General features: G+C 41.9%; 6 protein-coding genes across 7 annotated transcripts in view; 3 read left to right on the top strand and 3 right to left on the bottom strand.

The window, feature by feature from the left end:
* Ccz1 (CCZ1 homolog, vacuolar protein trafficking and biogenesis associated) overlaps positions 1 to 18,985 on the top strand; it is a 27,414-nt gene extending 8,429 nt beyond the window's left edge. Inside the window, exons 7-15 of the mRNA XM_051205564.1 lie at positions 82 to 257; positions 2,901 to 2,982; positions 7,189 to 7,250; positions 7,535 to 7,646; positions 14,338 to 14,371; positions 15,000 to 15,117; positions 16,206 to 16,364; positions 16,761 to 16,888; positions 18,645 to 18,985. Coding sequence (XP_051061521.1) covers positions 82 to 257; positions 2,901 to 2,982; positions 7,189 to 7,250; positions 7,535 to 7,646; positions 14,338 to 14,371; positions 15,000 to 15,117; positions 16,206 to 16,364; positions 16,761 to 16,888; positions 18,645 to 18,700 — 927 coding nt within the window. The 3' untranslated portion in view covers positions 18,701 to 18,985. The remainder of the gene's footprint in view (positions 1 to 81; positions 258 to 2,900; positions 2,983 to 7,188; positions 7,251 to 7,534; positions 7,647 to 14,337; positions 14,372 to 14,999; positions 15,118 to 16,205; positions 16,365 to 16,760; positions 16,889 to 18,644) is intronic.
* A 2,055-nt stretch (positions 18,986 to 21,040) lies between these two features.
* Positions 21,041 to 57,577, bottom strand: LOC127237208 (radial spoke head 10 homolog B). Its single transcript, XM_051205319.1, has 19 exons — positions 57,288 to 57,577; positions 55,777 to 55,852; positions 53,489 to 53,557; positions 50,679 to 50,852; positions 48,974 to 49,059; positions 47,182 to 47,302; positions 46,251 to 46,427; positions 45,298 to 45,460; positions 41,934 to 42,055; positions 40,491 to 40,680; positions 37,801 to 37,915; positions 36,845 to 36,924; positions 36,275 to 36,423; positions 34,111 to 34,218; positions 33,430 to 33,573; positions 27,903 to 28,022; positions 25,236 to 25,326; positions 22,687 to 22,885; positions 21,041 to 21,305 (listed from the first exon to the last, which is right to left on the bottom strand). Exons 1-19 carry the CDS (start codon positions 57,539 to 57,541, stop codon positions 21,128 to 21,130), a joined length of 2,616 nt encoding a protein of 871 aa, XP_051061276.1. The 5' UTR covers positions 57,542 to 57,577; the 3' UTR covers positions 21,041 to 21,127.
* Positions 57,578 to 62,707: 5,130 nt separating this feature from the next.
* Positions 62,708 to 84,759, bottom strand: Pms2 (PMS1 homolog 2, mismatch repair system component). The gene is made up of 15 exons (XM_051205190.1): positions 84,699 to 84,759; positions 82,693 to 82,832; positions 81,499 to 81,585; positions 81,241 to 81,343; positions 80,252 to 80,435; positions 78,033 to 78,200; positions 77,314 to 77,411; positions 75,958 to 76,057; positions 73,516 to 73,600; positions 71,902 to 72,057; positions 69,850 to 70,714; positions 68,090 to 68,257; positions 67,265 to 67,365; positions 66,951 to 67,120; positions 62,708 to 63,108 (listed from the first exon to the last, which is right to left on the bottom strand). The coding sequence occupies exons 1-15, from the start codon at positions 84,719 to 84,721 to the stop codon at positions 62,965 to 62,967; spliced, it is 2,592 nt and encodes an 863-aa protein (XP_051061147.1). The 5' UTR covers positions 84,722 to 84,759; the 3' UTR covers positions 62,708 to 62,964.
* A 212-nt stretch (positions 84,760 to 84,971) lies between these two features.
* Aimp2 (aminoacyl tRNA synthetase complex interacting multifunctional protein 2) lies at positions 84,972 to 92,562 on the top strand. Its single transcript, XM_051205507.1, has 4 exons — positions 84,972 to 85,213; positions 88,516 to 88,722; positions 90,538 to 90,769; positions 92,022 to 92,562. The coding sequence occupies exons 1-4, from the start codon at positions 85,079 to 85,081 to the stop codon at positions 92,408 to 92,410; spliced, it is 963 nt and encodes a 320-aa protein (XP_051061464.1). The 5' UTR covers positions 84,972 to 85,078; the 3' UTR covers positions 92,411 to 92,562.
* Eif2ak1 (eukaryotic translation initiation factor 2 alpha kinase 1) lies at positions 92,494 to 128,192 on the bottom strand. The gene is made up of 15 exons (XM_051205504.1): positions 128,030 to 128,192; positions 124,873 to 125,031; positions 121,775 to 121,908; positions 118,956 to 118,993; positions 117,084 to 117,183; positions 115,405 to 115,485; positions 113,371 to 113,470; positions 111,621 to 111,678; positions 110,648 to 110,972; positions 108,410 to 108,521; positions 106,101 to 106,201; positions 98,164 to 98,278; positions 97,881 to 97,963; positions 95,737 to 95,973; positions 92,494 to 93,403 (listed from the first exon to the last, which is right to left on the bottom strand). The coding sequence occupies exons 1-15, from the start codon at positions 128,145 to 128,147 to the stop codon at positions 93,299 to 93,301; spliced, it is 1,866 nt and encodes a 621-aa protein (XP_051061461.1). The 5' UTR covers positions 128,148 to 128,192; the 3' UTR covers positions 92,494 to 93,298.
* Positions 99,725 to 104,798, top strand: Ankrd61 (ankyrin repeat domain 61). 2 transcript variants are annotated; one of them, XM_051205506.1, is made up of 3 exons: positions 99,725 to 99,994; positions 101,844 to 101,938; positions 103,726 to 104,798. In XM_051205506.1, exons 1-3 carry the CDS (start codon positions 99,779 to 99,781, stop codon positions 104,669 to 104,671), a joined length of 1,257 nt encoding a protein of 418 aa, XP_051061463.1. In that variant the 5' UTR covers positions 99,725 to 99,778; the 3' UTR covers positions 104,672 to 104,798. The 2 variants fall into 2 exon arrangements, with proteins under 2 accessions (XP_051061463.1, XP_051061462.1); XM_051205505.1 differs by having other exon boundaries at positions 101,838 to 101,938.
* Positions 128,193 to 143,785: the final 15,593 nt, after the last annotated feature.

The following is a 143,785-nucleotide window of genomic DNA, read 5'->3' as shown; positions in this document are numbered from 1 at the left end:
AGCCTATTGTGAGATAATTTTCAGTGAGGAGCACTGTATTGAGTGTGCTGTTGTTAAGCTTGTGTCTTATTTTCCCCACAGTATTTGCAGACCCTACATTTGCAGTCATGTGACCTACTTGATATTTTTGGTGGAATCAGCTTCTTCCCATTGGATAAAATGACTTACTTGAAAATCCAGTCCTTTATTAACAGAATGGAAGAAAGTCTAAGTGTAGTCAAATATACTGCCTTCCTCTACAATGACCAACTCATCTGGTAGGTAATGCCCTGTGGCCTGGCCTGTAAGAGATGAGATCAGAGTTAAACACAGCAGCAATTAATGTGGTTGTCTGTCACACAGGAAATGGACACTAGTAGAAAATTCTTTGTAGGAATTGTGGGATTAGTAGGATTATTTAGAATAAAACTATTAATAAATAAAAGTACCGAGTAGAGTCAGGGACTGAGGAGATCTCAGTGGTTAAAGCCCTTGCTGTACAAGTCTTGGGATCAGAGTTCAGATTCCCAGAACCCACATAAATGCCAGGGGATATGGTGGCTGAAGGCAGAGACGGGGGTCTCTAGAGCTGGCTAGCTAGCTAATTTAGCCATATTAGCGAGCTCTGGGTTTGAGGAGACATTCTGCCCCAGTGAATAAAGTAGAAGCGCAATTGAAGAAGACTTCCGGTATTAACCTGGGACACTCCCATGCACACCTACACATGTGTGCCTACATGCATACTACAGACACTCATACATGAAAAGTGAAGAAAAAGGTGGAAGAAGTGAGGAGGGGCACTAGGGGGAGGAAAGAGCTGTCCTCGATAGCTTAGTGCCTCCACCAGAGACCGTTGGGATGAGTGTTGAAGTAAAGACAGCAGAAAGCGGCACACATATTAAACAGAAGCCAGTTTGACAGCACAAGTACCACATGGACACAAATGAATCGCTGAGATGTAAGCTAGTGAAAACATTTGGGGGAGTTTTATTATTGTGTGATACATGTGTGGGCACATGCATGTGGAAGTCAGAAGACAACCTGTGGAGTTGGTTCTCCTTCTGGTCTTATGTGGATCCTGGGGCTCCAGCTTTGGTTATCATGCTTGCATAGCAAGAACCTTTACCCACTGAGCCATCCTGTCCTGCTGGCCTGCTGGGTGTTTTATTTTGTTTCTGGTTTTTATTTGATTTTCTTGAAATAGGGCCGCGCTATGTAACTCAAGCTGGTATGTAACTTGTGATCCTTCTACCTCAGCCCTCATCTCCAGTGCTTACATTTGTCTCAAAAGGAAAGTCATACCTCAATTTTGGTTTTACTTTCTCCTTCATCTTTATCATCTCAGTTACTTGTACAAAAGATAACTTGTAACCGCCCATGTGTTTGATTTGGAAATCCCACCAGACTGCTGCAGGTTGGTGCTGCTCTGAAAGCAGCAAAGATTTTGGACCACTCTTCCCTTCCTTGCCTAGAGCATCTCTTTCTGTTCTAGGGTCCCTAGAGCATTTACTTTTATTTTATTTGTGTGTATGGGTATTTTGCCTGATTAAACCAGGCTGGCTGGCCAATGAACCCTGGGATGCTCCTGGCACCACCTCTCCAGCACTTGGATTGCAAGCAAGCACTGTCACACCTAGCTTATTTTTTCCCCCAAGACAAACTTTTCTGTGTATGGAAATCAGAGATCCACCTGCCTCTGCCTCCCAAGTGCTAGAGTTATAGTCATGTACCACTGGCTCACACTTAGCTTTTTACATGGGTGCAGGCACTTTCCTTGTGATGCATTTTTCCAGCTTCTGTTGCATTTTAGATTTGGTCAGGACTCATGAGAATTGAGGGTGGTGTAGGAGATGACCAGGTGTGCTGTCTAAGGGAAGGCATCTAGAGGAAGGGGCATCAGTTATTGCAAGAAAGGCCAGAACTCATTCTAACATGACAGGAAATGGAAGAGGTATTCATGTTGTTCTCCCAGGACTTTTTGGTTTCTTTGTTTATCTCCTGTCCCAAAATAACAACAAACACCTCTTCTAAGTTGAATGTTTTCCAGTTCCCAGCACTTTCCCTTATTTCTGCCTCATTTGAAATGATATGATTTGCCTGAAGCAAAATCCACATATATTTCTGATACCTGTGGTCCAGTTATATATCTATAGCATATTGGAACTTTCCAGAATGTGGTGTTCACTGTATAGGCCAGGATGCGTGCTACTAGAATGAATCATGTGGTTACTACTGATCCCTAAATAAATATGTATAGATTTCAGCCTGAAAGTCAGATTTATTGGACTTAAAACAAAACAGTATGTATGTTAGTACCTGTTTGTGTGCACACACACGTGTGTGTGTGTGTGCATGTGCAAGTACACATACATCTCTCCATCCACCATTGGTTCCAAACCCAGGTCGCCAGGCTGCACAGTAAATGCCTTTACTTGCTGAGTCTTCTTGCTAGCCCTTTTGGGCTTTTGTTTCAAATCTTATTTAAAATACAGAACTGTGGAGCAGCAGCTAGTAGCAGGTCAGCATGCAGTGCTAGTGCCAGCACTGGGTTTGTGTTTCCTTTCTGAAGTTCCTAGTTGGAGGACAGGGATCTTCTGTCTTTTTGTTTGAGACAAGGTCTCATGTAGTGTGGCCTGGCCTTGAACTCTTAAGTAGCAAATGATGACCTTTGATCCTTCTGCCTTTGCTTCCTGAGTGCTGGTTACAGGTGTGCACCAGCATACCCATTTTGTTTGTTTATAACACAGTTCTGGCAATGGACCCCAGGGCTTTATGCATGCTAGGCAGTTGCTCTCCTGTCTTAACTACATCCTGGCTCAGTATCTTCATATACGGTAAAGACAAAAATGAACTTTACTGTAGAGCAGGAAAGTCAGAAGACCAATTCCAAACTGTAACCCAGTGTTTTCCTGATGTTTCAGGAGTGGATTAGAACAAGACGACATGAGGATTTTGTACAAATATCTCACCACTTCACTGTTCCCCAGGCACATCGAACCTGAGGTATGATTGCATTCTACAGATGAAGATGTGGGCGTAGTAGACGGAGGTGGAGGTGGGTGTAGGAAGATGAGCCCAGGACTCTTCTGAGCTGCTTTGAAACTCAGTGATGTTTAGCTGTGTATTGATTGGTCCATGTATGTCATCTTTTCTGTGGTTTGTTGTGTTCAAAGGCAGTAGGAGGAGCAATTCATGGGTTAGAGACAAAACTGGGTCTTAGATAGGGTGAGAGGACTCTGAAGTACCAGGGATCTATGAGAGCCCAGTTGAGTCTGCAGCATCTTCATCTACATTGGGAGTGGATGACTTATTGTTCTGCTACTGTGGTACTTAATTTCCCAACTTTCCACAGAGAACAGTAAGCACTAGTGTTCTCTCCAAAATATCCTTTTATAGTTTAATTAGGTTGAAAGTGAAACATGTTCACAGTTCATAAAATCATTATTTTGGCTTGCTGTGTTCATTTGCAAGCTCTCTTTTCACCCTCATTCCATCTTTCTCCAACGTTTAAGACCTTGATTTGAAACAATAGAGAAACATCTCTGATAAACTCGAGAGGCATGTGGCTCACTAGCAGAGTTCTTGCTTGCATATAAAAGGCCCTGGGTTCCATCCTTAGCACTTCAAGCAAACAAACATTGAAAGAGCGGTCTGAGAAGGGCCTCAGCCAGAACTTAGTCCTTTTCCAGTCAGGCTGGACACAGTGGCCAGCAGTTGAGTACTTTCTGTGCACCAGCAATGTTCCCAGTGTACAACATATTTGCTTGCCCTCATAACCTTCTGTAGCAATCTCGGGAGTTGGTTACACTGTTTAACAGGAGGTTGCTCAGGCTTAGGGGACATGAGCACTTTGCCAAGATATGTTAGTTTCTCATCACTGACAGGATACCTGAGGAAAACATCTCAGAGCAGGAAAGTGTGATTGGTCACAGTCTCAGTGGTTTCAAAGATTGGCCACTTGCATGTGGCAGTGGTGCCTACCTCAGGATGAAGAATCAGGGAGAGAGCAACCAAGGATAGCTATATCTTTCAAGGGTATGCCTAGTGACCTACTTACTCTAATAAGAACCCATCTCAAATAGTCCATACAGCTTTGAAATTATCAAGGGATTTACATCATTGAGGTTGGCATCCACAAGGTCTAGTCACCTATCAGTAGCACCACCAGCTGGGGACCAGTCCCTTAACACACAGATCATTGAGGGATATTCTAGATTCAGACCATACAGTTGTCCAACAAGGATGTGGCAGAGCCAGGACTACTCTGCCAGATCTCAAAGCCTTGCTTGTAAGCACATCTTCAAGGAATTACTTCTGATGCTTGTCAACCTCTGGTAGCATGGTGCCACAACAGAAGACTATCTAATACTTGATTATATATATGCCTGAAGAACAATATGTGTGATGTGGAAAGCTGCAACACAGCACGGCACTATGAATTCGTACATATGAGAACTTCTCTTAGTATAGGGCCATGTGTTTCCACTGCTGGGTACTTACTATGCATTGGGAATATTTTGAGGGTATATGTTGTCTTAGTATCAAAAACTTTAAAAGGCCTTGCTTTTAAAATTTTCACTCAGGATTCCAAAAAAAGCAACTACAAATAAGTGAAGGAACAAAAATCTGAGGGAAAAAGAAATTGACTCACATACAATTGCTCCTCTGCATGTTCCTTTCTTCTACTCTCTCTTTTTTCTGTTTCTGTCTGTTTCTCTTTCTCTCCTTTTCTTCCCAGTTCTTGGGGGTACAGTTATATGTATGTTTGCAACAGTAATTCTTTTTGCAATACAATGTGAGGCTTGAGTTTCTCAGGGTCAGCAAGGCAGATAAGATTTACACACAGAGCAATAAACTAAAACTGCTAGGAGAAACTTTTAGCACCAGTTTTTAGGGCTGTGGGTCAAGGAAAGGGTCTAAGTTTAATTTTCACAAGAAACAAAACCCTAGTGCCTTCCAGTGCTCTGGCCTCAGTGATGGCACAGGCCTTCAGGAAAGTTTACTTTTACCTGAGGATGAGTAAATGGACTAACTGATTGCCTTTGTCTTTATCTTTTTAGGGGAAACAGGAGGGAGCAGTAAATCTCTGAGCTAAAATCTTGAGTTAATAAAACAAGAAGTTTGAGAATCTTTTAATGCAGGGTTAGTTTAGGTTATCACTTTGTTATCTGCCAGTGAGGTAAAGCCAGGACATGCTTATTTTTTTTTTTTTTTTTCTATCCATCTAGGCAGCTATGAATCAACAACTTTGGGTGTGTAGTAATTCTATGTCCTTGGCTATCTAGGAATGTCTTAGATGGAATGTTTTTGCCTGGGCCCTAAACACTGACCAAATGCCTGTTGAAAAAGATAATGGCAAGAAGGCAGATCTCTCTGCAATTGCAATGGAGAGGGGAACAAGGACCTGATAGTGAGAAACAGGTCTCACACATAGCTAATCAGTAAACTCCAACTGCATGGGAGAAATTGTCCCCAGTAAATGATCAGATAGTGCTAAACTGTAGGAAGTAAATCCCAAGTTTGTTGCAGAAAGGAATAAGCTACAGGAAGAATCTACAGCAAGAAACAGCCACTTTATTCACAAGACCATAATGCCAAATATAACTTTTGTACTGGTTTTATCCATCAGAAGAATTAAGAATTCTTCTGAGTTGTCTCATGATATGTTAGCTATATAATTACTGTGTGATCTTGTGGCTTGTAGCATCTTAGGATTTCTATTGCTGTGAAGAGACACCATGATCGTGGTAACTCTTGTAAAGGAAAACATTACATGTTCAGAGGTTTAAGTTTAGTCTATCATCATCATGGTGGGACGTGGTGGCATATGCAGGCAGATATGGTACTAGAGAAGAAGATGAGAGTGCTACATCTTTGATCTTTAGGCAACAGGAAGTGAACTGAGACACTGGGTATAGCCTGAGCATATGAGACTTCAAAGCCCACTCTCTCATGACACATTTCCTCCAACAAGGCCATACTTATTCCCACAAAGCCATGCCTTCTGTTAGTGTCATTCCTCATGAGCTTATGGAGGCCAATTACATTCAAACTACCATATATGTTAAAACCAGAACAAAAATCAAACATTTTTCAAAATATATTTAGTTTTATATGTGTGGGAATTTTGCCAGCATCTATGTCTGTATATCATGTGCAAAGTGCCTAGAGAGGCCAGAAGAGGGCATTGGATCCTCTGGGACTGAAGTTATAGCTGGCTGTGAGTATGGATGTTGCAAGTCAACCCAGGTCCTCTGGAGAGCAGTCAGTGCTTTTAACTGCTGACCAGTCCTCCAGCCCCTAAAGCAATATTTTTCAGCAAAATCAAAGTATGATACGTACAGATCTTTGAGGAAACTTGGTGTCATTGATAAGACAGATACTTGGACTCCACACAAGCCTGGTGTTGTCTTCTGCCATGGATGTTTAAGAGCATTTCTGTAACTTTGAGTTCCCACATACGGGAAATGAAAAGAAGATAGTCTTTATGGGATTGTGTGAAAAGATAGTGAGAACCTTATGCCATGTGGAAATTTCAGTTATTCTTGTAAAAGAACTAAATTAGTGTGTGGATTTAGATTTAGATGGAGTTACATTATCACTGTTCTGGTTAAAATTAGTTCTTTATGTACTTTTGTAGTACTCTTACTATATTTTCTTTGAAAATTTCATACATGTTGTGTACATACAATACGTAATCACATCTACCACCACCACTTCTTTTCAGCTTCCCACAGGACCCCTAAACTGTCCTCCTGCTTCATGTTCTTTTTTCGTTGTTGTATTATTATAACACTGCTCCTCCCCATCTCCCATCTCTCACATTATTTACCCTCCCTTCCTCAGGGTCCCTGAGCCTTAGATGGAGGTGGCAGAGGCTGATATAGAAGACCTGTTCTGTCACTGGCCACTCAGTCACTGATTCCCTGCACTTTGACCAGTTAGTTATCATGTTCCCCCCAATTTACCACTAACACTCTGAAAAAAACTCTGACCGAGGTTGAGAGAGTAGCACAGTTCTGTGGGCGAACACATACATTTTTAAGAATGTTGTTTCCTTCCCCCCCCCCCCCCCGGGTGGAGAGGAGAGGAATACAGGAAAGTGATATAGCAAAATAGCAGGAGACCAACCAGCAGGTAGGAATAATTTCTGTCAAACTTTGAAAGTAAAGAAAATCTAATTGTTCTCAACATTTGTTGTGTTTGCAGTTGGCAGGAAGGGATTCCCCAATAAGGGCAGAAATGCCAGGAAATCTTCAACACTATGGAAGGTAGGACTTTTATTGTTTGGTTTACGGTATTGGGTTTCATTATTTCTTCTGGTAAAGATAAAATCATGAGCATTGAATTGCCCTACCAGCAATAATCCAGAAAGGAAATTCTATTGTTTCCAGTGACATTAAACTGTTTCCTTATTGTATTCTGATTTGGTGTTTACCAACTGGCATCTAACATCAACAAAACATTGATATCCATTGACTAGGAATGTGTTCTATTTATGTTATGCTTACAATTTACCTCATTGAGTTGAGTCATCTCTGTGTTTACTTTTAAGATTTCTTACTGGACCCTTGAACCTTAATGATCCAGAAGCAAAATGCAGATTCCCCAAAATTTTTGTAAATACAGATGACACTTATGAAGAGCTCCATTTAATTGTTTATAAGGTAACAATTGTTTTCCCTCCAGTGTTTCAGATGAATACTAAAGCAAACTTCCTTTGCATGTGTAGACCAGCACCAGTTCAAACCTCTAAGATGCTTCTTAGAAAAGGTGTTGCAAACTCTAATTTCTGTAAAACTCAAAATGGGTGCTCTTCTGCAGTAGGAAGTTTGTTTTTAACCCTTTTAGGCAATTTTGCTACTAGTGGAAGAATTACTGGCTAAGGCGGGATATTCAAGTATTCCAAGTCCCGAATGCCCACAGACCAAAGGCTGTGAGAGGTGGTGCCCATGTGTAGATGCCTCCCATGTGTTTGCTGAGGCCATGAATTCTGCTTTTGCTCTGAACTCTAAAGTTTTAGACTGACTAATGGAAAGGACAGTATTTGTTTCATGATACTTCCTTGTGAGAATATGTATGTATGTTAGGTAGAGTTTTCTTTTCATTTTGGAATCAGGCTTCATTGTTTGCCCAGTCTGGTCTTCAACTCCTGGGCTCAAGCAGTCTTTCCTTCTGCCTCCAGTAGCTGGGACTGCAAGTGTATGCCACCATGCCTGGCTAGTGTTTCTTCCCCCCTTTCTCCCCTTTCCCTCCCCAGTCATTTGTAGTATAAGAAAGAAAACTGATCACAAGTCTCTCTTCTTTCATACCTGAAACTACAGATAGATTTTTAATTTAGAGGCTTAGAAATTATGTCCCAGGAAAACAGGGAAGAAAGGATGACACAGTTTGAGGGAACCCTGTCACTGCCTGGATAATGGAAAGATTAAAGGCAATGCCTGAGCCAGGTGGCGGGGTACCCTTTAATCCCAGCATGTGGGAGGCAGAGTCAGGTGGATATCTGTGAGTTCAAGGCTACAGAGTTCAATCTACAGAGTGCCAGAACAGCCAGGACTACATAGAGAAACCCTGTCTCAAAAAAACAACAAAAGCAATAGCTGAGAGAATTCTGAGAGTAGAGAAGGCTCCAGTTGAGGCTGTGAGGAGACAGGGCTGAGGCAGGCGACCACCTGTTTTCAGAGCACACAGAAACCCCCCAACTCAGCAGTGGCCAGCATAAGCCAGGTGTGGGATGTGGACTTGGAAAGAGAGGAATAAGGGTGTTGTCTCTATGCCAGTAGGTCCCTCCCTCTTCCTGTCCTTGCACACAGACAAGCCTGCAGCTGGGAGTGTTTAAAGGAAAGAACTGAAGGCAGAGAGAACAAGAGTGGTGATGTGAGCATCTGTGCCTGGGAAGCAGCCGACTCTCCCTGGAGCTCCATCTGCCTGACATGGCTGTGTCTGTCATCCTGTACCATATATAAAGCTGCCACCACCCCCCCCCCAAGCAGCTTTGGGTTCTCTTATGCTTAAGTATGACAAAAACCAGAAACCAAAAACTGCTACAAGCTTCAAAGGGGAAAACTGATTCTGGGGATAGCTGAGGATTTTAAAAATCAGTCCAGAGGAAGCTGAAGTGTGACTCAGTGGTTTTGAGCACTGGGTGCTCTGGCAGAGGACCTGAGTGTGATTTCCAGCAGCCAGGTTGAGCAGCTCACAGCTGTGTGTAACTCCAGCTCCAGAGGGTCTGCATTCTCTTCTGATCTCTGTAGGCACCAGATATACATGTGGTGCACAGACATGCATGCAGGAAAATAATAAAAATAATTAGTATGTATTAATTATAGAAGTTGTTTGCATTGAGGAGAAGCAGGAAGATATGAAAAGGTCCTAGCAGCTCAGTATAACGGCTCATGACTATAACTAGAGCACTCAGGATGATGAGCAGGAAGGTCTTAAGTTCAAGGTCTGCTTAGCATTTTGAGTGGGAATACTGTTCATGCCCCTCAATCCCCACACATATTATAGTAATCACAATTTAATTGAAAATATCACTTAAATTTTATTTTTAATTGTGATTGGATGTGGTGGTGCATGCCTTTAATCCCAGCACTAGGGAGGCAGAGGCAGGTGAATCTCTGAGTTCAAGGCCAGTGGGGCCTACATAATGAGTTTCAAGCCAGCCAGAGCTACACAGTAAGAGCCTGCCTCAAAAAAAATTTTTTTTGTGATAAAATATGCACTGTTAACACCATCTCTTTCAAGAATTTTTATCCTTTATATAGTAACTCTCCATTTCTCCAACCTAAAAAATATAGTTTTTAAAAGTTTTTTTTTTAATTAAAAAAGTTGTGTTTGTGTGTGTATACATGCAAGAGTACCTGTGGAGGGCATAGCACAGCATCAGAACCCCTAGATCTGGAGTTAGAGGCAATTATGGGTCACCCAAGGGTTTTGGGAACTGAATTCCAGTGCTCTGCTGTTGGAAACTGAGGCTAATGCTCTTAATTGCTGAGCCATCTCTCCAGTCCCAGTTGAAAATACAACTTTTGATAGATGGAATTCATTAGAAGGGTCATGGTAAGTTGGCCTGTCCTGGGTAAAAATAATAAGAGATACAGTCATGGAAGGAAGTAGCTCAGTGTTGTTTGCCTAGCATGCACAAAGTCCTGGTTAGTTAGGGTTTCTATTGCTATCATAAAACACCATAACCAAAACTAAATTATTTTAGTTTACAATTCTAGAGCATAGTCAGTCTTCCAGGGAAGTGAGGGCAGGAGCTGATGGAAGGGTGCTGCTTACTTGCTTGCTCCTCAAAACTTTTCTCAGACTGGCTGCTCCTCCCTCCCTCCCTCCCTCCCTCCCTCCCTCCCTCCCTCCCTCCTTCCCTCCCTCCCTCCCTCCCTCCCTCTCTCCCTCTCTCCCTCTCTCCTTTGTTTCTCTTTTGTTTTTGCTCTTTTGAGACAGGGTCTCTCTGTGTAACAGTCCTGGCTGTCTTGGAACCTGCTTTGTAGACCAGTCTGCCCTCTGCTTCCCAAGTGCTGGGATTAAAGACATGCGCCACCACAGAATGGCCTGAGGCTGCTTTCTTATAGAACCAAGGACTACCAGTTAAGGGTGGTACCACTCACAGTGGCCTGGGGCCTCCCACATCCATCAGTCACTAATTAAGACTTGCCTACAGGTCAGTCTTATGGAAGCATTTTCTTAATTCTGGTTCCTTCTTCTCAGATAACTCTAGCCAGCCAGCACATACATGGGTTCCATCTCTAGTGCTACTTAAACATGCCCCACACCACAGCACCTAAAATTATGGAATATTGAAAAAAAAGGGGGGGGGAATTAATTCCATAATTCACCATTAGTTTAGGGAGGAGAATGATGGAGGAATTATGAGAGAAAATGCTTCATTCAGAGGGACACAGATTGGAAAGATCCCCTGAATATCTGCTACAGTGAGTAAGACAGACCCTCATCTGCACTCAACACTGAACAGTCTCAGAGATATGAAAAGAATGTCCTTAAGAGTTTTCACCTGTAAAAGACTTCTCTTCAGCTCTAGGTGCTATGCACCAGCGGGAAAAAGACTTCTAGAGTTCGGAGAAGAACTGGGGGCGTAGCACAGTGGTAGAGCACTTGTGAGCCATGTGTGAAGTCCTGGTTTCAATGCCCACTGCCTCCCCAAAATAGTCTCAAGTTGTGAGAAAATGGTTTTGGTATAGGTTTTGATGTTGAATGATGACAACAACAATAATGCTTAGTTTTTGGTGCCAGGTAGCAAACCCAGGGTCTCATGCATGTTATACAACTACCCAACTGTAGGTCATTTTGTTCTCGGGGGCGGAAAAAACCGTATTCCTTACACCCAACCACTGAGCAGCAGTCCAGCCTCACTGTAGATTTCTTTGCTAAACTAAACCAACAATCACAGATGAGACAGAAAAACAGACAAACCTAGTGGCGTTTCACTACACCCCTCTATCCTCTCAGTATCCTGCATAGGGCATGGAGGGCAAACCAAGAGAACACCCAGGATCCACACCTGGGGGTATGCGACTGGCCCAGAGCAGTAATGATGCATACTCTAAAGCAGAAATTGGAGTAGGGACGATCTATTGTCTCTAGCTAGAACCCTTTGAGTGCTCAGGCTCAAGGGTCTGAACTCTCATTGTGCCAGGTGAAATATTCTTAACTGGATCTCCACTTCTAGGCTCAGTCTATAGATAGAGTTTAAGGTGTGATGTTGGCATGTGTTATGTAGAATCCTTATCTTTTTAAATAGCCTTTTGGGTGTGTAATTTACCCATTTAAGGTACTCAATTCAGTGGCCTCTAGTTGTAACATTGAGGAACCCCCCAGAACTACCTTCACTTTGGACACCAACTGCTTTTTGGGGTCACCTTTAAGGTCATTAGTTCATGGGAAAAAACTCTGAAAAGCCTTTCTGCTCACAGGTATAGGTTGTTACAGTGAATGCGCTGAGATGGAACTCAGCCCAGGGTGTGAGAGTGGTAAAGAACACTTACTGCACAAGAGTGAGGACCTGATGTGGACCTCAGCACCAACACGACAAGCTACGGATGGTCTCATATGCACCCGAATCTCCAGCTCTGGGGAGTAGAATGGAGAGTTCTGAGAAAGGAGGGTTGCTGGGCCTTGTTAGCTGCCTGTTTAGTTGACAAACAACAACAACAAAACTGTGAGCTCCAGTTTAGGAAAAGACTGCCTCAATGGAATAAGGCAGAGACGATCAATCGATGCCTTCCTCTGATCTCCATGCAGTACACATGGACACACAAACATACACAGCACACACAGTCAAGAAGGAAGTGTGTGCAGCAGCAGGGTCTGGATGTCTAGGGACATTGTTTCCCTACCATGCCCAAGATTTTATCAGGAATTGGTCATGGAGACTCAGCTGGCCTCCACATGGTTGACCTCTCCAGTCCTGCACCTGTCAGGCTGATTCTGGAGGACTGGGAAGGATTAACCTTGCTTTTTTTGGTTGAGATTCCTTTGTCTGGTGTAGGTGTGAAGGTAATGCCAACATAGGATGATTTGAGAAGTATTCTGTCCTATTTTTGGAAGACTTTTGCAGGATTGGTGTTAACTCTTTAAATGTGTGGTGGAATTCTCAATAGAGCTCTCTGTACATGGGTGTTTCTGTGTGTGTGTGTGTGTGTGTGTGTGTGTGTGTGTGTGTGAGAGAGAGAGAGAGAGAGAGAGAGAGAGAGAGAGAGAGAGAGAGAGAGAGAGAGAGAGAGAGAGAGATTTTTATTTTAGTTCTTTGGTACAGGGTCTCACCTGGATGTCCTGTCCTGGAACTCACTCGAGACCAGACTGGCCTTGAACTCACAAAGATTCACCTGCCTCTACCTCCCAAGTGCTGGGATTAAAGGTGTGCACCAGACTCTGAGTTTCTGAATTATGAGTTTCTTGTTGTCACCTTATTTTGTTCTATTTCTTCTTCAGGAAATTTCAGTAGTTTTTTTCTTTCTCGGGCATTTATGAATTCCATTAAGTTAATTAGTTTGTTGGCATACAGATATTCATAGTACTTTTCCCTCCTTTCATAGTTTTTCATAGTTTTTTCCCCTCCTTTTCCTGTAGAGTCCATAGTGAAGTCTCCCTTTGATTGCTGATTGTGGTACCTGGAGTTCTCAGTCATTTTTTTTGGTTCTAGTGTGAAGAGAGTTTGCAGTCTTGTGTTGTTTTCTTCTCAGGAGCCAGTGCTGTTTCCTTGTGTTATCTTCCCTGCTGGAGTCATCTCTGCTTTGATTGTTGTGGATCCTTCTGTTTTCTTCAGGTTCAGTTTGCTCTTTGTTTTAGTATCTTCAGATGTTACCTCAGGTTACCAATTATAGCTTTCACTTTCATCTGAAGTTATAAAGACAGTCAGTGTTCACATGAGAGCTTTTATAACACTGTGTTTGTGTGGGTTTGTGCACATGAGTGTAGCTGCCTTTAGAGGCAGGGCTGCCAGATTCCTTGTGCCTGGAGTTTTGTGAACTGTCTAACATGGATGCTAGGAACTAAGTCAGGTCCTGGGCAAGCCCCTACTTGGTTTCTTTTTTGAGACATGGTTTCATGTAGCCCAGGCTGACCTTGAATTTGCTGTGTAACTAAGACTGCTCTTGAACTCTTGATCCTCCTGCCTCTATCTCCTGAGTACTGGTATTACAAGTGTATACCACCACATTTGGTAATTTTAGTTTTATTTATGGTCTTGGTTGCTGTTACTTGCTAATGTCATAACTGCAATTATCTGCTAGAATAAAAGGAGGCAAGATCATAGCAACATGTAGTCTCTTCTAAGTTTTTTTTTTTTAATGGAAATTATCAATTGTACACAGAGAGATTAGAACAGTAAAATTCCAGGCATCTATCAAAGCTGAATTAATAATATAACAAACATTATTATTGTTGTTTATTTTTTGAGATAGGGTTTCTCTGTGTAGCTCTGGTTGTCCTGGAACCCTCTCTGTAGACCAGGCTGGTTTCAAACTCAGATTCCACCTGTTTCTGCCTCCTGAGTGCTGGGATTAAAGGCTTGTGCCACCATACCCAGCTTCAGATGCCAGTCTTTTGTCTCTCCATTGTATTGTTTTGTTTTTGAGAGCATTCTAAATTATGCCACTTCATTTGTAAATCCTTTGTGTCCCTGACTGATGAGACCATGCAATGTAGCATAAGCAGTGTCATACCAAACAAGACCTTCGTATCATCCTCTGTACTGTCTGCCTCCAGACTGCTCAGCTGACAGAGCATATCTTCTTACCGTTGATCTGTTGAAATCAAGAAAAGCTCACCACATTTGCTTACAGCACTCCCCCCCCACTCTGTACCAGTTGTAATCTCTGGTTTGTCTCCCCACAGGCCATGAGTGCAGCTGTGTGCTTTATGATTGATGGTAGGTGCCTTCGTGGGTCTTCTTGCAGCCTGACTGGGTCAGCTCTCTGCAGTTTGCTGGGTTCTGTCCTTAAATGATCAATGTGTTGTCACCAGCCATGGAGAGGTTGTCTTAATCACTGTCCCCATTTGGAACCTCTGCCACCTTCATTGACCCCTGTTACATTTAAAGTTCTTCTCACTGACCCCACTGCCTCTCTGTGCCTGCTGACTGACTGGTGGATGGCAGTGGTGCCTGCCCTCTAAGGACTTAGGGTTAAATGAGGTGAATCAAACAGCCAGTGACTCCGAGTGCTGTGTCATGTATGTTAAATACTTGGCTTGATCTTCTTAGGTGTTTCTGGGGTGGGCAGCAAGTTTGCTGCTTAAGGTATATAAAGCTTCCCCCAATAGGGAAAAGGCTTCCCTTTTCATGTTAACTATAACCAACTGTAACTTTTCTATTTCTGTTCAGTTTGGGAGGAAGGGGCATCTGATAGTCTGTTTTATTCTCTAATTGTCTTTATCTCATTTAGTTGATCAGTAAATTTTTCATTGGAATATTATCAAGTATTGAAGAGTAAAATGAGTAGGAACTGTTGGGCACAAAGTACTGTAATGCTGAGTGCTGTTCCTTAAATTCCTGCCAGCTTCCACGCAGCTGACGCTGGATTTTTGCCGAAGATTGGACAGCATCGTTGGGCCCCAACTTACAGTGCTGGCATCTGACATCTGTGAGCAGTTCAATATCAACAAGAGAATATCTGGGTTTGTATCTACCTCATGTTTACTCTTTGAACTGCTCTGGTCACGTGGCAGTGGCTGTCACTGAAGAGTGGGGGCAATGTTAACACTAGAGCATTTCCTCAGGATCTAGAAAGCAGTGATGTCCCTAGGGAAGGAAAAGGTATATCCCCATTTGAATTTCATTTTACTTCAGTGGCGGAGGCTAACTGTAGCTTAACATAGCTTTCATTGGGGATAGTGGAAAGTTTTCCTTACACAGTGAGCTGCAGTCCCATTTACATGGAACACACATTCATTCCCAGTTCTGGAGATAAACAAAATGTTATTCTCCTAAATCAGGGTCAGCAGAGATCAGTTCTTTCTGTGATAGAACAGGTAATAAATAAGTCAGACTGCATGGACAATATAGTTTCATTTAGAAAATCACATGGGAGGGAAAATATTTTTGTTTAAGAATTAGATGAGCTCTCTGGAAAAATCTGTCATATTGGATAATTACATGTTATTATTATTGGATGAAGTATTGGTTACAGCTGAGATTTTTTTTTTAATTTTTTAAAAAGGTTTATTTTATGTATATGGTGCTCCATCTGCATACATGCCTGCACACCAGAAGAGGGCACCAGATCACATTATAGATGGCTGTGAGCCACCATGTGGTTGCTGGGAATTGAACTCAGGATCTCTAGAAGAGCTGCCAATGCTTTTAACTACTGTGCATCTCTCCAGACCCCACTAACTGAGATTCTTGACTTGAGCACCCAGGCATAGAAAATACAAGACCTTTATATACACTTAATTAATATTTATTGAATGTGTATCTAGGTCAGAGCATGGTTTGCAGGGATCGGTTCTTTATTCTCATCATGTGGGTCCTGGGTTCCAACTCAGACCTCAGGATTGGTGGAAAGCACCTTTTCCTTCTGAGTTGCCATGCCAGCCATGCCATACAGTTTTAGTTCATGAATTTTGTGTTCAAGGGGTTTTCTTGGATTTTGTTTGTTGAGATAAGGTCACAGGTACTTTGAAGGTTGCCCTTCTATACTTTTAAACTTTTCACACTATGGCTGTGCAGTTTGAATAATTATTCTTTCATATTGTTTGGACAGGTCTGAAAAAGAACCCCAGTTTAAGTTCATCTACTTCAACCATATGAATTTAGCAGAGAAAAGTACAATTCACATGAGGAAAACACCCAGTGTATCGCTCACATCCGTCCACCCAGATCTAATGAAGATTCTAGGTGACATCAACAGTGACTTTACCAGGTAATTCTAGCAGCTTCTCAAAGTAGGCGTTGTCGTTCTGAGAGTGGATTTTAAAGATTTGTATTTATTTTGTTTGTTTATAAGTTTCACTCTATAGCCTAGGTGGTACTCAAAATTCTCCTGCCTCACCCTTCCCAGTGCTGAGATTATAGACATGTGCCAGCATGCTCAGCTAATTCATCTCCTTTAAACCAAGTGATGCAGAGCCCCTGAAAAGGGCTCAGGCTCCACCTACTCGTGGGTGCCACGCCCACATCACACAAAGCTGCCTTTCATTCACACATAACTCCTTGACTATTTATAAGGACAGTTAGTGCCATTTCTTGTTTTGAATTCTTTTTCTCCTCATAGTCAAGCTGTGTATATAAAACTGTCCCATCTGAAACTTTCTTACAGAGCGGATGAAGATGAAGAAATCATTGTGAAAGCCATGAGCGATTACTGGGTTGTTGGGAAGAAGTCTGATCAGCGGGAGCTGTATGTGATTCTGAATCAAAAAAATGCAAACCTGATTGAAGTCAATGGTAAATAGGATTTGCTATTTCAATTTTAATGTCACTGATATTTCAAAATGATCTTTTCCCTGTATTAAGAAACATTATAGAATCTGTACATGGTACACACCTGTAATTTTCCAGTACTTGGGGCAGGGAGTTGCTGAGGCAGAAGGATCAGGTGTTCAATACCATCCTCAGCTACATAGTGAGTTTGAGGCCAGCCTGGGCTACATGTGACCCTGTCTCAGAAAAAGTAAATAGGACCTGTGAAATGGCTTAGTGGATACAGGAACATGCTGCTATGATTGATGACATAAGTTTGATCCCTGAGACACACAAGTTGTCCTCTGACATCCACACATATGCCATGGCACACACATGCATGCCCATGCCCACATATGTGCATGCTTGCACACACACAAATTAAATATGAAGTTTTAAACTTAAGAGTGCCTTAAAAGAAAATTTTGTTTTCCCTGGGCAGTAGTGGTGCATTTCTTTAATCCCAGCATTTGGGAGGCAGAGGCAGGGGGATCTCTGGATTTAAGGCCAGCCTGGTCTACAGAGTGAAAGCCAGGGCTATATAGATAAAACTTGTCTTGAAAAAAAAAAAAAAAAAAAAAAAAGATTTCTTTTCTGAAGTGTTACAAAAAGAAAAATAAATCAACAAATAGCTCACAGTTGTACACACTGAGTACAAATGCCTTTTATATATCTTGTGATGAGAACAAGTCTCTCTAAACAAGCTGCCAGATTGGCATGGTCCTTCCAGCTGTCACCATCTGCACATGAGCAGAATGTAGACAGTTATTTTCTGCCGTCCCATCAAAGTGAGCTTGGTCTAGCTCTGCACAGTGTGGCCCAGCAGCTGCTTTGTGGGCATTAATGAATATTGTCTTGGGAAAAGGGTGCTCAGCTGTAGAATGGCACTAACAGCAGCACAGGTAGGGGACATAGCCTGTTAAGCATACCGTAAAGGAAATCAAGGGTCTTACATCTTTTCTTTTGTCTGTTTGTTTTGGGGCTTTTTGTTTGTTGTTTGTTTGTTTATTTGTTTTGAGACCAGAACGCATGACTGGCTGGCCTGAAATTTGCTATGTAGACCAGTCCAACATTGAACTTAAACCAACCTCTGGCCTTTCTCCAAAAGGTTGTGATTACAAGCAGCCTCATTGTACCCAGCCTTAAGACATTTTATATCTACTTTGCATTAATATTTGTATGAAAAGCATCAGTTCGTGCATGCCTGAAATAAAAATAGGAATTTAGAGGAGTGGATATGCATTTCAGTGGCACAGCACTTGTGTAGCATGCTCAAGGCTCTGGGCTACTTAGCACACACAAATGAAAATGAAGTGGGAGTGTAGTAAAGTGAGGGTCATTGTCCCTGTGAAGCACTTGATTTACATTTCAAGACTGTAGCCAGAGTTTTGGTGCACCCCATCAGCTTCCAAAGAGCATCACACTTTTAATGCCCTGACCCGTGAGTATCTCAGGAACTCCTCAAACCCAGTCTTTCTTTCGAAGCACCAGGAGAGACATTTCTAGTGTGTTGGGAAACAAGGTCTCAGAAGGTTGTTACTTGTTTCCCCAACTGCCTTTTCTGTTGGCTATCTTTGTTGTTGTTATTGTTACTTACATTTCTGGAATTTAAAGTCAATTAATACAGACTTACTTATTTCCTAACTTTATCCCTTAAGAACTGAAGGTACTGATCAAACCATCTAACCTATAAGGAAAGAAGCTGTGTTCCTTGACACACTGTTTTCTGTTCTTTCTGCAGAAGAGGTGAAAAAACTCTGTGCCACACAGTTCAATAACATCTTCTTCTTGGATTGACTCCAGTGGCTCTCCAGAACCTCTTCAAAAGCCTCAGCAAACCTTTTGTTTACCATTACAACTTACTGGTCATGACATTGACTGGATTAGTGACAATAGTAAAGCAATACCTGCTTTGAAAAATCAAATTTCTACTTGGTCTGATGATTCCCTGAGGTTTTTAGATGCTAAGTATTTATGTGGAATTAATTAAGGGTAGTTAGCTGACTATCATTCCATTCTTCTGACATTATGTGGATATTTTACTGGGAAATAAGACTAATAAATTGTTAAAGTTTTTAAGAATCCTGGTTCCCTGTTGAGTCTTCTGTTGCTGGTTATTTGACTTCACTGGTCAGTGGTTCAAAACTCACAATCAGGGGCTAGAAACACAGCTCAGCTGTCAAGAGCACTGGCAGCTCTTGCAGAGACTTAGGTTCAGTTCTCAGCACTGACTTGGGTGATTCACAACTTCCTATAACTCAAGCTAAGCTCTAGGACATCGACCTTCCTAATGCTGTGATCCTTTAATACAGTTCCTCATATTGTGACCCCAACCAAAAAATTATTGTTGTTGCTGTTTCATAAATGTAATTTTGCTGCTATGAATCATAATGTAAATATTTATATTCAGGATATCTAATATGCAACCCCTGTGAAAGGCTCACTCAACCCACAGGTTGAGAACCACTGCTCTCAAGGATCTCATGCCCTCTTTTGGGCTCCTTGGGATCTGTACTCACATGTACACATATGCAAACATACAATTAAAAATAAAAATCTTTAAAAAAAAAAAAACCCAAAACATTAACAGTCAGTATTCTGACAGCATGGGACGTTCAGTGTTGGGGGTCTTCCTGTTTACAAGGCAGAACAGTGAGGTGCTGACATGATCACCCCAGGGTAGTCTAGCTAGAAATTGTTCTTTGTCATGGGGCCCTCCTAAGAGCGATGGTACCCTGTATCTCTTCACAGCTGAGGTGAAATACGGCTGAATTTTACTTACCCCTATTTTGGTGATCCGGACAGCCCAGGGTCTGGAAGAAAATTAGCTGAGTGATCTGAAAAGACACTATTTCCTAGCCACCAAAGCAACTCTGCAATCTGCTTATCATAGCCTCCATGAACATTAGGGTTAAGGAAACAGCTTCATCAATTTGTATTGGTTTTATTCTGCCTTGGTTCAAAATAACCACAATTTCCATCATTATTTTTTTCTCTGCCCGTATATAACTTAAGACTGGTTTTTAGTTCCCCACCACACTGGGCTTTTCTGTGTGTTCCTTGAAGGGATTGTGGTTGCATCTCAGTGAGATAGATGGTGGTTGTCTGCAATGTGTTATTTGGAATTGCATGTGTTTCTTTCAGTCAGCATTTATTCTCTATTGCATTCTGGCTCCAGAGTGTATTAATTCAGACTTTTAGTTGAGTTGTTATTTCGCTATTTTCAGATCTTTTGTTTCTCTGGTCAAGATGGCAATCATCCCTGGGACTCTGTCAACTTTGCAGGACTAATATGTAGATTCTAAAGTGTAACACTTCCTATGGGTTTCGATTCCTTTGCCATTGTCTTAATTTGGGGTGTGTGAATGTATGTGTGTGTAATATAATCATGTTTAAGTATTTATGTTTAAGCAGGTAATGTGTGCAGGTATGCAAAGCATTATGAATATATGAGTATGAAGACCAGAGGTCAACATTGGTGACTTCCTATGTTGCTCTCCATTTTAGTGTGTGTGTGTGTGTGTGTGTGCACATGCATGCATGCTTATGGTGCATGAATGGGTGTGTGTGCACATGAATGAGGTATGTATTCATGTGCCTGTATGTGTATGGGTGTGCTTATCCATGTTCACATGGAAGCCAGAGGTAGAGCTTGGATGTCTTTCTCTATCACTCTCCACCTTGTTTTTTTATTTAATAATTTATTATTTTTATGTGTACATGTTGCTTGTATCTATAAAGTCCAGAAGATGGTGCCAGATCCCCTGGAGCTGCAATTATAGACTATTGTAAGCTGCCCTAGTGTGAATGCTGGGAACCAAATTTGGGTCCTCTGAAAAAGCAGCAAATGCTCTTAAGCACTAAATTTAACCCCTATTTTTTTTTTTTTTTTTTTTTTTTTTTTTTTTAAAGACAGGGTCTCACTATGTAGTCTGGCTGTATCTCCTGCCTGTATCTCCCAAGTGCTGGGATGGGCCACTATGCCCCCAGGTAATATTGACTTACAATATATTTAATACACCTTTACTAATTTGTGTGTGTGTCCATACTCATTCAGTTTGGTTTTTGCAAATGTAGCCATACAAGAAACTTAATACATGGACCAAGGTAGAGCATCTTAGAAATTCAAATTGGAAACTAAGTGCAAACCCTTTATTTTATGGGCCATTTGCCCCAGCATTTACGTCTGCCTGTCTTTGCAGCTCAACGCTGACACTGGTACCTTCACTTCTTCTTCTTCTTGCCAGGGCTGGTCTTGCTGGTCTGGGTGGAAACCAACTCTTCTTTAGGAGGGCTGGGTGTGAGTGGCTGGGAGGATGGAGCCTCCAATGGCTCCTTGAATACAGTGATGTCAATATCGAAGTCTTGCCTCTTGGCCTCTTCTTCCCGTAGGATGTTCAGCCTAAAAATCAAAATGAGAACTTAGCTATTTTTTTTCTGTGAAAATTTGAAATCAGTTTTAAATATTTATTTTTATTTTTCAAAAAAATTATGTGGTAGCTGGGTGTGGCAATGCACACCTTTAATCCCAGCACTTGGGAGACAGAGGTAGGTATATCCCTCTGAGTTCAAGGTCAGCCTGGTCTACATAGTGAGTTCCGGGCCAGTCCGACACAGAGAGACTCTGTCTCAAGAAATAAGCAAAAACTGCTTGTGTGCACAGGGTGGGAGGTTATGTACCCTTGGAGCCCAGAAGATGTTTGATTCCCTGACATGGGTACTAGGAACTCAGGTCTTCTGGAAGAACAGTACATACCTTTATTCCCTGAACTATCTAGCTAGCCATAAAACCAGTTTTTGTGCTGTAAATAAAATTGTCTATTGTATTTGGAATGCTCCAAATACATGTTGATAATGTGACCTGGGGACACTTTTCTCTACAGCTAAGTAGCTAGAAAGTAGCCTGGTGAGGTCATCTTCTGTCCCACCTGAGTGCTGAGCTTGTAGGCTTCATCATAGCCAGCTGCAAAATACACAAAAGCTTTGGAAGCTCTGGGAAGAGCGGAAGCCTTTTTCAAAAAATCTTTTCCCGATGCTAGGGACCAAACACAGCCTCATATGTGTTAGGCAAGCGTCTATCACTGAGCTACATCTCTAGCACTCAGGCCTTTCTCTTTTGTGCCATTAGAGACTAGGGCATTGTATGTTAGGGAATATTATTTTGAGGTGTGCAACTTTTGTTTATGCTGCATTTGTTTAACTATGAAGCTGTGTTACAGTGCCTGTCTAAAACACTAATAAAGAGCTGAATGGCCGATAGCAAGGCAGGAGCAAGGCAGGAACAAGGTTAGGCAGAGCTGGCAGGTAGAGAGGATAAATATGAGGAGAAATCTGGAAGAGAGAAGATCTAGGATCTGGGAATGAGAGAGGAAGGAAGAGAATTTCAGGGGCCAGCACTCAGCCACCCAGCCAGACATGGAGTAGGAAGGAAAGAAAAGGTATACAGGAATAAAGAAAGATAAAAGCCCCAAGGCCAAAGATCGATAGGATAATTTAAGAAAAGCTGGCAAGAAACAAGCCAAGCTAATGCCAGGCATTCATAACAAAGAATAAGCCTCTGTGTGTAATTTATTTGGGAGCTTGGTGGTAAGCCCCTCAAAAAGCCAGAAAGAGTAAAAAGAGCAAAACAGCACACATAACTGTATACTTCACTGTAAGCCTGTGGTCCTAGGGCATCATTGTGTGCTTCACTGTAAGCCCATGGTTCTTCTGCTTTGGGTATTCCTGAAAACGGAAGAGAGCTGAGCACATACCATGGAGGATAAGTGGGGACTCTGTCCTACCTGGCTTCCAACTCTTCGTCTTCTATCTGCCTCTGCTGAGCTAGTGCTGCTTCCTCAAGCCTGTTTTCCTTCATTTTCTCCTTGAGCATCTCCTCACGTTTGTAGGCACTGAAGAGCACATTCACAAAGAAAACGTAGAGGTTGTTCACCCACATGTTGAGTTTCTCTTTTTGTTCATCTTTGGGCTTTTCATATTTCTCTGCAATGCAGTGTAATTAAACATTAGTACAGTGTGTGTGGTATCTCTGTCATCTGTAGTGATGCAGGGCCACTACAGCCTGTGAGGACTGAGGAAATTGCAAAATGCATTCCACAACAACTGGGAGGAACAAGTGCACAGTAGCCCAGGGCTTATTGTCAATTCTGCCTTTCAGCCACTTACCACATGTCTTTCTTTTTCTTGAACAGCAGAAATGTTTTGTTGTTGTTATTTGTTTTGTTTTGTTTGAGATAGAGTCTCAATGTTTAGCTCTGGCTGGCCTGGAACTTGCTGTAGACCAGGCTGTCCTTGAACTCAGAGGGATCTGCCTGCCCCTGCCTCCCAAGTGCTGGGGGTTAAAGGCATGCACCACCATGCCATGTTTTAAATTTAAGGAGTTGGTGCTGGGCTTATAGCTCAGTGAACATTTGCTAGCACATGTGACAGCATGGTTCCATCCCCAGAACCACAAAAAAAAAAAAAAAAAAAAAAAAAAAAAAAAAAAAGGAAATGAAGAGAATGGAATTATATGCAACCCATGACTCCAATTATAAAAGTCAGAACAAGTCTGAACATTAAAAACTATTGCTTTTTATATTCCCACTCAACTGAAGAGTCTAGCTAGAAGACAGTAAGAAATAGTCATGCAGATGAAGTCATCAGATGAAGAGAGATTATGTGGGTCAAGAGAATGGCTTTTACTGCAGACAAACCAGTAGCCATAGGCACAGTGGCATTCAATCACTGTAAAATGGCCAGAGGTGCAAACTAAGACACAGCTAGAGCTGAAGACCAGTTGGCAACAAATACTATCAACAGTACAAAGCAGAGGCACTATTTCAAAAACAAAAAAAGAAAGTAGGTATAACAAGGGTAAAGATGCTTGCCACCTAGCCAGACAACCTCAGTTTAATCCCTGGGACCTACATGGAAGGAGAAAAATAAATTATCTACACACATACACTGTGGCACACTAATGCCTACACACATAAGTGCCTATAGACATACACAAAATAGACACAAGATGATTAAAAAAAAAGCATTATTTGGGTTTCCCTTTAGAACTCTTTGTGTTATGGAACTATATGTCTTGGTCTGGGAAAGGTTTTCACTAAGGGTGCTGGCCATCACAGGAGAAACATTTGCTGACCTTTCTGATTCACCCCAAAGGCAAAGGAAACTGGAGGCTGTGATGCCTAGTGGGCAGGTTTCTGAAGGCTGCTCCATCCTGAACACAGGATTGGTGGAGGCACAGAACAGCCACTTTTGAGAGTCGGCAGCTTTGGGCAATAGTGAGCTAAGGGAGGCACGGGCAAGAGACACCACTGCCTTTCATTAGCAAGTGCAGAGATGACAGATGAGATTAGGGGAAATGCTTCCTGGACAAAACAGAACACATGTGTGGTTATAGCATGGAATGCATGTGTGCACACTGCTGGGAGTGAGCCATTAATGAAGAAAGTGCCAAGGAAGGAACAGCCATGCGAAGCCATATACCAAGAGGACAGTCTTAAGAAAGCTGTGTAGTACAGAAGGGACCCTAGGCTTGTGTGTCTTAGGATCCAGGCTGGATCCAGGCTTAGATGCAGCTGGATCAATGGAAGAAAATTCCTAGTACTGTGAGCCTAGTGGAGGAGGAGGAGGAGGCTGAAAGCCCATGAAGAGCGCTTGTCTAGCATGCACAAAGCCCTAGGTTTGAGCTCCAGTGCTACATAAAACAGGTATAGTGGCATATGCCTATTAACTTAGCACTTAACCTTAGACGGAGGCAGGAAGGATCATAAGTTCAAAATCTTCCTTACCTACTTATAAAGTTAAAGGCCAGCCTGGGGTACACAAAACTCATTCTCAATAAATAAAAAGTAAATAAAATTTAAAAAGAGAGTGCAGGAAGGTGTAATCCTAGCATTCAGGAGGCAGAAGCAGGTGGATCTCTGAATCTGAGGTCAGCCCTGGTCTACTTAGTGAGTTCCAGGCCAGCCTGGGTTGCAGTTGGACTCTGTCTCAGAGAGGGAATGAGATGAGACTACGGCTAGAGAGAAAAGCTGACTGGTGTGTGTGTGTTTGTGTGTGTGTGTGTGTGTGTGTGTGTGTGTGTTAGTAAGAAGTACAGCCCTATGCTAAGAGGGACCTCTCAGGCTTGAGGAGGCTGGTAGGCAGTGGAACTAGAGCCATAGGGCAGACACTGTTGCTTGTATTAGAGTACTTATCTAGTTCGTGTGAAATTCAAGGTTCAATTCTGAGTATTGCTCCCTGCCCCACAAAGCCAAAACATGCTATGAAGTTCCATAAACCATAACTGTATGTGACTTGGTTTATGAACATCAGGGTTCTCGGTTGGAACACTCACCATTTGGAGACATAAACACCAGCCCTCTTCCTTGATGTTTGAGGTTCATTTTGGAGCCTTTGTCCTCACTTAGGGACTTCTTGAGCTTGGGCTTTTTAAAAAACACAAATAAAAATGTTATTCTGCAGCTTTGTAAACTAAAACTAGTCTTCTGAATTGTAAATACTCAGGGGATTGTTAATGAGGCTTTCGCTTTTGTTGTGTTTAGAGACAGTGTCTCAGACTAGCCTTAGACTTGTATTCTGCCTTGGCTCGCACAATGCTGGGCTTATAGGTATGCACCAACATGCACAGCTGTAGTGTTTTAGTTTCATTTATTTGTTCTCCCCATGGTAGTCTCTGCTAGCCTCCAATTCAATACTACAGCCCTGGCTTGGGTGAAGTTATTCTTGATTTTGTGTTGAGATAATTTAACTTTTTTTTTTTTTTTTTTGAGGCAAAGTCTCAGTGTGTAGCCCTGGCTGACCTGGAAATGTCTATGTAGACCAGGATGCACTTGAACTCACAGAGATCTACCTGTCTCTGCCTCCCAGGTGCTGGGATTAAAGGTGTGTATTACTACATCTGCTTCATTTATTTATTTCTTTAACTATAAAGTATCTTATTTGAACTTGGGTTCTATACCAAGATCAAGGTTCAAATGGCAATAGCCTGCTTGTTGGCAGAGTCTTGAAATGGTCTGGGCATCACATGGTAAGGAACAAGGAGTTACTTGGACTATTTTTTCCACTGAATAAAATATTGCAGTTTGGAGCCAGGAAGATGGATCAGTGGTCAGGAACACTTGCTGCTCTTGTGGAGGACCTGAATTCAGTTCTGAGCATCATGTTAACTCTAGGACGTCCAATACCCTCTCCTGGCCTCTGTGGACACTCACATTTACATGTGCACACACATACATAATTTAAAAATACTACATTTTGGGGTGAGGGATGGAGAAATATAAGAGTACTTGTGACTCTTTCAAAGGACCCAGGTGCCAGGCATTAGTGGCTCACATCTTTAATTCCAGCATTCAGGAGGCAGAGGCAGGAGGATCTCTGTGAGTTTGAGGCCAGCCTGGTCTACAGTGCTAGATCCAGGACAAACTCCAAAGCAATACAGAGAAACCCTGTCTCAGAAAACCAAAAAGAAAAGAAAACAAAAACAAAAAAACCACAAAACAACAACAAAACAAACAAAAAAACCCCACAAAAAACAAACAAAATCAAAGGACCCAGGCTTGACTCCTAGCATACACATGGCAGCTCATAACCATCTATCATTCCAGTCCTATGATTCTAATGCCATATTCTGGCTTCTGTAGGCACCAAGCACATACAAACATATATGCAGTCAAAACATTCATATACATAAAATAAATTAAAATCTTTCAGTTTGGATAGGTGTGGTAGTACCTGCCCATATTCCCAGAATTTGGGAGGTAGAGACAGAAAGATCAAGACTTCACACCCATTCTTTTTACAGAGGCCACTCTGGGCCAAAACTTTTGGGGGTGGGGAATAAACACATATGCCCACCCCCACACAGTATATATGCTTGCTAGCATGGACTAGGTTTGAGTTCAACTGCCAGCACCACAAAATAAATTTTAAAAAGAACAACAACATATAAATAAGAAAAAGTGAAGTGTTTAAGACAACCAAACAACAAATCAATCTGTGTTATTAAAGGAATGAATAATGGTTCAGTTCCAGCACCTACTGGAAAGTTGTGTGTGTGTGCAAGTGTGTGTGTATGTGTGTGAAGATCAGAATGCAACTTGTAGGAATTTTTCTCCCCTTCCACCATGTGGGACCCATGGGCAACACAGGTAGTGGGGCTTGGCTGCAGTACTTTCCCTGCGGAACCCCCTGTTCCCACAGTTTTAATGGCCACACACATGTCTGTCTCCATTTGGAATTCACCTGCGTCCCCAGCTACCTGCTATTGTTATGTACATGTTTTACTAGGCACTTGAAGCATGTCTGTTAGCATGTCCATCAAGCTGTAACTTGTGCCTTCCAATCTCATCCCTGAAGATTCTGCTCTTCAACATTATACTAAATAGTAACTTTATATCTCCCAGGCACTCAAGCCAAAACTCCCAGACTCACCTTTGCCTTCTCTTTCACTCCAAAGCCCCTTGGTCCCTAGTCCTCCTGCCATCAGACCGCAATGCTTCCAAGAGCTTCGCAACCGGTTTGTCAACAGAGAAGCCAGAGTCTTCTAAAAGATGTGCTACTCCAATGGTTTCCCACCCCATCATACTCTGAATTAGCCATAGCCTTCACATACTCTTGCAGTATGGAAGAGTCTAGCTCACAATGACAGGTACAGATTCTAGAATCAAACAGCCTAGGCACAAGCCCCCATCTCCACTGCTTGCTGGTTATGTGACTGCAAGCAATGATGTACCCTTTCTGCTCCTAGAAGCACTAACAAGGCCTGAAGTTCATCTGAGACTTCTGAGTGAGTTGACCTCTAGGAAGTGCTGGGCACCTGGCAGGGCCTCGAGAATGAGGCCTGCTGCCATTCACTTGCTCCATGCCCCTCTCAACACCAGCCTGTGAGGTCAGTGGGAGATGGAATTACTCACATAGAAGGGTGCCCTTCACATAACGACCACAGGGTAGTCACTGATGCTATAACCGTGAGGTCAGGACATGGTAAACTGTAAATACTAACCTCTGATTTCCTGATTTTACTATCAGTCAAAACTCCTATCTTATCAGATGATGACTTGGTACTGCTCAAGTGGACATCAGAGTCATGGCTTGTGACTGCACTTGGGCTCCTGTGGAGGCTCTGAGGGAGGAGAAACATGTGAGTTTATTGTTTCCATGGACATGTGTATACAGCTGTATGAATGCACATACACGGGTGATCTTTTAGTGAGGTGTCACTGATGTACAAGCTCACTATGAACATGTATCCACACCTGGGAAACATCACCTCAGATAAGACAGTGAACACACTCATCACACCCAGCTTCCCTGACCTCCCCCTCCGCATTCCCAGGGGATGCTCTGCTTTCTACCACTACACTTGGCACACACTCTAATTTTATATAAATGCAATCATACATTATGCAATGTCTTCCTTTTGAGATAGAATCTCATGCCCAGGCTGATCTTGGACTCAATATGTAGCAGAGAAGGACCCTGAAGTTCTGATCCTCCTGCGTCCACCTCCTGAATGCTGGGCTTGCACTCATGCAGCACCATGCCTGATATATGAAGTGCTAGGGATGGAACTGGGGCTTCATGCATGCTGAATAAGCACGATGCCATCTGGGCAACATCCCCAGCTCAGACTTGCCTGTTTCATCTTTTTTTTTTTTTTTTATCAGTTTTTGCATGCTCTTTAAAGCTTCATCATAGCATAAATAGCCAATAGGACTTTTTCTTTTTACCTAGTTGACCACTTTATCACTATTAATTAAATGAGACTATGTTCCTGGTAATACCTTTTACCTTGGGTGACATTTTGGATATAAGGTGTCCCCAAAAGGATCATGTGTTGGAAGCTTGATCCCAGATGGCAGAACCAATGATTGAGAGGTAACAGGACAATGAAAGCTCAGATATAATCAGTTGGTCAATCTGCTGGTGGATTTGTAACTTGATGGCATAAATGGGGTGGTGGAAATTTAGGACCTGGGGCCTTGTTGAAGAAAGTGGAATGTTTCGTGGTGGGGGAAGAGTCGACTAACACACTCTGAAATATTTGGCTCAATGCTAACTGCTGTCAGTGTGGGACCCCAAGTTCTCTGCTTTCCCTTCTCACATCTACATTTACAGTTGGCTCACTGTGGCCATCTGGCAAGGCTGATGATGTGTGCCTCTGTCTGGGATGCAGCTCATTTGTGTTTGAGGTGATTAGCTATATACTATTCTGTTCTTGGTTTTCATTTCCTTTCCTTGCCTGCTTTTGTTTAGATTTATTCTCAAGTATGTGTGTATATGTCTGTGCATGTGTGTGCAGTGTCTATGAAACCAGGAGGAGGAACTGGATCCTCTGGAACTGGAGTTACAGGTGGCTGTGAGCTTCCTGTCATGGGCCTGAGAACCCAGGTCCTCTGCAAGACCAGCAAACACTCTTAACCTCTGGGTCAGCTCTTCATCCCCTGAACTATTTTTTTTAAACTCTGTTTTATCTCCTTTATTTTTATTTTACATTCATTGGTGTTTTTCCTGCATGCATGTCTGTGTGAGGGTGTCAGAAGCCCTGGAAATGGAGTTACAGACAGACATGAGCTGCCATGTGGGTGCTGGGAATTGAACTCAGGTCCTCTGGAGAATGCAGCCAGTGCTCTTAACCACTGATCAATCTCTCCAGCCACATATCCTTTTGGCTTTAACTACAGGTCATTAGTATTAGAGTGGTTTATAGTAGGGTTCTTTAACTTGGCAAATCTACCTTCAAGGGATATCATGCCACTTAAAGTGATAGGACTTTCATAATCATTACTTTTTATGTGTACATGTGAATGCCACATGTGGGTTCTAAGGATCAAAGAACTCAGGTCAACAGGCTTGGTGGCAAGTGCCTTTAACTGCTGAGCCATCTCAGTGGCCTGGTGTTAGAACTTTAAAACTCTATTCCCATCTCTTCTCTTCCAACCCTGAGGCTGTGCTTATCTTTTTCATGAGTATGGTTGTTGTCTCTTTGGACTATCAATCATCTTCTGAAGAGACGTTTGAAAACAAGAATCCACAGTTACTCTTTCCAGCATCCCTCTTTCCTTTCAACAGCCTCCTCTCCATCTGCTGGCAATCTCCTTTTTCTCCAAGAACACCCTTTAGTGTTTTTTGCTTTTGCTGGTCTGGTCATGAATTCTTTCAGCTTTTATACGTCTGAAAAGTCTTCCTTTCATTTTCACTTTGTTATTCCCTATTATCTTATTGTGGCAAAAATAAGCATAACTTATAACTTAACATTTTGATGAAGGAGGATGGAATGCAGTCAAAAGGACATGAGTCATGAAAGAGGAAATGAAGTTATTTTTCTTCTAGTTTCAACTCTGTCATAGTTCCTCCCTCCCCTTGCTGATGGATATGTGAATTCAACTTCCTGGGTAACCAAGTAGTAAGACCAATTTTTTCATCCTCTAAGAGTCTAGCCTGCCATTCCTTTGAGGCTGTGATTGTGAGACATGGCTTTTCTTTCTAGTCCTTTTGACCATCAGTCAATAGGAATCAGACATAACTAGTCCCTGAGTTTATTGGTTGCATTGGTCAACTCAGAAAAGTAATTTTAAACATTTGTTTTGGGAGAGAGGCTTTATAACCCGAAAACTTTCCTCCTTTTTTCTTCTGCTTAAAACAATATAAAATTATTTCCTTCTAGTGTTGCATAATATGTAAACTATATTGCTATACGTAAAATACAATATGGTTCTTCAAAAAAAAAAAAAAATCTTGTGCTGGATGCTGGTGGCACTCCCATCACTCGGAGGCAGAGGCAGGCAGATCTCTGTGAGTTTGAGACCAGCCTGGTCTACAGAGAGAGTTCCAGGACAGCCAGAGCTGTTACACAGAGAAACCCTGTCTTGGAGAAAAACAAAACAAAACAAACAAACAAACAAAAAAGAACACTTGCTGTTTGTTTTTTTAGACAGACTTATTATGTAGCCCTGGTTGTCCTGGAACTTGTTATATAATATAGACCAGGCTGACCTCAAAGTCATAAAGATAATCTACCTCTGACTTTAAAAAAAAACTCAATAAACAAAAACAAGTTCTCATGGTAGCTCAGAGTGGCCTTGAACTCACAGCTCAGGATTACCCTGCACCTGATCCTCCTGCCTCTACCTCTTAAGAAGACAAGTGTCACTATACCTACATAATAGTGTGTGTGTGTGTGTGTGTGTGTGTGTGTGTGTGTGTATTACTCAGATAGTAACGATCATGTCTTTATTGTTGTTGATTGTTCTGAAACTGGGTCTCACTATATAGCCCTGGTTGGCCTGGAACTCTCTATGTAGGCAAGGCTGGACTTGAACTCACAGAGATCCACATGCCACTGTGTCCCCCAGTGCTAGGATTATAGACACATGCCATTTCACTACAGGTATTTTTAAAATGACTATTTTAAATTCCTTGTCTTATAAGTCTGTCATCTCAACTTTCTCTAATGTCTCTGAGGGCTTCCCTTTCTTCTTTGAATGTGGTATAGTTTTCTTTGTATGCTCTGATTTTTTGTTGTTGTTGTTATTTAAAACAATATTTGAACCTAATAATGTGGTACCTCTGGATATCAGATTCTCTCTCTACCCCATAATTTGCTAGTGTCTTTTCTTTTTGAGACAAAGTCTCAATGTGTAGCCTTGGCTTACCTGGAACAGTTGGCCTCAAGTGGATAGATCCACCTGCCTTAGCTGCTGAGCCATCCCTCCAGCACTTCAGCTTCGTTTTTGAAAGGTTTTGTTTTTTACCCCCTGAATGTTGAATTCCATTTAGATGTGTTTGTTTTTGTTTTGTTTTGTTTTTTTGTTTTCAGACTGGTGACTGGGCCTTTTTAACACCTGGGCCTTTGTGGGCATTTCAGATCTAGTAGCCTTCTTCCCTTATGATACAGCTTCTCCACTCCAGCACTGGGAATGCACCTAAATAAGCCCTTATGAGTCCTACTCCATTTCTCTCTGGTGATCCTTTCCTTGGGTTTCTGTATCTTTTTACACGTGCACATATGCTGACAATACAAGGGTTGGAGATGTCTGCAGAGCTCTGGAGAAAATCACTCCATCTTGCCTCCCCCCAACCACTGTAGCTTATTAAGTTGCTGAATTGAGAGAAAAGACAGGTCTCTACTATATCTTAAGATGACCATCTCTGAGGGCCAGTTTCGTCCCAGGAAGGAACATCGATCAAGTTGGGATGGGTGAACTTCCAGTTTCCAGAAAGTGGGGAGGGAATTAGCTCCTGAGCTATAAAAACAGCACAGAAACTACATGTCATGATGCATTGAAAACTGGGCATGAAGGTGAACAGATGGTATCTATGGATGTCCTCAGTCTGGCATATTCACACCCACACCACTGAGCTGATGGGAACGACATCTGCTGTGGTTTAAGTGTCCGACAAGACTCATTTGTATGTTGTTAACTTAATTTGACTATAGTGCTTAGACATGGGTCTTCGGGAAATGGTTAAGGTTGGATAAAGTCACCAGAGTGACACCCTGCCAGCAAAGAGGACAAAATTAGATTCTAGTGCTTAAGTTTCCAGAACTATGGGCCACATTTCTGTTTTTAAACAGTTTCCTTCATTATTTTGTAAGGGAAACTTCTATGCCCTCCTCAAATTGTAGACAGATTCAAGGTGGACACTCACTTGTCTGGAGAAGAGCCCCAGACCCAGGTGGTGACCCTTAACTAGCTCCTTGATGTGTCTTGCTTTCTCCTCAACTGAAGGAGGAAGTGAGGTACTGAGAAGAACATGAACCCAGTTTCCTATAAGGAATCCATGGTATGTCCCCAGGGTTTGTGGTGAGAGCTATCTCTTGGATCAATTGTGAGAAATCTCCCCATATGAGCATCTCTGAAGAGTCTTTCAAGCTTGGTGTGGTGGTGAATACCTTTAATCCCACCATTGGTGGGATTAAAACAAACTACCGAAGGAACGACTCTCCTAGCTGTTGGGCTCAGAGGATCCCTAGAATGTCTCTTGTGGCTCCAAATGAATGTCTCAAATATCAGAAACCCTTCAAGTCCACTAACATGAAACCCCACTAAAAATCTGTTGTGTCTCAATGTGACCTAAGTCTCATTTCCTTATAAAGCACAGTCCTGGCTCTGCCAGGGTCTCACAGTGCCCAAGAGTGTCCATCCTGTGAGTAAGCTTCATGCTCAGTGGTCTGTTCAATATTGCTTGCATTCCCAGGAACTGATTCTTGGCATCTCTGCTCTCAGGTGGGCTTTCCACTCTACACTAGACAAAGCATCTCATGGTAGCTTGCCTCAGATTTTCTCAGCTGTCCGGCTGCTCTTCATACTGACCTTCATTGTGCTGTTTCCACTGCTGTGGTCAATACCAGGAAATACATTTTCCCTAACTTAAACAACAAAACCACACACTCCTTCCAACAGTGAAAGACAATGTACATGTTCTCAAGTCCTAAATTATCTCTTGGGAGTATATATAATAAAAGCCTGAGACGGTTTTCACGAGAGTCTAACCACCCCAGGTTGAAGTCATCCCTTGTCTATCACCTGGTTTAGTGCTGTATGAACACTGCCATATCGGTTTCCAGTAGCATCATCATATGGAATTTTTAAATAGGATCTGGTCATCTGGTCAAAAATGCAGCAGAGTGAGAAACATAAGAGAGCTTCGAAGAATTCCAGGAAAACCAGCTGCAACAGTAAGAAGCAAATGGAGGTCTCATTTATTCTGACACTCTAGAATGAACCAGAGATTGACTGATTTCTTACTCATTATTCCTTCTGTAGGTCTGCTACACATGTGTACAGCAACATGGGGAGGTATGCATGGGGAGGCCGGAGGGTGACACTGGTGTCTTTCTTTATTGCTCCCTACCTTGCTCTTTGACATAGGGCCTCTCACTGGCTTGGACTTCACCAATTCAGCCAGGCTGGCTAACCAGCAGGCCCCAAGGATCCTCCTGTCGCCACCTCCCCAGCACTAGTATCACAAGCATAAAACCACATCTGACCTTTTTATGTGGGTTCTGGGGATCAAATTGGGTCCTCATGCTTGCATAGCAAGCACTTTACCAACTGAGCCATCTCCCCAGGCCCTTTTGAATATTAATCTCTGGTTTTTGAAAAGGCAATGGTATATATATATATATATATGCATATCCCACTTTTTTGTATACACAAAGCATAAGAAACATGCAGCTTAAACTGGATCTGTGCCACTTTACAAACCTCAAGTTCAAAGTTGCTGTCAGTTCCATCATATACGAAAGGGTTATCGTCTGCTATCACAGTCATAAATTTGGTTGCAGTTAAGTCCTTATTTATCATCCTAAAGTCCTGCAAAAAGATAACACCAACCATAGATGCCTATAATTACACATGCGTATATATTTGAATGTCTATTACAGCAACATAACACCTTGAGAAAATGTATCAGAAGTCAATACTTAAAGACTGGTTATTTTGGAGCTATAGTCCCAGCCCTGGGGAAGCTGAGGTAGGAGGATTGCAAGTCTGAGGCCAGACTGGGGTAGAAAGACCCTTCTTTTGGTAAGAATCACTGGGTGGCTGGGGAGATGGCTCTGTAAGTAACATGCTTATTGTACAAGTGTGAGGACCCAAGTTCCATCCCCACTATCCATGTAAAAAGCTGGCACACAACAGCAGCAGACACCTATAGTCCCACTGCTAGAGAAATGGAAGAGGGTAGATTCCCTAGGGCTTGCTGGATGGCACCCACATTAAGTACACAAATCCCTTGTGACTCCAGCTCCCCAGGACCCCAGGTCTTCTGGCCTTCAAGGGCATGTGCACATGTGTGCACATACACACAGGCACACACACATATACATAAACTTAAAAATATTTTAATTAGTATAAAAAGAAATGATACAGAAAGTTATTATTGTACCATCTCTAGGGAAACAGTGGACATTAATTAGCCACTGAGGTATGACTACTGGGGGCTGCTAAGGCCACCAGTAAAGGTTTATGGAAAGCAGTGTGAGCCACTGATGAATCCCACCAATACTAAAAGGAAGCATAATGGGAAAGACTAGGAATCCCCTGTGGCCTTCAGAACACAAAACATCTGAATCTATTCAAGTCTGTTTGTAACTGCTACTTTTGTGGACTTTTGGGGAAGAGAGGGTGTTAACCCTGACTGTGAGGATTTGGTCAGTCAAAACCAGTGTGCCCAATCTCTGTTTCTTCAGTAGTAAATGAGCATAAGGAAAGAAGAGAACAAAAGCTGTGTAATATTTCACCCCAAAGCATATACTTTTAAACGCATTTCCCTGCATTTATACAATAGTTTTTTTGTCACCACACACACACACACATACACACACACAAACACACACACACACACATTCTTAAATATTCTTTCACTAATATTTGACTATTTCTAACTTGTTATTTGTATTCCCACAAGTACAAATTTAAAATATTATGGAACAAAGCTAGCAACCAGTTTGAGAACATTGTATTCAGATCATGTCAACTGTTTTTCAAACTAATGACTTTTTTTTTTTGAGACAGGATCTTACTATGTAGCATAGGCTGACCTTGAACTCCTGATCCTCCTGCCTCAGCCTCCCAGGTGCTAGGTTTATAGGAACTTAACACCATTCCTGACTTCCAAATTAATATATTTTAAAATTACTGTTTACTGAGCAACAATTTTATTTGTTTTGTAGTGCTAGGAACTGAACACAGGGCTTGTGTGCCATAGGCAAGTGTTCTATGGACAAGGTACAGTCCAGTTATGACCAGCTAAAAATGTTTGAAATTTTTATATTTATTTTCTATATATGAGTATTTTTCCTGCATGTATGTATGTGCACCATATTCATGTCTAATGCCCCCCAAGGAGGAGGTCAAGAGAAGGCATCAGATCCCATGGAACTGGAGTTACAGATGATTGTGAGCTGCCATGTTGGTGCTGAGAACTGAAATCAGGTCCTCTGCAAAAGCAGCAAGTGCTCGATGTCACTGAGCCATCTTTCCAGCTCTAGTGTTGTATTTTTAATGATATTTAGGGCTGAAAAGATGCCGGAGGGGGTAAATGCACTTGCCACCAACTTTGACAACACACACACATACCCCAAGTCAACAATAAATACAAACATATTATACAAATTTTTTAAGTGCTATTTATCTCTTCTCCTCAATGGCTACATGTACATAAGAAGATGTTGCAGGGCTCAGACTGTGCCCGTGTCTCTTGCTATCACAGATTGTTTCCTGTGAAAGACTTGTAAGTATTTGGTGGCCATGAAAGGTCACCCCAGATCTTCACCTCCTTAATTATGTAGCATTGATTTATTTGAATTAAAATCGAAGTGCCTATCAACATAAAGGCAGTATCAATACTAAGAGTTATTAAGCTTACTTTCAGCATCCAGAGGAAATATCTCATCTTCATTGTTAGCTCATAGGGTGGGGCTTCATTTTGTCTGCAGTAGGTTGTATAAATCTCCCAGCACTTATCAATATAATTCATTGAGTAGAGTGTCCTCTGTTGCTCACTGAATAAATGACCTAAAATTACAACATTCAGAAGTAATTACAGGGCTGGAGAGATGAGTCGGTGGGGAAAAACAAGGCTCTATTGTACAAACATAAGGATTGGAGTTCAGATCCCCAGCACACTAAAATCATTTTGGGCATAGTAACCTGCCTGTAACCCTAGAGGCAGATGGGATTCCTGGGGCAAGCTGGCTAGCTAGCCTAGCCAAATCAATGACTTAAGGGTTCAGTGAGAGACTGCCTCATTAATAAAGTGAAGATCAATGGAAGAAGATACCTGATGTCAACCTCTGGCTTACATGCACACACACCCACCCACCTGCACAATACTTGTCTAAACACATGTAAACATATAAATACACACATATGCAAAGATTATTATAGAACTATTTTTTAAAGATAGTAAATATAATCCTGTTATGTTTGTGTTTACCTTTTACCTGGCAGGCATGTGGATGAATGTTCTCAGTCATCAGTTTTGTAAAACACAAAAAGAGTGATGGGCTTCTGTTCCTATGATGAAAAAATGCCGTAATTATTCCAGGAGGTGGAGCTTAACTTCCCTCTTCTGAAGTGTGGACTAGACTTGACAAGTGGTTTCAAACAAATAGAAAGGCAAACAGAGTAAGTTTATACTAGGGGAGTCTACAGAGCACTAGTAATAAGCCAGCCATATTGAAGTTATGTGCTGCCCATACCATTTTGTGAGAAGAGTACTTCTAGCTGGGGAGATGGCTCAACTGGGAAAGTACTTGCTATGCAAGCCCAAGGACCTGGAACTCACACAGAGCTGGTGTGGGAGCATGTGTCTGAAATTCCAGAGCTCTCCAGACAGAGCTGGATTCCTGGAGCTGCAGATACAAGAGGTTGTGAGCTGCCACTGGGTGCTGAGAACTGAACTCAGATCCTCTGGAAGAGCTTGGAGCACTTTTAACCCTTGAGTCATCTCTCCAGCCTGAATCTTCTGCTCCCCCTGTCTCCGCCTCCTGAATTCTGGAATTACAGGCTTGTGCATGTAATTACATGTCTGTTCTATGAGGTACTGTGGATAGAACCCATGGCCTCTGCATGCTAGACAAGCAATCTACCAACTGAAACACACTCCAGCCCTTAAAATGCATTTTAAAAAGTCATTAAGAAAGAGTGTTCCAACCCATGAAGGCAGAACTGATTGTAACTACAGAGTAAAGCTCTATGGGATATTTACAGAACTGAAGCAAACCAAATGGGGGTTCTCAAGTTTTCATCTAGTACCCGGGCACTGTGGTTGGACTCTAGAAAAGCTTTGTTTCTTTCTAGTCATTCACGTGGAGTGTGTGAAAACACCATAGTCATTGTTGAAAAGAGGGTCTGCAGGGCCCCTTGCAGGGACACAGAAGTGGCACTTACTGGAATTCTTTGTGATGGATGTGGTAAGCCAACTGCAGGAGGTAATTCAGGAATGTTCTTAAGAGTATAGTTCTGAATGGAGAGTGGATTTCTTCAATTGGTATGCCATTATAGACTGAAAGAAAAGCATTGGCAAGATCAGTTACTACACAGAAGAGCTCCAGTTACATTAAAAGACATTTACAAGATTATCTTGATCCCATGGTGTGTGTATGTGTGTGTGTGTTACAGAGTCTAACTATGTATCTTAGGTTGGCCTAGAACTCAAAATTCTTCTGCCTTAGCCTCCAAAATACTGGGATTACAGATCCCAGTATTACACCATTGCCCCCACTTCTAAATGGAATGTAAGTATGTTTTTAATCATTAAGTTTGAAGAAAACAGGTATTTTCTCCAATTTAAGCCAAGATTATTTTTAATTGTGTGTATGTGGTGGTATGTGCATTTGAGTTCAAGTGCCTGGCAATGCCAGAAGAGAGGGTTGGATCCCCTTGAAGCTAGAGTTCCAGGCAGTTGTGAGCTATCTGATGTAGATGTTGAGAATAAAGTTGGGTCTTCTGCAATAGCGGATGCCCCTAACCACTGACCTATTTCTCTAGCCCATTTCTCTAATATTTTATTTTTCAAGTAGATAAATTTGAGACTTTCAGTCCTTACTCCTGGAACTCACCTGAAGGGAATAAAACCTTCAAGGTTGTTAATGGCGTAGGTCTTCTAATTTGAAATCCAGGGTAATCCTAAGTTTCCCTAGTGATTTTTTATAGTTTTGAGTCTTCCCTGATCCCCCTTGCTTCTGACATAACAGTTTAGTAGTCACTACACACACACACACACACACACACACACACACACTAGAAGGGGTGAGGTGAACTTTCCTGTGAGAGTCCAACAGTAAATGCTTGAGGCTTTGCGGTTCAGATGGACTCTTGTCATAACTATTGAGCTCCATGATGCAGGGCAAAAGCAGCCACAGGCAACCCACACACAGAGCCTGGCTGTGCTCCAGGAAAGCTAGACTTACAAGCACAAATTGGGGCTGGATTCAGACAAGGACCATACTATGGACCTCTGCTTGAGTGGTATTTGATCACTGCTCAAACTGCCTGCATTTACACTGTAAGCACCTAGGCAGGTCATTCATTGACTATGTGAGTCCCTTCTTACCTTTGTTTTCTCTCTGTTAGCATTGGACATGTCTGTACATGTGTGTGTGGGGGGGAATTCATGTACTTAGTATGTCAATGTGCACATCTATGCATGCATAGGCCCACTGAGGCCATACCAGGACATCAAATATCTTCCTCTATTGCTCTTTACCTTGAAGTCTCAGTGAAGTCTTTCACTGAGAACTTGGCTAGCAAATTCTCAGAATCTATGTGCCCACCAATGCTGGCTTACAGGCACATGAAACTATGACTGGCTTTTTTGTATGGGTGCTGCAAGCACTCTTACACACTGAGTGCAGGGAATAAAATATGACAGTCCATTTTCAACATGCAAGTGCCTCAGTTAGTCTTACAAGTTACAGGTAAGCAGGATGTACCTGGCCCCTGCTTGCCTAGGCTTCCTGGCCACCCCCAACTCAAGAAGAAGTTTATCTTAGGGGGTTAAAATCATAGGCAACTTGCTTATGTGACTAGGTCCATGCATATACTAGCAAGCTGTTGGGGGAAGGGGAAGGCCAGCAGGAAAATCCTTGTGGTATGTGGACATAAAAGGAGAAGGGAAGAAAGTATATCCTGTGAAGAAAAAATAAACTTAGGTGATGTCCTGGTAAGAATATGTACCCCTGAACACTCAGCTAATGAGGAGCTGGAGAAGGAATCTGCATACAGGATAAATTGTTTTCTTTATTTGACCCGTCTGCGCTTGCATGCCAGACACCTGTTCTTTTTAAATTGTTTGATAAACTGGGCAAAGTGACACAGGCTTTAATCCCAACACCCAGGAGGTATAGGCAAGTAGATCTCTGTGAATTTGAGCCAGCCTAGAGCAAGTTCTAGGACAGCTGGGGCTGTTACACAGAGAAACCCTGTCTTACAAAACCAAAACAAATTGGTAATTTCATACATACATATGTGTTTGCTCAAACACACCCCCAATTCCCTCCTCTCCTATAACCCCCTCACCTTTCCTTACCAACTTCGTGTGCTCCTTTTTAAAACCACTGATCCACTTATTGCTGCCTCTATGTGAGTGGGTGTAGGACCAGCTACTTGAATATAGTTAGCTTATCAGGGACCACACCCTTGAACAAAGCTGACTCTCCCTTTCCCAGCAGCTTCAATTGCTAATGCCTCTTCAGCTGGGGCAAGACTTTGTGAGTCCCTCTCCATCCATGTTGGGATTTGGGCTGGCTTGATTTGTGTTCAGGTCTTGTCACGTAGTCATAGCTGTGAGTTTGTATGAGCAATGGTCCTATCATGCCTGGCAGATGCTTTTTCACTGCAGATGTTCACCTCCTCTAGCTCTGGACTGTCTGTTCCCTCTTTTATAATGATTCCTAAAGCCAGATACCATTCTTGCAAGACTGTCATTAAAAGATTCGTGTCCACTGTATTCTTTTGTCTCTATGTCTATTTGTTTGGGTTTGGTCAGAGGCATTATTGCTGAGTCATCTCTCAACATTTCTTTTAGCTTGTTTCCAGGTAGCAATAACCAAGAGAGGAAGAGAAGCTGGGACACTCACCACTTAGTACCCTGTCCATATCTGCAAGAGTTATATTGTGGTGATGAAACCTACAGTCTTTCAGAAATCTCCAGAAGTGAAGCTTTGTCATCAGAAAGGTGTTATCCAGAGAGTGGTCACACCCAAGGCCGCTGTAGAAGCAGTAGATCCTTCTTAACTCCGTGATGTTCCTTAGGACCGCATATTCTACCTGAAAAGAAGGCAGCAAGTGTAGCCTAATTGTGCCACATTAGAACAAAACTAAGGGTCTGGAGAGATGGCTCAGTGGTTAAGAGTGCTTGGTCCTCTTGTAGAGGACCTGAGCTCAGTTCCTAGCACCCACATTGACTGGGATTATGGATATGTGCCATCATGCACATTGGGTTTCTTTTTTCTTGCTTACATTTTTAATTTTTTGTGTGTATAGGTGTTTTTTTGTTTGTTGTTTTTGGTTTTTCAAGACAGGGTTTCTCTGTTTTGCTTTGGAGCCTGTCCTGGCTGGCCTCACACTCACAGAAATCCACCTGCCTCTGCCTCCCAAGGGCTGGGATTAAAGGCATGCACCACCAACACCCCAGCTTGTGTACAGGTGTTTTGCTTGTACACATGCCAGTGCACCCTATTCATGCAGTTCTTGTGGAGTCTAGAAGAGGGTATTGTAGCCTTTGTAACTGGAGTTACAGATGGTATTATTAGCTACCATGTAGGTGTTGGGAATTGAACCTGTGGCCTTTGGAAGAGCAGCACTCTTAATCACTGAGCATAGCAGGCTTTTTTCTTCTTCTGCCTCTTTTATTTTTAAGATTTATTTATTTTATTTTATAGGTATAAGTGTTTTGCCCACATGTACATTTGTGTACTTCATGTGTGACTAGTGCAAAGACATAGTAGGATCCCCTGGAATTGAGTTATAGATGGTTACAAGCCACTATGTTGGTGCTAGGAATCAAAGCCAGGTTTTCTTCAAGAGTGACATATGCTCTTTTTTTTGGGGGGGGGTGTGTTCCAAGACAGTTTCTCTGTGTTACAACTCTAGGTGTCTTAAAACTTACTCTGTAGACCAGGCTGGCATCAAACTCAAGAGATCCACCCACCTCTGCCTCCTAAGTTCTGGGACTAAAGGCATGCACCACCACCATCCGTCTGTGACAAATGCTTTTATTTAACAGAGCCATCTCTCCAGCCCCACAGTGGGTCTCTTGACTCCTAGGGAGTCCAGGATTTTCTGACTGCTAGAAGTCCCTCTGAGTCCATCTTCCACTAATGGGAAGTGATCACAGCCTTGAGCTTCAGTTGCTCTGAGCCCAGACAATGCCACTGAGCCTTGCTCTCCAGGCTACCTTTCTCTCACAGAGCCTGCTCACTGCAGGGCTGAGATGGTCTAGATAGAGAATCCCCCAGGCACATGGAAGACAAAAACAGTGCCAAAATATAAGTGTATAATGATGATAAAGGGGGCTTTACCTGCTTCTTTTCTTCTTCTTGGCTTTCCTCAGGGTACATGTCCAGCAATAAATTTAAGTCCAGCTCAATACTTGATCCTAACACAGAGTTGCTTTCACTGCCATCCAACTTTCGTAGAGTCTCTAATGAATGAAGCAAATATGGGAAATGATTCTGAAAGCAATGGTAAATTCCTTCTAATGTGGGTTGGAAAGATGGTTCAGCAGTTAAGGGAGCTTGCTGCTCTTCCAGAGGACCCAAGTTTAGTTTCTAGCAACCATGACAGGCAATTCAGAACTGTCTATAAATCCAGCTCTAGGGGATTCAGCACTTTCTTCTGGTCTCTGAGGGCAACCACAGACATGTACATGTATATAAATACAAATAAATCTTTAAAAGAAATCCTTTTGATGTTACATCAGAACGGTTGTCTATCAAAATGTGATAGAAGAGTATTCAACAACCAGGCATTGTGGCACAGGCTTATATATCAGCGGCAGAGGACGCCAAGACAGGAGGATTACATTCAAGACCAGCCTGTGCTACAGATCAATTTTATTTATTTATTTATTTATTTTTTATTTTACATGTCAATCCCAGTTCCCCCTCCCTCCCTTTTACCCTCTCTGCCCTCTCACCTGCACTCTAACTACCCTCCCCTCCCATCCCCCCCACCCCAGTTCCGTATGTAGTGCAATGCCATCCAGGTGGGGTCATGTAAATCTGTCAAGTCATTCGAAGTAGGGACTAGGGCTTCTCTCCTGTCTCTAGCCCTCCATGGGGGATGTGTCCACAAGGTCCTTTTGTGCACCAGGAATATATCCTAGTTCCATTGTCTGAGGTCCCTTAGACTGCTCAGTCCTTCTAGCTGAGACCCATATTCAGGGGGGCCTGAGTCAGTCCCATGCTGGATTCCCAGCTATCAGTCTGGGGGCCTGTTAACTTCTCCTTGTTTAGGTCAGCTGTCTCTATGTGTTTCTGCAACCTGGTCTTGTCTCTCCCTCTGCATCTGGATTCTAGTTCGACTCAGTGTTTAGTTATGGGTGTTTACTTCTGTTTCCAACAGGTACTAGATGAGGACTGCATGATGGTGGCTAAGTTGTTGATCTCACTATCTGGGAAGGGCATTTATGGTAGCCTTTCCACGGTTGCTCAAATTGTTAGTTGGTGGCAGTCTTGTAGGTCTCTAGACCTTTCTTTAGGTTCAGTTTTCTCTTAAAACCAATAATGGCTTCCTCTTTTATGTTCGTTCTCTCTCTCACACACACACATTCTTTCTCTTCTGTCTTCTATTCCTACCCTGACTCAATCTTCCTAGTCACATATGCTTTCCTCTCCTCCCCTTCTCTTTCTCCTACTTCTCTCTCCATTCCTATGTGCTCTGGGGGACTTGTCCCTTCTCCCTTCTGTGAGGGACTTTATATGAATCTTTTAGAATACACCTTGTATCCTAGTTCCTCTGGTGGTGTGAATTATAGGCTGGTGATCCTTTGCTCTAGGTCTAACATCCATATATGAGCGAGTACATACCATGTTCCTCTTTTTGTGACTGGGTTACCTCATTCAGGATGGTTTCTTCAAGTGCCATCCACTTGCCTATGAATTTCAAGATTCCATTATTTTTTTCTGCAGACTAGTATTCCATTGTGTAGACGTGCCACATCTTCTTTATCCATTCTTCAGTTGAGGGGCATCTATGTTGCTTCCAGGTTCTTTCTATTACAAATAATGCTGCTATGAACATAGTTGAGCACATGTCTTTGCTGCATGGATGTGGATCATTTGGGTATATGCCTAAGAGGGGGATTGCAGAGTCCTGTGGTAAACTAATTCCCATTTTCCTGAGCAACCGCCATACTGATCTCCAAAATGGCTGTACGAGTTTGCACTCCCACCGGCAGTGGAGGAGTGTTCCCCTTTCTCCACATCCTCTCCAGCATAAGCTGTCATTGGTGTTTCTCCACACACCTATGAACACCTGATTTTCGACAAAACAGCTAAACGAATACAATGGGGGGAGGAAAGCATCTTCAATAAATGGTGCTGGCACAACTGGATGAGGGTGTGTAGAAGACTGCAGATAGACCCATAGACCCACGTCTGTCGCCATGCACAAAACTCAAGTCCAAATGGATCAAAGACCTCAACATCAATCCAGCCACACTGAACCTCTTAGAAGAGAAAGTAGAAGAGTAGAAGAGAACATAACTCCAGAAGCACAGACACTGAGATCAACAATTAATAAATGGGACCTCCTCAAACTTAGAAGCTTCTGTAAGGCAAAGGACACAGTGGACAAGACCAAACAGCAGCCCACAGACTGGGAAAAGATTTTCACCAATCCTATATCCGACAAAGGCTGATCTCCAAAATATACAAAGAACTCAAGAAACTAGTCAACAAAACACCAAATAACCCTATTAAAAAATGGGATACAGAACTGAAGAAAGAATTCTCAATAGAGGAAATCAAAAAGGCTGAAAGACACTTAAGAAAGTGCTCAACATCCTTAGCTATCAGGGAAATGCAAATCAAAACAACTTTGAGATACCATCTTACTCCTGCCAGAATGGCTACAGATCAATTTTAAGGTCAGCCTGGACCTTAATTTTCAAAATTAAAAACTAAGGGCCACTGTGATGGTTTAGTAAATAAAGGTGCTTGATCTATGTTTGATCCCTGGGACTCCATGGTTAAAGGATAAATGGACTTCCCCAAGTTGTCCTTTGACCATCACATGCACAGGCACAAACAACAAATAAAAACATTTTTAAATTAAAAATTCAAAAGGAGGGCTTAGAAACAGTTTAGTGGCAGAGCATTAACAGTTCCCATAGTAATGGAAGAAAACAAACCACTAGTCAATAGTTGAACATTAGCCTAGCTAATGTAGCTCAGTTGAAAGAGTGTTTGATTAACACACATGAAGTCCTGGGTACCACCTCCAGCACTATATAAAGCTGGGCACAGTGGTGCACTCCTGTAATCCTAGCACTTGGGAAGTAGAGGATGGAGGATCAGGAGTTCAAGATTATTCTTCGATAGTCAATGAGTTCAAGGTCAGTCTGCCTAAACAAACAAAACAAACAAGCATAACATTGAAGGAAATTTCTATTTTCTGAAACAGCAAGTATATTTTCATGAGAAAAGACTATACATAAAATATTAATTTGTAGGGCTGGGCATAGTGGTGTACCTCTTTAGTTCCAGCATTGAGGCAGAGGCAGGTGGATCTCTGTGAGTTCAAGGCCAGTCTGGACTACAAAAGTGAGTTTCAGGACAGCCAGGACTTGTTAACACAGAGAAATCCTGTCTCAAAAAACCAAAATAAATAAATAATAAAAATAAAAGATAATAATTTACTTTCACCCACCAGGCTCCCTACCAGCACTGACAGAAGATCCCCGAGGCTGCCGGCTCCTTTGGGAGACATCTGACCGACGGTCCAGGCTGCGAGTATAATCAATTTCAGCTTCAAGGAACTGTGCAATGTGGTCATTGGAAAACAGACCTTCATACACACGTCCATTCTTGAAAGTTATTCTGCCCTGGAGGTAGGAACACAACACTGGATGGTTCAGGAGGAATATCACTCAGGGTTCAACAGTGGAGTTTTCAAGGGTTTGGAGCTTTTTGTTTTGAAGATATGTACTTAGACCACAAAAGAATCGCCCTCCATCAGGTTTCACATAACACCTCCTCCTTCTCCCCTCCTCTTCCTGTTTTCCCAATCTCTCCCCAAGTTTAATCTCCTCCAGGCCACAGAAAGGACTTTATTAAACGTTCTATGGCCAGCAGAGGATCCATCGCAATAGGTACTGCCCTACTATCTGTCAACCCCAGGATGGTAAGTACTGATTTTTGAGGTGGACAAACTACCCAATTCAGCTCTGTGAAATGAGAGGCATTTGTAGAGAGCTCTGGGAAATGAGTTGCTTTTCCTTTTCTTAGTGGGGTGTGCAATGGGAAGCCTGGAGTCACAGTACTATCTTGTAATCACTAGAAAGGGGCAACACAAGAGTAAAGCTGTCATATGGGTAGATAGGAAAGAATGATGACATCTCTGAGTTAATAGTGCAAGCCAGCCCCAAAGCTCACCTTCTATTATATATAAAAGTTAATTTAAGCTAGGCTGTAACTTGCAACCAGAACCCTCATTAGCTTGTATATACATATAACAAAAGCTGATTAAATAATTTCTAAATATCTAGGAAATAGGTAATAGATTATAAATAGCTCCAAATGCATGTAATCATTAACTAAAATAGTTATCTTTACAAAATGAAATGCAACTTACCAGATACACAACTTTCACCATATTTCACCAGCTATACTCACCCTGCCATGCTTTTTGTTGGAAACCCATTCTCCCTCATACATTGCTCCACTGGCATAGTAAAACTTTCCATGTCCATGACGGAATCCATTTACAAATGCTCCTATGTATTCATTTCTCAATGGATACTGAGAGTTGTGGATCCTCTTTAGGAACCATGTGTGTGTTCCAAAGCCATTCTGAAAAGAAAACACCTGTCAGCATAAATCTTCAGAATGCTTCCCTTTTTACCTAAACTCAAATTATGACAAAGACACTGATAATTTGAAGGGGCAGAGTACATGAATCTAGAACCAGCCTCAGCTCAGCTGATGATCAGCTGTTTTTTGACTTATAGCAAATGATTTGAGTCCTTTATGTTCTCCAAGTATAAAATAGAAATGGCCTCTATCTTGTAGGTTGGATCAAAGATGTGTAAGGCCATTACAGAACACTAAATAATAAAACAGAGATTAAAAAGTGTGGCTGAGACTAGTAAATTGTAACTTTGGGTTGTGTTTTAGTTTCTTTTCTGATGGAGAAGGGCTGGTTGGCAGGGTTGGCAGCGTGGGGTTACAGTCCCTCTCTTCAGGGAAGCCACACTGGCAGGAGCTTGAGACAGCTAATCCCACTGCATCCATAGTCATGGCAGACAACAATGATGCATACTAAGCTAGCTTTCTCCAGTTAATACAGTGCAGAATCCCTCTCCCAAGGAATGGTTCCCTCCCTCATCAATTAATCAAAATAACGTATCCTAGGCTGTCCCAGAGGTCCACCTCACAGGTGATTCTAGACTCTATGAGTTGACAGTTAACACTAACCATTATGGGTTTCTTAGATTTGTAGTGCTTAAATGCCAGATACCACATGGTATTATTCTGAATAGCTTGGATGCACAATTAGCACTGCTCCTACTTCAGGCCGTGACCCATGTAATGGACAGGTGCTTACCTGAATCCCCTTCTCCCAGTGGCCAGTGTATTCCTCATTTGTTGTCAGCCATCTCATTCTGCCTTCCCCATGGCGCATGTTGTTTTCCCACTGGCCTTCATATATGTTTCCTGATTTGTAGCTGGGACCAAAGAAAGGAATGATGAACAATTGGTTAGCTCATACAGACATTTGCCTCTAACGCCCTTAACTCACCCCAGAACACTTCTCAGAAAGTCCAACCCAGGACCTAGGACACTGTTTCCAGTATTGAAAATGGGTAGCACATGGTTGGCCAAAAATACTTATATTAGGGAGTGAAATACTTCCCTTTATTAAACCTCTTCATTATTCAATAAATGGGTAAGAGTGAGGTTTTAGATCTTTTAGAAACAATTCCTATTGTGTAATGGTTACTTAACATTTTACCACTAAATACTCTATATTGATGGGCATGTATGTGGTATGTGCACATGTGTATTTAGAGGCCCAAGGCTGACACCAGGAGTATTTCCTCTGCTGCTCTTCAGCTTTATTTTTTGAGACAGGATCTCTCACTGAACCAGCAGCTCATCAATTGTCTGTATTAAGCTTTAAGGATCACCCTGTTTCTGTTCCCCTGTGCTGAGGTTATAGGCACATGCTGCTATATCCAGCTTTTTTTTTTTTTTTAGATTTATTTATTTATTTATTTTATGTATGAGTGTTCTATCTGCATGTATGACTTTATGCCAGAAGAGGACATCAGATTCCACTATAGATAGTTGTGAGCTACCATGTGGTTGCTGGGAATTGAACTCAGGGCCCCTGGAAGAGCAGTTAGTGCTCTTGACTGCTGTGCCATCTCCCCAGCCCCCTCCCCTGCCTATTTTTGAGACAGGGTTTCTCTGTGTAGCACTAACTGTCCTGGAACTCCCTCTATAGACCAGATTGGCCTCAAACTCACACAGACCCACCTGTCTCTGCCTCCTGAATGCTTGGATTAAAGGCATGTGCCATAACTGCTCAGTTATTCCTAGTTGTTTACATGGATGCTGGGTATTTGTCAGATACCCATGCTTTGCTGTCAGGACCATTACTGACTGATCACCTCCCTGCCCAGTGGTTAAGAGCACTTGCTGCTTCTCCACAGAACCAGAGTTCCATTTCCCAGTATTCATGTTAGACAGTTCACAACCACCTGTGATTCCAGCTCAAGGGGACCATTCTTCTGGGTTCAAAGGCACTGATACATATATGTACACACATATATACATAAATAAAAATAAATCTTAAAAAAGCCTATCATCCTGCTGGTTATGGAGGCATAGGTCTATAATCCCAGTACTTGGAAGGCAGAGAAAGGAGACTCTGGAGTTTAAGGTCAGCAAGACCTTGTATATAATGAGCAAATGGGGCTGGGGCTGTAGCCCAGTAGTAGGGTGCTTGCTGAGTATGTGGCAGGCCCTTGGGTACAATCCCTAGCACTGCCAAAACTAAAGTAATAACAGCAAATGACTATCAGTTAAATCTAAGATCAAACAAAAATACTGCTGTTCCTCAGAAACCATTCAGGAATGTGATCTGTGATGAATACAGAGGACAGAGGAAGGTAGTTTCTATTTAATAACCAACTGAAACATATCATCAGACACTTAGTATGTTTTTATGAATTTCCTGTAGAATGCTTTCATTACGAAAATTCCACCATACTTGGACAGAAAATGTGTTCTCCACCATTTCTGCACCTCATCTTTAGCCCAAGTGAGAATGAACTGAGCCTCTGGAAGCTTTTCACCCACAACCCAAATGTGGAGGGAAGGGTCACACGTACCATCTTATCCCCCATCCCTTTTTGATGTTGTATACCCAGTCTCCCTCGTACCAAGAGGTTCCCTCTTGATTGTAATAGATGGAACCCTAAAACAAACAATATTAGGAGAAATCAAGCCTCGCAATGTAAATCCTCTTGTAAGCATAAAGATCAAACATACAAATCTAAGAGCTATAAACTATGAAGGAGTCAGTGTTATAATTACCAAGACTCATAACCCATGATGCTTTGGTTTTGCAGACCAAGTAGGCTGGGGAAATGTCTCAGTGGGTAAAAGTGCTTCCTCTGCAAGCATGAGGATCTGAGCTCAGATCCCAGAATTTACATAAAATGGCTGGACACATGGTGTAAGCATCTGTCAACCCAGCATTCCTGCTAGGAAATGGGAAGTGAAGACAGGAACCTCTGGGAGCACTGGCTAGCTAGCATGCTGTACACAGCAGTGAATAACAGAAAGATAAGGACATGCACCCAAGGTTGTCCTTTGACTGTCACGTGCACCATAACTACATACACAAACACACAGGAAGAAAAGGGTAAAGTATGTGATATCCATATCACAAGTCAGCAATTCCTTGTGTGAGTCAGACTTTTTGTTTTCAGGTGAGAACTATCTTGCAGAAACAACTTAAGGAAGGATTATTTATTTTGGTTTGGGGTTTCAGAGACTTCAGCCCATCAGCCTCAGTTTTGTTAGTTAGGGGTCAGTGGTGAGGTGGAGGATCATGGCAATAGATCATTTGGCAGAAGCTGCTCACCTGTGACAGACAGCGAGTACAAAGGAGTAGGAAGGGACTGGAGACAAGCTAGTTGCCAGATGACCAGCTCCCAGTGAGCTGCTTTCTCCAGCTAGGTCTCACCTCCCATCAGGGCCACCCAACCTTGTAACATTGAAACTTGATGTTGCTATCTATAAGTATGCTGGGCTTTATTCATGGTATCCAGGAATGCACAGGGCCGATGGCTCACAGGTTGACCATGCCTGTTTTCCAGAAACTTCCAATAAGGACCATCATTGAGGCCAAGATCCCCACAAATGAGTCTGTGAGGAACATTTCCTAGTCACACCAACACATGTCTTAATAATAACATGTCCTAAGAAGGCATAGAACAGATAAACAAGTCCCACCTTCAGTTAGGCATAGTGGCTCATACTTGTAATTCCCACGCTTGAGCAGTGAGGTGGAAAGATCACCCCTAGTTGGAGAATAGTCTGGGCAACATTCTAAGTTTCTGGACAGCCTGGGCTGCAGGGTAAGAACCTGTCTCAAAACAAACAAAGGTATGGTGGGGTTGCTTTGTTTTCTTTTGAGACAAGGTCTCCCCATGTCCCTTGGTTGGTCTGGAACTCTAAATATAGGTAAGGCTGGCCTTGAACTCATGGAGATTCACTTGCCTCTGCCTCAGAAATGCTGGGATTAAAGCCATGCATCACCATGCCTGGCAAGTGTTTTTGTTACAGTAACAAAAAGTCTGACTGACACAATGTCTAAGAAGTAAATCCATAGATTGGTAGGTAATTGATAGGGGTGTAGAGTGGGAGGGATGAGGAGTAACTTCCTAATGCATATTTGCTTTATTTTGTGGTACTGAAAAGTTTTTAGACTCACTTGTGATGGTGGTTGTACAATGTTATGAATGGTTAATTTCACATCTTGCAGACATTCACATGAATGAGAGTCTTTCACAAGCGCACCTCACCTACCTTCCCGTGTCTCTTGCCATGACACCAGTGGCCAATGTAGGACACAGGCTGTGTGGCACACTTGAACATACCAAATCCATTCCTCATGCCATTGATTACTTCTCCTTCATATGTGCTTCCATCTGGCCATGTGTAGACGCCATGGTTCATGGGGATATTCTTCACAAAGTCCCCCTAAAGTAAAATAGTCACCAGAATGACAGGAGAAGGCAGTGAAGGGACTCCACACCCAGGGGCTGTTTGAGAGATCCTGACCACCACTGCCACTGCCACTGGCTCTTCTGTGGAAGTGGGGATATACCTCTCATGTCCTCTTCTCTGTGTTCCCCATCCTCTCCTACCTTGTTTGTCCAGTGCATGGAAATTCAGGAAGAATAAAAGGAAGGCTGCATTTATACAAAGCTCTGAGAAGCACACAGGTGACCTGTTAATGTGGTGGCTGACCTCAGCTTTAGACTGTCAGGATCCACCTTGGAGAGGTCTGGATGATCTGATCAGCCAGGTACTTGCTCTCCCCATGACTCATCAAAACATCCTGCAGGTGTGTTAGTTAAGGGCTCATCTCATGTGCACCTTCTGAAGAAACCACTTTGTGTTGGCAGAGGGTGCCTTTATTGTGAACAGCTCATGGTGATGTGCACCATGGCCCAAAGATGGCAGGTTCTCTTCCAGAATGGATCTGCTGGTAATGTTGGTAGTGGTAATGGAGAATGAACCCAGGGCTCCCCACGTGCTAAGCTGGTGCCCTGCCACATCTAAGACTCTGAATTCACAAGATAATCATCAGTCAGCAGAGGACACAACCATGGACTTTGACTACTGGCTAGATAGCACGGTGCTACCTGGCTTAACCAGCAAGTCTGAGGATGCTTCAAGAGCCATAACCCCACCTCTGAACCCCCTTTGATGGGATGATTGTGGAGGGCTCTGTGCTTGCAAAGGAGTACCCCCAAACTCCAGAGAATTTTCAAAGAGAGTGAAGCAGAAGAACCTGCTTGGCAAAACCACCATTCAGGGGTCAGAACTCTTGAATTCAGGTGGCAGTCTAGGTGGGGTGTTGCATGGCAAGGGAATTCTCTCAGAAAGCCTGGGCCTAACACACTGTTGGGGCTGGACCTCAAGGCTCCCGCATAAGTGGAGGATCATCCTGTCCTGGCTGTCCCTGTACCTCTGCAGCTCATGTCCTACTGCTCAGCTGTCATTTGAATACATGCTATATGGGTATGTCTTAAATGTCTCTGTTCCCATTTATGAACATCATGGCATTAGTAACTCTGCAATGGAGACTTACAGAACAGGATTCCAGGCACTAACAAGCTTTGTGGGTGGGAGCTAAAACTGGCACTGTCTCTTGGAGGGCAAATCTGTTCTCAGTTCTCACAATCAGATTAAAAATATCCACTTCCCCTCAGCCCAGCAACCCAGATGGTCTTTGTGAATGCCCCCCCCCAAATGGGAGACATGCAGTCAGTATAGTTAGATCTGCATGGATGGGTATGGCTTATGACTTAATTATTAAAGATAAAGGATAAAAGAGAATACATAAACTGGGTTTATACAAAGCATGAGGGATTAAACGTGTGCTACGCATGCAGAGAACATATAGATCACCACCAAACTCCATCCTAGTTGAATACACACAGGATACCTCTAGAGCAACAAATAAAACCAGCTACAGTGATTCCCAGATACCAGATGCAGCCATCAAGTTACTAAAATGAACATACAAGTCAGTCTCTGTATCCTTCTGCCCTCTGCTAATGTTTATCTTTTCATTTGTTTTTCTGTTTCTGAAACAGGGTCTTACTACGCATCCAGGACAGCATGGAATTCAAAATCCTTCTGCACCAGCTTCCCAAGTGCTGGGATTACAGGACACTAGTCCTGGTTATAATAACATGTATGGGGACCCCAGAGCAAAGTTAGCATCTTAACAACCATCTTTCCTACTACTCTCTTAGATACTAACATACTGGTAATTTTCCATTCTCCTATGACTGTTCTCTTGTTAAACATATGATGCAGCTTGACCCTGAAGAAGTCCCAACTGCAGGCTTACCAATCATATAACAACTTATCTTATAGCAGAACATCTGCATCCTGCTTGGAACGACATTCTGCCTCCCTCACATCTTCCCTTTGGCCCATTCCCTCATTTCTCCACTACTCAAACCCTGTGGTTATATTCATTAAATGAGACTTGATCAGAATACCGTCTTGTGACCTCATTCTCCCTCCCTCCCTCAGGGTCCCTGTCGACTGACCCCACAGGCTGGGGCAAAGGTGTGTGTGTGTGTGTGTGTGTGTGTGTGAGAGAGAGAGAGAGAGAGAGAGAGAGAGAGAGAGAGAGAGAGAGAGAGAGAGAGAGAGAGAGAGAAAGTTTCACTATGTAGTTCTGGCTGTCCTGGAACTCACTATGCAGACCATGCTAGCCTCAAACCCACAGATATCTGCCTGTCTTCCAAATGCTGGAATTAAAAGCATGCACCAACATGCCTAACCTAATTTACTTTTATAAAAATAGTTTATATAGAGAGCTAAAGAGATAGTTCAACAGTTAAGAGCATGCATTGCTCTTGTAGAGAACCTGAATGTGGTTTCCAGGATTCACATCAGTAGCTTACAACTGCATGTGACTCCAGCTCCATAGGATCCAATACCCTCTTCTAGCCTTTGAGAATACCTGAACTCATTGGACAACAAGTAGACCCCTCTCTCTTTAAAAAATAAAACTGAATTCTCTAAAAATAGTACAGCCATTTGATCATTAAATGCTACAATTAATGCTCTGAGTCATGGTAACACTTTACCTCGTATTTCAATCCATCAGCCCAAATGTAAGTTCCTTGTCCATGCATCAGTCCTTCTGAAAACATACCCTATGAAAGAAATAACAGTGGATCTCAGATGGAGGCTGTGGCTGTTGGGCATCTGCAGACTGTGGAATGCTCTGTCTATCCCTTTACCCACAGGAATGTGCTAGCTGCCAAGGGAACAGAGCAGCAGCATGCCTACTTTGAGCATGCACCACACAGTGAGCCATCTTGAGCCAGAAAAAACCTCCCTAAAACTTAGATCTGATCACCAGAGTCGTATCTTCCTATGTAAGCTCCTGGAAAATATCTGAATTGTAGCCCAAAAGAATTCAGATACTTTTGATTGTGCACTTTGATCTTCCAGGATTTGGGGCTGATGACGAAGCTCAGTGGTAGAATGCCTGACTAGCAAGTTCAAGTCCCTGGGTTCTGTCCCCTACATTGCAAAATGAAACTGAACCAAACAACAACAAAAAACCCAAAACTACATATTTTACAATTTACAAATATATCTATTTTACAAATTACACTAGGTAGATCCAATTAAAACTATCATTCAACTATCAGACACATCATGATTGTAAGTTTCATACTTTGTTTTCTCTTACTGGAAGTTATCAGTGTGCATGTGCACTTGACTGTGTACTAACAGATGCATACATGTATAGATATGTATGTACATGTATATAACTTAGGCTCAAGGGGATTCCATGCCCTCTTCTGGTCTCCATGGGCATCTGTTCACACATGGAACACAGACATACATAAGATTTAAAAAATCTTTTAAGAATTATTCTACTATTATTATAATATTCTACTATTATTATATTATTATATTATATATTATATTATATTTCTACTATTATATTATTCTACTATTATTATATTTCTGATAATCTGAATGAATACAAATAAAGGTTAAAAGAAAAATAAAGTGACCCTAAAAAGCCCAATAATGGAACAGTTGCATTTACAATTTTGAGTATTATGCAGTATCACAATCAACTGTCAGGTAAGCCAGGGAGTTATGGATTCCTGGGTGCCAAGCTTCAGTTTAGGGTGATCAGAAAGTTCTAGGTTGTCAGAGTAATGGCTCCACAATAAAATTGGTATTTTTAAGGCCTCTAGACTGTCCACTTAAAAAGGTTAAAATAACAAATGTTATGTGTGCTTTACAATGCATCAAAAATTTTTAAATTTATGTTGTATTTTGGGGTGGGTCCTAAAATGATGAAAACCATATAGTAAGTTCATAAAATTTTATAAGTGAAAACTATCATTATGTGGTTAATATATAAATACTGATGTATCTATTCAAAGAATGAAAGAAACAATGCTAATTGAGTATGTTTATAGCAAAATGACAGTGAAGCTAAGATTTTTCTTTTTAATTCCTTGGTTTTTATTTTTTGCAGTGCCAGTGATGGATCCAGGATTTTGCACGTTAGGCAAGTGCTCTACCATTGTGCACCCCTACCTCCCAGGCTTAAGACTCTGCTTGTTGAAGTTGGCCTGAGTTTCATCTCTGTTATTGTGGAAAGCACTCTGACCAAAAGCAACTATGAGAGAAAGGATTTATTTGGCTTACACTTCTAGCTCACAGTTCACTGAGTGAGTCTGAACAGTTACTCAAGCAGGTATTTAAAGCAGAAACCATGAAGGAATGATGTTGGTTGGCTTTTACTTACCTAGCTTTCTTATACAGCATAGGACCATCTGCCTAGGGAAAGCACCACCTAGAGTAGACTGGTCCCTCCTATATCAATCAATCAACACAACTCCCCCACATGTATGCTATAGGCCACATTGATCTGGGAGACCCTTCAACTGAGACTCCCGTCTCAGGTGACTCTAGGTTATGTCAAGTTGACAATTACTAGCTAGAGCAGTCTCTGTGTTAAGTCTGTAGACAGAACCAAACACAGAAAACATTTATCTCTTTTGGGCAGCCTTACCTGATTGCACCATGGGATTGCATTCACATGGCAGGATTCTCTCAACCCTTTCTTCACTCTCCCAGGACACTAAGCTTATTCATACATTTTACAGAGAAAATGCATTGCTTTTGTGTGTGTGTGTGTGTGTGTGTGTGTGTGTGTGTGTGTGTACTTCAGATATCCTGAGTCATACTTTGCCTCAAGTAAGTGGCTGGGGTTCAGGATAAAATCAGTGTGTAGTAGTTCTAATGGTTTTATAGGAATCAGTGGAATTCATTCAAGGCTTGCAAGCCTTTCGGCCCACCCTTTTCCCTAGTCCTCCTGGGTCCAATAATTATGACTTACATGATAGGTGTTTCCACCTTGAAAGACAGCGAAGCCTTCTCCCTCATACAGTCCCCGGACTTTCTCCCCTTCATAGCTACAAAGAAATAGAGTTCAAACTCATGAGTGGTGTGGGTGTGACGGTGGGTTAAAGTATATAGGATATCAGGGGCATGTGCCTGTTGGTGTGGCACATGGCATTTAGTAGGTATAGAGTTTCTGTCTGGAAACAGGGCTCTATGATAGCTGTAAAACACTTTTAATGCATTCAATACCCTGAACTATACATTTTATTTATTTCTATTTTTAAAAAAAGCTCTGTGTTTTTTGTGTGGAGGGGTGGTTTATGTGTACACATGCAAGTAAACTGGGATCACCCGTGACTGCTCTTCCATCTCACCCATTGGGACAGGGTCTCTTGATCGAATCCAGAGCTTGCCAATATGGGTAGTCTTTCTAGTCAGTTTGCTCTGGGGTTTTCCTGTCTATCATCCAAAGCTGGAATTACAGATCGGTGGATTCCCTGTCTTTATCTTCCAAAGCTAGAATTGTAGACTGGTGGACCACCATGCTCACCCAGCATTCACCTAAATTTTTGGGGATCTGAACTTTGATCCTTATGTTTGTATGGCCAACAATTTAACCACTGGGCCATCTTACTAGACCTTGAATTAATCATTTTAAATGGTCAAAATAGCACATTTTATGTATGCTTTACCATGATAAAAATATTCTTGAGGGGCTAGAGTGATGATAGTTCAGTGGTTAAGAGAACTTGTTCTTCCAGAGGACCTGGGTTTGATTCCTACCACCCACATAGTGGCTTACAACCACCTGTAACTCCAGTTCTAGGGGATCTGATGCCCTCTTCTGGCTTCTGCGGGCACCAGATACATATGTGGTGCACAGACACACACACACACAGGCAGATACTCATACACATAAAATTAAAAATATTAAATCTTTAAAAACTTTTTAGAAGGTTTTTTATTTTTGAGTTGGGAAAATGACTCAGTTAATAAAGTACCTGCTGTACAAACATGAGGACCTGAGTTCAGAGCCCAACATCCACATTAAAAGGAAGGAAGGAGGGAGGGAGGGAGGGAGGGAAAAGCTAGACATTGTGGTACATCTCTGTAATTCCAGCATTCCAGCACTGGGGAAGGCAGAGACAAGAGGATGCCTGGAGCTTGCTGGCCAGACCATCCAACCAAATCCGTGAGTTCCACACTTACACATAAAATTGTTTTTGGAGGTAGGGAACTACCAGGCGGTAGTGGTGGTGGCTCACGCCTTTAATCCCAGCACTCAGAGGGCAGAAGCAGGTGAATCTTTTGAGTTCAAGGTCAACCTGGTCTACAGAGTGAGTTCCAGGATGGCCAAGGCTATAGAGAAAAACCCTGTCTCAAACAAACAAAAACAAAACCCAACAACAAAAAAACAAGGAGGATTTACATACCCCCCCCATGAAAATACACTTTCATGTGACATTTGGTTTACAGTCTGGCCTTGTCATGCCCTGGGAAAGTTACCTTTCTACAATGAGTTTGGTCAGGATGGGCTCTTCATACTGGGTTTCATCTTCATTCTGATACATATTTGCGGAGTCTCGCTTGGGTGCTGATTGCTTGAGTTGCATGTCCAGTACTGGGATGACACCAGTGGGTACTTCCTGCTTCCCAGCATTCCCATCTTGTTTGGAAGCCTCTGGGTAATCAGAATTAGAGGAGGGAGAGCGAGCAGACTTATCCCCTTTCTTGTCTGCTTTTTTTTTTTCTTTCACCATAGCCTTCAGAAGTAGAGTTTACCTTAGATACAGAGTTAGACAATGAAGTTTTGTTTCAAAGCATGAATGGGTTTTACCTGAAAAATAAAAGTTAAGACTCTAAATACCCGGTTGTTTCAATTGTTATAAAAAAAAAATCATCTTTCTACTAAGGCCTGAATAACGACAAGTATCACCAGTTTATGTAATTAATTTAATTTCAATAGTGCATAGTTTAAAAAAATTTAATATTAGAACCATTATGAAACAATATTTCATTTACAATTATATTGCATTTGTTTTATCTATTAATTTTTATGCATATGGGTACATGTGTGCCATAGCATATGTGTGGAAGTTAAATGACAATTTTCTGCAGGTGGTTCTCTCCTGCCATAACATGTGTTCTAGGGATCAAACCCAGGCTGTCTGGCTTGGTATCAAGCACCTCTACCCACTGAGCCATTTTTGCCAGCCAATGGAGCATTATGTCTTTTCAAACAGTGCTTTGGTTAATTAGGAATAATAATCCTTATTTGGTAGTGTTTGCCTCGCAGGCATGAAGACCTGAGTTCAGATCCCCATCACCCATGTGAAAAGCTGATGTGGTGGCCTCTGTAATGCAACAGTGGGGAGGTGGAGACAGGAGAGTTCCTACACTTCAATCACCAGTTTAGTCACTCAGTGAGCTCCAGGTTCAGTGACAAACCTTGTCTAAAAAATAAAGGTTGGGCAGGACGGTGGTGGCACACACTTTTTAAAGATAAAATACAAATTTAAAAAGCATCAGTCCATAAGAACATAAAGGTTCCTGTGTGTTAACAGTATTGCATCCTTAAGCAAACTGCTTTCTGCCTCAGATATCAAATAGAAATAGTACCTGTGTCAAGGTTGGGATAACACAGAAAAATTCCTGAAGTATGCGATTCAGAACAATTGATTTTGACACTTCATGCTTTTGAATTTGAAATTGTTGGCTGCCATCTAGAGCACCACAATAGCAACTTCTTGTTGTACATGTGGTGTATATGTGTTTGTGTGTGAGGGTGTGTGCATGTGAAGGCCTGAGTTCAGCACTGGGTATTCCTTTATCTGGCTCCATCTTAATTTTTTTAACATTATTTTTCTTTCTTTTTTTTAAAGGTTATTTATTATGAATATAGTATTCTGCCTACATGTGTCTGAATGCCAGAAGAGGCCATCAAATCTTGTTATAGATGGTTGTAAGCCACCATGTGGTTGCTGGGAATTGAACTCAAGACCTCTAGAAGAGCAGCCAGTGCTCTTAACCTCTGAGCCATCTCTCCAGCTCCCATCTTATTTGTTTTGAAGATAGGGCTTCTCACTGAACTTTGAGGCTAACAATTATGTAAAACCAGCTAGTCAGAGAGCCTCAGGGATCCTCCTGTGTTTACATCTCAAGTACTAGGACTATTGGTACATATTATGGTGTCTGCATTAACAAATATTAAAAACTATTCTTGGATATTTTATTATTTTTGTGTTTATAGGTGTTTAGTCTGCACTTATGTCTGTGCAATACATGCATGCAGTGCCCAGGGAGGCCAGAAGAGGCATCAGATCCCTTTGAATTAGAGTTAAAGACAGTTGTGGGCTGCCATCTGGATGCTGGGAACTGAACTCTGACACAGGAAAAGGTTTCTGAATGTACAATCAAAAATTAATTCAAAATCAAACTCATAATGAACCCAACAAATTTCTGGCAGAACTCTCCTGAGTTGCATCAGACAATTTCAGTGTCTTGGTTCTTTGCCTTTTATGTATTTTTTGTTTTGTCTTAAAATTATGTGTGTGTGTGTGGGGGGGGTGTGCAGGTACCCTCAGAAGAGGATTATCTGAGTCTGGAGATACAGGTGACTATGAGCCACTTGACATGGGTGCTGGGAAGTGAACTCAGATCCTCTGGAAAAGCAATTGCACTCGACCATTGAACCTTTGCTCCAGCTCCATGTTGGTCCTTACCAGTCAACATGAGCACTTTGTACTGTGTATGCTATCATTCCATGCAATGCTAATGCTACTCGAAACACTTCAACTCAGATTTAAGACTATTACAATATATGAACTGCAGAGTTTTTACTGTACAGTTTCTTTTATAGAGCTATGATTTCATTACAGAAAAAAGGCAATATTTTCCTACTGTCATTTCTCAGTATGTATCTTTGTATGAATTGTTAGAATGTTTAAAATTATTAATTTTGTGTGTGAGAGATAGTCATCATGATCAAGCAGTAGACAGTCAACCGCTGAGCCATCTCTAACGTTTCAAGACTTAATTTTATATAAATATAAACAAGCAGGCTAGCAAGATGACTTCATAGGTTAAGGTACTTGCCATCAAGTCTGATGGCCTGAGTTCAACTCCTGGAATCCACATAATCAAAGAGAATCACTTTCTGTAAGCCATCCTCTGACTTCTATATGTACAAGTGACACACTAGTCACAATCCCCACCCCATTAATAAATAAAATGGGCAAAAAAAAAAAAAAAAATGAAGCTTTGGAGCTGAGCAATAAGAGCACTTGCTACTCTTGCAGAGGATCTGAGTTCAGGTCCCAGCATTTACACTGGATAGCTTATGACCACTTGTAACTTCAGCTCTAGGGGATCCAACACCCTCTTCTGGCCTTTATGAGTATGATTAAATAAATCTTAAAAAAATGAGCACATAGCACACAAATGTCTACTTAATAAATGGTAATTTTATATGTATCCCAAAAGTGTTTTAAAATATATTTAACTATTATTTACTATCAGTAAATATTTGTTGTGCATACCTATTCATATACTAAAGCATGGGCCATGCAAATTTTTTTTGGGCAAAAAGGGGTTGAGTGGAAAATGTACAAGTAGCTCTGCTGTAGAGCTTCATGATTGAGTGGCTCTCATCACCACATGGGTCAGCAGAGCTGAGAACAGTTCCAAAGCCACGTTTTTTTATGCCACTCTCATACTGATCTCATTCACTGTGTCCTACATTAGGCAAGACATAAAGAAATAAAGACATAAAGAAATCCTAGGATACAAAGAAGTCTGGTCCAGAGTGGCACTTCATGCCTGCCTCTGCTAGGCATGCACAATTCTACCTCAGAGCTTCTCTTTCTCCAACACGGCCCTCCACTTGTCCAGGGGCCTGATGAATATCAGCTGTTCTCCACTCCCAACTTAAACAAGCATTTACTCTAGTTTTTTTCTTTTGCCCTCTACAGATCAAACATGTTTCTTAAAAAGTGATGTCCCGACCCCCAATCTTACGAAGTCGCCATATTGTTGCACAGTAAACTGCAAACCCGCCTTTTCTCTGGACACAGGTCCCAGCACCACTCCCCCCCAGCTGCAGGATCCCCTCATCAATCAAGCATGGGCTCAAGTCTTGGGAGGCTAAGGAAGGAACTGGCTCAGGTTTTAAGTTGTTGCTGCGCACACAGGACCACCTTAGGGTGCTTACCCACTTGCTCTGGCCAGGCCTGCAGATCCTAAGGAGGGCCTCGCTCCTGAGAGCTTGTTGGTTTCCAAGCAACTGCCACAAGCCCCGCCTCCCGTGCTCTTAAAGGGGCCGTGATACCAACACAAAGCTGTAGAGCATTCAGTTTTGTCATGCTAATTCTCAAAGAGGAACTGGAGACTTCAGCTGGATGTACTTGGCATGGATTTTCCCAGATCTAACTGCAAAGCATGTGGGCCCTTATCAATAGGTTTTCTCATGACAAAACATATAATAGTGCAGGCTTTTGTTTTCCACCACTGCCTTAAACCAAACAATGGTCTGAAGCCAAACAATCTTCCAAGGAGTCTGTATACTTGTGCCCCACTTTGAAGAATTTATGTGACAGACAAAGCCCATCAGACTGCACAGGACAATCTCCCCATCACTAGGATCTTGAATCCCACCTGGAGTCCCTTGTCATGTGGGAGGTGAGTCACAGGTTCTGGTGACCAAAAGCAGACATTTTTGAGGGCTCATTCCTGTACCTCCTAACAACTCCCAACTTACACTGTCCCTGTGAATATTAAATGAGACCCTGCAGACCTGCAGCAGCAGTTTCATTTGAGACCTAATCCTGACTGGTCTGGAACTATGTATCAGCCCAGGTTGGCCTTAAACTCACAGAGATCAGCCTGCCTCTGCTGTGCTGGGATTTATAGGTCTGTGCCACCTTGACCAGTAGTAACACAGACTTTGACAAAATGAATGGAAAGAGCTATGCCTCCACCATCTCCTTATACCAGAACCATGGCAGATCTCTTTTCTGGGAGGCCCACAGCAGTGTCTGGGAGGACACTGGATGGGGAACTGCTCACACTTGTTATCATGGTATTCTAACCACCACCCACACTCTACCAGAGGCATTTTTTATTTTCACTTTTGGCATAGCTTAAATGGACAAGATTCCATGGAAACAAACAAAAACCCATAGTTCACAAACCAAAGAAGCCACATTACAGCACTGAGCTATAGAAAACTCAAATTTTCTTCTTCCACTCCTTACCCCAGTCCCTGCTTTCCACACCAGGTGCACTGAGGAACATTTAAAAATAGTGACCCCAGCCAGGTGTGGTGGTGCATGCCTTCAATGCCAGCACTCGGAAGGCAGAGGCAAAGGCAGGATAATATCTGTGAATTCAAGGCTAGCTTGCTTTATATAGCAAGTTTCACATGAGCCAAGGCTCATTCCTTCCCATTCCCACCCCCAAAAGTGATCCCAGTCCTATTCAGTAGTTTCTTTCCAACCAGGCAAAGAACCCCTTAGTTTTTTCATTTAATGTGTCAAGATTGAATGCTAATTTCAAAAGACCATAATTTTTAGTTTCGGTGTGTGATGTACACTTGAAATCCTAGCACTTGGGAGGCAGAGGCCAGCCTTGGCTAAAAAAACAAATTCAAGACAAGCCTGAGACACGAAACTGTCTCAAAGCACAAGGCAGGTGGGGTGGGAGACAACAAAATAAACAACATGAATTCAAAAGTCATTGAGGGCTGAAAGCTGCAGACTACAATATCCCCAGCCAGAGGGAAGACTGCTAACTTCCAAAGGGCTCTCCTTATTTTTCTAAGACATGTCTTTGCACCCCACACCCCGCACCACACACACACACACACACACACACACACACACACACACTCAAATTTCAATAATAACTGCAGACATGGTGAAAAGTCTTAATTTTTTTTTTGGAACGGAGTCTCATTAATGTAGCTCAGGGTGGCCTCAAACTCCTGGCTTCAACCGAGCCTCCCACCTGGGTCTCCCAAGTAGCTTGGCTAGAGGCACATGCATGCCACCATGTCTGGCTTAATACTGCTTTAAAGTGGATCTGATACATTAAAATAGGATGCTAATTTCTGAACAATGATAAACAAAACCCAGTCTTTCCAAAACAGGATAATCTGTAATAAAGTCTATCCTACAAGCAGTAAGTATCAGTTCTGAGAAATGACATCCAGATTTGCAATGTGCCTCATGGTTGGCCTTCCATGGGGGCAGTTCCAGGGGTGGTCCATCTCACCCATGTGGGTAATGAGCTTCTTCATCTCGTTTGTATTGAGAGCGGTTCCAATCATCACCTGAGTATGAGACAACAATGGAGAGTTTGACTGGACTTTGTTAAGATGGTTTTCAAAGCACAGGGTTCTCTGAGACCAGACAAGACCACAGTTCAGAAACATTTCCTGAAGAACCTTCCCCAGAGTCCTGTCTTCTGACAGCTTAGTGCTCCACACTTCTGTTGAGCTTCCAGCCTTCATGGCTGAGGCTTTGGTGGCACAACCTCTCAAGAAGTGGATCAGCACCTGGTTTCTCTCAACAGTTCCACAGGACTTCACTTCTCTCACCCTAGCAAACTCACTACACTCAGCAGGGAGCAAGACATTATATTATTTATTTTATTTTTTGGTGTGCATGTGCATGCATACATGCATTTGTGTGTGTATAAGCATGTATGTGTAAGCACGTGCATGCTTGCTCTTGCCTGAGAACATGGAGACCAAAAGTTGACCCTGATGTCATGTCTACCATGGTCTACTTTGGTTTTTGAGACAAAATTCTCTTGTTGAAACGTATCTCATTTTTTTTTTTTTTTTGGCTAGACTGGCCAGCCAGTGAGCCCCTGAGGTTCACAGGTGTCTCTATTTCCCCAGAGCAGGGACTGCAAACATGCATCATAACTTGCTTTTTAACACAAGTGCCAGGGATTTGTATTCAGGCCCTCATGCTTGTACAGAAAGCACTTTACCTGAAGAGCCATCATGCCAATTCCTAATTTTTGCCCCCTGGAAGACAGGGTCTCACTATGATGAACCCTGACTGGCCTGGAACTCATGATAGACCAGGTCAGCCTTTTCAATGACCCTCTTGCCTCTGCCTCCTGAGTGCAGGGACTATAGATTTGAGTCACCATGCCAGAACAGCAGTTCTTTTTAAAAGTCTGTCAGGTCACTCACTGCTGTTTCTAGCTCATCCTTCACCAGAGTAAAAGCCTAATGTGCCAGCATATCCGTGGTGGTTTGAATGGGAATGGTTCTTGCAGGCTCATATATTTGAATGTCTGGTTCCCAGTTGGTGTTCAAGAAGGATTAGGAGGTGTGGTTGTTGGAGGAGGAGGTATGTTCCTGGAGGCAGGTGGGCTTTGAAGTTAACTACTGCTCCAGTGCCATGTTTTCCACCATGGGGATCATGGACTCATCCTCTCAGACTGTAAACAAGCCCCCAATTACATGTTTTCTCTTATAAGTTGCCTTGGTCATGGTGTCTCCTCACAGCAATAAAACAATAACTAAGATAATATCCTAGTATGCAACCATTTTCTCTGCAACACAGGTACACCACCCCCATGCACATGCATGAAGCAAGTTTCAAACCAGCGAACTAGCTGTCCCTGTGCTTGGTACTTGCTTTCCCCATATCTTTTTGCCAAGTGCTCCCTCCTTCAGGCTCCTGCTCAAATGCCCTGCCTATTCTCAGTGAAACAGCATGTTTGTTTCTCTCTCCAAAGCATGAAGAGCTTTGTCATACGCATGTGACAAGTAGATGCTATGGCACATCCCGACATTCTGAGACTCTGAGAAATAGGTGGAGATGGGGATGCAGACAGGCCTAAAGCCCTCTGTTGTAATCTTTCTTCCTAGTATAGCACATAAAGTGTCTACCAGGTGTCACCATAGTCATAGAGCTAGGGACAAAGCAGTGCTCTGTCATACAGGGGAGAGAAAGGCAATAAACAAGTTAGCAAATATCACATACGGGGTGTCTGCAGACAGGAGGAAGCCAGGCCTATGAAGAGCAGTGACAGTGGATCCAGGTGGGGAATAGTAGGCAGAAAGGGCCTGAGGCAACAGGAGATGGTGATTACAACCCTTTGGCTGTGGCTGGAGCAAAGTGAAGGAAAAGAGGCTGGAAAGACAAGCAGGGTCTGGAATATGTCATGTGGACAGCAGTAGACAGAAGATCCCAGAAAGGTCAGGATCTTCTGTCTAGAGACAAGGGAGCTACAACAGGGTATCATCAGGGCAAGAGCAGAAAAGCAATCTATGGCTCCACAGGCCATACCACAGATAGACAGAAGAGTAAAGTGCCTGGCACAACGATCGTGGCACAGACCACCTGCTCTGACACTATTTTCACTACAGGATAGGATAGTTTTCATCAACCAAGTACTTGTACTATAAATCAGATCCAATCAGATCCTGAGCATTCTGTGTGTGTTTGTATGTGAGTGCTTACTCCTGCTCACATACTAGACAAGTGCTCTACAACTAAGCCACATCAGCAATCCACAAACAAAATTCTTTTCTGAGGGCTGGCTAAATGGTTTGGAGTAAATGGATTACTGTGTACAAGCCTGTCAACTTAAGTAAGTTTGTTCCTCAGAATTCACACAAAGGAAGAACCAACTCTCCATATTAGCTCTGACTTCCATACTAGCTCCATGGCATGTATACACTCCTCCTCCAGGCTCCACCTATAACAAAACTTGTTCCTGGAGCTATTTCACCTATCTGAAAGCTGTGAATCACACTGTCCTAGTTAGGGTTATCATTGATGTGATGAAAAGCATGAGCAAAAGCAACTTGGGGAGGAAAGGATTTATTTCATCCACAGTTCCATATAAAACTTCATTATCAGAAGCAGAGAGAGCAGGAACTCAATCAAGCAGGGCAGGAACCTGGAGGCAGGGGCTGATGCAGAGGTCATGGAGAGGTGCTGCTTACTAGCTTTCTTATCATGGCTTGCTCAGCCTGTTTTCTTATAAACCACAACTACTTGCCCAAGGGTGCCCCACCTGCAATGGGCTGAGCCTGCCTCCATCAATCACTGATTTTAAAAATGCCCTGCACCTTGCCTACAACCTGATCTTATGGGGGCACTTTTGTAGTTGAGGTTACCTTCTCTCAGATGACTTTAGCTTGTGCCAAAATGACATTAGACGTAAAGCAAACATACTATGGTCCCGATATCTCCCTCAAGCCCAAAGACTGTCACATGTTGCTTTTTCACACTCTACTAACTGAACAATGGGCCTCATATACAGCAAGCCTACTGCATAATTCTTAACCCTATTTGCTCCCAAGAGCTCTTGAATTCTGCACTCACTTTCACTATAAGCAGTAAGACTATGGGCTGGCCTCTGGGTACTGATCTGTTCCTCATTCTTTAGGCAGAGGCAACCTCTGGTTTGTGTGATTACCATTTTTCTATCAAGAGCATTCTTACCCGTGGAGGCATATTTATCTCTCCTGTTAAGGGAACTCAGTTGGCAGCGTCTTCTCATTTACCACATTTTTTCTGTGGTTACATACTGTTTGAATTTTTGTACTTACTGGCATCTAAGGGTCATTTACTTGTTTGTGTCTGTTTCTCTCACCCATCTCACTTCTATATTCCCTTATTTAGGACAGGTTATACACTACATGGGCTTAAGGAAGTACTGGATAATACAGGAATGTGGCCAGGTGACAGAGTTACTTACTTTATTTGGACACTAGGTCTAATACCCAGCCATCACTACCATTTCCCATACAAATCTGAGTGGACACAGCATCAGCCCCTGTGGAACACTTACGACAAAATGGCTCTACTGGAGTTTTGATGGTATTGTCTCAGCCTGGAGGCAGAAAAATCTTTCTAAGTTCGGGTTGGCAATATCCATAAGGCTCAGGATGAAGCAGGTACATACAAAGCTAACTGCTAGGCTTGAGAAAACTGAGATAAAACACTGCATAGTATCTGTAGAGAATGAACAGCAAGTTTGACTAATGCAGACCTGGCTGTCATATTATACCAATAGACAATGTGGCTCTCTACATTTTGTAACCATCATGAAGGTGCTTAACAACATAACCAAACCAAGAGTGGAACTGAGAAATCCCTTGGGCCCTCTGGACCACAGAAATGGAGCTTATTTACTTACAGACTTCCGACAGGCTCGGGAAGCAAACATCTGTCTGACTCTTGAGGGCCGGCACATGACCCCAGGGCTGTCACTTAGCATAAAAATCAGTTCATCTATATCTTGGGGTCCAAAGGTCCAGTTTTTACTAGTTGGCAAGGAAATCAACTTAGCCCTTTGAGTGACTGGAGCTAAAAGGGAAAAAAATTGAGGAAAATTCATTACTGGAGCAAATGACTACTTACAATGAAAACCCACACACCCAAAGACAGGGCAAACATAAATGCTTCTAAGCTTTAAACTATACAGTCTTACAGTCCTAATGGTTAACTCACCATCCTCATCAATGACAAAATCAAAGCCATTCTTTCTGAAGATTTCCAGATTTTCTATCAGCACAGCTTCATTGACAGCAGTTAAGTTCAGAGTCTGGGGCCTGGAAAACAGAAGACACAAACTATAAACCAAGGAAAACATTTACCTACAGAGCAGAAAGGAAAGAAAAATAGCACTATTATGGTTGGTTTATAAAATGTCCCTTAAAAAGGCCCACATGGACCAGACATGGTTCACAAACCTTTAATCCCAGCACTCAGGAGGCAGAGGCAGGTAGATCTCTATGAGTTTGAGGCCAGCCTGGTCTACAGAGTGAGACCTTGTCTCAAACAAACAAACAAACAAACAAACAAACAAACAAACAGGCTCATACATACAAGGCTTTGTAAGTACACTACTCTACACCAGGCCTAATATATTCAGTTACCCTTCACAAACTGGATTTTTGGGTCATCTAGTAAACACTATTTCATATAGCTAAAAGGAGCTGATACCTATAAAGAACCTCAGGCAAGCTGATTAACATCTCTGGGTGTGTGCAATTTTATTATTGTGAGATGGTGATGACAACAGCAACTACCTTGTATATATGCTTGTATTAAATGAATGAATTGCTTCAACACAGTTTACTATGTAATAGCACTCAATAAATGGGAGCTGTGACTATTATTATATGAAAAGTATAAAAATATGTTGCACAATTATAGCAAAACCCCCACATTTATGTAAATATGCATATAGATATTGGTAGACACTATTCATCTCAAATGGTGAAAGGGATGTGAGAAACAGCATTAGAAATCCTAAAGCCTGTGTGAACTCACGTGATGAGCCTCTGCGCCTGGAGTACAGTGTGCTGCTGCAGCATCTCAAAGTTGTATTTCTCATCCGCAGCATGCTGGTCGACTAGGAAGAGGTCCTCCTTCAGTTTAGTTATTATAAATCCCAGGTTAAACTGACCCAAGATCTCCATCTCAGCAAACATCGATTTACTGCAATACAAAAACATTAATCAAAAAACATTATTGAAGATTATTTCTCACTGTAAAACAGAACAATTTAATTAAAAAAAGACCAAACTACTACAAAAGCACAAAACAGAAAAGTTAACAACTGTATTTTCTTTATAAACATAACTTCAACTATCCATACATTCAGTGCTCCACAGATGGCCTTAGTAACTATTAACAATAATTTGACATACGTGCTTCTATACCGTTGCTCATACATGAATTTCATTTTAAAAAATGAAAAATAGAACTATGCATCTTCATTCCACTCTACTTTCATCACTTAATACATCACAGGTTTGCACTCCCCCCCCCCCCAGGCTTTTGAACTCCTTCTTAGCCTGCCAAATAGCTGGAATTATAGGTGCAAGCCAATGACATCAAACTTTAGATCTACTACTACTTTCTGTTACTCATTCTGATTTCAACTTCACAGTCTCCTGCTTCAACCTTCCAGGGGCTGGTCCTTTATTCTTAATGACTGTACTGGAATTCAGTATATATTATGCACTATAATTCATCTAATACATTCTCTTGAAAGATATTTGTTTCTAATCTCATAAATGCACAAAAGGCAGCAACAAAACCCAGGAGAAACGCTCATATAAACTAACTTCCACGGCAAAGCACAGTGAAGACAGTGATGTGGAACTAACAGGAGACTAGCAAGATGCCCTGGGGAACTAACTATCTCAATCTGCTCTGATTCCCAGGATGATGGAGGAAAAACATGTACTAGTTTAATGACCTGGGTTAACAGAATCTTTGGTAGCTATCTTTCTACAATGGATAGAATCTGGAGTCAGGCACGGTGGTGCATATCTGTAATCCTAGCACTGAGAAAATTAAGACAAGACTAAATTAAAAGTCATCCAGGGCTGTATGAGGAAATCCTTTAAAAACAAAATAAAAACAAAACACACAAAAACCACACACATACGCACAAAGCAAGAAAAAGGAAAACAAAAGAAGATAGAAAGCTTGCAGCACATACTTGTAATCCCAGCAGCTGCGAGGCAAAGGCAAGACCATCCGTAGTTCAAAGTTATCTTTAGCTACACAGTGAATTTCAGGCCAGCCTGGATTATATGAGACCTTGCCTCAAAAAACAAAAACAAAACAAACAAAACCAGGAAGGCAGACATTAAATATGTGAAAGGCAAGGAGAAGTTAGCAAATAGAAATATCTTTGTCAAAGAGATTAAAAAGCAAATGAACAATCTGTGGAATCAAAACCAACCCCAAATTAAGTATCAGAATTGGAGAAAGGGAGCAATGAGGAGAGAGGGAGGAAAACAAAGAAATCCTGACCAGTCTATCAGGGGCCTGTGACTGTGGAAAAGCACATGTTGGACTGTCCCCACAGGGATCTCAAGCCATAGGACAGATGCTGGTGCTGAGGGAGGGCCACATGAGTCCTATGCCAGAAAGGAGGATAACATTCCAGTGCAAGGATGGAAGACGTTCAAGATACCCAGAGGATCTAGCACTGAGTCTCTACAAAGTCAGCCTCTGGTTTAGTCAAAATGACCAATCACAAGCCTGACCAAAATACCATTAAGAACAAACAGTACCTAATCTCTTTTCTGAGTTCATCTTCTGCAGCCTGATTCTCTCCAGGGCAAATCCTGGCCCTGAATTTCCTGTAGCTCTGCTCACTGTCACTTCGCTGCTTTTGGTGCTGTAAATGCTTCATCCGTTTAGCTAGAGAACTCACAGAAAAGTCAAGGTGCACTATTTTCTTCTGAATTTTCACAGCTACATCAACCTGAGCTGCTGAGGTGTTCTGAGTATCAAGCAACCTTGGAGGAATATCAGTACTGGAAGGCTTTTCTTCTATCTTGACACGCTTAGCATTTGAGGAAGAGAGAGGAGATGGTGGAGGCAAAGCTGTGAATTTATATCTGCTATCTTCTTGCTTCAAATGGTGTCCTGTACCTGAAAGATGGCAGTCCATTCCAAGTAACTGCTCACTACAGACCATGTTCTCCTGTGAAGATCTATCTTCTGGAGAACTTACTGCATAGTCAATGCTAAAGCTACTAGCTACTTCTGGGGTGCTGAACCCTTCCTCAGAGGTTGAGGCACTGCTTTGCCCCGAGTCTTTTTCTATTTTCACTCTGTTCAAACAGTCACCAGGGCTTTCCTTGGGACTCACCACTTTGTCCTGGGAGCCAAGCAGACCTCTATAAGACATGAGATTTGAAGAACAGGAAGATGAAACACCCCTTTTCTGACCTGAATAATTTTGTCTCAGTTCAGGGGTCTCTGTGACCCATGACTTGATCTCTGTGGTAGGATGAAGAGAAAAGGCCTCTCTCAGCCTGGAAATGGATGCTTCCCTTTTTGCATCTGCTGTGTTCCTCAACAAAGGAGAACTGTCTTGCTTTCCTGATACAGGTTTTTCTATTTCTGTAGCATGCATCTTTACTAAGTTACCTAAGCAGAAAGGAACAAAGAAGAGCATTAGCGAAGGTACTAAAGGCGAACAAAAGGATTATTTTTAGGTGAACAGGCACTTTACAAAGGAAGAGGACAAACTACAAATAAAATATAGCAACTCTGGCCAGGACTCATCTTAAAGGGATGTAAAGAAGCCTAAATGTGCCCATCTGCAACCCAGCTCTGCTCCTCCATCAGAAATGCCTACCCATGCTGAGCATGATGCTGCACACCTATGATCCTGCACTGAGGCTTTTCTAGAGATGAACTGATTCCACAGCACCTGTGAGGGCTGCTCACAACCACCTGTCCAGCTCTGAAGACTGTTCTGGACTCTCTGAGTATATATATATGCACAAACATGACAAATACACACATGCACACAGATACTTTTTTAAAATCTAAAAACAACAAAACCCAACAGGAAATCCTCATGTTTCCTGGAAGATGTCTGAGGGTGCCCATGACAGCTCTTTACTGTAGCCCCATATTGAAAGCAACTTGAATACCCACATAAACATATATAATAATTGCTGATTATTCCACTTGAGTGGAATACTGCATAGCTATGAGAATGAATAAGTGAATGGCCACATGTGACTTTGATGGCCTCTATATAAAGTAATCACAAGACAGTACAGATTGAATGACTCCATCTCTTCCAGTCTCAGTCTGTTCCTGCCATAGCTAGGATGGGACTAACTATGTAGTCCAGGCTTGCCCTCAACTGTGGGAGATCTTCCTGCCTCAGTTTCACAAATGCTGGGAATTCAGGCATGTGTCGCTACACCTGGCCTTCATAAACTTAAAAAAAAAATGTTATGTGGTAGTGTGATTGTGTACATGCTATGAGTGTGGAGGTCAGGACAACTTCAAGTGACAATCTCATCTTCCATCTTTAGACTTTTTTTAAAGACATGGTCTTACAATGTCTCCCTGGTTGTCATGAAATTTGCTATGTAGATCAGGTTGGCCTTGAATTCACAGATATCTACCTGTCTTTTCCTCCTGAGTGCTGGGATTAAAGTTGTGCACCACCATTCACGGCCTCTAGTATACTTTCTCCTGTGACATTTTCTCTTATCAGAAAGATTCTAATTCATGTTAAGTCACTTTAAGAAAAAAAACGTAAGTACCACAATAACTAAAACTTTTAGAAGGTTACATCATTGTATTTTTCTTACCTTCAATATCCAACAGTGGCTGCTGGTTGACATTAAGTTTGTTTGCATCACTATCAAACATTCCTATCAAGGAGGTCTTTAAAATTGCCAGCAAAAACTTCTCCTCCTGTAGTAAAATTTGCCTTTTATCTGGAGTCACATTAATATCAACACATTCTAAGGCAAAGAATAATACACATGCTTAAGTGTGACCTTTAGCAATGATTTTAACCATTAACTATTTCATTTATTTGTACTATTAATTAAAACCAGTCAAGATTAAAATAATCTTGGTGTCCAGATCCATATTTATAAATTATAAAATTACTTTTTTTGGGTTTATACGTATGTGTGTGTGTGCACAAATGTGTGGCTGGACATACATGTGTGTGTATGGAGGCTAGAGGTTGACATAAATTGCTTCTCCACCTTATTTTCAAGATAGGGAATCTCAATGAATCTGGAGCTCACCAGTTCGGCTACACTAGTTGGGGGACAAGCCGTAGTCAAGCTCCCACTGCTACCTCCAAGCACAGGGATTGCAGGCATGTGCTGCTGTACTCAGCTTTTTACTTGTGTGCTGGGGAGCTGAACTATGGTCCTCATACTTGAGCCATTTTCCCAGTCTATAAAGTTACCTTTTTAAATAAATGAAGAAAATAATTTTATCTTTATTTTTAGAAATTTTACTATTATATCAACATCATCATTATGTTTAGACAGTGTCTCATGTAGCCCAGACTGATCTTGAATCTGTTATATAGTGAAGGATTATGGGACAGCTATCCTGGAGTATGAAGTACAGCAGCAGAAACAAGAGAGACTACCTCAAGCTGAAGAGATGGGTGGCTTAGGGGTTAATAGTACATACTACTCTCCAGAAGACCAGAGTTTGATTCCCAGAACCCACATCACATGGCTCAAAACCACCTGTAACTATAGCTCCATCAAGACCCGGCACCTCTGACCTCTGTAGGTACCTGCATCATATGTGTGCACATGCATGTGTATATAGATATTCACAGGGGCAGAAGAGGATGCTGGATTTCCTGGAGCCAGAGTTACAGGCAGATAGGATGTCAGTGCTGGAACCAATATGTAGTGCTCTGCAAGAGCGGCAAGAGCTCTCACCCATTCTTCCAGCCCCTCAAATTAAGTTGTTGTTTTAAAGTACTTTCTAATGACATGGAAAATAAAATGTTCACATCTACAAAAAAATAAAAAATTATTTCCTTCCACAAATGTTATTGTGTGTGAGTGCATGTTTGCACACATGTGCATAGACATGTCTATTTTGAAAAAGGCTTATACACATATAAAAGTATCTAGAAAATGTGGATCTAAATAAGTCAGAATCTGACAATAAAAAAGAAAAAATACATATGCATTTAAATTTTCAAAATCAAGGAGAACCTGTAAATATATTTACACTTTCTCCCTTTGTTCAAATTTGAAGTTGTATTTCCTAATAATACAATGAACATTGTTTCAAAAAGAATGCAGGATGGTCAGTATAAAAAGTAAAATTCCATGATTATCAGTTGTTTTCTATTCAGTCACATCAGAGCTTTGTAATTTCATTTTATTCTTTTAAAAGAAGTCCAAAATTTTTATTGAAACCTGAGTGGAACTTACCTGAATCAACAGAAATGTTGAGAACAACACATGGATACTGATGCCGATTATACATGTGATAAATCTCATTTACAAGTTTAGAGACCTGTACAAGAAACAAAGATGAGAAAAGAATAAATGTTCTATCCCTGCACTGTCAAAACCTATCACCAAAGCAATCTATTTTTATTAAGCCTTACTAAACTCACACAGCATTAAAGCATTTTTTTTTTTTTTCCACATAGGGTTTCATGTAGTCTACGAAGGATGATGTTAGATTCTGATCCTCCTGCCTCCATTCTGAGTGCTGGGGTTATAGCCATAAACTACCACTCCTAGTTTAATACAGTGCTAGAGACAGAACCAGGGCTTTGTACATGCAAGACAAGCATTCTATCAACTGAGGTATACACCCAGCTCCTTATACAGCTTTATTAATGTATGAATGGTTTGCAATAAACTGCATATTCTTCATAATAAATTTAGCTAGGCCTTAACATACAGACCCCAAATCCCAGGTACTCAAAAGAGGATGAGGCTGGAGGATGGAAAGTTCAAGGCCAGCTTGTATAGTAGCATCTCGCCTTGCCAGTGAATTTGTGTGAGTGGCCTACCCCTTTGTGTGTTAAAGTGCAGCCATGACCAGAAGGTAGAGAATTGTGGGGCAGGCTCTCTCTCTGGTGGGGGATCACATCGGAAGGAGCAGGAACACTGTTGGTTCTTTATCTTTGTAAGTTGTTCCCCAATAAAACACCCATTTATGATTTATCTTGGGTCTAGTGAACTCATTAATACCCACCATCAAGTTTAGGTGACAGAGTAAGTTCAAAGTCAACCAGGATAATATAGTGAGACCATGTCTAGTTACAGAAGAAAAACAAAAAAAGGAAAAAGAGGGGTAGAAAACAGTTCAGTGATACAACACTTGCCTAGAATGAGACCCTGGGTTCAATATTCAGCACTGATAAAACAACAAAAACCTCTATAATTTGATGTCTTAACACATGTGTAAATACAGACATAGATACATATACACACTTGTGAAGGTATCCTATAATCAAAATAACAAATATATACACTAATGGAAAAGTTTCCTCATCTTCTTCAAAGTGATTTGCTGGTTTCAGGGGCTTGCTATATAGCCCAAGCTTTCCTCTAACTCTTGATCTTCTTACCCCAGCCTTCCCAGTACTAGAATTAGGTAAGAACAAATGACTCAGTAGGTAAAATGACTAGATAAGTAGGCTCCAAAAACTAATCTTTCCAATCCAAAGATGTTTTTCAAGAAACTTTTGTCAGGTGTGGTGGTGGGCACTCAGAATCCAGTACTTCAGAGGTGGAGGCAGGAAAACTGAGAGGTAGGTAGGTAGGGGAGATGGATAGACAGAATGCAGATGTAGTTCAATGTGTATAAAGCATGTTCAAATGCACTTAGGTACACAGTTATATGATATTACAATGTAATTATTAAATGTTATTAGAGACAAATTGTGCTAATTTTAAAATGTAGAAACTGGGTCACATTTAGAAAACAATCAAATTTTAGTGAAACTAGGGAACAAAATAACACTGAGGGCGTTATTGAGGATGCAAAGTCAGAGCTCAGTCATTAAAGCCTCATAAGGACTTTGGATAATTGGTTCAGTCTAAGGCATAGCTAAATCCGGGCCCTTATTTTCCTGAAAAATTGACAAAGGGAAGAGAAAACACACAAAGAAATACATGTGGCCAGTCTGCAATAAAAAGTTTAGATAAATGCTTTGGAATGTTTACTTTTTTCCAGTAGTGATAGGTTTCTTTTCCCCCCACTTTGGGTTTTTGAAACAATGTTTCTCTGTGTAACAGAGAGTTTTTATTATAGTAACTATATTAATAAGAACTTTTATATACACATAAAACTGAAACAAGTTTAGACTTTCCTAAATTCATAAAATAAGGTAATTTTTAAAATTTATTATTCATTTTCATGTGTAAGGAAGGATGTTTTGCCTACATTGTTATGTATCCTATATGTGCCTAGTGTCTGAAGAGGCCAGAAGAGGGCATCAGATCCTCAGAGACTGGAGTTATACAGTTCTGAGCCAAGATATAGGTTCAGGAAATTCTACCAGGGAACTGAACACTGGCTGCTCCTAATCACTAAGTCATCTCTGCAGTACCCAAGTACTATCATTTGAAAGGCATGTTTCTGAATGAGCTTCAAGTTCCATGTAAATCAGACAGTCATAAGGGATTGGGGAGATAACTCAGTCAGAACGTTTGCCTTGCATACATGAAGCCCTGGGTTCAAGTACTAGTACCACATAAATCAGGCATGGTGGTCCAAACCTGTAATCCCAGCATTCAGGAGGAGAAGGTAGAGGAGGACCAGATGCTCAAGGCCAGTCCTGGCTACACAATGAAGTTTGAGGCCAAATAGGGCTACATGAGTCTCAAAATAAGCAAACAAGCAATGAAAAATACCTTTGCTGGGTCACAAGGACGCCGATTGATGAAGAAAAACTGTCTGTCTGTTGAGCTCCTCCCACTACCATGTGCACAGTGTGAAATGAAACCTGAAATGCTGTCAAGAGGAATACAGGAATGACAGTTCTGGCATGAATAAAGGTTATAACAGCAGACACTTTCTTTTTCCCTTTTGAGGCAGAGTTTCATTGTATAGTTCATGATCCTCTTGCCTCAGCCCCGAGTGCTAGAATTCCAAGTGTGTGCCGTATTCTTAAAATCAAGTCTGAACAGAACAGCTGGTGGCCTGCTCATCAGTATGAACACCACATGAGTAATCAGCCACACAACCCCTTTCCATGTAAAAATTGTTCTCAGGGCAAGAAGGATAGCTCAGGTGGTCAGTTCTTGTTGTAAGCACTTAAGATGTGATCAGATCACAGAATCCATGTTTTTTTTTTTTTTTTTTTTTTTAAATCCACTGGGCAGTGGTGTTTCACACTTTTAGTTCCAGCACTCAGGAGGAAGACGCAGGCAGGCAGATCTCTGTGAGTTCAAGGCCAGCCTGGTCTATAGATGGAGTTCTAGGACAGGCTCCAAAGGCAAAGAGAAACCTTATCTCAAAAAAAAAAAAAAAAAAAAAAAAAAAAAAAAAATCATTCTCTGTAAGCATAAAATTAAATATATATCTAGCTCTCCAACATGAACACATGAACTTTTATGTAGGTAAGGTGAGGGTGAGTTTCTTGCTCTCCATGAGTCCCATCCCAGGACAGTGAAACATCTTCACATATACACATCCCTCTGTGCTAGCTTGCTAGTTTCTGTCAAGTTGACACAAACTAGAATCACTTGGAAAGAAGGAATATCAATTGCAAAACTGCTTCCATCAGATTGGTTTGTGGCCACATCTGTGGGGCATTTTCTTGATGAATGGTTAAGGTGAGAGGGCTCAGCCCACTATGAGTAGTGCCACTCCAGGCCGGTGGGCTTGGGTTGAATAAGCAAACTGACCAGCCAGTAAGCAGCATTCCTCTGTGGTCTCCACTTTAGCTCCTTGGCTTCTCTTGATAACTGTCTATATTTGATACACTAAACACAATAGAGCTGGGCAACTTTAATAGATCCCAAAGGTCAAACATTACACATAGAATAATTAAAAAATTATTCTAACTAAAGGAGACAAATTTAACAGAAAACCCTATTAAGGTACCACTCATCCAGCTACTGCTTAAATTAACCCAGTCTTTTTTATGCATTCTTTCTTAGCAGTACACAATCACTTTACACCTTAAAATCACTATTCAAACAAATACAAACAACACCCGAAGGAAAACTGGTTGTAGTTGTCCTGGCAGCAATCAATGTACTTACTAGAAAAGATTGTGTGGAGTCTTAGAACAGCCCAGGCCATACTCTTCACAGACAGAGTCACTAGGGGGCAGCTGAACAAAAGGAATGAGGCTCTGCAACTGAAAGAAACAAGAGTAATGGTTATTTCCTAAGACTGAAGGCACCAAACTTCAGGAAAAATAAAGGATGCTTTCTTTCCAGGTCAAATAACTAAATAAAATCAAAGAATCTTGACAACTAGTTTGTAGTGCTTGCTATAATGACTTCAATTTGTTTACTAGAAAAACGAATCACCTGACTTCCTACTTTATGACATTGTTTTTCAGAAAGAGAAACAAGGAATATTAAAGAATACAGTATTTCATTCCTTAATAAAAAAATTTAAAAATTCTGCAGCTCCCAAATATTATCTTTAGCTATAGGATACTTAAATATCTCTTTTTTGGGTTTTAGTTTCTGTGACGGACAATAAAACCTGCTACAATCACCAGAGTGGAAAGTATTTCTCAAGGGGATTAAAAGATGGTTCAGGGGTTAAGAGCACACACTACTCTTCCAGCAGACCTGAGTTCAGCTCCTAGCACTCATGTCAGGTGGGGCTCACAACCACCTGTATCTCTAGCTCAAGGGGTATTCTATACCTATGGCCTCTGCAGACCCACCCACTACACACACATATACATAATTAAAACAATAAATCTAAAAACCAAAACATTTTCCAGTAGCTGGTCAGCCCCTACCTGCTTCTGGCCAAACACAGAGCTGATATTCTCCTTTATGCTGGAGCTTCCACTTGTGCACACTACAGGTTGCCGTTTTCCTTGTCCAACCTGATTAGTGCAACTTACACGGATGCCTGTTGAAATGATACAGTATGCCTGTAAGACCTGGACCATTTTGGCATACTCCTGTTTGAGAAACACAAATACAAGATTACTTTGATCTTGTTTTAAGAATTCCATGGCTACATTTACAACATCCAACTCAAGGTTCTACGCAGTCTTGAAAACAAAACAAGAATCATCATCCCCATGTATACCATAAAATATACTCAGCTTTAACTTCTAGTCACTGCTCTCTCATTTGCAGTTGGCATACTATTACCAAAAAGTGCATTCTAAGGGCTGGGGAGCTAATTCATTGCTAGGCAAGTATGAGTACCTGAGTTCAATCCCAGCCTCATGTAAAACAGCTGGGTGTGGCGGCAGCACTAACAAGGAGGGAACAGGAGAATCTCTGGCCAGCAAGTCTAGTAAAACTTGTGAGTTCCAGGGCTAGAAGGGCTCTGGAATGTGACAGAGGACACAAAATGTTGACCTCTAGCCACATGCACATAAACACACACCCTCACATATACACTAAGTATATTTCTAAGCTAAGTGTGGCCTGTACACGTCAATCTTCAAAATTCAGGAGGGCTAAGTGGGAAGATCATGAGGTCCAGGCCAGCCTGGATAATGAAGTGGAACCCTCTCTGAAACTAAAACGAAGCAGATGTATGTCCTTCGAACTGAGAAGGCTTCATTTAGAAATACATTCTTGTTGTTTTAAGATATGATCTCCCTGTGTAATTCAAGATGGCCTACAATTTGAGGTTTTTCTGCCTATACCTCTTGAATCCTGGGATTATAGGTCTTTGCCACCATTCTGGCTCCTTTATTTGATTTGTTTTATAAGAAATTTTTAACTTGTATAAAGGTTAGCATAAACACACTAAAAAATGTTCACTAGTTGGGCACGTTAGAAAGATTGGGACAAGTTTGTTCTGTAAGGTCTCTCATCTTGACACAGTCTAGAGGCATTTGGGAAGAGGTAACCTCAACAGACTAGCCTGTGGGGGCATTTTCTTGATTAATAACTGATGTTGAGGGCCCATCTCCCTGGGGTGGTACCACCTCAGGGCAGGTGGCCCTGGATGGTATAAAAAAGCAGGCTGATTGAGCTGTGGGGAATAAGCAGCTTTAGTTTCCGCTTTTCAGAAAGTTTGCCTTCAGTTTCTGAGCTGGTTTCCCTTCAAAATGGACTTAGGATACATAGGCTAAAATAAACCCTTTTCTCCCCAAGTTGTTTTTGATCATAGTGTTTTATTTCAGCAATAGAAAGCATAACTAAGACAGTAGCCCACATCTGTAATCTTAGCATTTAGGAATCTGAGTCAGGAGGAGGAGCATCTTGAGTTTAAGGTCAATCTAGGCTGTATAGTGAGTTTCATGTCAGCCTATGCTATAGTATGAGATCTTGTCTCAAACTTGGAAAAAAACCCCAAAGCCCAAACCAAAACTAACAAAAAGAAGTTCACTGAAAATAAAGGAAAAAAAAAAAAAAAGTGTTTGTTGAAATAATAAGTAACTTTAAAAACTTAGGAACAGGGCTGAAAAGTGGGCTCAAATGTTAAGAGCATTTGTTGAGACCCACATGGTGTCTCACAATCTTTTGTAACTTCAGTCCCAGGAGACTCAATGCTTTCTTCTGAACTCAGAGGGCATAAGACACATACAGACATATATCCAGGCACATATACATAAAATACAAAATAAACTAAAGCAAACAAACCTTCAGAAACAATGTAAACAACCACTAACAAGGAGATAATTAAGTATATCCATATCATGGAAGAATGACAAAAAGATAGTACAAAGTTACCAGAAAAAGGTAATTACAATATGTGAAAAGTCAGATATGCAATAGTGTAGATGGTATGATCCTACTTCAGTAAACCACAGCAGGGCATGGTGGCACACACCTGTAATTCCCTCATTTAGGAGACAGAGGTAGGAACTGCCAAGTAAAGGCCAGAGCATACATAATGAAACCTCTTCTGAAAAAAAAATTTTTTTTTTTTTTTTACATTTTTAAATTAAAGGAAGAAAATCAACTGATAAACATCTTTGATAAATTTATTACTCATATACTACATGAGCAAAACTTCTGAAGGCTGGGACTGTGAATTTACCAATACCTTTTTAATATTCCTTTGAAATTCTTTGTGACGCACAGGTAGTGTATAAAATAAGTGCTGCACGCTGACTGTTGTTCCTTTGGGTCGGGGGTAGGGAATTTTCTGGGTGATTTTCCCATTGTGGTCTAACACCAGTCGAGTCCCAATGCTTGCAGACACATGGCAGGTAGATACAGAGACATCACTGTAAGAAAATGTCAGGGACAACATGTCCAGTTAGAGATGCACAAGGGTTACTGGGATGCAGCTCAGAGAAGTAGAGCACTTGCTTCCAACTCATAGTTCAATCCCTAGCATTCTCTGTGTGGAGAAACCTAAAGAACACACAAGGGTTAGATGCAGAAAACCTTTTCTGCTTTCCTTTCTCTCAGAACTTTCTTGAAAAGGTGCTATTCTTCTGAGATGATTTAGGTTTTAATAAGTAAGGCATCACCATAAGACCTAGAGTTGGCCCCAAAGGATGGTGAGACAGTTTTATAAACACTTTGTTTTCGTGAAGGATTTCATTTTTTAGGTTGAGTTTTAAAATAATGAAGGATCTCAAATTCTATTCTCAAAGCTTTATTCCTCAATTTAGTTACTAACAAAACTTTCACAAACAGCTTTCATTAAATCTTCTAAAACTGAAAAACTAAAATTGATGGTACTTAAAATTTATCATCTATCATTATTTTTGCAATACTACTGGGTTGACCCCAGACATCACGTACTGTAGCAAGCACTCTGCTGCTAAGCTACACCCTCAGCCTTTGTGATTATTTCAAAGTTAATAAATAACTGTTTTAAGACAGGCAGTGACTTTTTTATGGTACTATGTGCTTCATTTCATTCCTTTATTTCTCACAGTGGCAGGTAGATAAAAGAGAATTCAGAAGATAGTGTAAGATATTCCAACAGTAAAGGGAAAGCCTCAAAGCTTCTAATGATGCTTATACATTTTTAGAAGTTTTTACATAAAGCATCAAATTGATAAACATAAGAAGCATCACCTCAGTGCACACAGTGAGCTCAGAGCTTCCCCCCGAAAGCCAAACGTTTCAACCTGAGTCAGGTCAGCAAATTCTTGAATCTTAGAAGTGTGATGTTTTAGAGCTGTAAGAGAGTGGAAAGAAAGACCAAAAATGTCTTAAGTGATAGAGCTAAGGACAAATACAACATCTATCACAATATGTGGTCTAAAACAGTGTCACTTAAACCTCTGCGACAAATGGAAACGATTGCTTTATTATTTGGAACATTTATCTTACCTAGACCTTCAAAGTTTTCTTCTTCTACCCCACATCCATTGTCTGAAACTTCAATGAGGTCCACCCCATAGTCTTTAAGCCTTAGATCTGAAAAATTCAACATATTTATTTCTCAGTGATTAATCCATGCAAAAAGATTTGATGTTGACAATAGTCATAACACAAAATACAAACTTAGTAACCATGTCTATGCTTTTACTTAAAGGTACTGCTGTCATTTCGAGGCGGGTGTGTACATGTATGTATGTGGCACTGAAGATCAAGCCTAGGATGCTACAGATGCTAGGCAAGCACTCTACAACAGAGCCACAACCCTAGCTCTGCATGTTTTATTTTTGAAAGTCCTTCTGGGTTATTTGTAAACCCAGATTAAATAGTTGGTTTATTATTATTATTTCAAAAGGAATGCTTTTAAAATAGTCATTAAGAAGAACAGGCGCAGGTTGGAGGGATGGCTCAGCAAGGCTAGGCTCACAACCAAAAATATGAACAGGCTCTGCAATCAAGAATTCCTAGATCACATTTTATGACCTTTATAGCCTCTATAAAATCAAATTTCTGGTACTTCTGTTTCATCCTCTCTATACAGAGATAGTAACTCCCAAATCATAATAGTCTACATACTAAAGACATTCCATATATAATTCTTAGCACAATGCCTACACACAGTGTAATTTAATTCTTACTCCATGGCTAAATATTAGGCACAGAATTGTTGTATAACAGTTTTCTCTGATTTGAAAGATTTCCTTCTGGATGGAGGGGGCTCATGAGACTCTAGAAGTCAATAAATGTCACAAGTCTGGGGAAGGTGAAACTGCAAGGCTGGCAAAGCTCCTGGGATCACCACTCAAGCGGGGGCAGGGGTTTGGTAACAGTTGCTTTTGAGTCATTCCTGATCCTATAAATAACCCCCTCCTCCACATTTCTGTTAATAACATCAATTAAAAACTCATTAATTCAACAAGTTGGAATGTGGTATACCTGTTACTTTGGTCTGTCAAAATTCTCTATCAATAATGAGTGGATCTGCGTTTGTTATATTTCCCCAGGAAAAGTCTCTCACACAACAACTAAGTGCTAACTTCAGAATAATAATTATTGGCATGGCAGTATTTGATTATTTTCTACCAGTAACGTTTCTTAAATAACACAATGACTATTTCTTGTTGCTTAAAACTCTTCCAAACTTACCAATACTGGTAGCACCAGCATCCACGCTATTTTCTATCAATTCCTTCACAGCAGTGCTTAAGCTGAGTACCACCTGCCCAGAACAAATTTGATGGACTGACCTTCCATCAATAGGCTTGATGGCCTTAGCACGTTCTGTACTAAAAAATAAATAAATAAATAAATAAATAAATAAATAAAATAAAATTGTACAAACACAAAGCAAATATTTATACAAAGCAGGTAACTTATTTTCACTATGGTAAATGATTCATCTGTTACTAGCCTAATCATTCCTTTCTTTCTTTCTCTCTCTCTTTTGAAACAGAGTTTCTCTGCTTAACAACCCTGGCTGTCCTGGAACTGGCTTTGTAGACCAGGCTGGCTTTGATCTCACCAGCTGCAACTGCGCCCGAATGCTGGGACTAAAGACATGTACCACCACTGCCCGGCAATCCCATTCATTCTTTATATGAGCACACTCATCATCCTTGCAGATAAGAATGTTCTACAAACTTTAGACATCTGTTAATAGATATTTCAAACTATCCTATATTGAAATTCTAATTATACATTATACCTGGAGAAGACATGTATCCCTCAAGCTACAGATCAATAAGCTTTTATGAAAATGAGATTTTTGTTCTTGAAAAGTTAAAGCAACTTTTTTTTCTTCTACACAATTTGTAAAACATTAAAGTTGCTTTTGAAAACTGAATCCAAATACAAGCTGCCTACACTGCTTGGAGAAAGTCTTCAAAGCTAACGTCTGAGACAAACGCTCTCCACACAGCCCAGACTGGCTTAGCATTCAAGTTCCTCACCTCAGCCTTCCAAATGATAGGATTTGGAAGCTCAAGTTTCTTGCCGTTGTACTGGCTTCAGAGTTGAACCACTGGCCTGTTTCCAATCTATCCTTGCTATCATTCATTTTGGTTTGCTTTTTGTTTCTTTTGACACAGGCGGGCTTCAAACTTCCTATGTAGTCAAGTGTAACTATGAACTCCTGATCCTCCTGTTTCTAACCACCAGTGCTATAATTACAGGTATGGAACAAGAGCTTGGTTCCCATCAGCTATTTTTGTAATCACAAATCCAGTCAAACAATCTTCAGGGTTAAATTATTAGTGGTGCTCATTGTCTATGAGGTTCCAAGTCTTGTCATGACTAGATTCCACTTTACCGTCATCAATTCTCCTATGGTTTAGTCACAGTAAAGAATGGTTTCCTGACTGTGAAAAAGTTTCATTAAAATGTAATGGAACACAGGTGCTTCCTTAGGGGCGAGATCTTTGGGTATTTTCCATAGGGTCGGACACATACTTGACTTCCAAAAACCCAATGAAATAAATAACAAACCTCTTTTCTCTTCATTCTACCTAGCAAATTATCTCACTTGTTTGGTCCAGGGATGATTTAACCACAATACTCAGGTGTCTGAGGTTTGAGGTAGGAGTTCAAAGCCCTACTTCAAAAACAAAACAATTTCACTTGTCTATAATGTCTAACTGCAGAGGATCCCACATAAAATTTAAACTACCTCAAACTAGTTTATTTTGCAACATGTCTATTTCCGGTACTTTTAGTGTGGGGAAGTCTTTGTCACTGAATGTAACTGTGCTGACCTCGAAGATATACTTCACTGACTTTGATGACACTCGGGAGTAAGCAAATACACAGAAGCATTGCAACGTAATAAAAGCTAAAAATAATAATAAAACTATTGACTGCAAAGTCAGCTTAAGCCTCTGACTCACTGTTCAAGTCTTAATTAAAAAGGACTCAAGAAAAAAAAGAACAACCCAACGCATTCTGTCCATTGGGATTTATTTTCATGCTCTGCTTTAAATCCACGGGCCTGTGGCTTTTCAGCTTCCTCACAGAGAACTAGGCCCACCGTGAGGAGAACGCCGCTCTGGGTCTGCGAGCTTGCCCCGCGCCTCAGCCACTTTCGGCCCTTTCAAGGAGACCGAATACCGGGAACTCCAGGGAATGCGCCCGGAGAGGAGACTGCAAGCCCGGCTCACCTCGCGCCCTCGGTTAGCTCCATGGACTTAGCACTCCTCCAGTCTCAGGCACTGCAGGAAGAGTTCGCGCCGCTGCTTCCGAGGAGACGCATCTCGTGGGACATCCATTGGCTGCTTTTGACATAGAGCCCCGCCCCTTCCTGGAGGGGCGGGGAAGACACGTCAAGAGCTCTTTACTATTGATTGGCTATTTCAAAGGTCGACTTGGTGACGTCAGACCGTCCCGGCCAATAAAGATTCACAGACTTCTTTTTTTTTTTTTTTTCCTGGAACGCCAGCAGCACCGTCAGAAAGAAGGCGGCTACTGTGTGAGGTGGCCTTGGACGGCCTCTGAGCGTTTGTACCCCTCGCCCGCTACCTTCCTTCCTTTGGTTCCCACCATGCCGATGTACCAGGTAAAGTCCTATCATGGAGGCAGCGCACCTCTGCGTGTGGAGCTTCCAACCTGCATGTACCGGCTCCCCAACGTGCACAGCAAGACCACCAGCCCCGCGACCGACGCGGGCCACGTGCAGGTAGGAGCCTGCGGCCCCTGCCTAGTGCGCAGGCGCTGGCCGCGCCGCGCCCTGTCCCATTCCTTGTCCAGTCTAGTGCGCCGGCGCTATGGCTGCGTAGGGCCCTGGTCCCGACAAAATCCACCTGGATCATTGCTGCCATGGGTTCCTGTCGCGACCGCCAGCCCCACAGAAAAGTTAACAACACAAAAATTATCACTCTGAGGAATTTACAAAGCGAGCCCAGGGTCACCATAACTCAGTTTGACAGTTTAAGTGACCCATCCTTCCCGTTTGCAACTTTTCCACAGTGGTCCCGACTTTTACTGTAGCTGTGTGTTGGTTTTTGCGGTTATGTTGTTGAGTATGTATCCTTAAGCTATGTAATCTTGATGTACTGGAAGGATATAGTGTGTGTTCTCTTGTTATTTTCAGTCATTTTTGTTGGCAACAACGAAAGTGATCATGTTCTTTTACACTGCCTGCCCCCACTCATGGGCACTGGAATTTATATGTCAGCTAACATAGGCTGTAGAGGAATTCCTGGTCTAGTGAGCAGACATGTCTTCTACTTTACCTGGATAAATTGTTTTCCAAAGTGGTTATACCGGTTTATGCTGTTATTAGCAGGATAATGTAAGAATCCTAATGTTTTAATTTGCATCTCTCCAATTTCTAAGTAAGTTGAGGTCCTTTTCCCTGTTTCCTGGGAACACGAGGGCCTCTGAACAGGGATGTCTTTGAACACATGTAACCAAAGATGATCCTGAGCTCCTTCTCTGGCCTTCACCTCCCAAGTGCTGGGATTCGAAGTGTGTGCCACTCCCCTTCTATGCTAGTGAACCCAAATTTAGGAGGGCACCATGGGATACAAGGCCACTCTGGCTGCAAGATAACAGCAGCTATGTCATGCTCACAGTTTCATGAACATCTCTGAACTTCTGATTGCGATGACACCCATTCTGCTGCAGTACCAATTCCTCTAGCAGAGTATAACAACACGAATGGATAGGTAATTAGAAATCAGAGCCACACAAAGAACTGACTGCTTTTAAATATATAAAATGAAGCCAGTGGGCACCAGATCACAATTTACTCTCAGCAAGGGAACAACAAGCCAGCATTGGAGGTAGTAGTGAGGTAAAGCAGATCTTGAACATTTCGGTGTTACTCAGTATAAGAGAACCTAGATTAAGCTGGACTAGAACTCAGAAATCACAATCCTGTTAAATTCATAGTTCCTGCCTCACACTTGCTTCAGTCTGTGTTGATTCAATTTTGGATCTAGTAGCTGCTAATTTGGCCCTGATGGGATAGAGCATCCTATTGCTGTTTGTAAAAATAAGTAAGATTGCATACACAAAAATCACAACTACAAGCTGTTAAAATAGTATGGTGCATTTTGTTGCACCTCTACCCAATATTTGGGAAGTTTCATTTAAGGCCATTGTGGTTCTCTCTCTCTCTCTCTCTCTCTCTCTCTCTCTCTCTCTCTCTCTCTCTCTCTCTCCACACACACACACACTGGTGAGATGGCTCCATGAACAAAAATTTTTGGCTCCATAACTGAGTTTGATCCCTAGAATCCACACGGTGGAGAGAGAGAACTAATGCCCTCATAATGTCTGCTGACCTCCACACATATATGTATATATACATACATTAAAAAATAAAGCCTGTAGTTTGAGACTTATTCATCAGCAAGTATTATTGGTTTCTTAGTGCATGCCAGATGCTGTGATAGGCAAAAAGGACACATGAATACAATGGATGAAGTGGTTCCTCTTCATGGAGTTATATATCTTAGTAGTGAATGCTCCAGATGACCAAGATATCAGTTCTGCCTTAAAATGATTTGGGGACTTGATCACTTGTCACAGGAAGCACTTGCCCAGGGAGCTGCTTCCAAACTGAAGGATACTTCAAAACCTGAGTTTCAGGGCTAGAAAGATAGTTCAGTGCTTATGAGCACTTGTTCTTGCAGGGGGCCTGGGTGTGGTTCTCAGAATCCATAAAGAAACTTACAAATATCCAGCTCTCTCTTTTGGACTCTGGGTACTGGTGCACAAATGTGCACAGACATACATTCGAGCAAAACACCCATACACATAAGCATAATAAATGTTAAACACAAAACAAAAAAAAATCCACTGGGTTCCTTTTCCCCTTTATTTGCATAAATTATTTTCTATTGTCCCTCCTCCATCATTTCTCTGCTCATTCAAGCGTATCTTTGGAGGTATACTAAGGATGCGTGGTTGAGACAGTGTCTCACATAGTTCCTGTTAAGACAGTTAAGGCTGTCTTTAAACTCCTGCATCTTCCTGCCACAATCTCCCAAATATTGAAATTACAGGTGTGCACCACTATGGCTTAAGCAAAGTATTTTTAATTAGCCTTTTATTGAAATAAAGAATTCTGGGTACAATGAAAAGCCTAGGTAGGTATTTCACATGAGCCCAGAAGATCAAGGGCCATCCTTGACAACATATAGCAAAGACCTTCTATTTTTAAAAGTGGGGTTTTTGTTTCTTTCAGGCATGATGATGCACACCTATAATCCCAGCACACTGGACACTGAAACAGGATTGTGAATTTCAGGCCAGTTTACTCTATATAGTGAAATCATGTCTCAAAGTAAAAACAGAAGGGCTAGGGGAGGAGGTGTTCTTTTCATATCTGAATTACTTGAATGGGAAATAAACTACTTTTTTTTTTAAGTTTTGTTTTTATTCTTATTTATGTGTATATGTGTATGTCTGAGTAAGTGAGTGATGTGTGTGCCTGTGCCCGTGCCCGTGGGAACCAGAAGAGAGTGTCAGATCTCTTAGACCTGGAGTTACTAACAGTCAATGATGAGCCTCCTGATGTAGGTGCTGCGAACCAAACAACCCTTTGGAAGAGCAGCAAGCACTCCTTACTGTTAAGACATCTCTCCAGCCCCCAAAGTCATGTTCAGTCATGTTTCTTCCTTGTTATAGAGCACTGCGGCTTGATTTGCAGGACCCTTTGGGCTGGATGAAAGGAGATGGTTCTGTTGCTTCAGAGTCTTAATTTTTATTTTTTTTAAAAATCCATTTTATTTTGGTGGGGAAGAGAGTGGCTACTATGGCATCCATGTGGAGGTCAGAGGACAACTTGTAGAAGTTGGTTCTTTCCTTCCGCCATGTGGGTCTGGCTGATAGCACTCAAATTTTAGGGTTGCCAGAAAGCACCTTTATATAAGGAGCCATCTTACTGGTTCCGTGGTGTTTTTTTAGAAGGTGTAACTTTGATTGATCTAATTTAAGCTGAACTCAAGATGTTGATTTTTTTTTTTTTAGGAAACATCCGAGCCATCTTTGCAAGCCCTTGAATCCCACCAAGATGATATTTTAAAGCGCTTGTATGAGTTGAAGGCAGCAGTTGATGGCCTTTCAAAGATGATTCACACTCCAGATGCAGACTTAGATGTAACCAACATCCTGCAAGCTGATGAGCCCATACCTTTAACAACAAATACACTGGACTTGAATTTGGTGCTTGGAAAGGTGGGTTCATTATGAAAGGTGAGAAACCAGATGTCTATGGTTCCAGTGGCTTGGATTGCTAGTTTTCAGAGGCGAAGCAAAAAACTTGTTTGCTTTATTCTTTAAATGACTGCACTTAGAGCCGCTGTGGTGGCCCACTCCCAGCATGCTCTTAGGGGTTGGGTTAAGAGTATCGCGAGTTCCAGGTTACAGGGAGATCTGTCTCAAAAACAAGCCAACAAACAAATAAAATGAATGATTTCACCTGAATCACAGGTCAGGTTTACGGAGTGAGGAGTGAAGTAAGCTCTAAACCTCAAGGGATGACCAGGAGAGGGCAGAGAAGGGAGACCAGAGTCCCAGCTTCCTATAGTCCCATCTGTGTCAGCAACCTCTAAGCCCTGGAAGGGGAGGGCATCTCAGCTCCTGTTAGATGGCACTTGGCACAACAGAGCTGTCCTCCTCAACTCTGAGAAAATGGGCTGGCTACACAGATAAAAATCTTACCACCTGTCAAAATATCTGCTACAAGCCAGTTTCAGTCTTGTGCATTTGTGCTTTCCTTACATTCGCTGTACTTCGTAAGTTATAGGGGCTGGAGAGATGGGCCAGCAATGGCTGGCTGTGTTACTAACTACAAAAAATAAATGAGGTAGCATTCCTGATCAAAGTGTATAGGACTCAACTTACCTAGGGGATCAGTCCATATGCAAGGCTGTCCCATTTGTTCAATTAAGTGGTGGTACTGCTTGAAAATACAGTAAAGATGTCCAAGATCCTGCATTAGTAATCTCTAGAATTCTGAAAGTGAAGACCTAAAAAGCACAAGTGTCTTGTAGTGACTCATGAAGGGCTTTGAAAATCTTGGTGCCCCTACCTTTAGTTTGTCTTTTTGCCCATCTTCTTATCCATCCTGCATATTTTCTCACGCTCAGAGGAAGCAACTGAGACCTGACCAGTGGCCTCCCCAACCCCCGAATCTCCAAGGTGAGTCAGGAAACATGCACCATCAGGGTGCTGCCTTCTTAATGTGCTGGAAGTCTTTGCTGTGCTCATGGTGCGCAGGATGAAGTCAGGCCCCTGGACAAGTAACCTACACCCCACACTTTCATGTGCCTTTCTGTCTGTGTGCAGGTTCACACACACGTATGCAAGTACATGTGAAGCCCAGAGAACGTGCTGAGGTATTTTCTCAGGCGATGCTCATGGTGTGATTTTTTTTTTTTTTGAGATAGGAGCTCTCACTGACATGGTGTCCTATTCTGCTCTGGGACTACACTCTACACTTGAGTTTTGAAGATTGAACTCAGATCCTTAGGTTTTAAGGCAAGCACTTTACAGACTGGACTGTCTTCCCACTTTTTTCTTTTTTTTTGAGATAGGTTCTCTTGTGGCTCGAGCTGGTCCACTTTATAGCCAAATGTCTCAAATTCCTGACCCTCCTAGTCCTCTTAGAAAGTAATGAATTACAGGCTTATTTCCAGCTGCATTACCTACTGAGTTCAGTGACCTTGGATAACCTGTTTGCCTTCCCAAGACTCAAGTTTCCCCAGCTGTCAAGTGGGGGGGGGGGTCACAGCACCATCTTTAAGTAGTTGACTCAATTAAACCCCAGAAAGTTCTAAGGGAGAACACCTGGTTCATTTGTGCATACAGATGGCACTTTTGTTTCAAGGTAGGGTTTTCTGTGTATCCCTTGCTGTTCTGGAACTCTATGTAGACCAGACTGGTGGGGTCCACCTGCCTCTACCTCCAGAGTGCTGGGATGAAAGGTGTTCACTACCATACCTGGCCAGATGGCTCTTATTTACTTGAATGTTTTGATCTCTCCCTCAGGATTATGGGGCACTGAAAGACATCGTGATCAATGCAAACCCAGCCTCCCCACCCCTTTCCTTGCTTGTGCTGCACAGGCTGCTCTGTGAACGCTACAGGGTCCTGTCCACTGTGCACATACATTCGTCAGTCAAGAATGTACCTGAGAATCTTCTAAAGTGCTTTGGGGAACAGGCTAGAAAACAGTCCCGCCACGAGTATCAGCTGGGCTTCACTTTGATTTGGAAGAATGGTAAATAGTGGGCCTGGGTTGAACTCACTTAGACTACAAAAGGGTGGAAAAGTATATAGCACTGACTACAGCTGTTTGTTGTTGAGTGAAATCCTCTCCAAGTTTAGTCAGGTTATGGGGCCATCGAGAGGGAGGTGGTAAGTCTTGGTACCAGAGTACCCCCAGTGTTCTTCAGAGGTTGGGGTTCTCTCAGATAATTCCAGGGGAACTGAGCCTTGGAGGAAGGGCTTCTGTGGAACCTAGCAAAGCAAGGAAGTAGTGGCTATCCACTCTAGTCATGACATTCTAAGTCATTCAAGGAACACTAACAGTATCTATTTGGCCTGCAAGGACAGCATGGCATCATCTGTCTATCACCCACTGAGAAATGCCTCTTGCCTGAGCTGCAAACAGGGGGAAGCACATTAATGCCATCCATCCAGTGATACCTCCTGTTTTGAAAAAGTAGCCTAAGCTAGCTTCAAATCTGGTCTTTGGTTTTCTTGTGTCATCTTCCAAAGAGAGAATTACAGATGTGTGCCACTATGCCTGGCTATTCAGTGATAAGGACCTTAACTGTCTTCAGCTTCACATCCAAAGAAAAGGTACTTGCCTTGAGCAGTGCACATCTGGTTCCTGGTCAGTACCCTCCAAATTTAATGGCAAGGATCTGGAATAGGTGGTTTAAGTTCCTTCTAACTTGATGACCATCAGAAACAAAACAGCAAAAAGGGCTACTTGGTTACTTTTAAATTCTTTGTAAACATAAGTGTATTTGTGTGTGGTTACAGGGGTGCATGTTTATAGAGGTCAGGGACAAGTTGCCCAAGTTGTCCTCCAGAAGTTATACCTTCTGTTTTAAGTCCTGGGAACTGAACTCAGGGGACCACTCTAAGTCCTGGACTTGGGGACAGATGCCTCTACCCACTGAGTCATCTCACTGGTCCTCAGTTACTTTTTTTAAGGGTGTAGATTGCATTTAAAGACTTTTGAAAGCCTGGTGTGGTGGTGCACGCCTTTAAGAAGCAGAGGTAGGTGGAACACTCAAAGTTCCAGGCCAGTCTGATCTATATAACAAGCCAAGGATACATAGTTAGGACCCTGTCTCAAAAATAAAAAATTAGTTAAAAACCTAAAGGTTCTTGAATATTACAGATGTTGGTCATGTTCTTGATAATTATTGTCTTGCCATTAGTTTATGAATGTGAGTTCCCCCTCCACATAGCATTAAGCTGTCACTTTGACTCTACATGATTTTCCCCCCCCTTTCCAGTGCCCAAGACACAAATGAAGTTCAGCGTACAGACAATGTGCCCCATCGAAGGAGAAGGGAACATTGCACGATTCTTGTTCTCTCTGTTTGGCCAGAAGCATAACGCTATCAACTTAACCCTCATTGACAGCTGGGTGGATATTGCCATGTTTCAGCTGAAAGAAGGAAGCAGTAAAGAAAAAGCAGCTGTTTTCCGCTCTATGAACTCTGCTCTGGGGAAGAGCCCATGGCTGGTTGGGAATGAGCTCACTGTGGCAGATGTGGTGCTGTGGTCCGTGCTCCAGCAAACTGGGGGTGGCAGCGGGGTAGCACCCACCAATGTGCAACGGTGGCTGAAGTCCTGTGAGAACCTTGGCCCTTTCAGCACTGCCCTTCAGCTTCTTAAGTAATTCTAACAGCTCGTCTTCAGTATAAGAATGAGTTTCTTGTCTAAGAATCACAGTCTTTTCACTAAGCCAGTCGTCGGCATCAATAAACAAATAATCTGTGGATTTTATTTTAAGTCAGTAAAATCAAGTGCACTGCACTGAAATGATTACCAGCCAGGGGCAAGCACTTTATGGCATCAGAGACTGCTGCTTGAAGAACACACAGGTGGTTTGGGGAGTTGAGGGTTTTAAAAAGGAAATGGATCACAGGACACTATTACATCAGAAAACATGACATGTAAGCTGCTAAGATTACTTGAGGGCAAGGAGTTCAAAGCTTGGTAGAAGCAAGCCTAGGGTAGTGCCCTGTGCTAAGAAGCCAAACTCTGATTTCCCAGGTATTGTATACCATGTACAAGTTTTAAGTCAAGGAGTGATCAAGTGTCTGTTTTAACTGGCCTCAACAGCAGTATGAAAGACTAGGGAAGAGTGGTAGCTATCACAGTAACCCAACTGGCATACAGCCTGGGGACAAGCAGTGTGAGGGAGAGGGAGCACTGATTTCTGTAGTAGAACCTTCTAGAAGACAGGATAGTCAATAGGCAGAGCTTAAAGAAAGTAACAGAATGCTAGCTTAAGTTTTGGCGGTGGGCAGTAACATTTAAGTAGGAAATTCAGGAATGGAAACTTAGAGAGGGCAGTCTTAGGTCATAAAAGGGTTCCTTGAGGAAAAGGACACTGGGGTCCTTTTACATCTTTGCACAGATTTACTAAGTACAAATGAGAATGATGCCATCTGTCCCCAGCTAAGGGTTGAAAATTTACTATTGACGGTTTAAAAAATGTAAGTCCATTTTCCCATGGTGGACAGCAATAATTCAGGCTGTACTGGTAGGCCCCATTTTCCCCTCATTTCTTCAGCCCCTTTTCCCCAGAAAGGAGGCTTAGTTGTTTTTTTAGTTCTCCAATTTCCTTCTCTTGTTCTCTTATCTTCATCTGCAATTTGAGGTTAACCTAGAAAGAAAACATTTTAATCTCCATTAAAATGGCCTGGCCTTTGAGATATTCATACATCCTGGCTGTGCCTGAACAGCAACTATCAAAGCCCGAAATCACTAGTCATCCCTGTAAGGGTAAGTATCAAGTTGCCACAGTACCAACTATAATTATGTGACACCTATAGCCTGCAAATGCTCCATTAACAGATACCTTATGACTGGAGCTCAATAGGTGTCTTCAAAGTCTGTCTGCTAGTTCACAAGGCATTGTTTGTTGACTTGGAACTTGCTTGTCACCCAGGCTAAGACAGCAGGCTCATGAACTTCCAGGGACTCTGCCTCTTCACCTCTCATCTCAACATCTTGGGAATTACAGGGTTACCAAACTTAGGTTTTTTTTTGTTTTTTTTTTTATGTTCAAAAATTAGATCTTAACATTTGTTTTTGGGTATGTATGCAGGTGTGTATGTGTACTGTGATGCACTTGTCAGTTCTACTATGTGTTCAAAGGGTTGAACTGATTGTGCGACTGGCAGTAAGTGCCCATACTGACCAGTTTGGCCAACCTTGATGTTTTTGAGGCAAGCACTTTCTTAAATGAACCATCTTCCTAACCTCCTAGCTAGCTTTCAAGTGAATCATAAGCTAGTACCCATCAGAATCATTTCTGGGATCCATAAAGTACAGACTTCTAATCCTAGCCAGCACAGAATTTGTTAGTAGGTGAGGGAAGTGGAGAGGAGAGGGCCAAAGAATGCGATCTTATTCTCGAAGTACATTCTTCTGACTTGGAGGCCACACCTGGGAAGTGTGACACGTGCGCTGCTACTCAAGATACTGAATATAACCTGGAAATCCTGCTTGAATGCAGATTCTAGCTGTAGGTGGGCTAGCTGCTGGTTAGAGACCATACACTGAGTAGCACTACACATCTAGGACCAACCTAAGGCCCATAGGTCACATGTGACTGACTACATGAGGTTGTGGCTAGCTATGAATGTGGTCCAACACAGAACTGTAACCTAATCACACACACACACACACAGAGTTGTAACTTGGTTCCATGGTTCACAAGTGTAAACTTTACACGTGAACTTGTGTTATAATGTCAAGGCTGGTCAGGCTTGCTAAAGAATGTATCTTGAATCAACCTTTAATGAAACCATAGGTTTCTAGAGCAAGAAAAGGACAAATTAACCTGTTTCCATGTGTAGAGGAGACATTGACTTAGCACAATAGCCATATGGCAAGAAAAAGCTAGTTTCAGACTGTGGCATGCTGAAAAGATATGCAGAGGCCACCCCTACCAGTACTGTCCATTACTACTTAGAATTATTGCTCCTTTCACTACTAAGTACATTACAATTGTTTAGAAAAATCCCCAGTTAGGAAGGGAAAAAACCTTTCTCCTGACTTAGCCAGATGAGGACAGAAAAGAAAGCAAAGCCTAGACTACATTTAGAATAGCTAGTTGGCAGTGTGCCATTGCTTGCTTACCTGGGCTATGGATAAGCCTATGTTATTTGTGTAAATTCAGTCCCTGAAACTTAGGGAACTGTGAGTATAGGCTTAACTATTTTGTTTCCATAAACCCCAAAATACAAATATTTGTGAAATGGAATTCATAACTGAAACAAATTCTATTTTTAGTTTCATATTTTCCTCAGCATGAAAAGTTAGATTTCACTGGCTACCATGAAACAAGCATGTTGGTTTGAAGATCCATACTGCTGTGCTGTAACATAATCTGTACCAGTACAGGACAGGGTTTTATTTTTATTATTAGGTGTGTGTTTATGGTTGGGTGGAGGTATACATGCCATGGACCATATATGGGATGTTCAAGGACAACCCTGGTATGGTCTATTCTCTCTACCTTTTCATGGGTTCTAGGGGATCCAACTTGGGGAGTCAGGCATACCTTTATCTGCTGAACCATCTCACCAGTCCAGGGGAAGCTTCTGGTAAGGCATTTCTAACATACAGAACAGCCTGGGAGCTAACAGGATTCAACACAGCTAGGTTTCTAAATAATGACTATACTACACTTAGTATCTGTCACTGTGAGACCAATTACTTAACTTCCTTAAGTCTTACTCATCTGTGAAAGGGAGATTAGCAATATCAACTCAGAGTTGTGATCAGACAAGCTTACCTACAGCTCTTGGAGTTGATATCTCACATCTATAATCCTAGCACCCAAGAGGGTGCTACAGGATTGCTGTGAGTTCACGGTCAGCCTGGGTTATAGTATGAGATCCTGTTGATAATAAGCAAGCTCTTGGGATCATACCCAACTCAACCCAAAGTGAATGTTCAATAACTATTAAAAAAGAAAATGTCACATACATTTTCTGGTAAAGTCCAGAAAAGTTCACTCCGCTGCAGCTCACGAGCAGATGGCCTCTGTGACGCATTCCTTCCAGTTAGGAGCCGGACATACTTGGCTTGTACCGGATACCTTTCATTGAGGGATTCAGGTATCTGACCAGTCCTTATGCCTGTTAAGACTGTTTTTCGCTCCATTTCTGTCCCAAATGGTTGAAAGAGCTCCAGCAGGATCACACCCAAGCTATACATATCTGACTGCAAAGGGGGGAAAGTGGGCATGTAAAAGTATGTTATAAAGTGAGGAGAGCACTTCTAACACAAGATATCCAAGAATAAGGCTTTACAGCATCTGCAAAGGGAACACAGCAAGATGTCTCGTGCCTCAACAGCAGATTCTGCCTCAGGCAAGACGTATCTGGGACTTCATAATTCCATCCCTTTTATATCCAGAGAGGGCATATATGGCACTAGAGGCCAATGGTTGGCTAAAGGGCAGGGATGGCTCCCAACAGACAGGGCAGTCATTACCTTACAACAAGGATATCATCCCACCATAATCTAGACCTGACAGTGACCCAGGCAAAATGACTATAAACTCACAATTCCTAGTATTAGCAATAGGAGACTGTCACCAGGTCCTACTAAGGCTAGCCTCTACCTCTATTAGTAACTGAACACTTTTTTTTTTTAAAAGATCAACTTTAAATTTATATGAATGGGTGCCACATGTGTGAGGTTGCCCACAGAAGCCAGAAGAGGGCATATGATTCCTTGGAAGAATTCCACCTGGTTGTAAGCAGGTTGATGTGGATGCTGGGAACTCTGGTCTTCTGAAACAGCAGCAAAAATCCTCAGCCGCTGAGCCAGCTCTCCAGCCTAAGCATTCTTTTTAATGTTTATAAATTGCATAAAATCTGTTCTATTTTCTCTAAAAGGAGTTTATTAGGAAGATAGGCTCTTAAGGACAGCAATGAATTTTTCTGGCAACTACTTTCCAGTCATTGAAAAACAATGATTTGTCAAAAAGTTCATTGATTAGGCTGCTATACTAGAAAAGGGTATATTTTAAGAACCAGAAGCTGGGTGGTGATGGCACATGCCTTTAATCCCAGCACTCGGGAGACAGAGGCAGATGGATCTCAGTGAGATCCAGGTCAGCCTGATCTACAGGGCAAATACTAGGACAGGCTCTAAAGCTACACAGAGAAACCCTGTCTTGAAAAACCAAAAAAGAATCAGAAATGACAGCTCACACCTGTAATCCCAGTGCTTAGGCTGGGGTGAGAAGATCATGAGTTAGAAGCAAACCTGGGCCTTAAAAAGTAAGAAGACGACAGGCAGATAGAGGTGGCACATGACTTTAGTCCCAGCAATCAGAAGGCAGATGTAGGTGGATCTCTGTGAGTTCAAGGCCAGCGAGTTCTAGGACAGCCAGAACTACATAGAGAAATCCTGTCTCAAAAAACAAAAATGTTTTAAAGGGCCGGGCGGTGGTGTCGCATGCCTATAGTCCCAGCACTGGGGAGGCAGAGGCAGGCAGATCTCTGTGAGTTTGAGGCCAGCCTAATCTACAAGAGGTATACCCAGGACCACTTCCAAAGCCACAGAGAAACCCTGTCTCAAAAAAACAAAAACAAAACAAAAAAAGCAAAAACGAACAAAAATGTTTTGGAGCTTGCAACTTGGCTCAGTGGGAGAACACTTGGCTAGGACGTGCAAGGCCCTGGTTTCATTCCTCAGCACCACAGAAAAATAAAAGCAAGTAAAGTATTAGAGGAAAATGGAGAATTTTTAAAAAATTAAAAATGAAACTGAAAAGGCATTTAACATTTTTCAAGGAACAAAGAGGGTTAAAACTTTCCAGTGTCTCTCTCTATTTTCTTTCAGTGACAGTCAGGTAGCACACTTCCCAGTACCATCTGCTCACCTGAGCTTGACATGGGGAGGATGAAAGGCTGAAGACGTCTAGCCTCCTGAGGTGAATGGTGACATTTAAAGGGAAGGGTGACTTCAACATTTAGTGACATCTATGGATTTCGAAATAGTCACAGATCACCTGCAGGACTCAGCTCTGCCTGGAACGGCTCTGCCACAGAACTGTACTTACTGTTCTACTTGTTCTAACCCTTGACAAATTGAGGGAAGGGTGAAAACAAACATACCTTGGCATCATACTTGGATCCTTCCAACTGTTCAGGCGATGCATAGAGACAAGTCCCCACTCTGGATGTATGTGTCTGTGTTCCTACAATTGAAAAGGCTATTAAGCTACTTACTGTGATGTGAGCAGAGCACAGCAGCTCCTGAGGGAACAGTTACATTTTAGCCTCATTTGAGCTTTGCATGAAAGTTCTATGAGTCTTTGTAAGATCATGTTCAATTATGTCTTTCTCTTTAATTTTAAGTGCAAAAAGAGACAAAATACGTGAATAAATAAATCCTTACCATTCCCATTTCTGCTGGTCCAGTCTGAGCTCTTTTGTATGATATCTGCACAGGCCAGACCAAAGTCTCCTATTTTTACTTGCTGATCAGGGCCATGAAGGAAAATATTTCTAGGCTACAAAGAAACAAGAAAAAGTCAACTCAGATTCCTTAAAACAAATGTGGAAACTTGGGTTAAGAATTGCCAGATGTGGAGGCTGACACCTGTAATGCCAGAACGTGAGAGGCAGAGGCAAGAGGAGCAATGTGAGTCTGAAGCCAGTCAGGTTTACATCATGAGTCCTGATTCATCAAGGACTACACAATAAAACCCTATCTCAAACAAACAAAAAGTTGCTGGGCTAAGGAGGTGGCTCAGTGAGTACAGTGTTGGCTGTGCAAGCATGAGTGGCTAGTTAAAGTCTCCAGTACTCAAGCTGGGTGTGGCTCTAGGAGTACCTCTAACCCCAGCATTATATGGAACAGATACAAGAGGATCACTGGGGCTTGTTGGCTATATCAGCCTCCTAGCTCCAGGTTCAGCGAGAGACACTGTATCAAGAGAATAAGGTAGAGAGTGATGGAGAAGGCCACCCAAAATCCACGGCTGGCTTTTACACACACGCACGCACGCGGGCACACACACACACACACACACACACACACACACACCATATATATGCATACACAAAACTGAGGCTGGACACTCAGGAACAAGTTTTAATTTAAAAAAGTAGAACTTAGAAGGTGCAAGGGAAGTAGTTTAGCTGGCAGAGAGCTTGCTAGCATGACCAAAGCCCTGTGTTTTTAACTCCAGCAGTACATACAGGAGCGCGTGTCTGCAATCCAGCACTAGAGGTGTGGCAAAATCAAAAGTTGAAGGCCACCCTCAGCTACAACCTCCACGTTTCAAATAACAGCAGTAGCAACATTACCATCTAACTTAGAGAAAAGATTTTACTAAAATTAAGACATTACAAGTTGCAATCAGCCAGGTATTGGTGGTGCCCAGCACTTGGGAGGCAGAGGCAGACAATCTCTTGAGGCCATCCTGGTCTACAAAGGTAGTTCCTGGACAGGCTCCAAAATAATACAGAAAAACCCTGTCTTGAAAAAAAAAAGTTTCAATCTTACACGTAATCATGTAATTCACTTTTGTTTCTTAAAAAACTGTGTGTATACATGCTCACCATGGTATGAGGGTAGGGGTCAGAGGACAACTTGCAGGAGTCTCACCATGTGGGTCCCAGGATAGAGCTCAGGTTGTCATGCTTGGTGGTAGGCATCTTACCCCTAGCCATCTCACTGGCTCTATTAGACTGAATTACAGTTGATGTGTAAGGGAAGGGGGAAATGATTTTAGCTGTAAGATGCCAGTTTGGGTGTTTTTGTTTTGTTTGTTTTATAGTAACTGAGAAGAAAAGCTGAGAAACTGTGCTTGCACTTGGCACTATACAATGAGAGAACAAAGCCTCATGAGGGCTGGCTCCATTACAGAAATCAATTCTGTTGACAAATACAATTCTAGAAGAGTTCTAGAACTTAGCTGAATGGGTCATCATCCTAAGAGACGAAAACTGATTCCATAGCAGCATCGGCTCACCTAATAAGCTCTTCTTGCTCTAGAGATTTTCTCATGGGGAACATAACCAAGAGGGGAAGCAGAGACCTGGTAGCTGACAGTACCATACTGCTGGAAGACAGCTTAGTGGCTGCACTGCACTCTAGACTTTATGAGGCCATAATCAAGGAAGATTGTAACACAATCAAGACACTCCTAAGAGACTACCCTGTCAACCAGCCCTTGACCATCCCGGCCAAACCCACTAGCTACAGACGACTTCTGAGCCAGGTATTCCCTACTCTCTCAGTCTCTTTGAAAAAACAAAACAACAGGGCTGGAAGTGGTGGTACACCCTTCTAATCCCAGCACTTTGGAGGCTGAGGCAAGAGGACTATCTCAAGTTCAATGCTAGCCTGGGATACACAGTTAACTTCTAGGTTTGCTTCAGCTACTGCATGAGTTCTTGTCTCAAGAAAACAAACAATCAGACAACAACAAAACAACCAGAGGCTTTGGGAAGAACCACAATGCCCTGGGGACTCCCTAAACCCCTCATAAGTGTATGACATGCAGGGCCAAGCACTCAGGTCCAGTATACCCCAGTCTGAAACTCCTTCCACTCACCACATATAAATGGCTGGCTGGCAGGAAAGTAACATCATCCTCTCAAAACACACTCTCAGGGATTATGTTATATAGATGAATTAGTTTTCACTTCTGATATACACTTTCCTAGGTTTTTATAGTACAATGGTTGCTTTTTGTTTGGTTTCAGGAAGGGTCTTAGTCTACAGTCCAGGCTAGCCTAGAACTCACCAATTTACCCAAGCTGACCGAAAGCATATAACAATCCTTGGGTCTCTGCCTCACACGTGCTGGGTTTACAGGGATGAGCCCAGGCTCATTACTGCTTTTGTAATTAGCTTTCTTTTCCCAAAAAGAAAGCCACTCCTTCCACTGTCTCACTCTCTTCTCATCTTGCAGTCATGGTGTAAACCTTCCTTATGTATTTTAAGAACTAATATAAACAGCTCAGCTAATCACAGTAAGAACATGAGCCACATCATCTGAAAACCTTGGAAATGCCTGTTTCACAGCTGATAATACCTTTGGCAACACCTATAAAATACAGCACGTTCTTAATCAATTTGTGGATTAATTTAAGGACTAAATTATGTCAAAGCAATTTGCTACTGACTTTACACCAAAAGTTCCCCACCACCACCACCCTTTCTTTTCATTTTCAGTTTTTTGAGACAGGATTTCTCTGTTGAATAGCCCTAGCTGTTCTGGAACTAGTGCTGTAGACCAGGCTGGCCTTGAACTACCATCTACTTCTGCCTCCTGAGTGCTGGGATTAAAGGTATGCAATACTTCTGCTCAGCTGACACTAAGAGTTCTTTTTTTAGAAATTAATTTTCAAAGCTTTGTGTTATTTCTACTGCCTTGAGAATTCATATATGGGGGGGGGGCAGGATACATGTAGCCAAAGATGGTCTTGCATTCCTGACCTACCTCTACCTTCCAGGTGCTATAGGGTTATTTATACAGGTATGCACCAACATGTCCAGCTCTAAAACACCAATTCTATCATTTAAAATTCACCAGCTCTGTATCACTTAAAACAAACGACAGGGGGCTGGAGAGATGGCTCAGTGGTTGAGAGCACTGGCTGCTCTTTCAGAGGACCCAGGTTCAATTCCCAGCACCCACACAGCAGCTCACAACTGTGTGTAACTCCCCAGTTCCAGGTAATCATCCACCCTCATACAAATATGCATGTAGGCAAAACACCAATCCACATAAAATAAATACATGTTTAAAAAAATTAAAAAGGGAAAACAAACAAGCAAAACACCAGGCAACAGAAAAGGAAAATCTTTAGCCAGGAATGGTGCCTTTAATCTCAGCACTTTGGGAGGCAGAGGCAGTGGATTTCTCTGTGAGATCCAGGCTAGGTTGGCCTACGTAGGGAAACTGTGTAGGGAGCCTCAAAATCAGTCAGTCAGTCAGTCAGTCAGTCACAATGTATGAACGGAAGAAACCCCAAACCAATGTTTAGTATTTAGTGAGCTATGCTGAGTGGCAGGCACTGTGTAAGCGATGCTTGTAACTCATTGTGGTTTCCCAGCAACAGACTTACACTATACTCCCCATCCATCTGGCCGCTGAATACTGCAAGCCACAAAGTTTGCTTTGCTTGTTACAACATGGGGCTGACCCAGAAGTAAGGTAAGTTAACTCAACGTGCCATCAAGCCTAAGTGAGGAGATATGTGTGTGTGTGTGTGTGTGTGTGTGTGTGTGTGTGTGTGTGTGTGTGTGTGTGATTCAGGTACGTGTCTCATTTTGGATACAGACTGTTAGGATGAAACATACTTTACTGACAAAGTGAGAGGCTGAAAAACTGGGACTAATACAGTAATACTAACCAGCCAGATAAATGAACACATATGAAGCAGTGGCTCAGTTGTAGAAAACAGTTAAGTCTGGATTACAGCACTCAGGAAATTTGACAATATGAAAAATAAGAAAGGAAAAAACAGACGATGGGCTTTCTTGTGTATGACTCTCCAGTGGACCATTAGGTACATCCTACTCACACTCTTATCTCAGATTTTTGAACACTATGGCCCAGTGACTACATTTGGATAAATCAAAGAATTATACAATATAAAAATAATACAACTTCTGGGTACACTGCTTACCCTGCTCAGAAAATCCACTGGTCCATCTTATATGCACCCTCTCCAATCTCCACGGCTGGCCTGTCTAAGCCTGAGCCACCGACTTACCCTGTCTCTTCAGGGGCTCCTCAAAGGTACTTTCCTGCCCTAGAAAGCACACTGCCCCTGGATGAGGTTCTGCACCTTTCCACACTGCCCACAGGCAGCAAATGTTTAGTTCTTTAGCCTGCCTGCTTTCCATCCCAGACTATGCACACCCTCAGGAGGCCAAGATGCCCTGCTGTTTCTCCTAACCCCAGCCTTAGGTTCTTACACAAATAAGTCTAGGTGAATTCATGCCAGCTCCTCATGCCAGGGAAGCTGTCAAATTCTCATGATCAACCTTCCCTTTTCACTGCCACAACAAAGATATTTGGAGGCAATCCTGAGATGAGAGCGCACTCATTCCTCCTGGGTTGGAGCAGGGTGTGAAGAACTTGCTTCACTGGCTTCAGAGAAATGCAGGCACCCAGTCTCTCCTACATGAGTGGGTGCATGTGTCAGGGAGAAGACAATGTGGGAAACGGAATGAATGGGAGCCCTGGCCCTTAAACATTCACTTCTGGGATATTCATAGCTCATATCTAAGTCCACACATTTTTACTGAATACTCAGTGAACCAGTCTAGAGCCATGCATGATTCTGGGGACACAGAAAGAACCAAGGCACAGTTTTAAAGGGGCTACAGTCCCTTTAAGCAACCAAGCTTAAATAGGCTTCTCTAAGAACCTAGGCCCCACTAAGCAGGGACCCAAAAAACCTCCAGCAATAGACTGCCAACACTTGTCTAAAATAACTAATGAGCTTAGGGTGACAGCTGAGTCGGTAAAGCACCTGCCACCCAAACATAAAGACTTGAGCTCACTCCCCAGCACCTGTGTAAAGCATGAGCACATGGTTTCCAATCCCAGTGCTGGAGGTGGAATGAGGGAAAGAACACATAGATTGACAGAGCTCACTTGCTGGTCAGTCTAGCTGAATCAGTGAGTTCCAGATTCAGTCAAGAGGCCTACCTCAAAAAATAAGGGGGAGAACAATCAAGAAATCCACTTAATATTGACCTCTGGTCTCCACATGCACATAAGTTCACATGCACCTGAGTGTACACATACATACATACATACATACATACACACACACACACACCTGCACCACCCCCACACTGAGAGAGAGAAAGATTGAATGAGTTAACATGTGTTACTTGCAGTCAATGTTACCGACCTAAGCATTAACTCTTCATGGAGAGTCCCTCTGTGGGGTGTACCTGGCTTAACCTATGATAATTTCCTTTCAGGGATGATCAAGGCTTCACCACTCTTCACCAGATGCTGCTAAACTGGCCAATCACTTCTGCCTCATGGGCCAAACCAAACACTGAGATCCAAAAGATCCTGGCAGACATTCAGAACAATGCTGTCATGTGCCTGCGCATTTTGTGTGAACATGGAGCTCAAGTTAATGCCCCGGTAGGCGACAGAAAAAAACATTCACCCCTCCACCTGGCCATAACTTATGGGACCTATCCAATTCTCTCTCTTTTGGCCCAAAATGGTGCCCAGGTCAATGCTATTAACAAGGCCAGCATGACACCCCTCCACATGGCTGCAGAAAAACTGGACAAAAATATGGTGGAGACACTTATTGCCTGTGGGGCCAACGTGAACTGCACCGTCTCATCTACTGGAAGCACAGCTCTAAAACTAGCAGTGTGCACAGCGTCAAGCAAAGCTGGCCAACTGCTGGCAGCAGGGGTGGACTGCATCCGTCTGCTGCTAAATCATGGAGCCCAAGTCAATGCCCAAGATCATGAGGGCCATACAGCTCTGCACAAGGCATGTTTTGGAGGCAGAGAGGTAATAATCAATCTCTTGCTGGAATTCGAAGCAAATGCTAACATTTTAACAAGAAATGGGGAATCTCCAATTTATATGTACCTTCAGCGCGGTTCTAATATCAGAAATGAAATGCTTCTGGCTAGGCTACTTTATCATACCTACCCTTTAAAGCTGACCAATAAGCAAGGGATTCTACCTGCAGGAATCATGCAACCAGAATTCCAGTTTTTAAGGGAAACTTTAATAAATTTAACAAAAAACCCTTTATCCTTAGAGGATATCTGTAAGAGAAACATCAGAAATGTTTTTGGTGAGAGGTACAAATTCTACCTGAAGCAACATCTCCCTGGGAAGCTATGGAACTCCATATACATCTTTTATGATTTCGACTACCTCTTGAAATAAGAACTCCACATCCTCAGTGCCAGAGAACCACAACAACTCAAACTGTGTTTTCTGGCTAGGCATGTACTAGAAAACATTTGAACTTCACTTTACATTGCAAAAAATTAAAGTGGCTTGCACATATTAACTCTTATCATTTTCTAAGGTTTCATTTAGATGCCTTTTCCATACTTAATTGTGGCTTAAAAAGTGGGTTAACTGCTTTAAGATTTGTCATCCAAAAAAAGAAAGTATATTTTACCTTTCCTTAACAGTCTTTCATTTGTTTGTTTACCAGCACTGCCTGGCTCCTTGATAGTCTTTTATGAATTAAAACTAATATAGTCCCCATGGAGTTTTCTCCTTGTTTTGTGGGGTGGTTTATTTTTGTGAGACAAGCTCTCACTATGTAGTCCAGGCTAACCTCAAGCTAAGTGATTCTCCTGTCTGTTAGAATTGTATTTTTATTGTGGTTTGGTTTGAGGGATTTGGGATTTTGATTTTAGTTTGGGTCCTTGAAGCATGACTTACTACAGAGTCCTGAAGAGCTCTAGACTTGCCTCAGCCTCCTGTGCTGGGATAAAAGGTGTGTATGCTGCGTGGATTTTTTTGTTGTTGTTATTTTTGGTTTTTTCAAGACAGCATTTCTCTTTGTATTGCTCTGGTTGCCCAGGAACCCATTCTTCGACCAGGCTGGTCTGGAACTCACAGAGATCCACCTGCCTCTGCCTCCTAAGTGTGGGATTAAAGGTAAAGGTGTGGGCCACCGACACCAACACTACCACCAGCAGCAGCAGCAGCCTTTAAAAAAAAGCCCAAAAAACAAAACAAATCATCTCCTGGAAAAAGATTTTAGTTTCTAAGGCTGCAATAACATATGACCACTTCTACCAACACAGAGTATATTTACCACCACCAATTGTATTAGTTATCAATATATGTATGCCTTACTGTATTCATACTTTAAGCCAATGTTCAAGTGACTCCAAATTACTGTTTTCAAATTCAATTTAGGGTTTCTTTTTAAGTATGGGGGGTTATTGTCTGGGAAGGGGTGTACACACATGTGTGTTTATGTATACAGAAGCCAAAAGTTGACACTAGGCATCTTTCTCAACTAATCTACCTGACTGGACAGCTAATGAAGCCCAGGAATCCTCTTGTCTCTGCTTCGCCAGCACTGAGATTATTTGTACACATATGCTGCTGCATCTGGCTGAATTTTCAGGCAGATTCAGGAGATACAAAGTCAAGCCCTCATGCTTACACAACAAGCACTATTCTGACTCCAAGAGTTCTGGGCCTCTAGAATAATAATTTACATGACAGCAATGACAAACTACTAAACAGAAGAATGAGGGTATGTCACTTCAGTGTATTCCATGAACCCACTCAAGTTATCCCTGTAAGACACCACTGCTGTGTTCACAAATACAGTAGTCTGGCTTACCTTCAGATCTCTGTGGACAATGCCATTTTTATGTATATAACAGACACCCTCCACCAATTCTTGAAAAATTTTTGTTGCAACACTGGCCATAAGGTAGGGACCTGGAATTTTAAAAACAAATGGTTTCATACCCCTATTTCTTTGAACTCATTAAATGGCATTAACATCTAAATGTGACACATTCTCAACAAATTAATCTTGAACACTTCAATAGTCAAACACTCCAGAGTGGTCTAAAACAGAATTAAAGAGGAAGAAGGATTCTTTGCTAGCAAAGAAAAAACATCACAGACTGAAAGCTATCATTGACTCTGTGTTTCCAAAAAGGTACTAAGTTCAGCCAGAAACTATATTAATGATGTTCTAAACAATTACCTGGTGGCATTAAGTGACTAAATTACAGCTTCAAAATTCTCTGACCCTTAATATACTGGAGTCTAAGGCTAATCTATTGTCCTAGCCCACAGTTAATTAAGACATCATTGCAAATATTGGACTAAGAAAAAACATAAATTACCCAGGCATGGCAGCTCCTGTTTATAATCTAAAACTTGGGAGAATGTAGCAAGAGGACCACCTCTAGTTCTAGGTCAGCCTGAGCTATTCATTGAGACTCAGTCCTTTAAAAAGGGGTTGGGGAAGATAAATTTTGTTCAAGATATAAGCTGTTATCCATTATTTGTCAGATTTGCTAAAAGTGACTGAATAATGAAGAATACATGAGGGATGAACAGTTCACTTGGACATGGAGTTGTTTTCAGTGGTTTTATGACACATCCAGCCTGAGGCTCATTGACTTCATGCATCCCAAGATAGTTATGAATGCAGCCCAACACATCTGTAGAAACCAATGACATACTACAATGTCCAAAGCTTGGATGCCCTGTACTAAAACAACAACTTTTAAAAAAATTAAGGACTTTGACAAGTTTAGTAATATGATAATAGGAGGAATGATTGTGGGTTTTAATTTTCACAATTTTTATTTGTGTGTGTGTGTGTTGTATACATGTGCCACAAGACTGTGTGAAGGTCAGAGGGCAACTTGTAGAGTCAGTTTTCTCCTACAGGGTGGGTCCAGGGGACCCAACTCAGATTTTGTCAGGCTTAGGGGACAAACACCTTTACCAATGAGCCATCTCATCAACACTTTTTGTTGTTGAAGACAAGAGTCTCATATTGTAGCCTGGAACTCAAGATAGCCTTATATTTCAACCCTTTGAGTCCTGGGATTGAAGGTATAAGCCATCAACCATAATGGCTACAGTAAGAGCCCAATAGCAAGGCAGGCAAGGTTGGTTTATGTCCACAATCCCAACTGTCATTCCTGTAATTACTCTGGCTAGACACTTTTTCAGTCTTTTCTGCCTCTATGGATACTCGGTTTCAGAAGGACTTGTCAGGTACTTCTCCGTGACAAGCAGAGCTTTGGAGCTCATTGGCCAGCCAACCCAGCCAAATCAGTGAGCTCTAGGCACAATGAAGAGACAAGGTCTCAAAAATAAGGTGGGGAATGACTGAGGAAGACACCTAAAATCAACCTCTGGTCTCCACACACATGCAAATGTGCACACACCCACACAAACATGTACATTTAACACATATACACATTAAAAAGTTTCTACCCAAAATATCACTGATCTAAATTCTATATTACTATTTAAATACTGTCTTTGTTTCTTTTCCTCTTGTCATTATAAAATGCCCTGACAAAGCTGGACAGTGGTGGTGCATGCCTTTAAACCCAGCATTTGGCAGGTAGAGGCAGGTATGGATCTTTGTGAGTTCCAGGTCAGTCTGGTCTACAAAGCTACACAGAGAAAACCTGCCTCCAAAAAACAAACAACAAACAAGCAAACAAACAAAACAAAACAAAAAATGTCCTGATAAAAGCAATTCAAGGGAGAAAAGGCTTATTTCGGCCCACAGTCCATCACAGGAATGCCAACATGGCAGGAGCTTGAAGCCACTGGTCGCCTACCGCCAGTCAGAAGTCAGAAAGAATACTATTGGGCAGCTTGCTTTCTGTTATACAGTCCAAGGTTACAATCCAGGGAAAGGTACCATCTACAGTGGGAAGGACTTCACAAGCTGCCTGCCTCATCAAGATAATCCTCTACAGGTATATCCAGAGGCTAACCTATATAATCTACCACAGGTGTGTCGAGCAAATCACAGGTGTGATTCTAAATCCTGTCAAGTTGACAATTAAATCAACCATTACTAATACCAACATTTTACCACAGATAACTATCAAATTCATAGTTGTTTCTGACACATACTGAAAGAGATTTACAGATGGTACTTACAGGCAGCTTCATCCATATGCTCCCAGCTCCGTTTGTTCCTCTCAGCTATCCAGTCCCACAGGGAGAGCTCACACAGCTGCATCTGGATGTGCAACATCAGGTGGAACGGAACCTAGAAGACACACAGCATGCTCCCATCTGCCATGCCTCACAATCTTCACTTTCAGCAAATACTCCCGGGGCCATGTTAGGTCAAACACCATGAGCAACTGCTGCCTAGAGTCTCCTAAAGGGAACTGATTAACAGGGATCACCGTATAGTCTGAGGCTGGAGATGTGGCTCAGTTGGTGAAGTGCTTTGTGTAGCATGCAGGAAAGCCTGAGAAACCTAGTCTGGTTACTGGTTGTTTTCACTTGACCTTACTATTATTTTTTTTTAGATGCCTATTTGTATTCTACTGAGACAGAGAGATAATGTGTGCATTTGGGTGGGTGTGGAGTTGGGGGAGGGGAAACAGTAATCAGAATATAGTGAATAAAAAAATTTATTTTCAATTACAAACAAACAGTGAGGTCTCTGCTACTGCTCCTGCACCCTGCCTGCTTGCCTACCTGATGACATGCTCCCTGCCATGAAGGTCATACACTTCAACCCTCTAAAACTGTGAGCCACAAATAAGGTTTTTCTTCTACAAGTTGCCTTGGTGATGGTGTCTTACCACAGCCATCAAAAAGTAAGTAAGGCAGTTGGCTTCTTTATATTGTGTCTTGTGGGATATTTGTACACTGTGTGAAAATGTATTGTTGTGATTGGCATAATAAAAAGCTGAAGAGCCAATAGCTAGGCAGAGGTTCTGGCGGGACTTCCGAGAATTTTGAAGAAGAAGGTAGAGTCACCATCCAGAAGCAGGGGATACTGTATGGAACCACGTGACAGAACACAGATTAAAATAAATGAGTTAAATATTTAAGTTCTAAGAGGTAGAACTTAAACTCAGACCAGATTTATATGGTAAGCACTTTACAAGCCTAAGCAAAGGCCAAGCTTATCTGTGAGCTAGCAGCCCAAAGGAAAATCCAACTAGAGTACTAGCTAAAGAGAGAACATTTAAGCTTACAGCAACTGAATTCAATATTAAGAAAAATGTTCCGTTAAAGTGTGCACACGCACACACACACATACATTCTTTCATAAGAATTATTTTTACACATACAGATTTTCAATTCTGCCCTGACAGATTGTAATGTCATGCAGACTTCATGGATGTTCACATTTTGTGTGTGCATATAATGGGGATCTGTGCGTGTTCATGCATATTTGCAAGATGCATGTTATGTGGAAGCCAGAACTCAATCCCAGGTGCTATTCCTCAGTGGCTGTCTGCCATGTTGTTAGAGAAGGGGTCTCTCACTGGGATGTAGAATTTATCAGTTAGGATAGACTAGCTGGCCAGTCAGCCCAGGGATCAGGGATCCACCTCTTTTCACCTCACCAGTGCTGGGATTACAAGGGTGCTCCACTACACCCAACTTATCACATAAGCTCTGGGGATCAAACTCAGACCAGACTTATATGGCAAGCACTTTATAACTGAGCTATTTCTCCAGCCCCAATGTTCTAGGTTTTTAAACACAATACCGATGCGGGTCTGATGAGCATATTAGCAAACTTACCACAATAAAAGTTTGCTGACAACTGATATGGTAATCTTACGGGAATCACCAAAAGTTATACTCCAAAAACAGAAAACTGTTCTGCACGAATATATGTCTGTATTAACATATACTAGAAATAGATGGTGACTATCTAGGGGTGCACTGATCCAATGGAAAGATCAGTAAAAGATTACTAGGAGATAAGTGAATGAGGAAGGCTGACTACTAAGGCCTTACAGTCAGGCTGGGATGGGTTAGTAGAGTGCTTGCCACCATGCACCAAGCCCTGGGTTTGATTCTCAGAACTGTGTGTGGTAATGCACACTTGGAATTCCATCATTTTAGAGGTAGAGGCAGGAGGATCAGAAGTTCAAGGTCATAGTTGACTACACAGCTCGCAGCAGGTCAGACGGGGCTATGTGAAACCCTGTATGCAGTGGGGGAAGAGGGAAGGACCCAAACCTCAAAAATACCATACAGCTAAAGGGACCACACTGAGTCCATGAGACTAAACAGAAGAAATCTACCTGGAAAGATGGAGAAGCACCAGACATTGGCTGAGGAAGGAGGACGCCACACAGAGGCAAACTCCTTACACAGCTGTGGGTGAACACCTCAGCAGGCTCTGGGAAAGCACACTACCTCTGTCTGCTCCAGCAGGTTCAAATTGTCTTCAGAAGACTCATCCGTGGATGTAAAATTCCCTTCCAAGTCTGAGTTGTGCCCCAGCAGCAGCTGATGCTTGTCAACTGGTCTGATAGACAAATCGGTCACACCATTTTCTTGGAGCTCAATGGGTGACTCAAACTCACTGTTGTTCCTGATCACTAAATCGGTTGTGTAGTTCACCAGGTTGTTATTTTCATTTTCAATGTCAGGTTCGCCAAGAGCTTTTTCTTTTTCTGAGCTGAGGTCAGCAAAGATAATGGAGGAGCTGCTCTCATTATCTTTAACAGCACCTTGATCTCTAGAAGTAAAAAAACAGTTAACACAAAAGGGAGCATAAATGACAGTATCTAAATTGTTCTTTCAAACCAGGATGAACCTTATAAATGTCTAAATAAATGGCACCAGGCAGGTTATTTTCAGCATATGCCTGTAATCCCACTTCCCAGCATAAAATCACTGGGAGGTGAAGGCAGGAGGATCAGTAGTTCAAGGCCATCTTCAGCTACATAGCAAGTTCTAGGCAAGCCTAGGCTATATAAGACTCTGCCTTAAAAAAAAAAAAAAAAGAGTATCAAATCTGTCTAGCATTAACTTTGATTTAAAACACTGACAAAGGGCCAGAATAGGGATGCACATCTATAATCCCAAGACCCAGGAAGTTGAGACAGGAGCTAGCCTGGGCTATAAAGTAAATTAAAGATCAGTGTGAGCTGCTTAGCAGGACTCTGTACCAAATAAGTCAATTAAAGGAAATACAGCTATGACAGGAGAAAGTAACTTAGTATTTTGTAGAGAAAATAGGCAAAACAACAACAGAATAAAAGACAATAAGCAACAGAAAGTCTACAACACTCCTCCCAAGTTCCTAGTACCAATGACAAAAGCAAGTCACTACAGGTGACAGAAAATAATGGTTTATGTGCACAAGTAACACCAATCCACATACCTGTCCCCTTCATCCTCTGACAGCACTTCAAGAGAGGGCAGTTGAATGGAAACTATGTCTGCCAAACAGAAATAAATACAAACATCTGTAAGCAGCCATGATTTTCAATGTATAATCAAATTCAGAGCTAAAATATACAGACAACACCAAATGAAGCTGCAAGTAAAAAGGAACAAAACAAGTTTAAGAGATGTCGTCACTCTAGTAACTACAGAGACATAATTCCAGGCACCAGTGATCACCAAAGGTTCTAGAGATCTGATAGGAAATATTAGGTTTGAAGGCGCTCCTGAACTCAGCCTCAGTTCTGATGTAGTGAAAAGCAACCCCAGGCAAATGTGAGTGAGCTGGGGATGGAGTGACAGCTCAGCACTTAAGAGCACTTAGGTTCAGTTCCCAGCACCCACATCAGGCAGAGATCCCCAGTGCTAGGCTAGGGATACACACAGCATTGTCTTTTTGTGTGATTGTCAGGGATCCAAACTCAGGTCCCTCCTGCTAACAAGGCAGGCATTTTACTAACAACCATTTCCCAGCCACTCCTGACAAAAAATGAAAAACCTGCTAGGGATAGCTCAGTAGGAGAATACTTGCCTAGCATTTTCAATTATTAGCACTGAAAAAAAAAAAAATTAAAGCTGTGTGTACAAGCACATGCTTGTAATCTCAGTCCTCAGGAGGCCAATTTGAGCTAATTAATTTTGAGACTAATTTGCACTTGTTAATAGTGCAGACCTTATCTCAAAAAAATTTTTTAAAATATTAAGTAATAAAAACAAGACCAGTCTCTGATTGTGTGAGCAAGGGGAGGGTGGATTTGGCTAAAGAGCAGAAATTCACCACAGATTGAGTACATATATGAGGTAGGTGGAGACCAAAGCACTTCAGATTTAGGACTTCCTTCCTTCCTTCTACTGCCTGCCTGCCTGCCTGCCTGCCTTCCTGCCTTCCTGCCTCCCCCTTTTCTAGAATTCTACAGAATACCAGAGGGCTGCCTAATCCTAAAATCCAAAAGGTTCAAATATTCAAACAATGGCGTGCTTTTATAAGGTTCCAAAATTTTAGATTTGGGAACTTTTCAGATTCTCAATTTTTAGACTAGGAATGATTGACTTGTATCAACGAAAACTACTTCCCTTAGGCGTGATGGTTCATGCCAGTAACCCTAGCACTCTAGAGGGATAGGCAGCAAGTTTGAGGCCAGCATGTAGAGCATACCAGGCCAGCCAAGACTACATAGTAAAACCCCATCTCAAAGATCCAAACCAAGGGCTGCAGAAATGGCTCAGCAGTTAAATGGCTCTTACAGAGGATGGCCCAAGTTCCATTAGCAACATCCATGTCAGGTGGCTGACAATTTACTAATTCCAGGCTCAGGGGATCCAATACCCTCTCTTGGACTCTAAGAAACCAACAAGCATGTGTGTACATTCCCACACACAGAAACCTACTTATTCACATAATTAAAAATAGATAAGTCAGGCAGTAGGTATACTGACTGCCTTTAACCACAACACTTGGGAGGCAGAGGCAAGAAGATCTCCATGAGTTCAGGTATGGTGGCACAACCTTTTTAATCCCAGCACCCAGGAAGCAGAGGCAGGCAGACCACTGTGAATTAAAGACCAGTCTGTTCTACATAGGAAGTTCCAGAACAGCTAGAGCTACATAGAGAAACCGTACGTCAAAAACAAGACCCTCCCCAAATAATAAATAAACAAACAAATAAATGAAATAAAAGGCAACTTACCTTGTGGCTGAATGACATAAATATGTTCCATCCATGCAGTGTGATAGCCGACAATGTTGGGATGTTGGAGACCTGCCAGAACCTTTACTTCTCTGAGCACCTAAGCAAAATAATTAAAATCACTTTTTACTGGCAATTTGTTACGCCTTCTAAAAAAGGAATCTAAACTACATAGAAATAATAGGAACAATCCAGTGAAAGACAAACAGCAATTGTTTTTTGTTGTTACTTTTTGAGACAGGATATCTATGTGGTATTGGCTGCCCAGACCTCTCTATGTAAACCAGGCTGGCTTCGAACTCTGCTTCTTAAGTGCTGGGATCAGTCATGCATCATCACGCCCAGCCAAATAGCAATTGTCAGAGCAACTCCACACCTACTTTATGTCTTGATAGTTCACTTGATTCCCCCAGTGTTGCTCCTATTTTTTTCTTACCTTTATCATCTTTCCTTTTTTAAATGCTGCTGAGAATTTAAGAGCCTTGAGATGCTAGACAACCTCTCTACCACCAAGCTGCACCCCAGCCTCTGTGGAGTGGTTTTGTTTGCTTCTATGTTTGCTTTGATAGTGTCTCACAATGCAGCACAGTCTGGCTGTGAACTCCTGCTCCTCTTGTTCAGTATTCCCAACACTGGGATCACAGCTGTGACATGATGTATTTCTCACTGTTATTTAAACATGCAGAGACACAGTGACTGGGAAGAGAAGGAATTTATTCAGGACCACACAGCATGTCAATAAGAGGTGGACCTGTGGCCCATCCTTTTATGTAACAAGCTAGATAGTGTGGTAATCAAGTACTTAAACTAATGAGACAAGTCAGAAAGCAAAGGCACCTTGCTGCTAAGCCTGATGAACTGAATCTGGTCCCTGGTATCCACATGGTAGAAGGAAGAGAACCAACTCCCACAAGTTGTTCTCTGACCTCCACACAAGCACTGTGAGCACACATTCATGGACAGATATGTATACAGCCTGTCACATGACTTTAGTCTTAGCATTAGGGAGACAGAGGCAAGAAGAGTTTGAGGCCAGTCATAGTGAGACATAATCTCAAAAATAAAATAGAAAAAAATACAACTTTAAAGAAAAATTACATCAAATAAAATTTAGTTTTTATGTTTACTGATAAAACCTACTATTTAGCACTGCCTTCTCTCTGTACTATAGTGGAATCTTGAATCTTTCAATATGGAGGCAAGGACTCATACTCTGCACTATATCCCCAGCCTTCCTTTTGCTTTTTGAGAAAGGGTCTTAATAAGTTGTCTAGCTGGGAACTCACTCTGAAGTCCCAGCAGGCCTTGAATTTTCAATTCTCTAGCTTCACCCTGAGAGAAATGAGATTAAATAACTGAATTGCCAGGCATTCCCCCCCCCCAACCTTCTTCTTTCCATTTTTAATTTATTTCACTTTACATTCCAACCACAGTTCTTCCTCCTACTCCATTTTTTTTTTTTTTTGTTTTGTTTTTTGTTTTTTTGAGACAGGATTTTTCTGTGTAGCTTTGTAGACCAGGCTAGCCTCAAACTCACAGAGATCCGCCTGCCTCTGCCTTCAGGGTGCTGGGATCAAAGGCGTGCACTATTACCCCCCAGATCCATTTTTCTTTTTTAAACAAGGAGATTTTATTATGTAGCCTGTAACTTGCTCTGTAACAGACGAAGACCTTCAACTGATCCTCCTGGATCCACTTAGCACCACCATGCCTGGCCAGGCTTAAATCATTTTCTGAAAGCCTACCTTCAGGGTTAGGGAGATAGCTTGGTCAGTGAAGTGCTCAATTTGCCAAGCATGAAGATTTGAGTTTGACAGAGTTCACGAAGAAAGGAGGAGGGGGGGGAGGAAGGATGGAGGAGGAGAAGAAGTATGTCACATGCTTGTAGTTCCAATCTGAAGGAAAATAAGATGAGGATCTCTGGGGCTCATTAGCCAAATGTTGCCTAAGGAAAATCACTCACAAGTATGCACGATGTCTGCACCCTCACACAAGCATGCACACACACACACACACACACACACAAAATCATACCTTCATATAGTCTATTTCACTTTTACTTTTAATCAGGATTTTCTTAATTGCATAGTGCTGACCATCTAATTTGTTCCGGACCTAAAAAGCCAAAACAAAAGAAAAAGTATTAAATTCCATCAAATGCAACAGAATAAAGGAATTTACATCATGTGAGCTTTGATAACCCAAAACAGCCAGAGATCAAATTAAACATAAGGTATTCTTCCCATAAGGGGGAAAGTCAGCACTAGTCTTCTGAAGCAGGACCTTTGCAAACTAAACTATATCCAATCTCAGGCTCCCAGTGTCAAGGAATGCTAGCAAAGTTGTACATGCAAAACAAATGCACAAACACCATGTTTTCTGTAACAGAACTTTTTTATTCTTTTTGAGACCAGGTCTCAGGTAGCCAGGTTGGCCTCAAGCTCATTATGTAGCCAAGGTTGACTCTGAACTTCTGATTCTCCCGTCTCCACCCCCTACAGGTATATAACATAACAGTCTGTGTGATGCTTGGGATCAGGTCCAGGGATTTATCTGGGCATGCCAGTCAAGAATGCTAGCAACAGAGGTGTGTCTGAAGCAGCACAACTTCTTACAGAATATTGTTTTCAAGTTTCAGCCTCTAATCTCTCATCATTCTGATGGAAGTCTTTAAACTACAGATTGAAAATACTAGGTTAAAATATTTTCAAATTATATTTTTATTGTTTGTTCTTTGATGCTGTTATGTACTGGGTAGTTTTGTGTGTGGACTTGACACAAGCTGTGGGGTCATCAGAGGAAGGAGCCTCAGCTGAGGAAATGTCTCCTTGAGATCCAGCTGTGAGGCATTTTCTCATTTAGTGATCAATGGAGGAGGGCCCAGCGCATGGTGGGTGGAGCCATCCCTGGGCTGCTGGTCCTGGGTTCTATAAGAAAGCAGGCTGAGCAAGCCATGGGAAGCAGCACCCCTCCACGGCCTCTGCATCAGCTCCTGCCTCCGAGATCTTGCCCTGTTTGAGTTCCTGTCCTGACTTCCTTCAGTGATGAACAGCACTGAAGTGTGAGCCTAATCAACCCTTTTTTCCCCAACTTGCTTTCTGGTCATGGTGTTTCATTGCAGCCACAGAAACCCTGACTAAGACACTAAGACATCATTCTTGACCAATACATAAATCACTGTCCCTCCCACCCACCCTGGTTAATCTCCTCTCTTCCCTACAAATCCTTTCCCCACATTCATCTCTTTTATCTTTCTTCTCTCTCTCTCTCCTTTTTAAAATTATTTATTTATTTATTTATTTATTTATTTGTTTATTTTGAGACAAGATCTCTCTACGTGGTCCTGGCTGGGCTGGCATTTGACTTGTAGACCAGGCTAGCCTCAAATTAGGAGAGCCACCAACCTCTGCCATCGAAGTACTAGAATTAAAGTGTGCCAGCATGCCTGCCTTATAACTGATTTTTAATAACTCTAGACTACAGAATAAAAACTCAAAGTTTCCAGAGCCTAACTAAACAACCAACATTAACAACATGGTTAGAAAAAAATTAAAACCTATCAACTGCCTGTAAATGACAAATGAAAATAAAAACACATGATTCTAGGAATCTCTGGGTACTTCCAATCATAATAGCGAAAATAACTTCCCAAAATACAAATTTATAACCTAATAGATTAAAATGAGCATACAGCAAACAAAACAAAAACAAACCTTGTACACGCTCCCATATCCTCCTTTTCCTAAGATGTCAAGCTCTTCAAATTCGTTTAAGTACCGTGAGGTTTGTGCTTTAAAAAGTATCTCCTTGTATCTAAAAGTTAAATACAGACAGGCCATCAATATTAAGATGTGACAACCAATGTATGCCCTGTGTTACCAACCTGACACTCACTGATCAGTAAACTGCAAGGTAGAAAGAATCGGCTAAAAGGAAACTTCTGATTTCCTGGGAAGGAAATGGCTAGGTAAATTAAGAATGTAATAAGAATAGCAAGAGGACTCATTATATTTAGTAATTAGCATTCCAGTAGCAATCAGCAACAGTGCTTTATATACGGCAGAAACGGGGCAGAAGTGTAAGTAATTAGGTGAGCTTTTTCTTTCTTGCTGAGAATCAGGGTCTTCAGAAGCCAAAGCTGACCCTTAGACTTCTGAATCTGCTGCCTTTACTTCCTGAGTGCTGAGGTCACAACTGTTCACACCCATTACCAGAGAGATGTACTGAAATTTCTTGTTTTAATGTTTTTTTTTTGGGGGGGGGGGAGGGTTCCTGGGGATTTGAGACAAGGCCTTACCCTGGAGTCCAGGCTTCCTGGAACTCACTATGTAGGCCAAGGCTGGCCTTCAACATGTGGCAAGCCTCCTATTTCTATTTTCAATGTGCTAGGATTACAATTATATGCTACCACACAACTCCCAACCTTAAACTCTGAAATGATGTAGGGTCCTTACAGATTCTTAAAATTCTGTAAGTAAAGTAAAAGGCCAATGGTGTTCTCCCAAAAGAGGTATCAGTAATCTAATTGACAGGGGGTGGGGTGTTTGCTGGACATGTTTCCACATGGCTATAATCCCATCAGGAGGATCTGTGCATGAAGACTGCTTGGATTGCAAAGAGACTTTGTCTCAAAAAGAAATCAGGGAAGTGGGCTGTGGTGAGGGCTCAACTGGGAAAGCATTTGCTGCATGTATGCATGAAGACTGGGGTACAGATCCCAGCATCCACATAAACACTGGCTGGGCATGGCAGCCCACCTACAATTTCAGCAAGAGAGAGGAAGAAACAGGGGTCCTATAGAAAGCATTCTGGCTAGACTAACCAAATCAGAAAGCTTCACACCCACCTCTGTACATTACAGGAAGCAAATATTTACACCCAAACACAAAGAGAGAGAGAGAGAGAGAGAGAGAGAGAGAGAGAGAGAGAGAGAGAGAGAGAGAGAGAGAGAACCAAATGTATGGTTTTATAGCTATGTGGAGGCAGGAGGATCAAGAATTTAAGATCAGTCTCAGCTACAAAACAAAAATGAGAACAGCTGAACTACATGAGACCTTGTCTCAAAAACAACAAAAAACAAACAAAAACACAAAAAGGGGAAAGGGCAAAGGCAAGCTGATAGAATCCACACTCAGTGAGGAACATAAGACCAAAACCAAGGGAATAAGAAGCAAAGGAAATCTTAGAGCAGCATAGTGCTGGCCACAAAGTTCTATACCTTCCAAGAGCAGACAGGCGTGGTGGCAGGACATGCCTGTAATCCAGCACTCTGGACAACGTGGCAAGGTGGTGAGTGTTAACTTCCAGGCCAAACTAGACTACACAGCAAGAATATGTTTTAAAGACAAGGTTTCTCTGTGTATCCCTGGCTGTCCTGGAACTCTCTCTGTAGATCAGGCTAGCCTCAAATTCAGGAATCTGAATTTGATTTCTCTGTCTCTTACTACCTCTGTCTCTTAAGTGCTGGGATTTAAGGCATGCACCACCACTGACCAGCAAGAAATTATGTTTATAAAATAATTTTCATTTCTTTTAATTTAGTGTAGTTAAAAATTTAGTGTAGTGGAAAAGCAGCAGATACATACCCGATTTTCTGCATGTAAGAATTATCTTCACAAGGATCCTAAAACGGGAAAAAAAATTATCTTTAAGAATCACTTAAAACTTTTGGCAAACAAGGAGTCAAATTCAACATCACAATAATCCAAATGCTCACATACCTAAAACATTGCCACTGCTATCACCACATCTGGAGACACACCATCTTCCTGGCCTTATCCTTGCACCTGTCTCCCTGCCTGAGAACCACTCCTCTATTTCCAGCACAGTAGCCTATGTACTTAAAAGCCTGCAAGGCTTCCTATGTCCACTCTGCATAAAACCAACTTCATCAAGATCCTAGCAGGCTGTGGTGACTCACATTTGTAATCCCATCCCTTAGGAGGTTTAGAGCAGAAGCATGGAGAGTTTGAAGCCAGAATGGGCTACACACAGTTCTAAAACCATCTGGGCTACAGTGTGAGATTCTGTCCAAAATAAATAAATAAAACAAACAAACAGCAGCAGACAATAGTATTGTTGTTAACCCTTGTAGTGAATCAGTAAGGAAGGAGAGAGGAGGGAACAATCCCACACCCCTCCCCACTCTCTCTTCCACTCCTCCCCTTTAGCTGCTGTCTAAATGCAAGGCAGCCTTGCAGAAATGAGCAGCATACTACCATCAGCATGTTCTCAGCAAAGGGCATTGGCCAATATTGCCTCTGTTGGAATACCCACCTCCGTGCACCTGCAGTTAATGGTCTCTCAGCTCTGGATCTGATCACTTTCCTGGTGAGGCCTGCCATGGCCACTGTACCTGAAGTCACACACTCTCTCAGCATCTCCTAGTCCCTTTCACTACCTATGTGCCATCCACATTTGTTCTAACTTTCCCTATGCTGATGCCCTCTGCATCAGAACGTAAGCTTCATGAGGGTTTATAGAGTTTTGGCTATTTTCTTCCATTTTCCCCCAGCTCCCATAAAACAGTATAACACAGCAAATATTTGTACTAAGAACTAATATTGTCAACTTGACCAAGTTTCTATTTTTAAGAACCACTCATATAAGTAAAATTAAGTAATACTTTTAAAAAATACAGTTCTCCACAGTCAACAAGACAAAATGGCTCCCTACAGAAGGGGAAAAGATCTTCACCAACCCCACACCTGACAAAGAACTCAAGAAACTAGATATCAAACTACCAAATAATCCAATTAAAAAATGGGGTACAGATCTAAATAAAGAACACTCAACAGAGCAATCTCAAATGGCAGAAAAACACTTAAGGAAATACTCAATATCTTTAGTCATCAGGGAAATGCATATCAAAACCACTCTGAGATTCCATCTTACATCTGTCAGATTGGTTAAGACCAGAAACATGAAAGACAGCTTATGCTGGAGAGGATGTGGAGAAAGGGGGAACACTCCTCCATTGTGGTGGGAGTGCAAACTTGTACAGCCGCTGTGGAAATCAGTATGGCAATTTCTCAGAAAATTAGGGATCAACCTACCTCAGAACCCTGCAATAACACTGTTGGGCATATATTCAAAGGAGGCTCATTCACACCACAAGGATACTTGCTCAACTATGTTCATAGCAACATTATTTGTAATAGTCATATCTTGGAAACAACTTAGATGCCCCTCAACTGAAGAATGGATAAAGTACTACTCAGTGGCAAGAAACAATGACATTCTAAAATTTACAGGCAAATGGACAGAACTAGAAAAAACCATCCTGAGTGAGGTAACCCACAACCAGAAAGACAAATACACAGTATGTATTTACTCATAAGTGGACACCAGACATAAAGCAAAATATACCCAGCCTACAATCCATAATCCCAGAGAAGCTAAAACCCTTTTCCAGGAACAGATGGAAGTAGGTACAGAAATCCACAACTAACCATTGGGCCAAGCTCCTGGAGTACAATTGAAGTGAGGGAGGAGCGATAATATAAACAAAGAGGAGTCAAGACCTTGATGGGGAAACCCACAGAAGCACCTGACCCGAGCTAGTGAGAGATCACTGACAGGTCTGACAAATGGGGAAACTGTATAAGACCAAACTAGACTCCCTTAATACAGGTGACAGTGGTGTGACTGGGACAATATATGAGGCCACTGGCAGTGGGTTCAAGTTCTATCATTGATGCACAAACTGACTTAGTGGAGCCCATTCTATATGGAGAGATACTTTGGGAGGTGGAGAGGTGCCTTGGTCCTGCCTCAATGAGATGATGGAACAGATTTCCCAGGGAAGGCCTTACCCTCTCCAAGGAGCAGATTGGGGGAAGAGAGGACTGGGATTGGAATGTAAAAAATAAATTAATAAAAAGGGGGGAAATACAGTTCTTACTGGGCAGTGGTGGCATACACCTTGAATCCCAGCACTTGGGGGGCAGAGGCAGGCAGACTTCTGTGAGTTCCAGGCCAACCTGACCTATAGAGTGAGTTCTAGGACAGCCAGTTCTAGGACAAAGAAATCCTGTGTGTGTGTGTGTGTGTGTGTGTGTGTGTGTGTGTGTGTGTGTATTAGGGATAGAACCCACAGCACTAGGCACACTGGGCAAATGCCCTGCCATTGAACCACACATACAGCAAAACACAGTGGTTTTTCTTTCTTTAATGTATTTGAGTGTTTTCCCTACATGTACTAACCTCATTTGGTGCCTGGTGCCCATCAAGATCACTCCACCGAGTTACCAATGGTTGTGAACCACCATGTAGGTGCTAGAGACAAAACCTGGGCCCTATGCAAGTCCTCTTAACTGCTGAGCTATCTCTTTAGCCCCCACATATGGTTCTTCTAAGATTCAAATTCCCTTGCCATACACAAAGTACATGAGGTAGGGCTTACCTGATGGACTCTCTCTTTGGCAGCCCTCATTAAATGAGCTAAGGCTGTGTTGTGTTGTTGTCTCAGTGAGCTAAACTCATCACTGCAGGTAAATGAAGACAGCAGTCCCATCCTAATAAAAGTCTGGCAGAGTACTAAAAAAAACATGATACGCTATTATTAGAAAAACTGACAGCAGGCAGGGTAATGTGAGCAAACCTATAACCCCAGAATGCAGGCTGTTAAGAAAGGAGGAACCAAAGTCCAAGGTCATCTATCAGCTACCCAACTGGGCTAAACAAGACCTTGTCTCAAAAAGGGAAGGGAACATAGTAGATGGACATACAGTATGTACCAGGTACCTCAGAAAAAGTTGCTTCTGTAAAGAGACCCTTAATTTATGTATAAGGAAATACTGACAGGGCCAAGTGTGGTGGCTCATACCACACCAAAAATAGAAGAGAAGAGAAAGAGAAAAAAAGTCAAGGTGGAGAGAGAACAGGGAAGAGTGAGGAAACAAGAAAAATGGGGAGAAGACAGGGAGAGGCACAAAGAAGAAAGGATAGGGAAGGTGTGGTGGTGAACATCTCTGACCCTATCAATCAAGAGGCAGAGGAAAGTGCATCTCTGTGAGTATGAGGCCATCCTGGTCTACACAGCAAGTTTCTTGCCATCCAGGGCTACACAGTGAGACTGTCTTAAAAAACAAAAACAAAACCAGAAAGTGGTTGCACATGTCTTTAGTCCCCAGCACTCACTCAGGAGGCAGACACAGGCAGATCTCTGTGAGTTCAAGACCAGCCTGGTCTACAGAGTGAATTCTAGGTCAGCCGAGGCTACAAGGAGAGAACCTGTCTGGACAACCCCCACACCACAAAAAAAGGAGAAGGAAGTGGTATATGTGGAAGAGGAGAAGGAGAAGGAAGAGAAGAAAACAGGAGGAGGAGAAAAGAGGGTGGACAGATGGTTCAGTGTTAAGAGTGCTGGTTGCTCTTTCAGAAGACCTGGGTTCAATTATAGCACCCACAAGGTGGCTCACAAATCCAGGAGCTCCAACTGGCCTCTGCAGGCACTAGATATCCACATGCTGCACAGACATACATGAAGCAAAACCCTAAACACATAAAATGATTTTATTTTTCATGGACAGAAAGAAGAGGGAGGAAAGGACAGGGAAAGGGTGAGAGAAAAGAGAAGAGATAGGAGGAGAGGGAAGAGGGAGGAGAAAAAGAGGAGATGGGGAAAATAGAGGCAGTAGACAGAGAGAAGGTAGGAGAGGGAGGAAGGGTAAGGAAGGGGTAAGGAAGAGGAGATAAAAAAGAAGCATGGTTGAGGATGTACCCCAACTTACTGACTCCCAGCAGCACCAGAAGAAAACAAACCAAAAAGGAATACAGATAATTGTAGAGGATCTTCCTTCCAATGAACAGAATCTCTCAAAAACATTTTCTTGGGAAATTTTGCAAACTAATAAAGATATGGCTAAATTAAACTAGGGTCTTTTTTTTTTTTTTAATTAAATAGTATCCCTCCCCAGTGAGACAATGTCTCATATAGCTCAGGCTGGCCTCAAACTTGTTATGTGGTGAAGGGTAGTCTTGAAACTTTAACTCCTACCCCTCCTGTGTCTACCTTCCAAATGCTGGGATTTGGAAGGTATGCACCACCACACCTAGCTAAAACATACATGTTTTAAAGTCCATCATCTAAAAAGGCTCAAAATATGGCATTCAAAACTACTTTAACAGCAGGCTGGGGATGTAGTTAAGTGGCATAGCACCAGCTCTGCATGTACAAGACCCTGAATATGATCCCCAGTGTAGAGAAGAAAAACAGCAACAAAAATTCTATGCATACAGATCTGCTTTGTATGAGTAAGATTTTCATGGTAAAGTTCTAACTTTTCAAAGCCATGAGCCTAATACAGCAGTGCAGTACTTTGGAACCTAGGAACACCCCTCTGTAAGCCTCACCCTCCACACACAACACTATTTACAATCCACAATATGAGATTTCTTTATTCAGAATAAAGGATACTGACATGAAGGCTCTGCCCATACAAACCTGTCAACCTCAGGTTGATCCCCGGAAGCACAATGGAAGGAGAAAGCCAACTGTTGAAAGCCACCTTCTGACCTCCACATGGATGCAGTAGCACACATGTACCCACACTCTCACACACACATCATAAACACACAAGGAAAAACTTTTAACAAAACAAACATTTTACCCACTCTTCACATCTATCAGGTTTATTTAAATGGTATTATATATTTAATTACTAACACATACTACTTTCTAAGACCATGTAAAGGTATCTATCTTTAGTGAGGATGTGTAAGACTTGGAAAGGACTTCTCAGTAGAAAGGAACCTGAATCTACAGCTGAAGATAAAGAAGGTGGCCTCAGTTAAAAAGGCAAACCAAATTCATAACATATAATTCTGTAAACTTTGGGGCTCGTGTTTCTAAAATACAAGTGTCCTAAACAGGAAAAACAAAATTAAACATTGTCAATGACATGGTATAGAGCACCTCCAGTCATCTAGGCAGGGACTGAGGCAGTGTCTGGGGATATCAATAGAGTATGCACGTTGCATACACGAAGCCCTACGTTGGATCACTACATAAATTAGACATGTTAGCCCACTGTCAATACTCTAGTATTTGGGAGGTAGAGGAAGGAGGAGTTCAAGGTCAGCCTCTGATAGAGTCTGAGGCTAGCCTGAACATACATGAAGAACCTCAAAAAACAAAAATAAAAACCTAGGTCAGGTCTAGAGATGTGTCTCAATGCTTTCCTAGCACAAGTGAGGACCCAATGCATCTAAAAAAGTAAAATAAGAATGCGGTTTAGCTGCTCACCAGCTAGAGCCTAACAGATTCTTGAGAATTGTATGAACATCATATTATTGATGGAAAACAATTTTAAGATGTATTGGATAGCATGCAACTGTATAAAGAATTACACAGAGGAAGTGGAAATGAATTTAAGGAATGGGAAATCATTCACACTTATTTTTCACCCAGTTTGTATGCACCAGCTGCTTCTTGGAAACATGACATTAAAGGCACAATTTTCTTACAATCTTTACTTAACAGTATCCATTTAGTCTTACGTTTAAACACTCGGTTTGAATGAAGGGAGTCTGGCTCATACATGAAGCTCAAGTGTTCCAGCAAGGAGATGAGCAGTAGCTGGTTTGCTGCTGCGAAGGGGAACGTGGGCTGCTGTAGGGGTTCTTTTGACAGATGGAGTTCTGCTAGGACCTTGGACTCTAAGAATAAGAAAAGGGGAAAACATTATTGATAAGTGTGTCTCCTAAGGACAAAATAGCACATTTTAATTAAGACGATACAATGAAGTAACTCAAGGGAAATAATAGAGCTAAAGAGTAGTTATGGTGCATATGGTTAAGAAAGGTTTTCTGAGGCTGGGGAGATGGCTCAGTGGATATTGTGCTTGTGGTATAGGCACTGGGTTTTGGATTCCCACATTAAAGTCAAGCAGGTATAGCAACACCCCCTGTAATCCCAGTGCCTCTGAAAGGATATAGAGGATCCCTGTGGAGAGCTAGCTAGCTAAACTAGCCAAATTTGCAACTTCCAGGTTCAGTGAGAGAATACGCTTCAGTGATGCATGGAGAACAATGAGGAGATGCCTGTACCCACACACATTTGAATAAGAATACACATAAATATACATACTACATACATAAAGAAATTCCAGGACAGCCAGGTCTACTCAGAGAAACCCTGTCTTGAAAAACTGAAACAAACAAACAAAAAACCACAAAGAACTTAAAACGCTGAGATTCTGACTTAGTTGGTAGAGTGTTCACCTAGCTTACACAAAGACCTGGGTTCAACACCCAGCTCCACATAAAACCAGGTACTTAAGTGCCTGTGATTCCAGCAATGGGAGAAGCAAGAGGACTAAAAAGTTTAAAATTATCTTTGGCTAAGTAACAAGTGAGAGGCTAGCTTGGGATACATGAAACCCTAATGCTAATAAAATACTACAAAATTGCTTAAGAAAATGACATTTTTAAAAAGGCAAATAAAGGCTAGTACGATGGCTCAACAGGTAAGAAGGAAATAGGGCCCTGACTTGGTTCCTAACATCCACACCACATCAGTCCAGCTCCAGGAGGATCCTATGCCTCTGGCCTCAGCAGGCACAGGCACCCATATGCACATACCCACACAGATTCACAAATATACGTAGTTAAAAATATTTTTTAAAAGGCCAGTAGATAACTGACAATAAACAACAGACAAATCAAATAGAAACAAAGGCTGGGAAGGTTCAACTTCCTGGTCTCAGTCCCAAGTAGAAGAAGAAATATAACTAAATGGAAAAACGACTCCAAGTCCTCAAAAGTAGTAAGAAGTCAGATGCAGGTGAGAGCTGAAACAAGAGTTCCAGATGTCTGCCAAGCAAGATGTCAGTAAACACACAAGAAGCAGCTAATCAAATTCGATCTCGGGGAAATATGCTCCACCCAGCCCATCGGCAAGACAAAGGCCAAGCCTGGTGGCACAGTCCTTTTTTAATGCCAACTGCTTGGGAGGCTAAGGCAGGTTCAAACCCAAACTGAGCTGCAGAGTGAATTCAATAGGCAACTTAATGACAGAGGGCTGGCTGGGAGCATAGCTCAGTGGCAGAGCGCTTGACTAGCTTGCACAAGAGTCTACATTCAATCCTCAGTTTTGTGTTTGTGTTTTTTGTTTTTGGGTGCGGGGGCATTTCGAGACAGGGTTTCTTTGTATGCCTTTGGAGCCTGTCTTGGAACTGGCTCTGTAGACCAAGCTGGCCTCAAACTCACAGAGATCTGCCTGAATCTGCCTCCCAAGTGCTAGGACTAAAGGTGTGCACCACCAATGCCTGGCTGTTTTGTTTTTTAAAGAGAGAGAGAGAGAGAGAGAGAGAGAGAGAGTGTGTGTGTGTGTGTGTGAAACAGATTGAAGTATTAATCCAAAATAATACTTTGAAAAACCTGGTGACACCTGAAAGAAAATGAATGACTTGGAAAACAGACTCACTAACAACACATACTGGCCCATCAAAAGCACCTAAAGTAACTAGGTCCAAGAGTGAAGTTAGCAGTTCCTATAATGAACTGCTAAAGTTATATTGAGGTTTTAATTTTTCTGACTCTCTCATTAACTGGCAATGTGTGATCTCTTCAAATCATTCAGACTACCTATGAAAAGTCATTTAACAACTGGCCTTACACCTATTACAAGTGATACTACATGTTCCATAGACCTTTGTATATTAAAATACATATATAATTATATATTTATATAAAAATATATATGTTAAAAATTAACTGTGTCTGGGCAATCTAAGTCTCTTTAGAAGAAAAAAGCCAGTATGTATGCAGGACAGTATTATTAACAGGAGGAGAAAAAAATTTAAAGCTTGTCCAAGATCACTCCCTTCCAGAGTAATCTTTGGTTTGCAGAAATTCTTATCACCATGTCACAGAACAGAAGGACTTACTTGCATGTTTACAGCTGGGACGTTTCCTATGATATATACTTTCTTTGCCCTTGAGTTACAATAACATACCACTGATATGTGGGAAAATCTGCATATCCTTTTTAAAAAGTTATGTTACAAACTGTTCCCTATAAAGCCTACCTGAGTCACCACCATGGTCTGTTTTTTTCTTTTTCATTGTGGTCAACTATTATAGGAAGCATTTAAGAATGAAAATGGGAAAAACTGAATTTGGTTTATACCTCTTAACTCCACTACAACATACTTATTTCGTGCTTCAATCGAATATGTAAAGTTTTGAAATCATTCTATCGGATAGTACACAGCTAAAACCTCCTTGAATTTATGGTGTATGAAAAGGCCTCAAGAAAATTTCAGCGTTCCCACACTGCCTTGCCAGGAGAAATTATTAGTTATCCTACTCGCGAAGCAGGTCCCAGTCTAGCAGTGAACAAAGATTACGCTCAGCGACAGAAGAAAAACAAGTCGGGGCATGGGGGTGAAAAGCGCTTCTGGAAAGTGGTGCAGAATAGAGGCCAGAAACATAAATTCCCATAAGCGGGCAAATCGTAGACGCTCTTGGAATAAATATTTACCTAACCCTCAATTGACAGCCCGCACGCCGCCTCCCGATGCCTTAAAGTTCTGGGCCCGAGTTCGAGCCCCGAGGAGGCCCGGAGCCTCGGGTGGCTCTTGAGGACCACTAGCGCGGGGGGAACCCAGGCGGACAGCGAGCCCCGGGACTGCGCGAGCCATCCCCGTCTCACCATCATACTTGGGGTCCGAGACCTCTGCAGGGAAGTCGATGGCAGGGGGCGCGGCCACTGCCCCCGCCGCGTCGTCGTCCGTGTCGCGCTCGCCATCCCCAGAGCTGCCCCTCAGCATCACCGACGCTGGCAGACAGCAGACGCACTCTGCGTCAACACTGACGTTGTCGTCCTCAAAACCTTCCCCCTAGCCGGAAGTTACCCCCAAACAGACGGAAGTCCCGTCTCCACTACCGGGAAACCTCTGTCAGAGGCGGGCTATCCCTTCTTCCGGAAAGGAAACGATTGGCGGATCCAGTGCGGACACGCCCCCGAGTATTGACGAACAGGGCTGTGCAATCGAGGTCCCGCTCTGGTGCAGAAGCCCTTCTCTTTCTCCTAGCTCCCTCTCCAATCACTTTCCCCCCCCCCCCTCACCCCAACTGCCAATATGCTCAGGAGATTTTGTTCCTTTCCCCTTCTGTGAAGCACTTTCTATGAATCTCTTAGATCCCTCCTTGTATCCTAGTTTCTCTGGCGGTGTGAATTAAAGGCTGGTGATCCTTTGCTCTATGTCTAAAATCCATATATGAGTGAGTACATACCATGTTCCACTATAATGATTTATACTTTTAATTCCTCTATTTGAGCACTTGAGAGGTGGAGGCAAGAGGATCAGGAGTGTGAGTCTAGTAAATAGTGAGTTTTAGGCTGGGCTGAACCAAATAATATCCTGTTTCAAAATAAATAAACTCATTTATAAGATCTAGCTGAACTTGCTTTGATCCATGGCAGATCATAGCAAAATGGGTAATGCCAGCCAGGTTCCAAAGAGAATCTAATCTAAAGGAAATTCCTCTGGCTTTTGAGACAACTTTACAATTATTTTCAAACCAGAGTTGTTTTTTGTTTATTTGTTTGTTTATTTTGTTTTGTTTTCTTTGTGGCCCCTGCCCGTCCACCCCACCACCACCACCACCCTAGAATACTCATGGCTTGATATTCAGATTCAAAAATCCACCCTGGAGCTCAGGAGGTAAATTTGTTTGTTGCTCAAGCACAAAGACATGTTCAGATCCCCAACACCCACACAAAAGCCACTGGGTACAACCATGCATGTTATACCAAAACTTGTTGGGGGCAGAGACAGGTGTATCCCCGGGGACTTGCTGACCAGCTAGTCTACTCTAATCAGAGAGCTCCAGGTTCAATGAGAGACCCTATCTCAAAAAATAAGGTGGAGAAGGCTCAGTGATTGGGAGCACCTGTTCTTCCAGAGGACCTGAGTTTGGTGTCCAGGACCCATGTCTAGCAGCTCACAACCACCTGCAACTCCAGCTCCTGGCGATCTAAATCCCCCTTCTGGGCTCTGTGGACTTGTACACTCGTGCACTCAAATTTAAAGAGAAATAAAGTGGGGACAGTAAAGGAAAATTGATGGCAACCTAAGGCGTCCACATGTGCATGGACATGTAACATGAATATTCTACACATAAACATACAGAAAAATCTTAAGGTTTACCATCTTTGTCCTCTGGTAATCCCCCTGCTTTGGTTGCCAATGCAGAGCTGTTGGGAATAATCCACAGGAGCTCTCAAGATGGAGAGTACAGATAAATGTCTCAGTTTGGACCTTAAATGTAGTGTGGTGTGCACAATTGGTACAGTTGCCATCCTTATTTTGACATATGTTCCATACAGTGTCATACACACTGGTTTAGTCAAGCAGCCTCACTTGTGTGTGGGAAGAGAGCAGCCTTCCTGGAGAGTGATTTAACTGGATGTATCCACAGCTTTTTTTTTTTTTTTTTTTTTAAAGCTACTACTTATAACTTAACAATTCCCCTTTCAGGGACATTTCCAAAGTGAAAGGTGTCACAGGCCTGTGATCTCAGGGTCTTCGAGGGGAACCAGGAAGGTTAGGAGTTCAAGGCCATCCTAGATTGCGGTGTGCCTTTAGAGAGCAACGTGGGCTACATGAAACTGTCTCAATTGTTTTGTATTTAAAGGCTGACCAAATTATGAATATCCACACAATGATACAGTCTGTAGGCATTGACATACATTGGTATAGAGTCTCGGTGAGATGGCCCAGGGGACAGAGTGCTTGCTGTACAAACCTGAAGACCCAAGGTCAGATTCCCAGCACCTATGTCAAAGCCAGGTATACTTATTACTTTTCTGTTGCTGTGATAAACACAATGACTAAAAGCAACAGGACAGGAAAGGGTTTATTTTCTTACAGGTTACAATCCATCCTGGAGGTCAGCCAAGGCAGGAACCTTAACAGAAACCATAAAGAAAAGCTGCTTGCTAGCTTGCTACCTGTCATAGGGTGACCATGGCTGTGATGAGACACCATGACCAAAAGCAAGTTGGGGAGGAAAGGGTTTATTTGGCTTACAATTCCATATTACTGCTCATCACTAAAGGAAGTCGGGACAGGAATTTAAGCAGGGCAGGAACCTGGAGGCAGGAGCTGCTGCAGAGGCCATGGAGGAGTGCTGCTTACTGGCTTGTTCCCTATGGCTTGTTCAGCCTGCTCTTTTATAGAACATAGAACCATCAGCCCAGAGATGACACTACCCTCCATGGAATGAGCTCCCCCCCATCAATCACTAAGAAAGTACTCTGCAAGCTTGCCTACAGTCCGATCTTATGTAGTCATTTCCTAAATTGAGGTTCCCTTTTCTGATATGACTTTAGCTTGTGTCAGGTTGACGTTAAAATATTCAGCATATCTCCTAACTTACTCAGATACCGTTCGTTAATTAGTATTTATTTTTATGTTTGTCTCAGTCTGTAGTCTGGGCTGATCTGGAGCTCACTTTGTAGACCAGGCTGACCTTGAATTCATAGAGATGTACCTGCCTCTGCCTCTGGAGTACTGATAAAGGCATGTGGAACCATGGCCAGCTTCAGCTACCATTTTTATACAGCTCAGGCCTATACATATTAGAAATTAAGAAAATTCCACACAGACATGGCAATTTTTCAGATGAGGTCCCTCTCAGGGGACTCTTAAGTTTGTGTTAGGTTAACAGATGAAGTTAGTTATAACAGTGGCTCAAATTCCATGCTGTGGTGGTCAGAAGGAGACAGAAGGATCCTGGAGAATAGCTGGCCAGCCAGTCTAGCAGAAAAGGCAAGCTCTATGTTCAGTAAGAGACCCTGTCTCAAAGATGGAGTTTGATTGAAGAAGACATCCCCAATGTCAGCTTCTAGCCTCGATAAGCAACGCCATGGATGCATAGAAATGTCCAGCATTAACGAGGACATGAGTCTCAAAAGCGCGTGCGCACACACACATGATGGGAGATGTCATTCTGTATATGTTTCTCATACTGGTTAATAATAAAGCACTGTTGGCCAATAGGAAAGGAAGATAGGAGGGACTAGGAGACAAGGAGGAAATAAGAAGTAGTAAGGAGGAGTCAAGATGGAGAGTCTGGAGAAAGCAGTATGCTGCAGGCTCCCCGGTAAGAGAAGTACATAGATCAGCAGAAATGGGTTAATACTTAAGGCAGAGCTAGCCGATAAGAAACAAGTAACCGGGCCAACAACATTGTATCAAATACAGAGTCTCTGTGCATTATTTGGGGCTTGTGCGGCGGCGGGACAAGACTGGCGGAAACCCGTACTCCTTACACACACACACTCTGATATGAGCTTGAGGTAGATCCATAGATCTCAGTAGTAGAACACTTGCCTAGCATGTACAAGGCCCCATCCCCAGCACTGAGAAAAAATTACCCCTCCTTTTTAAATTTGAAAAGAAAACATTGGTGTGCAGTGTTTGGCCCATGCTAGCTTTTCACCATAAGTAGAAGTATCCAGCATTAATGAGGCCACGAGTAAAAAGTCAACACTTCCAAGTGAGCATACAAAGAGAAGCAGACTTTCTAGAAGACAATATGCAACTCACACCACAAGCGCCTAACAGTTTCAATTTCACCCATTCACAGGTGTCTATCCAAAGGAGATCACTAGACTGTCAAGTTAAGATAAATCTGTGAGAAAATTAATCAAAATGTAGTCCTTTTTAATTTTGGTTATATGCATGAATGTTTTGCCTGCATGTTTGTCTATGCACTACTTGTGTGCCAGGTTCTCATAGAGGCCAGAAGAAGACACCCTATGCCCCTGGGACTGGAGTCACAGATGGTTATGAGCTGCCATGTGAATGCCAAGAACCAAACATGGGTCCTCTGGAAGAGCAGCCAGTGTTTGTTAACCACTGACCCATCCTTCCAGCTCCAACCTGTTTTATTATTTTTGTGGCTGTATGTGTAGGGGTGGGGGCCCCACAGTATACAGATGAAGGTCAGAAAATGATTTTGTTTAGTCAGCTCTCTCTTTCCACCATGGGGGTTCTTGGAATCAAATTCATTTTGCCAGGTTTGTTCAGCAAGAGTCGTTATTGGCTGAGTCATGTCACCAAAGTGTGGTTTTCAATACAAAAGCAATGAAGTAAATACAAATAGAAGAGTAGTCACAGCACATGAGTGTACCTTCCTGAGGACACTGCAAAATTGATAAGGCATGCTTCTCTCTTTGTTTCCATGACAACATGCTCCTCTGGGTTTTTCTTTCTTCCTTCCTTCCTTCCTTCCTTTCTATTTTAGTGATTCCTCCATCTCAGTACCCATTATTGAATCTTTGTCTCCAGATGTATAAACTTTGTAGGGCTCATGTAATCTGTCTCCAAATTCAATTAAGTGAATAAGATACATTACTAAATCACTCCAGCCATAGTGGCACATGCTCATAATCCCAACACATCAGAGATGGAGGCAGGTCATAGTCAACTACAAGAGAACTTGTCTCAAAACATATCCCACAAATAAAGGTGCTGAAGAGCATGCTTTTGATGGTGTTTAATAATAATATTACTGGTTTTATAATAGCAAATTTTAATGGCCCAGGATCTGTGATGGTTAATGTCAACTTGATGGGATCTAGAATCATCTAACAGATGAACCTCTAGGCAAGGAATTCTCTGGATTAAGGTTAGCCTCTGAGACTGTCATTAAGGGATTATGTAGATTAATTGTGTCATGACTCCATAAATGGCACCATTTTCTGTGGGCTGGACTGTATTAAAAGAAGAAAGTGATCTGAGTACTGGTATTTGCTGTTCCCTGCTTAAACACATTTATTTAATTGGTTTATTGAGACAAGGTTTTTCTGTGTAGCTTTGTAACCTATCCTGGAAATCACTTTGTAGACCAGGCTGACCTCACACTCACAGAGATCTACCTGCCTCTGCCTCCTGAGTGCTGGGATTAAAGGTGTGTGCCATCACTGCTGGGCTTTTTTTTTTTCCAGCACATTCTCTTATTTTTCTCAGTGCCAAGGGTCAAAACTGGGGCCTTGTGCATGTTAGGTAAGCACTGTGCCACCGATATATCACCAGTCCCCTTTGCCTCTTTTTAATAAAAAATTATTACATTGTTATTTATTTTGTGTGTGTTCACATGCCTGTATGCATAGAGCATGTCAGAGGAGAATTTGTAGGAGTCAGTTATCTCTGAGTTGGTTCTCACCTTTACCATGTGAATCCTGGGGCTTGAACTCAGGCTGTGAAGTTTGGCCACAAGCCACTCTTATACACTGAGCCATCTCATTGGACCTGTTCTTTGCTTTTCAGTTGTGGATGGAGCTATCTCAAACTCCTGGTGCTATGAATTCACTGCCATAATGGACTATACCTCTAAACTATGAGCCAGGAAAGAAAAATCTTTTCACTCTTAAGTTGTCAAGAGTATTTTATCCCAGCAGAAGAAAACCAGACAATGTCCATCAATAGAAAAAGGGACAAAGGCCATGAATATAAATGAATACCGTTGAGAAATTAGAGGTAAGAAGTCCAATTATATCATCAGGGACACTGAATCAATACAGTGAAAACCCTAAATCACAATGCATCTGAGGTGGTTTGCATGTAATTGGCCCCATAAACTCATAGGGAGTAGCACTATTTGGAGGTGTGGCTTAGTTGGGGTGGGCCTTGAGATCTCCTTTGCTCAAGTTTTGCTCAGTGCAACACTTGTAACAAGTATGGGTTTTTCCTCCCGCCGCCGCCAGCCCCAAATAATACACAGAGACTCTGTATTTGGTAAAATACTGTTGGCCCGGTTATTTGTTTCTTATCGGCTAGCTCTGCCTTTAATTATGAATCCATTTCTGCTGATCTATGTATTTCTCTTACCGGGGAGGCGGCTGGCGTCCAGCTCTCTCCAGACTCTCCATCTTGACTCCTACTTCCTATTTCCTCCTTGTCTCCTAGTCCCTCCTATCTTCCTTTCCTATTGGCCAACAGTGCTTTATTTATTAACCAGGATGAGAAACATATACAGAATGGCATCTCCCATCATCTCCTCTTTTCTGTCTAAATAAAAAGAAGGGTTTTAACCTTAGCATAGCAAAATATATAACACAACAGTTATCAAATAAGAATCACAGTTAACAATATTTAGTCCATTAACATTTATCAAGATTTAAGAAACTATTCCATCATCTATTCCATCTTTGTGAGTCTAAAGTCCTATATGTGACTTATCTTTAAACCTAACTAAGGAAAACTATAACCATAACTATTTGTCTTCAACTCCTTCAAAGACCACAGAAGGATAGTATATAAACTCTAGAAATGACAGAGACATCTTGCCTTGTCAGTCACCTGAAGTTCTTTTGTAATCTTCCATCTTCAGCCCATAGGCCATAGTGTGTCTGGCAGACTCTTCAGCAAAGCAGGAAACTTTAAACTGTCTTTTTGTATTGGCAGTTTGTCAGTCACTTTTCTCTGTGTCCTGCAGACTGTCTGGCAGACTCTTCCATGAAGCAGGAACTCTATAGCAATGTCCATCTTGAATCAGCAGTCACTTTTCTGTGGATCCTGTATGTCCAGTTTATACAGTCAAACAGTCCAGACAAGAGCAGTATCTTGTCCAAATGGCTAGTCTTGCCATATTGGAAGCAAACTCCAAAACGAGTTTTTTCAATGTCCATCTTCTTTTCTGGTGCAGGTGGTATTGCCAAGAGCAATTATGTCTCACTGTCATGAAAACCCTAAACCATTTTAAATGCCATATTCTGTAGGTCTTTGAAAGGTTTGAAGAATGCCTATCTATCTCAAATACATCTCTGTATATCTAGAAAACCTAACTAACTTAGCTATAAGTTTTGACTATTATAGGTAACTATGTAAAATCTGTACTAAATTATACGTTACATTTTTAAATGAGCTATATAAACACAATACATAAGCAAGAAGAGAAATATACATATCACAACATTGACCTTAAATTGTATCAATAAATGAAAATCCATTCCAAAACAAAGTATTCATATCTATACCATAATCCCCTTTTTACCTTTAAAAAGAATTGGCTGTGATCATTACCCATTTATAACCAAGTCCATTTAAATGAAAACAAACATTTATAAACAATATTTGGGAATTTGGGCGTCGTTCTTTCCAAACTACTCCTTACAAACACTCAATTCACTTCCTGTTGCCTGTAAGATGTAGGACTCTCAGCTCCTTCTCTGGCACCACGTTTGCCTATATGCTGCCATGTTCCACCATAATGACAATGGACAAAATCTCTGAAACAGTAAGCCATCCAATTAAATGTTTTCCTTTGTAAGAGTTGCTGTGGTCATGGTGTCTCTTCACAGCAATAGAAACCCGAACTAAGACAGCAACTATATTCATTGTTCATGCTTACTAAGCACTGTCATGACAAACCTACTCCCTCACCTTGTCCTAAGTGTTGCTACTCATCGACTACTCATAACAAACATGCTAGAGAGATACAGTAATTATCTTATTTTATAGTCAAGAACATAGGGGCAAAGGAAGCTTTTAAAATACTTAGCCCAAGGACATATGACTTACATTTTTCATTGTTATCTATATATTTTCCCTTTTCCATGGTGTGTGTGTGTGTGTGTGTGTGTGTGTGTTTATGTACATTTGGGAAGGAAGGTGTATATGTGTACACGTTTGTGAAGGCCTGAGGTTGAAGTAGGAATCATCCTCTTATTCACTGAAACAGGGGCTCACAATCAAACCTGGAGCTCACTGATATGGATAGTCAGAGCTAGCCAGCATGCTCTGAAAATATCATCTCCACCTTCTGGGCTGAAATTACATCTAGGACACCATGCACACCCATCATTTATGTGTGTTCTGGGGATCTAAATGCCTGTATCTATTTTATAATAGTTTTGTTAAGATTCACTCTTGTAAAGTGAATTTAGTGTATTCAGAGAAATGTGAAACTATCATAGATAATTTTAGACATTTTCATCACCTTCAAAGAGACAGTTTCTTAGCAGACCAAATTGAAATCCAAGCAGTTTGACTCCAAATTTAGCTTCAGAAAGAATAGCATGGTGACACATATGCAAATTTTTACATATGCCAAAAATTTATGCTATTTATGAATATATAGTCACATTAAAACATTAAAATACACATGGAAATGTTACTGACATTATTATTACTGTTGTTATTTGTTTTTTTATTTTTTGAGACAAAGCCTTATATAACTGCAACAGGTCTTGAACTCCCAATGTAGCCCAGGCTGGTTTTGAACTCCTGATCCTCCTGTCTTCACCTCTCAAGTGCTAGGATTATAGGAATGCACCACTATTACGACCAGGTTCTTACTTTTTTTTTCACAATGCTAAGGACCAAGTCCAGGGCTCCATGAACTCTCACTGACTCTGCCCCACTTGGCGCTATCATCATCATCATCATCATCATCATCATCATCAGAGAAATGATTTCTATACATTTGACATTGGCCCAAAACTCAGTATGTAACCTAGTCTGATCTTGAATGTTCAATCCTCATATCTCAGTCTCCTGAGTGCTGAGATTACAGGAGCTGGCTCCTGGCTTTAAAAAGAGTGATTATAAGGCTAGGTAGATGGTTCAATTGCTTTCCATGTATGAAGATCTGAGTTCGATACTAAAGGATCTGAATTTGAATGTCACCAAAAAGAAAAAAAGAAAAAAAAATCTGGACATGGTGGGACACACTAAACCCTCCACATTGTGATGAAGTGGATTCCTAGGGCTTACTTCAGTGAGAACAGCCTGCTTGATGAGTTCCAGGCCTGTGAGGAACAGTGTTTCAGAAAATGAAGTGTGGCTGGTTCAGCATGTAAAAGAGCTTGCTGCCAAGCCCAATATCCTGAGTTCAATCCCTGGGACCCAAGCAGTGGAAAGAAATAACTGACTCGAGCAAGTTGTCCTCTGAACTCCACACATGCACCATGGCATGCACATGTGCATACAAACACAACAAACAAACAAAAATGTAATTTAAAAAACTAAGGTGGACAATGCCTGAGAAATAATACCCAATGGTGTCCTAATGCAACACATACTTTATATACATGCATACCTGAATACATACATAGACACACATGATAAGAGTGATTACCTTTTTTTCCTGTAGAGACAGTCTATGATCCAGTGTATCTATCCCAGGGTGCCCTAGAACTCAGGGCATAGCTGAAGATGACTTTTGAACTTCTGATATTCCTGCTTCCACCTCCCAAGTGCTGAGTTTACAGGACTATACCAACAAGCCCAATTTTTTGTAGTGCCAAAGATTGAGGTCAGGGTTACATGCATGCTAGGCAAGCACTCTGCTCACTGAGCTGCATTCCCAGGCTTCGGAGTAATTATCTCTTGAGAGGGTCTAAGTAGAGTGATTTCTGAAAGGTTTGCTTCCAGCTGGAATCAGCTCTACCTGTGATTATCAGCTCTAGAATAAAAGTAATTGGTACAGTTGGAGCATGGTTTTGTCCTTATGAAATCATGGTGAAATTTAATCCTTGTTATTAGATTAAAAGATGAGACTTGTTGGGATCTTTAAGAAGAGATTAATTATCTACTCTCATGAATGGATTAAACTACTTATGTAATTAATGAACTAAAGAGTTTTTGGATTAATTTTTTTTGAGATTGCTGTAAAAGCTAGTTCAGCTATGTTGCTCATGTTCCAGACTCTCATCATTATCAGGCCTGTGGAGCCCTGGGACTCTGCCATCACAAAGGCCCCAAATGTGGTTCCCCTAACTTAAACTTTTAACTGTGAATTAAAACAAACTTCTTTCCTTTATAATGTGCTCAGTCTGCGGTAGTATGCTATTCACTGCATAATTTGTAGTAAAACAAGTAACATCCAACATCAGTGGTTAACTTGGGGTGTGGAAATATTGTTATATTCTTTACTTTCAATATTCTTCATATTCTTTGCTCTTTTATTCTGAAGTATTATGTGGTTGGGTTTTATTGATTTTGCCTTGTCTTGATTTTATTTACGTTATAATTATTATTTTTTTTTAGACAAGGTCTTAGATAGTCTAAGTTAGCTGCAAAATTTCTAGGTAACCAAAGACAGTCTTGAAGCCTTGACCCTCCTAGCTCTATCTCTTTCAACAAGCTGTGTTGGGAAAACTGGTAGAAGTAGAAAACTGAAAGTAGATCCCTATCTCTTACCTTGTATGAAAATCGACTCAAAATAGATTTAGAAAAAGAAATAAAGAAACCTAATGTATGGCTTAAATTCTGAAACAATTGTAAGAGGTTTGTGTTGTGGGAGAGACTTCAAAATGTAGATATAGGCAAGGATCTTCTGAAAAGAGCTCTATCCACTCAGTATGCCAACAACTGACAAATAGGATTGCATAAAATCAAACATCCAATACTCACAACATAAAGCACAAATGATCAGTAAACAAGAAAAATGTTCAACATCAGAAGACTGCTAATTAAAATGGCACCAATGGACTAGGGGATGTAGCTCAGTTGGTAGAATCCTTACCTAGCATACAAGAAGTCCTAGGTTCAATTCCTAGCATCTCATGAGCACATAAACCTGGTGTAGAGGTACATGCCTGTGATATTGATGAAATCAGGAAACAGAGGCAAAAGGATCAAAAGTTCAATGTCATCCTCTGATATACAGCAAGTTCAAGGCCAGACTGCTCTATAGGAGACAGTTTCAGGAAAAAAAAAAAAAAGTCATTCACAGGAAAACAATACAACCTGAGATTATGTCAATCAAATTAAGTCAAATCAATAAATGTCAATCAAATTAAGTCAAATCAATAAATAGCACACTAGAGGGAAAGATCACAGCAAGTTTGAGGCCCTTACATTCTATGTAGCAAGACTGTTTGGAAAAAGAATAAAGAAACAAAAAGAAATGTTACGCTTTAAAAATGTTAGTTTGCATTCATTTGTTTGTTTATTTGGTGTGTATAAGGGGACATGGAAGTCAGAACAACTTGGGAGGAGCTAGTTCTGTTCTTTTACTACAAGTTTTCTGGGGATCCAACTCTGGCCATCAGACTTGGTGGCAAGCCCCTTTGTACCTTGAACCATCTCACCAACCCATTATTACAATCCTAAAGTTCTCTACTGGGATTTCCTGGGAAAGCTTTACTTTCATGTTCATATTCCTATATTCCTCAAATCTTCACCCTTTATAGATGAATTTTATTTGTGTAATTATTTCAGTACAGTTCATAACAGTGTGTCCTCAATGATATTGGTTTAGTAATTTCCTAATGTTTTATTATATAACATATATAACATCTCCTTAGTTTATAAAGATCCGGATGTTACCTTAATTATAGGATTCAAGTTACATTAAATTGGCATACCTATCTCAGGCTTTCCCTCATGTTACTGAATGCCTATTTACTTGTCTGAGCTGTGATACTTTGTTTACCTTGGCTTTAAGAAACTTGGTTGAAGCTGATATGCACTGATAGCAAGTTTTAGCATCTTCCCTTCTGGCATCCCTTACTCTGCCATGTGAGAGTGTCTTCTGTCAAATATGGTTTTTTTGTTCACAGACTAATTGGTGTATGTGGTGGTGGGTAAGAGGGTCTGGGCACACATTCTCCAACATGTTTCTCTCCGACAACAAAGGATTTAACAACCTAGGGAACCTGGGAACAAGGTCAGGTCCTGAAGCATCATTAGTGTCCATGAGTTCCTGGATCTAATGTAGTGTTCGGGCCAGGGCAGTGAGGCCCCACACGGCACCCATACTCACAGATAGATGCCACAACCGGAAGTACCTTCTCGCCCAGCGGAAATCCCTCACGGCCACGTGCACTCGGCCACGTGCACTCAGCCTCGCGCACTTCCCCACGTGGCAGTTTTGCTGCAGGCTCGGCATGGGGGGAGGTTAGGTGGAGCGGTGACGGCCCAGATTCAGGGGTCAACTTTCTAGTAGGTTTTTCTTGGGTGGCTAAAAGCAACGATGGAGTCAGCCCGTCAAGGCTGTCCTCTAGAAAGTCCAGCCTCCTTTTTTGACCAGTCTGGCTTTCTGCTCTACCCAAAAGTAAGCGTTATCTGCTAGGCTGGCCTGGCTTCAATTTCACAGCAATCCATACACGACTATATAGTGTATGTTTAATAATAATTGCCTGTTTGTGGTCCTTGTGCCCTACTTAGAAATCGTTAAGTAAGGAGCCCAACGTGGTGGCCCATGTCAAGCACTTACAAGAAAGCAAATGAGTTCAAGGCCATGTTGGACTACGTAGTTTGGTGCCAGCCTGGGTCCTGTGATACGTTCTGTCTCAAAAAGCCATTTTTTATTTTTTTAAGAAAGGGAAGAGGAAGAGGAGGCAAGGAAAAAGAAAGAAATCGTGAGAAGGGGGGAATGGCTCTTCTAGTGTTAGCTGAAATGGACGGTCATGGGTCCAAGGCTATACCTCAAAATGTAGAGAACTAAGGCCTTATGGCTCCCAGCGTGGCCGTGCTATCGACTCTTTGACTTATATACTCAGCCAGCTCTACTTATAAAAAGAAAAAGCAGGCAAACAAACAAACAAAAAAATTATTTGGGAGAAGCCTTTATGTGGGCCCAATTTTGCAACATCAAGGAGTAGTCCTGGGCCTCACAAAATGAGCCAAGCCTGGTGTGCAAGCCTAGACCTGTAGTCATGGCACTTGAGGATAAATACAGGAGAACTAGGAGTTTATGGGGATTCTTGGTTACACAGACAGCTTGTGCTAAACTGCATCATGTTTCAAAAGCTTAAGGGGGAGGGGGACAAGGGAATTGCATCAATTATTACAAAGTTCTTCATGCAAATGAAATATTGTGACTGTCAATCACAAATCTCCAGCAGGACTCTCTCTCCCTTTGGCCTGGGTGAAAATGACTACAGGTCATTAACTACTTTGTCTTAGGAGTGCAGTTTTCCGGACTGGCTAATGCAGGCTGTGTGGATATACCTTCAGCAAGGTCATAATGGTTCTCTGAAGATGCAGGGATATCCACTCAGTAATTGTAAACTACTGGAAATACCAGGATTTCCACGAGGGCTTCCTGCACTCAAAAACACTAAGTTGTTTGTTTTTAAAATCATTTTTTGTTAGTTCATCTTTTGTTATAGGGTCTCATGTACCCAAGGCAGGCCCATAACTGAGGAAGACATTGAACTCCTGATTCTCTTCTTTCTGTCTCCTAAATGCTAGAATTTTAAGCATTTGACACCATAAATGACTAGAGAGGTATTTTATTTTTCAGGCAGCTGTTAGTTTCTTCCAACAACAGAGACAAGATGCTCCCAGAGCATCCTCATTTAAGTTTTTCTCAGAGTCTCCAGTAGCCAACTGTCAATTTTCTATGTGCGGAGTATAAGTTTGAACTTCTGATCCTCCTGCCTTTATCTTCCCAGTGCAGAGTGTACTACTCTGCCTAATTTATGTGGTGTTAGGGGTTGAGTCCAGGGATTTGCATATTCTAGACAAGCACTGTACCAACTCAACTATAGCACTAACCCACTTCTTCCATTTAATATCTGTCTTTCTCAGTCCTGTTCAGTCTACTTAGGAAACCCACTGGCCACAGACCTCTGATAAAAGTGTGATCCTACACTCACTGTGAGAAATGCACTTGACCTGTAATGAATAAATCAGAAAGCCTAATTTCCACTCCTTGGGCTTATAAATAGCTTAAAATATCTTAATAATATCAGGAAATGGCTTGTGACATATCTGTTATATGTTGTATGTTATGAATAACTTTTCTTATTTACAACCCTTCATGTTTGCTCCTAGATGTGTGCTTTATTGGCAGTACTGAACTAGGTCATTTGGATAAAAGGACCTGCAACCCTAGTGATCACATCCCTTCATTAGTGTTGACCAACTGAAGCCGATCACCATGAGGGTCTCCCCTACCAAGGAGATTTCTTCAAAGTGTTTACTTTTCTCTACTCATTTAAGTTCTCAGTGAGGTGAGTTAGACACTTGGGTTATCCTCTATCCCATTGTCTTCCCTTCCCTTTGCTTGATTTCTGCAGTGCATTAAAGTGTCGATGAAGGTCTTGGAGATGGGATGATAAAGACCTTACAGGTACAACTAGGGACCAGATTACATCTTGTAAAGAACCAGAACCAGAGAGAAGGTTGCTGTTTGTCAGGCAGGGCCAAGAGAACACCTGAGGTTTGGATAAAGCAGCAGTAAGCAGGAATGAGAATAAGAAAAATGAGAAAGCTGCTTGTGGCAGTGAGAGCCTGGAATGGGGAGAATCATGAATCCAGCCTGGAGAATACCATAAATTCCAAGTTAATCTAGACTCTTAAAAGATGAAAGAAAAGAATACAATGGGGAACATGCCGGAGGGAGAACTTTTGTTGGCATGTCTGAGGGAAAAGCAATCCAGGGCAGAATGAATAAGGCATTGCCAAATTGGAATAGCTCAGTGGCATAGAGGTGTGTTGATGGTGTCTAGTTGCCTGGTACCTGACAGTAGGTGATACAGGGAAGGAGAAAGAGAGGCTGGTCAGCATCAGATAAAGAAGGTATTGAGAATGGAGACATAAGATTGGTTGTTTTGCAGATGAAAGACAGGCCTCCCCAAAGAGTCTTACAGTCCCCAAAAGAGAGCTAACCTGGAAAGGGGTAGTCTCTCCCAAGGTGTCAAAATATCCTAAGATGTAGAAAGTGTGCCAGGGCTATTGGCACATTCCTGTAATCCTGACACTGAGAAAGCTAGGGTAAGAGAAGAGCTGTGAGTTGCAGGCCAACCTGGGCTACAAAGTGAGACCCACCCATCTCAGAACAAAACAAATAAAAAACTAAACAAAACCGGGCAGGGTGGCTGTCTTAATTAAGGTGTCTATTGCTATGAAGAGACACCATGACCATGGCAACTCTTACAAAGGAAAACATTCAATTGGGGTGGCTCATTTACATTTTCAGAGGTTTAGAGCATTATCATCTTGGTGGGAAGCAAGGCAGCATTCAGGCAGACATGGTGCTAGAGGAGCTGAGAGTTCTTACATCTTGATTCACAGGCAATAGGAAGTGGTCTGAGACACTGAGCATGGCTTGGACACAGTGACACACTTATTCCAACAAGACCACACTTACTCCAACAAAGCCACACCTCCTAATATTGCCACTCCCTTTGGGGGCCATTTTCTTTCCAACCACCACAGTGTCACACCCCTAAGGACCCATGAATGAGAGGAGGCAGCAGGAGGGTCAAGAACTCGAGCTGATCCTTAGCTGCACTGCTAGTTTTGGACCAGCCTGAGCTACATGAGCCCTCATGTAAAAAATCAATTCTTTTATGTTGCATTTGTTTAACTCTGTGAAGCTGTGTTATTTTACCCGTCTAAAACACTCAGTTGGTCTAATACAGAGCTAAATGGCCAATGGCTAGGCAGGAGAAAGGATAGGTGGGGCTGGCAGGCAGAGAGAATCAATTGGAGGAGAA

Source organism: Phodopus roborovskii, unplaced genomic scaffold (assembly GCF_943737965.1).
Source record: "Phodopus roborovskii unplaced genomic scaffold, PHOROB, whole genome shotgun sequence".
Taxonomy (NCBI): Eukaryota; Metazoa; Chordata; class Mammalia; order Rodentia; family Cricetidae; genus Phodopus; species Phodopus roborovskii.
Note: the sequence above shows the minus strand (reverse complement) of the source record. Positions and strands in the feature narration are given on the sequence as shown.

Excerpts from the sequence above, each read along its gene's own strand:
- LOC127237208 (XM_051205319.1), bottom strand. The coding sequence starts at position 57,541 with ATGGTGAAAGAAAAAAAAAAAGCAGACAAGAAAGGGGATAAGTCTGCT. Across the intron at positions 50,853-53,488 it reads CTGATGGATTGAAATACGAG|GGGGACTTTGTGAAGAATAT; the intron begins GTAAAGTGTTAC and ends ATTTTACTTTAG. Across the intron at positions 46,428-47,181 it reads ACTGGGAGAAGGGGATTCAG|AATGGCTTTGGAACACACAC; the intron begins GTAAGCACCTGT and ends TTTTCTTTTCAG.
- Pms2 (XM_051205190.1), bottom strand. The coding sequence starts at position 84,721 with ATGGAGCTAACCGAGGGCGCGAG. Across the intron at positions 77,412-78,032 it reads CTGTGTTTGGCCAGAAGCAG|TTGCAGAGCCTCATTCCTTT; the intron begins GTAGGGGCTGAC and ends TGTTTCTTTCAG. Across the intron at positions 67,121-67,264 it reads TTTTGTCATTGATGAGGATG|CTCCAGTCACTCAAAGGGCT; the intron begins GTGAGTTAACCA and ends TTTCCCTTTTAG.
- Aimp2 (XM_051205507.1), top strand. The coding sequence starts at position 85,079 with ATGCCGATGTACCAGGTAAAGTCCTATCATGGAGGCAGCGCACCTCTG. Across the intron at positions 88,723-90,537 it reads TGAATTTGGTGCTTGGAAAG|GATTATGGGGCACTGAAAGA; the intron begins GTGGGTTCATTA and ends TCTCTCCCTCAG. Across the intron at positions 90,770-92,021 it reads CACTTTGATTTGGAAGAATG|TGCCCAAGACACAAATGAAG; the intron begins GTAAATAGTGGG and ends CCCCCTTTCCAG.
- Ankrd61 (XM_051205505.1), top strand. The coding sequence starts at position 99,779 with ATGGGGAACATAACCAAGAGGGGAAGCAGAGACCTGGTAGCTGACAGT. Across the intron at positions 99,995-101,837 it reads ACAGACGACTTCTGAGCCAG|CAACAGACTTACACTATACT; the intron begins GTATTCCCTACT and ends GTGGTTTCCCAG. Across the intron at positions 101,939-103,725 it reads GGGGCTGACCCAGAAGTAAG|GGATGATCAAGGCTTCACCA; the intron begins GTAAGTTAACTC and ends ATTTCCTTTCAG.
- Eif2ak1 (XM_051205504.1), bottom strand. The coding sequence starts at position 128,147 with ATGCTGAGGGGCAGCTCTGGGGATGGCGAGCGCGACACGGACGACGAC. Across the intron at positions 117,184-118,955 it reads TCTTACATGCAGAAAATCGG|ATACAAGGAGATACTTTTTA; the intron begins GTATGTATCTGC and ends TTTAACTTTTAG. Across the intron at positions 106,202-108,409 it reads GCATATGGATGAAGCTGCCT|GTCCCTACCTTATGGCCAGT; the intron begins GTAAGTACCATC and ends TTAAAATTCCAG.